General features: G+C 33.8%; 5 protein-coding genes across 6 annotated transcripts in view; 3 read left to right on the top strand and 2 right to left on the bottom strand.

Moving 5' to 3' along the window:
- LOC140441206 (solute carrier family 35 member F5) overlaps positions 1 to 13547 on the top strand; it is a 61856-nt gene extending 48309 nt beyond the window's left edge. Inside the window, exons 6-8 of the mRNA XM_072531779.1 lie at positions 2660 to 2819; positions 8151 to 8396; positions 10751 to 13547. Of these exons, the coding sequence (XP_072387880.1) occupies positions 2660 to 2819; positions 8151 to 8396; positions 10751 to 10823 (479 nt within the window). The 3' untranslated portion in view covers positions 10824 to 13547. The remainder of the gene's footprint in view (positions 1 to 2659; positions 2820 to 8150; positions 8397 to 10750) is intronic.
- A 15501-nt stretch (positions 13548 to 29048) lies between these two features.
- Positions 29049 to 90212, top strand: LOC140441203 (uncharacterized). Of its 2 annotated transcripts, XM_072531776.1 has the most exons (11): positions 29049 to 29205; positions 29260 to 29323; positions 31300 to 31386; positions 31448 to 31579; positions 43007 to 43123; positions 46280 to 46444; positions 53956 to 54003; positions 59779 to 60002; positions 75268 to 75500; positions 87003 to 87059; positions 90078 to 90212. In XM_072531776.1, the coding sequence occupies exons 1-10, from the start codon at positions 29178 to 29180 to the stop codon at positions 87033 to 87035; spliced, it is 1131 nt and encodes a 376-aa protein (XP_072387877.1). In that variant the 5' UTR covers positions 29049 to 29177; the 3' UTR covers positions 87036 to 87059; positions 90078 to 90212. The 2 variants fall into 2 exon arrangements, with proteins under 2 accessions (XP_072387877.1, XP_072387878.1); XM_072531777.1 differs by lacking the exon at positions 46280 to 46444.
- Positions 90191 to 91732, bottom strand: RpS17 (ribosomal protein S17). Its single transcript, XM_072531778.1, has 3 exons — positions 91615 to 91732; positions 91304 to 91503; positions 90191 to 90442 (listed from the first exon to the last, which is right to left on the bottom strand). The coding sequence occupies exons 2-3, from the start codon at positions 91496 to 91498 to the stop codon at positions 90242 to 90244; spliced, it is 396 nt and encodes a 131-aa protein (XP_072387879.1). The 5' UTR covers positions 91499 to 91503; positions 91615 to 91732; the 3' UTR covers positions 90191 to 90241.
- A 1500-nt stretch (positions 91733 to 93232) lies between these two features.
- On the top strand, positions 93233 to 134598 carry LOC140441201 (3-hydroxy-3-methylglutaryl-coenzyme A reductase-like). The gene is made up of 5 exons (XM_072531774.1): positions 93233 to 93637; positions 125006 to 126247; positions 127147 to 127375; positions 132732 to 133033; positions 134095 to 134598. Exons 1-5 carry the CDS (start codon positions 93361 to 93363, stop codon positions 134544 to 134546), a joined length of 2502 nt encoding a protein of 833 aa, XP_072387875.1. The 5' UTR covers positions 93233 to 93360; the 3' UTR covers positions 134547 to 134598.
- Positions 102835 to 103866, bottom strand: LOC140441202 (uncharacterized). Its single transcript, XM_072531775.1, has 2 exons — positions 103500 to 103866; positions 102835 to 103311 (listed from the first exon to the last, which is right to left on the bottom strand). The coding sequence occupies exons 1-2, from the start codon at positions 103591 to 103593 to the stop codon at positions 103028 to 103030; spliced, it is 378 nt and encodes a 125-aa protein (XP_072387876.1). The 5' UTR covers positions 103594 to 103866; the 3' UTR covers positions 102835 to 103027.
- Positions 134599 to 144179: the final 9581 nt, after the last annotated feature.

The raw sequence follows: 144179 nt of genomic DNA, 5'->3' as shown, positions 1-144179 counted from the left end.
CTGGTCCTGCTGCTTTCCTTGTCTTTAATCTGTTTATGGTCGCCAATACTTCGCTGTATGAGCGAGGCTCTGATTGTTGTCCATTCCTATTTTCTGTTTGTTCTTCATTTTCTGCGTTTTCAGCATCGTCTTTCTTTTTAAACAGTTCTCTATAGTGTGTTTCCCATTCCATTTTTCCAATATTTGCCGCAATCTCTTTTTTTCTCTGTGATTTTATGTATTTGTATAGTCTTGCATTGTCATTACTATTGGCTTCGAGTTCCTGCAGTAATTCTTCGATCCATTTCTTCTTTTTTGTTTTGCAGCATTTGTCTGACTCTTTCTTCTTCTCTTTATAGTGTAGGAGATCTTCTTGTTTCCCTGTGGCCACCCACCTGTGTGTTGCGTTGTCCTTGTCTTTACTAGCTTGCTCGCATTCTTCATCGTACCAATCCTTTCTTTTATTGTCTTCCATTAGTCCTATGGTCTCCTCTGCTGTTGTTAAGATACTATCTTTTATATCTTCCCATGTTTTATCTATCTTCGATGGTTTTAGGACTAGTAGTTTTCTTCCAATTTAGTGCAGAATTTTCTGTTTGCATGATCTGTATTTAGTTTCGACCGATTCCACCTCTTTCTTTTCTTTCTGTCGTTTTTATCTTTAAGTATCTTCAATTTCATGTCGCCTATCACCAAAATGTGATCCGAATCAGCATTGGCTCCCCTGTAAGACCTTACATTCTGTAAAATTGTTCTCCTTTTTTTGAGATTAGGATGTGGTCTATTTGGTTTCCATCTGTTGTTCCAGGTATTAGCCACGTTACTTTGTGCTTGAATTGAGTGCTAATAATAAAAGTATTGGTTGCTGCTGCTAGATTGCATATTCTCCTGCCATTGTTATTCGTATTTTGATGGATCGTTGTGTAAACGTTGATAGTCCACGCAAAGTCTCGTACCGACATATTTTGTCGGCACTAATACAACCGGCGCAGCCCTCGCACTTTGGCATTCTTCGATAATGCCTTCTTCCAAGAGTTTATCTACTAGGCTTTCAGTGCCTCTCTCTTGGTATGTGACATTCGGTATGGTGGCAGTGCAATTGGTGCGCTATTCCCAGTATTAATGCGATGCTCTGCGTAAGCTGTAGGCTCTCTCCCATTCTGAAGGTATTCTTCCTACTTTCGAAAAATTCATCGAGTCGAGTTCATTCATAATCCACTAGCATCATTCCTTCATCTTGTCTCAGATTTTCACAACAATGAATTTAAATATGTTCAGTACCTTTTTCTTCAAAAAACGACGGCTGTCGTGTGCTTTCATTCGCAAAATACATTCCTTATTGTGAAAATCTAGAGCTATTTGTGCATTTATCAAAAAAGCAATACCTAAAAGAGTTTTATTAGGTGCATCTGGAAAAACTATAAACTTTGTAGGCGCCATTTTATCTCATATGCGTACATCAACTGAAGTTGTCAACACTCGTTCGTTTCTACCAACACCATCAGCGAATTTTACAGAAATTTGTTCGGACTTAAAAGTTTGTCCTTTGTTTTCTAAAAGGTTGTATAACGTTGTACCAGCTACACTTTGTTTGGCACCTGTATCTATGAACCCTTGACCTTCGTTCATAAATATATTAATACGTAAAACCGGTTTAGGTTGAGGTGAAATGAGTGTATCTTCTCGAATGAAACCCAGTTTACCACAACCGTAACAAGTTAACGGGTTGTTTGGACTATTGCGCGGCGAATTTGAAGTAGTTGCTCCGACGGTAGCGCTAACCGTACGCGAAGAACTTGCAATTACTGTCGGAGTCGTCGGTTTATCTTTGGATTGTTGATCACGTAATTTTCGACACTCATCCTTAGAATGACCGGTAACACAACAATAATTACAACGCGGTTCTTTTTTCATACGATTGTCTACTGTGGGGGGCTTTATCATCCCTCGAACTAGGTTTATCGAACACATCTTCAATTTTTCTTGCTTCTGTAAGTAGCTTCATAAAATTGGAAACTGCTTCTCGAGAAATCTTTTCTCTAATCGCTTTATGTAGTAAACCATATACCATATCTAGCTGGATTGTTTCTGTAAACCTGCGTGGTTCTAATTGAGCGAGAACAACCCTACATCGGCAAACGAAGACGTCCACTGTTGTTTTTCCGTCTTGCTCCTCGGCAAATAATTCGCGGTAGACGCGATATGTCTGTTCTTTCGGACCGAACGTAATTCTTAAGGCGAACAAGTTCCTCCCATGTCGAAATGATATCTTTAACGTCTTGATACAATTTTGCCGCGAAATCATCGAAAAGATTCGCGATTCCCCGTCACTGGTTTATCTAACAGGACTCTCGAGATGCCATATGTTTGAAAATCATACTATTACGGCTCGCCCTCGCCCTAAAATCGGAAGTACATAAAAAATGTATTCAAATTCTCCCACAAGCACCGTGATATGGCTGGAACAATTTAATACAATTGATGATTTTATTCTGATACAAGCTGATGATTTTATTCTAGGTTTTAGATCATTCAGAACTTTTTATAAAGAATGGCTTTTTTTACTTAATTGGACACGCTGTGTAATGCCATTACTATTTTCTGGATTTCTAAATATTGTGATAACAGTGTTTTTATTTAACATATCTCTAACAAAATGATAATTGTGATTTGTTTTTAGGTTTTGTCGGACTCTTTAATCTCCTTCTTTTATGGCCACTATTTTTCTTTCTACATTTTAGTAAATTAGAAATTTTCGAATGGCCTACGAGGGAACAATTGCTGCTGTTACTATTAAATGGTTTATTGGGAACAGTAATATCAGAAGCACTCTGGTTATGGTAAGCATTACAGTCAAATATTTTAATGCATAATAAAACTGATAACCTTAGGTATTCCTCCTAAGTGCCTTCTCGATTCAGGTTTGCGATCAGTATGGCAAATTTACGTTTGTGTTCAGCTTGATGAATTATTTGATTTCCTGTTGTATGGTTTCACTCTCTTATGTTATGCAGCCATGATTTTTTTCTCCTTATCTTTGATCTTTGCTTTAATCTTTCCTTCTAATACCACTTGAAGTTGATCAAACTCTTGAAGTTGGATTAGATTCCGCAGTTCTGACGTTTTACTAATTTTAACAGTGTTAACTAGTTTCGGTCGTCTGTTCATGCTGTTTAATACATATTCGTTAATGGTTTTGCCTGTCCACTTGTCGAATATGTTTAGTGTTTTGATATCATATTGCTTCAGTATCCCTATTTCGCATCCGTATACTAAGGATTATATTGGACCGTATAGAGCATTTTATACATGTTAATAAATCCAGATATTGCTATTTTATGCCATTTACCTCTCGGCCCAGATATATGTAACTTTGTACATTCTGAAGGGTAATGCCATATCGGTTGTAATTTGCTCTTGGAGATTTATGCATAAAATCATAAAAGGCATAATAGCTTTCCCCTCTAAAATCTGTCTTTATTGACACTACGTGTTACTGATAGTTTCAGTAGAAATTAGATACAGGGGCTCTATATGAGGATGATCCTTTTTTGGAAGCAACAATACAAGCTGGGGAGGAAGTGCTAGAATGGATAGGTGGTGCAATCGGTCATGAAACAAAACAGCAGACGCAACTGGAAGTTTCTTCGGAATCTTAGCCACGGTCCCGCCGTCCCGGCACTCAGTCTGACAGAAGCCACCCCCGATCAGATAGCCTACCATCTCCTGAGGAATGGTAGGTTGAGATCAAGAAAGAACAAGGTGGGGAGTCCAACGAAATATCGACAAAGAAAGGGATGTTCTAGATACCTTCTTTTGTCTGGACCAGATGAGAGGCACGATTTATCAAATGAAAAATAATACAGCAGCTGGCCTGGATGAAATACGAATAGATCAACTAGAAGTTTGGACCAATAATCGTAGAATAGCTTGTACGAATGATGAATTGCTACACCGTAAATTACAAATCCCCAAACTCTGGAGTAAAGCCAGAGTTGTTTTCCTCTTAAAACCCCAAAAGGATTCGATAGATACAAAGAGTTTTAGACCTAGCTCTCTTTTGAGTCACCTTTTCAGGGCATTCGAGAGAATAGATACTGAAACGAATCGCTGACTTCCATATTTAAGATGGTTTTGAAGGGAAAAAAATAAAAGAGGTAGCGTTCATAGACCTGACTACCGCCTATGACATAGTTAACTATTAACGGCTACAGGCCAAACTCTACGAAAATACTAAGGATTTCCGCCTCACAAGATTGATGCAATAGGGGAAGGGGTGGGGGAACCAAAAAAAGAATAAGGGAAGTGTCCACGTGCCGATTATATACAACCTATACAAGAACGACTAACCCATAAACCAACAAACAAAACAATTTGTTTACGTCGATGGCATAGCTGTGGCAGCTTAGGAAAAAACCTTCATTGAAGTCGAAGAAAACTGACAAATGTTTTAGAAGACTTTGTATACTATGATAAAAGTCATCTGAAACCCAATCCCACAAAATCGCAGGTGTGGGTTTTCAACCTTAGTAACAAGCATACTCGAAGGACGCTGGAGGCGGAATGGCGTCCCGATATACAGGAATACAACGAAATGCCAAAATATCTCGGCATACATCTAAATAGACCGATACTTCTGTCAAGGTCAAAAGTAAGCGCAATAAATGACAACATCATCCGCAAACTATTATTTACAAAGCTCAACAGACCTTGAAAGCCTAGAGTTAAAATACAACTAATATCCTTCTTGTCTTCGTCTACTAAATTGGCTTACTATTCTCCTATATTCATCCCTGTTTGTTGCTCTTTCTTTCCAACCATCGATTCCCTGTTTTCTGATATCTTCATGTACGCTATCAAACCATCTTTGTCTGGGTCGTCCTTTTCTTGTTTTCGTGATTGGACCGTTTTAGAATCATCTTTGGCATCCTCTTCCTTTCCATTCTCATCACGTGTCCCATTCATCTCACTCTCTGTGCTTTTATGAAGTGACTAATGCTTGGTTCGTTATACAGTTCCTCTAGCTCCCTGTTTGTTCGTCGCACCCAACCTTCCACCGTGTTTTTGCCTCTACTTATAAATCTGAGCATTTTCCTTTCTCATCTTTCCAATTTCTCCGTATTTGCTTTTTACATTGTCGATACTTCCCTACCATACGTCACTGTGGACCTTCTTACTGTTTTATATATCCTGAACTTTGTTTTCTCGATATATATTTGGACTTCATCAGTGGTCTTAGGTTTTCCAACTTTCTATTTCCCTTTACCAATCTGGCATTCAGTTCTCATTCTTTTTGACCTTTCTCTTCTAGATAAGTAAAATGGGTCACTGTGTCTAAATTCTATTCCCTTGATTGATTAGATATAAAAGTAAACTCCCCTCTTCTTTTTGCTCTGTATTTTCAAGTATCATGTACTTTGACTTTTCCTTGATTTATTTCTAGGCCAAAATATGTTGCCTCCTTTTCTAACCTTTTTTTAACATTTTGTAATTCTTATCTTGTATTCGATAGAATATTAAGATCATCAGCGAAGGCCAGACATTGATGTTTATTGTTGAAGATGGATCCGGTCGTTTTAACTCGGCAATTTCTGATTATTGTTTCCAATACCAAATTAAAAGACCTCTATTCACTTCAAACTCGTCCGATGCAAATCTTCTCCATACTACATAATTTCATGTGCTATTCAGAGTCATTCTTACTAACGTAACTGGTTTTGCGGGTATGCCCAAGGAGCTCAGTGCGTCTTACATTATATTCCTTTATATTCTATCATACGCTTTTTTAAATCTATGAACAATGTATAAAGGTTGACCTTATATTCATAGCAAGTAGTCAGGATTGATGAATATCGAAGCCTTCATGCCATATATTATCGAAAGCTTGGTTTACATCCAAGAAGACCGCTGAACATACTTGTTTTTCCTCTAGTGCATTTTCAATGTTGTTAGTAATTCTAGGTACCTGGTCTATCTTTGAATGGCTCTCTAAAAAGAAACTCATATTTTGAGATTAATATATTTTCTTCGATGATGACCTTTAGCCTTTTCATATAATTTTGGCAACAGATAATAATGAAATAGGCCTGTAAGATAAGACCTCATTCGGCGACTTTCCTGGTTTTTTAACCAATATGACTTCTGTCACTTTCCACATTTTTGGAGCCTACGTTAGTCGAAATTATGCACTAAGTAGGGTATGTAAGCTTAGTAACGGCTGTCTTTGGTACTTGATTTAATATTTCGCCTGTTATAAGATCCAACCCTGGAGATTTTTGGGATTGACATTGTCTTTATTTCCTTGGTAATAACTTTAGTATTAGTAGGTTTAATTTCCAATAAATCTATTATCTATAAATCTATTGTTGACCAATTTATTTCCTGTGTTTGGTTTTAACGTGTTTTTGAGATGTTGAACAGTGGTTCGGGCCCACCTTTCATCAATGTTTCTTATTGATAGGTGATGTAGTATAGGGCTTTTGTGCCGTTTGGTGGTGAAAAATTTTATGTCGATTGGAAGTTTTAATCCTTTCTAAGAGACTTACATGCTTCTTAATGATAATGAGTTACATTATGGAGGTACCCATATTATTGGTTTAATATGGGTACCTCATCAACATTTAAGGCAAAAACATTTCAAATAATTTTTATCTTCTTCACCGGTTTATGATATTACGTTAGGGTTTATCAGCTGTGTCATAAAATTATGCTATCAAATCATTTTGAATCGGGTGAATCATTTTGAGTATAATAAAGGCTGTTTTTTTAGAAGTATAGAAATGTAAGTTATGGACATTTCCTTAACGGCCGGCTATTTTTATAGCTGTCAAGTAATTTATGTTAAGTTTGATTTGGCATTTCAGCATGAATAGACTTGATGCCTGAACAACGCTTCCAAATTGTACAAATTTATTTTGAAAATTGTGGTTCTGTTCGAAATACGTATCGAGCACTACGTCCATTTTATGGTCAACATAATCGTCCATCAGAGCAAGTAATTCGAATAACCATGGAACGTTTTTGCACCACGTTTACACTAAATGATAATATGCATCCACAGACACGTCGTACAGTGCGTACAGAAGTAGTTGTTGCTGCTGTAGAGCGTAGCATACAGGAAGACCCCAATCAGTATATCTGCCATCGTGCATAGCAGTTGGATATGTGTCCATCGACTTTGTTAAAGATTTTGCGTAAAGATCTTGCTTTGCGTGCTTACAAAATCCAACCTAGCAAGACGTAGATTCGTAGATTTGGTGTGGGTCCAAAACGAGATTGCTATTGATTCCGATTTTCATAAGCGAAGTTTGTTTAGCGATTAAGCTCACTTTTGGTTGAATGACTACATCAACAAACAAAATTGCCCTATTTGGAGTTAAGATTTCTCAACTTAAGAAACCATTACATACAGAAAAACTGACTGTTTGGTTTGCTTTACGGTCTGGTGTATTCATTGGACCTTAATTCTTCAAAAATGCCATGCTGACCAGAACGTTACAGTCAATGGTGACCGCTATAGAGCCATGTTTACTGCCTTTTTATTCCAAAATTAAAACACCATGATGTGCAGGAGCTGTCGTTTCAACAAGACTGCGCAACATGTCACACAGCTCGTACCACAATTGATTTATTGAAAGAAACGTTTGGTAACCGCATAGTTCCACGTTTCGGACCGTGAATGGGCCTCCAAGCTCGTGCGATTTAACACAGCTAGACTATTTTATGTGGGGATATGTGAATTCCAGTCTACGCCGATAATCATGAAACGATTGACCACTTAGAGGACAATATTCGCCACGTTATTGCCGATATACGGCGACAAATATTGGAAAAAGTGATCGAAAATTAGACCTTCAGATTAGACTATGTCAGAGCCAGCCGTGGCGGTCATATGCCACAAATCATATTTAAATTATTATGCCAAAAATAGTATCTTTCGAATAAAGTCAATTTCATGTCAATTTGTAAAAATTATCTTCTAAAAAAAAAACACCCTTTATAAGTAAAAAATTTTCATAATATTATTTACTGTAGTATCGAATAGTATAATATAGAATAAACCTAAGTCTCGACAAAATACGGATGACATCACTGACACTTGTTTTGTAGTTCGAATATAATTCCAGATGAATTTGCGGACTTTCAAATAGCTCCAATATATTATTTTGCAGGGGCTGCTTTCTGACATCTTCTCTTATGGCTACCGTCGCCATGAGTTTGACAATACCAATGACCATGTTAGCAGACGTACTACTGAAAGAAGTACCTTACCCAATACTATTTTACACGGGCACGTTACCAGTGCTTGTAGCCTTCCTAGCTGTCACTGTTCTCTCACATTACGAGAACTGGGACCCAGTGTTCGATATATTACAATGTGCCTATCAAAACGTCTGCAACAAGAGCAGATTTATTCGGTAAGCCTTTTTTTAATTCTATTAAGGGGTATATTCACGTCGCAGTTAAAATAAGTGGCATTCAAATAAACTAACAATTCTTTGAGTAGATGGCAGCACGTTGATCATATTCTAATATTTTGATTTTCCCGAAATTTAATTCTCTGAACAGCGACATTGTTGCCAACGAGGCCAAGTACTGGGACTTATAATATACGATCGGTAGAATCGGTACAGTTCGCTCTCAATCGGCAGTCTTCTTCAATGTAAGTTGAAATTAGCTGAAGTTATTATTATTTGAAATTTCACAAATTCTAATTTTTGGATTGGATCATTCGATATAATTTTTTAATTTTTGTATCGTGTTGTGTTGTTGTTCATTTACCTTTGAAGTTAAGGTGCTGTTTTGGTTTTGAGTGTTGTTTTAGTTTTATAAACATTTTAAATAGTGCACATCAGTCTTGTTTCTTAATTAAATTAAAAATTTAAATTCCAATTGCACAAAAAATTACTTATAATAAAAATGTACACCTGTAAACCTCATAATTTATTAACCCAGCAGCGGTCGCTAAGGGTAGATCAGTTACTTGTAATTTTACATTTTTCTTGGCAACAAGGCCATTGAATTTATATTTATTTTCAGTCGGTAAACGAAAACCTGCCGTTGCTAAATAAATTTTTTGTTCATTTTGAACTTCACTCTGTAAAAAGCTCATTAGCCCACTCAATCTTGTTTCTAAAGTTGCCATAGTCGAATCTCGAATCATATCTTCTGGGCAAACATGACTCAATAAGAGGATACAATATCGCCGCAAACTTGTCAGCAGTTTTGTCTAAGGTCTCAAGTGAACGAAGTTGACTCTCAGTCATATCATAAAGAGCAGAAATATTACAAGGACTACTAGAAACTCGATTCAAAATTAACTTTAAGAGCTCTCTAATGGAAACCTCAATCTGGAGATCCTCTCTGCCAAACCTAGACTGCAAACTTTGAATAATTGTTGAACTTTGAATAATTGCGCTTACCTTTACACTTAATGACTCTGAACTTACTGAACCTGTTGTATCATACCTTGCACTGTATTTATCCTTTGCCTGCATCTCACTGATTAACTTCTCTTTCAATATACTTTCAAGTACCGCACTTTCCACTTCACAAAACTCATTGTACTTTGCTTGTAAGAGTTCCCACTGTACGCTAAAAAGGTATTATGGTAATTGGACTATTTATGTATAAGAACAGTATTTATAAGAAATCTAAAATACGTTAGTCAGTTGAAAAACAGCGTCGTCACTGCAATAACAATTTTTTTCATATCGAATGTCAACAGGGAAAGTTTTTTGCTCAGAAAATTTCAGATTTTCATCTCATTTCTAATTATGACCCAAGTAAATTTCAACAATCTTTTTCACTTACGGAAATAAATTAATCGGCAAAATTTAATCGATCATTACATAATATTGTTTTGTCTATAAAAATTAAATTTGTTAAAAAGTGAATAAAACTGGAATTGTTTTTATGTTTATATAATATGTAAAAACCAGTATAATCCCGCAGTAAACTTTACTGACCACAGATTGGCTTTCAACCACGATTATATAATGTAAGGTGCCAAGGATAAAAATGGTATACTTGTATATTTAAGACATTGTGACGTTATACAATTATGATTGATCATTGAAAGTCAAACGAAGCCAAAATATTTACTGGGAGGGGCCGCTTTGCTAAACAAAACCACGTGATTCGGGTTATTGCATAACCTGTAGACAATTGGCATAATCACAAAACTAACTAAAACTAGTTTTCAATGTTTTGCAGATTTTTCTTAAATTCGGCAAACGCGCATCTGTCGCCATTTAATACATCACTGCTGCCTTCTACTAAATGACACTTGAACTTATTTTCCCATCTATTAAGTGATCGCCCAACTAATTTCTCACTATCAATATGCAAACTTATTACGGTAGTATCAACAAAATCCCTAGTTTGCAGCTTTTAATTGTAATTTTATCTTTAGGTACAGTTAATTTACTTAAAACATTTGCTTAAAATAGAGGTTTTTCGATAGTTAATCATTTAACGTAGTTATTTTGTACGTATGCCACGTTACCACTTAAGTTATGATATGGATTCATTTAAGTACAGTTATGAAAAAATAACTGCTTTCTTTGGAAATTTTAACTAGATATCATTAAAATAGAAAGTTTACAGTTCGCGTACATAATGATAAGTTGAAGATTTGTTTGGAAATAGTGCCGATAACTGTAACTAAAAAGCATATAAATTTTAACATTGTGACATACCACCTTAACTGACAATCCTATTGATTAGTTGTAAAATTTTGATTTGATAAATTTGACAATTTTATTTTTAGTTCTAGGTTTAAAGAAGCCGCTTCGGAACAAACGGAGGCTCTGATAGGCATTAATTTCGAGCACGAAGCGTAAACAAAAACAATCAACAAGAAATACTTTAAGGAATCTCAGGCCTATGATAACCCATGTCTGCTGGGAATATTGTTACAAGCTAATGCTTTACATTCCATAAACATGTAAAACGCTCAGTATTTTAGTTTTTCATAAATAATATGCATACAACTGTAGAAAGAAGTTTGTATGCGCTGAAGAATAAGGCAAATATATGTATTTAATACTTGTGTTTTGTCCTTTGTTTATAATATTTTGTTTTATTTAAAATTTTGACTTTTTCTCTTTTTATTTGATTGGCACACAGTAGTAGTAATTCAGAAATAAATGTCAATATCCTCTCTTATGCGACAAACTTAATATCGTTCAAAATATACTGCCATATTGTAACATCAAGCATAATGGGACTAGCATCTCACGTCATAATGTCGCTGCAGCACAAATTTCTACAATATTATGAAGAATTTTCTAAGAGATATCTTAATTTTTAATAATTAAGTCTAAATTTTCCTTTTAATTAATCCTTTCGTAGCGTAAATGTGTTTTTTCCATAGGCTAGGGAGCTTGTCTACTTCTACAACAACCTCCTCCTTTATCCGTGCTTGGCACCGGCTGTGACTGTTGTGAAGCTGCTCAATCTACCACATAACTACCCCAGGCGGAGTGGAAAATAATAAAATCAATGCGTGGAAGTAGTAAAAAAAGATACAATCTCACCCATAATACAAAACATGAAAAAAAAATACTTTAAAACTACTTCTGAGGAAAGACCAGAATTAAACTCAATTCAGAAACGGAAATCAATTATTTTATACAAAAATCTTCGCCTATCCGAGTCGATGTCGTAGAAATTAAAAATATATTAGGACAATAAAAAAGGCCAAAGTACCAGGCGTACAAATTATCACATCTCTCAACTGTTTATAAAAAGGGAAACAAAGAAGATTTTCAGAACTAAGATTACATCAAGAAAAAGTAACCAATGGCGATATCCGCAGATATATGAACGCAAAACACAATGATTGACCACATAAAATACAAACAACTGAAGAGGTACGGTCATGTTCAGAGAATGGGAGAGGTTGTAAACAAGGGCCATAGAAAATTCTAAACTGTTGAATTCCTGTTTCCCTAATTATTTTGCATCAAAAGTCATAAGAAACTATTTTTAGAGGACTGAAATATGTATTAAAAACAAATGTTAAAATTGTTCTACGAATTAAACGTTCTACTAAAACGGTCAGGCCACACGTAGTGCAAGAATGTGTATGACGTGTTGCGTTTGGTCATATTGATGACACGTTTGGTAAGATGTTTGACAATATTTGAATTGTCAATATTTTTATTTTATAATTAAATTATAAACTAAATACTACTACTACTACTGAACAATAAATATTACTTTGTAAACGATAAATTATATTGTTTACAAAGCAGTAAAGTTAATGAAATGACACTTCGCGCACTACTGACTGAATAAAACATTTTTATTATTGCTACTTTCTTCTCAACTGAGTGCATTATTTAATCAACGTTATTGGTTTTTAAACAATAAATCACAAAATAAAAATTTTGGCAATTCAAATATTGTCAAATATCAGAAACATCAATATAGCAAAACGCAAGACGTCATACACATTCTTGCACTGCTCTTGGGCCTTACTTTTAAGGGTGGCCTGAAAAATGTATTATATTTTTGCAAAATTTTGGAATACGTTTAATTCTTGAAACAATTTTAATATTGTAAACATTGGTAACGTGAACATTTGTTTTCGATATAGATTTCAGTCCTCTACAAATAGTATTCCATGACTTCTGGTGTAAAATAATTAGGGAAGCAGGAATTCAACAATTTAGAATTTCTCATTGAGTTTCCTGTGGCCCGTTTGTCGATTCACCACACTGTATATATATATGTTTAAATTTTGAGTTATATTCTTGCATATAATCTTCTTTCTACTAATCAAACGCAACTATAAGTTTGTACTTAGGTTTATTAGGTAATATAAAAGGAAACAAATAGTTATTGTGATATTAAGAGTTAGAAAAACAAATAACACAACTGTATGTAAACAAAAAATTGTTATCATAGGCCGTTTTAATTTTCCTATGCATATTTATAACAAACGTATATTATAATGTGCATGAACAATACGAGTACTATGGAGTTTTGGTCGACTTTCATTAGAAGAATATGAAAGATATCTGTTAACTTAATTATGTACAAAATTGTTCTATGTTCCTTTCGTTTATCTTTTTTGCTTTTTATAATGGACTAGGAATGCCAGTAAATCCTTCCAATGTCCGTCCTTGTATCTTTACTGATTCGATATTATGCAATACAATAAAACACAAAGTACTTTAAAAAATATCCTGTTCCTATATACATGTGCTGTTATTTCGGCACAGTATACCTTAAATATTTCGTAGTATCTAGTATAGTATTATTGTATACGATACGTTTGTTATAAATATTTTGTCCGTACTATTGATAATACCGACTATGGTGCTTTAATATAAATAAATGTGATCGTCTATATTATTTTTGTTAGAAAAAAGTTTAATTCTAATCTTAGACATATACAATACTGTTTTTTTTTAGTATCGATATCGTTATTTTATGAAATACACCTGGTTTTAATTTTCTAACAAAAACCTTAGTTTTAGTCTTTTAGATATGTAATAATTCCACTAAAAACATTCCAACGTTTTGTCATTTATTGAAAATAATAAAGTGTGAAATTATTCTGTTGTTTACTATTTATTATATTTTTTTAAGAGGTGAGGCCCATTCTCTCCCTAGCTTATCTGACCTTACCCACTAAACACCTTTATCTCCTACGGCAGTGGTCCTCAACCTGGGGGCGTGAGAGAATTTCAGGGGAGGCGTGAGAGTATAAAGAAAAAAAATAAAAATTAAAAAATATATATTTTGTTAAAAAACAAAATATTTTATATTTCGTATTTTTTTTTGTTTAGAAATATTTCTTTATTTAAACGTGATTAAAATAGTTTTACTCAAACACACAACCTGAGTTAAACAAGACAGTCTTGTGTATGGCAACATCGTAGGAGCGCAAAGTATATTTATCAACACTGTATTGCAAATTGCAAGCACTCCTGGCTCCAGTTCAGTGACTCTGTCTCACGCGTCAGTCACAGTCGACAGCGTCTGTTTGTAGCAATCAGTGTAATCATTATTTAATAACAGAGTGATTGTTTGTGAATTATTTAATAGTGTTGTGTAACATCTTTGAAAATGGCTAAGTCACTTCCAAAGAAAAGATTGTATTCAGACGATTATATCAAGTATGGTTTTACCTTTATGGAGAAAAACGGCAGTCATTTACCTCAGTGTGTCAACTGCCATGCTGTTCTTAGTAATGATGCAATGCGCCCCGGACGTTTGGAACGGCATCTAATTACAAACCATTCTTCTTTGAAAGATAAAGGCCCAGAATTTTTTATTGCCAAAAAAGCAGCCTAAAACGTATGAAACTTGACTCTACTGCAAATTCTCATGTTGAAAATGAGAAAGCTGTGGAAGCATAATACAAAATAGCACTTTTGATAGTTAAAGACAAGAAACCACATACTATTGGTTAGTCACTAATTAAACCTTGTTTACTTACTGCATACTTATAAGTGAAGACAGTTGTAAGAAAGTAGAAAAAATTTCTCTCTCAAACGACACAGTAAAACGTGGAATTGATGACATGGCTCTGGATTTGAAAAATCAACTATTACGAAAATTAAATGGTTCACCTTTTTTTTCTTTGCAGTGTGACGAAATAACTGATATTTCAAAGCATGCACAGTTATTGTTTTACTGTCGATTTATTCACAGAAAACGGTTCCTGGAGGAAATATTGTTTTCAACATCTCTTGAAACAACAACTAAAGCCATTAACATTTTCTGCTCTTGAAGATTTTTAGTAATCAATAAACTTCCATGGGAGAAAGTAATTGGCATATGTACTGATGGGGCCCAAGAAATGACAGGATGTCGATCTGGATTTATGGAATTGGCAAAAAAGAAAAACCCTAGGATAATTGGTTCTCACTGCATTATTCACAGACAAGCTTTAGCTAGTCAAACTTTACCTAAACCGCTAAACGTCACATTAAACTTACCAATTAAAATAGTTAAACACATCAAATCCAGCGCATTAAACACTAGGCTCTTTCAGGCACTATGTCAAGAACTGAATAGTGATCAGGAAACCCTCCTGTTTCACACAGAAGTCCGTTGGTTATCCAATGGAAATATGCTTGCAAAATTACTCAATTTAAAGTCAGAAGGTGAAATTTTGTTAATGAAAACGAGAAAACATTAAAACAAGATCTTCACAGAAGATTTACAGTTGATAAAAATATCTTTTACTTGGCTTATTTGTCTGACTTTTTTTAGACACTTAATGTCCTGAATCTGAAGCTTTAAGGCCTTAAAAACCTCTTAAACACTTATGTTGCAATTAAGGGGTTTATAGAAAAAATATCGCTTTGGCAACACCGCCTTCACAGTTCCAAGCCAAACTTTTCCTCTTTTCCTAAACTTAACGACCTCCTCGATGATATTCAAACCCTTCCACTACATCTAGTTTCAGATTTGAAAGACGGCATTTCACGGATTTTAAAGAACTGAAAAATCAAATTCGAAAGTACTTTCCAGATGTTAGCTCGGAAAACTGGGAATTTAAGTTGACAAGAGATCCTTTTCATATCGAAGTTGAGATTCTTCCAGTTAACCTTCAAGAGCAGGGAATTGAAATAAACTGTGATTCACAAGCAAAAAGCAGATTTTGCAAACATGGACTTGGAAGAATTTTGGTTAACCTACTTTCCTTTTTACCCAGAAGTGGCTTTAGTATCTGCGAAGTTATTAGTCCAGTTTTCATCCACATATTTTTGTGAATCTGGTTTTTCTGTATTGGCGTATATAAAATCAAAATACCGTTCAAGGCTGGACGTTGAAAGTGACTTGAGGTGTGTTCTGACACAGTTTCAACCGAATATCGAAAAACTTGTCAAGAACAGACAATGCCAACCCTCTCATTGAAAGTGCAAAAACTCTCATATAAGACTTTCAACTGTATATGCGTATTTGATTTTTTGATTATTCTTTTTCTCAATTAAATAAACAATGTTAAGTTTAATGAGACATCAAATAAACTTTCGTATTTAAATATATCTGGATTTTTATTTTGCATCCCAGCTTTTGCTAACGTAGAGTTAGCATCGTCAGTTTCACAATTTGACTGTTCTAACTTGATCCAACCAATTATTGACTGGAGGGGAGGCGTGAGCTATCTTCAGTGTTCAAAGGGGCACCAGTGCTAAAAGGTTGAGAACCGCTGTCCTACGGCATTGTCTGGACCACTCTTAGAGTATAATTGAGTATTCGCTCTAGACTCTGTCCTATTGTCATTCTGTTTTTTTTTTAATTTTACCGATTTTGTATCATAAAAGATAAGTAGATAAAAGGGACAGTCGCGCGGATTCTTTCAGAAAAGCTAATCAACATGGAGCAAACATATGATCCAGAAGAATCACAACAAAATATATGTGAAACCTTTAACAAGATCAGAGAAGAACATCTAATACAAAATAAAGATAAGAAGAAAAGTTGGATGAATGATAATATACTGCAACTAATGGAAGAAAAAAGAAAATCAATGAATAACAAAAGAATGTACAAAAATATTTAGAGACAAATAAGAACCGAAATACGAAAGGCCAAAGAAAATTATTTCAACACACAGTGTGAAGTGATAGAGTTGTGAGAACAAAAACACGATACATTTAATAGCATAAAAAGGTAAAACAAGCAGCTGGTCTTCAAAAATACAACACAGTTAGCAAACTGCAATATCAACAGGGAAACATCATCACAGATAAAAATAACAAAATATGCATATCGGCAAAATACATAACTCTTTGATGATAATAGATCCCAACAACCTCCGTCCTACATATGTATTGACTACTTACCTATCACATCAGATGAAGTGGAAAAAGCAATATCACAACTAAAAGATGGCAAAGCTCCTGGACCTGACAATGCTTATGCTGAAATCATAAAGCTATTTAACACCGACGGTACTCGACGACTAACAAAAATATTCAATGACATATATTTAAACGGAGTAATACCAAGATCATGGCTGAAGTTAACGTTTATTGCTCTACCAAAGAAAACAAAATCCGTATCCTGAAATGATTTCTGGACCATCAGCTTAATGAGTCACATTTTTAAGATATTTCTAAAAATCATACATCAAAGGATTTATAGATTATGCGAAGAAAAAATCAGCCGTACACATTTTGGTTTTCGGAACGCAGTGGGTACGAGAAAGGCTCTCTTTAGTATACAAGTGCTATTTCAACGATGTAGAGATGCTTCATTGATTATCATAAAGCATTTGATACAGTAAAACACAATCTGATGGAGATATTAACAAATATTGGAATAAACACCTGTGATCCAAGAATTATTAGCAATTTTTACTGGAATCAAACATCGTCTATCCGTACAGAGGCAGGAGAATCCGAAAATATCAAAATCAAACATGGCGTCCGACAGGGATGTATACTACCACCTTTGCTGTTTAACATATGCTCTGAGGAAATCATTCAAGAAGATGTCGAAGCCGGAAATCTAATTAACGGAGAATGTATCAATAACATCAGATACGTGGATGACACGGTGGTATTCGCTGACAGTCGTGTAGCCCTCCATGAGTTAATGAATAGAATCACAGAAGTGAGTCAGAGATATGGACTTTCACTGAACATTAAGAAAACAAAATGTATGATGATCCCTAAAAAGAAACAGCAAATTAAAAGTATCAGTGTGAATGGTCAACCAATCTTCTCTTCTTCTATCCCTACGGAACGTCGGCGACTACCATGCTTATAATATTTTTATACTGATCTCGGTCTTGCGCTACGTGTAGCAATTGGTCCGCTGTCAAACCTGTCAACTGCAGCAAATTCCTCAACCAAGAGAGTTTCTTCCGTCCTATCCATTTCTTTCCTTCGATTTTACCGTTGAGAATTAGCCGAAGGAACTCATATCTTGGTCCTCTGATTATATGTCCAAGATATTCTAGTTTACGCCTCTTAATAATATTTAATAGAATTCGTTGATGTCCCATTCTTCGAAGAACTTCTTCGTTTCTGGTTCTGCTAGTCCATGGAATTTTTAGTATCCTTCGATACAACCACATCTCAAACGCCTCGATTTTATTCATGATATCGGCGTTTAAAGTCCAAGTTTCACATCCATACAAAAGTACAGACCACACGTAACATCTTGTAAACTTTTCACGGATTTCCAAATTTAATGAGTTATTGGATAATAGAGGCTTGAATTTTTGAAATGAGTTTCTTGCCTGTTCAATTCTACATCGAATTTCGAAGAATGGATCTAGATTTTGGGTAATCCAACATCCAAGGTATTTGAATCTCTGAACTCTCTGCAGCGGTTGTTGGTTTAATATCAGTTGGGTTGCGCCGATATCCACTTTACTGGTCACCATGTATTTATTTTTATCAATATTTATCGACAGTCCCCAATTTGTGCATTCCATGTCAACTCTATTGATTAGCTCCTGCAGATCGTCGATGTTTTCAGCTAGAATCACAGTATCGTCGGCGTACCGTATATTATTAATTATTTCTCCTCCTATGATAATTCCTTTTTGATCTTTTAAAGCTTCCCTAAATAGATTCTCAGAATACACGTTAAAGAGGGTGGGAGATAGTATACAGCCTTGTCTTACGCCTCGTTCAATACTGATTGGCTTTGATTCTCTGTTGTTGGTATTAATAATGGCTGTTTGGTTCCAGTAAAGTTTGGCAATAACTTTGATGTCTTTCTCATCTAGTTGGATGCTCTGCAAGGCGGTAATTAGTCTGGAATGCTGAACGCGATCAAATGCCTTTTCAAAATCAATGAAGCACATATATACGGGTTTTCTTACCTCCCAACATCGTTGAAGGAGTGTTTGCATAGAAAATAGTGCTTCTCTTGTTCCAAGGCATCTCCGGAACCCGAACTGCTCTTGACTAATTATTTCTTCGCACTTGTTGTTAATTCGATTTAGAAGAATATGCAACAGTATTTTAACGGCATGGCTCATTAAACTAATGAGTCTACAGTCGCTACATTTCTTAACGTTTGGTTTCTTAGGTAGAGGAATAAAGATCGATTTTAACCAGTCCGATGGAATTTCACTGGTATCATATATTTGATTGAAAAGTACATGAGTTCTTTTATATTGTCATTTGAGTGTAATTTTAGCCATTCGCTGTATATTTGATCTGGTCCACTGGCTTTGTTGTTTTTGGCTTGGTGTATGGCTTTTTCCACTTCACCTTTTAAGATTGATGGTCCTGTATTTGCACTTAAGTTAGGTAGTGATCCTCGATCATCCTTAAATAATGCTTTAATGTAGTTTTCCCATTCCTCCATTACTTCGTCTTCTAGGGATAGTGCACGACCTTCATTACTCGTTAATGTTATGGGTGTATTTATTTTGTGTACTGTAACTTCTTTTATTTTCTTATGTGTGTTAAATTCGTTATGTTTTCGTTGCAATTCTTCTAGTTCCTCACATTTTGCTTGCATCCATAACTCTTTGGCTTCCCTGATTTTTCTTCGAATCAGATTATGCTTTCGTTTATACTCTGAGTTATTTCTATTTTTAAGCTGTCTTCTTTCGTCCATCATTTCGATTATTTCATCTGTCATCCATGCTTGCTTTTTATAATGGGTGACAGTTCCACTTTGCGTTGCTGTATCGATGATACCATTCTTTATGTTATCCCATCTTTCTTCGACTGTTGGTACATTGTATACTTGTGTGATGTTGTCTCGAATTTTTTCCTTCATTGTCTGTTCAAAGTGATGTTTAAATTCTTCTTCTTTTAGTTTTTGTCTATCGTATTTCTTTGTAATGGAAGGCTTTTTGATTGTCTTTAATTTTAGGTTGATTCTAGATGCCAGTAAATTGTGATCGGTGGCTGCGTCGGCACTTGGATATGTCTTAGTACATTTACATGAGTTTCGAAATCTGTTGTTAATAATGATATAATCTATTTGGTTACGCATTACACTACCATGGCCATCTCTCGGTGATATCCATGTATAGAGACGTCTTTTTGGTTGTTTAAAACATGTGTTGGTGATAACAAAGTTTTCCTCTTGGCAGAACTCTACCAATCTATCACCTCTTTCGTTTTTTTCCCCAAGACCGAATCCTCCAGTAACTCCGGGAGTTATGTCTTCTCCTACTTTAGCGTTGAAGTCTCCCATTATTACACAAATTTCGTGTTTTTTTGTGTTATTTAGTGCTTGCTTTAATACATGGTAAAATTCATTAATTTCGTTGTCTGTACTGTTACTTGTAGGAGCGTATACTTGTATTAAGTTTATATTAATCTTACTTTTAATAGTTATCATCATTATTCGCTCTGAAAGAGGAACAAATTTGTCAACCAGATTTTCAAGTCGTTCCTCAAGAATTATAGCAACACCATTTTCATGAACGTCATCCGTTTTTCCGGAGTAATAAGTACTATAACCTCCACTTTTTACAGTTCCCGATCCGGTCCATCTAGCTTCGCTAATTCCAAGGACTTGCAGGCCCAGACGTTTCATTTCGAGTTGTACATTTTTTAGCTTTCCTGATTGATATAAAGTTCTAACATTCCACGTAGCAATATGTTTTATTAATGATCTATTTTTATTTTTATTTTTCCCTCCGCAGATTCTTAGCACCCCTGTCCCATTAAAGGGACGCCGGAGACTCGGGGCCGTAGTATGATTTGTATTTGTCATGGTGCTTTTCTTGGGAGATTTAGTGCAGTAGTTTCCCATTGCTTTCTGCACCGCAGTATCACAGCCAGTTAAATCATTATGGGATTGCCGCCTGTGGGTGTCTGTCGTCAAACCTGCTAGATGTCGTTCTAACAGCCTTGATTCAGTAATGGCATCACTGCTGCCTAATGCCATGCCCTCAGTTGATCCGCGGGTACTGGTTTGGCTAAGCTTTATTCGTACCTGCCCTGCATATCTGCAGGAACATTCCCTATCAGCCATTGGGACGCGCCGTGTCGGGGTTGAGGACATCCCCCGCCCAGTCTTTCATACGCAAAGTATTGAGAGGCTCTTACTCAATTTAAAGTCCCTCCTCTACGCAAGCTGAGACCGGCACGGGGTCAACCAATAGAAAGAGTAAAAACATACACCTACCTTGTTACGATCATCAATGAAAATTGGGACCATTCCCTAGAAATAAGATCTAGGATAGAGAAAACAAGATCTGTAGTTCAAAAAATGGCTAAGCTATTCAAATGCCACGATTTATCAGTATCCATAAAAATCAGGTTACTACGTTGTTCTATATTTTCTATACTGTTATACGGAGTTGAGTCGTGGACTCTCACAGACACTACCTGTAAGAAAATTGAGGCTTTAGAAATATGGCTTTATTGTAGAATCCTGAAGATGTCCTATACCCATCGCGTTACTAAACAAGGATTTTATTAAGAAAGCAAAAAGAAAAAGAGTTGTTAGCCACAATAAAAACAGCCATAATCGAATACCTCGGTCACATCATGAGAAACAACGAAAGATATGGGTTGCTGTAATTAATTCTTTAAGAAAAAGTGAAGAAAAACGAGGACCAGAAAGGCGAAGGATTTACTGGCTAAAAAAACTACGTACGTGCTTTAACACAACAACCACAAATCTTTTCAGAGTCTCAGTTTGCAAAATACAGATTGCCATGATGGTAGCCAAGATTCGAAACGGATAGGCACTACAAGAAGAAGAAGATTTTGTATCATCCTCTTATATTCTACTTTCTGTTTTATAATTTCAGTGATATTCCCCACCGTTATGGTAATGTACTGTTTGTAGACCAATCAAGTTAGTAAAAATAAGCATTTTTTCGTCACAACTGTATAGACGGGTTTGAGAGTCGAAATTTCTAGCATGAGATACTACAAAAAATTTTACTTACGTTAATGATGTTGCTTGACTACGAGCTATGACTCGTTGTCCCCCGTAGTTAAACATAACGATACGTTACTAGTTTCTTTAGATACCTTTGGTGGATTTTTATACCCGCGGACCTTTAAGCCCCGCTCTATCTACTCTTATTTTTCTGTTTGATAATAATCACAAAAATATTTGTTAGATATTTAGCTTTATTTATATATTTCAGTCTTTTGATTATCATGGCCCAGGTTGCTGTATTAAAGACATATTTAACATCAAATATTGCTGTAGCTACCCATTTTCTTTTGCTGTTTTTAATTTGTTCTACTACCCATTTTATTGAATCTATTATTGATTTTTCTTTTTGGAATCCAAATTGTTGTTTCGATATTTATTTACCTTTTGTTAACGCCTCTTATAATCTGTTTTTCTTTTATGAACATTTTGTGTTTTTCCCATAGTATTTAGCAAGAAAATTAGTCATTAGGAATTTATCTCCTCCATTGATCTTCCCGGCTTTAATAATAGTACCAGGTTAGCTAAACCAATTTTTAAGCATACCCGCTCGACCAATACACCCCATTCGTCAGATCACTGTCAGACGTGTTGTTCAGCTTTTAACCACCAGGGAGCAGATGTGTCATATTTGAAAAATCAGCCGATCTCGGAGAAACAATGACATAATGTATAGTTGTGCTTCGATAGGTCGAGTGTATGCTTGTACCAACGGTGCTACATTGACGCAATTGTATTTTATGTAATTGTTGCTTTAAGGTTTTTTCACAAATACTCGGAAACATTGACATAACTGTATTATGTGTCATTTTTAAATGACATGGAAATTTTAAATTCAATAAAAACAAGAAAATCAGAATATCTCGGACATTACACGTGGAAAGAAATACACCTTGCTCCAAATGATTATGCAGGGAAAGATCCAAGGAAAGAGAAGCATAGGGAGGCGTAGAATGTCATGGCTGCGCAACCTGAGAGAGTGGTACGGATGTATATCAAATGAACTTTCAAAAGCAGCCGTCTTAAAAGCCCGAATAGCTATGATGATTGCCGACCTCCGCCGCGGAGATGGCACTTGAAGAAGAAGAAGTGTCATTTTGCATCTGGATTTCTCCTTATTGTGAGGCAACATTGATGTAATGTTGCCGTTTGAAATGTCCAAATATGGTATCTGAAGAGAGAGACACAGTTTAAAGAGTATTGGTCATTGGCCCTTGGAAAGACAGCGAGATTTTTTGGCTTCTTGTATTCAGCCAGTTGAGTTGAGCTACCGACGTATTTCTTCATCAAAAACCACTCCCAAAAATACAAATTGTGCATTTTTCATTACAGGCAAGGAAAAACAAAAACGGGTATGTAAAACGTTTCTAGTTAATACTTTTGGAATAACTGAAAGCTGGAATATTTGGAATAACTAATAATTAAAGCAGTTTCAAGTAAAAAAACTACTATTATACCAGAAGATAAACGTGGGAAGCACGAGAGTCACAAGAAAATAAGTGACAAAATTTTGGATCCTGTTCACAGGATCTATGTGAACTTCACAGGAACTATATAAGGAAACGAAAAGAAGCAAAAGAAGAAGAAACAGAAATTTTCAACAGCGAATTTAATATAGGGTTTTTTATCCCGAAAAAAGATCTTTGTGACCAATGCGAATCTTTTAAAAATGCCGGAGAAGAAGAAAAAGAGAATATGCAAACAACTATTGAAAGTCACTTAGAGGAAAATGATCTTAGTCGTAAAGAAAAAACTAACGATAAACTGAACACAAAAAATTCTGATAACAATATACATCTGGCTGCTTATGACTTACAAGCAGTGTTACCTGTACCAATAGGACAAAGTTCTGCATTTTTTTACAAAAATCTCGCTTAAACTGTTATAACTTTACAGTAGTAGAAGTAGAGGCGAAAAAAGGCCAAGTCTCCGAAAACTTGGAACTTGGTCTCCGAACGAAACGTGGTCACTTGTGAAATTAATAAAGCTAGCTTTTGGAATAAAGTGATGAGGAATAGAGGGGCAATAGAAATCGGATCTTGCGTTTATTAATATCTAAAAGAATTGTCAATAACCAGCCTAGAAGTTGATGTAATTATTTATTCCGATAACTGTGGGAGCCAACAAAAAAAAATTTCTGTTACCAGATATGCCAGAATAGCCATGTACCTGTTTGCTGTCAATACTTTGGACATCAATTCTATTACTAACAAGTACACAGCCCAATAGAAAAAGCAGTGAAGAGGGCAACTAAATCAGGGCCTACATACATTCCCCAGCAATACGTTGAATTAATTAGGAATGCTAAGAAAAAAGGAGCTCCTTTAACCGTTAAAGAAATGGATTTCACTGAGTTTTACGATGTGTAAAACGATTGTACAATGAAATGGACTAGTTTTCACCAAAGACGAGGAAGGCCGTGACGTGAAAAATTACTTCCTGTATAAAAAAAGTTGTAAACAACCAACGTGGACGAAAGTTGCTGTTTGCCAAAAAAGAAGGTGTCTGAGTTCATCCGAATTGTTTTCACCGAAATGCCAGTTGTGTAGGGCTTACTCCTCAAAAATTCCTTTAGGTAATAACAAACTAAAAGATTTCAAACAGTTGCTTTCAAAACATATTCCTGGATTTTGTTAAGCGTTTTACGATTCGATTTTTCGTTGATACTTTTTTGTAATTTGAATTTTATTTTTAAGTTCCTTTTTATTAAAAATGTTTGCTTTTATTACAATTTTCAATTTGTTTAATAAATTTTTTTCATTACTTTTTGTTCTTATTTCGATGCCACCTTTCAAAACTAGCTACGTAACCAAAAATTTTTCAAAATGAGTATGTATGTGGAAATTTTATCTTTAAAACTAAATTCTAAATTTTTCTTTCTAAAACCAAATTCTAGATTCTTAATTTTTCATCCCTAAATTTGATCTCCAATTGCAATTACGTCATTGTTGCCTCAGTTATTTTGTGGCAACAATGTCGTAATTGCATTTGGGGATCAAATTTAGTGATGAAAAATTAAGAATTCATTTCGAATGTGTAGTAGAGTTACAGTATATCACGGTGGCTAAGTAAAAGGTGGCAATACTAATCCAGTAACTTCATTATGCTTCATTGCATGAGGTATTAAGTAAAATAATTTTATATTTTTGGCTCTCCTGAAAAGTTACACTTTTGTAGTTGCGACATTGTTCCACCGAGGCAGCGATATATGGAGTAAGTAACACCAAACCGCAAGACCCGATCTCTTAACTTATTGCTTCTACATAGGTACTACTCATCAATAATTATAACATTTTGTAAATATAATATTGAAATATAATATTTGGTTACAGTATGCAGAAAGGGTATTTCCTTATAGTTTGAGCAGTCTTGCCTATTTCCTTTTTTGTATACCGATATTAAGAGTGATCTGTTTCAATATGTAGGCATTTCTTCCTTCTCTCATACATTTTTTATGAGCTCATGTAATTATTCTATTTTTCTGGAACAGATCTGCCAAGCTTTCTCAAGGGACTCATTACCATTACTATTGCAAGACATTGAGTAGCTATATTATTTTATTTGATATTTATCCACAATTTCCAATCTGATTTCCACACATACTGTCTTTGTTTACATTTTCTAGTTTTCCATTTTGAATTCGTTCGTTTTCTTTTTTCAGTATTTCATTTTCTTGATTTAATACTTGTATTTCTCGTTTGTAATCTTGAAAGCTCTGTCGCATTTCTTGCATCTCCTTTTATTATAGCTTCTAAATCTTTTAAGTCTGATTTTATTCATCTTATTTTCTTTAGTAATAAATCGAATTTACCTTTTTGTTGTTCTTTATTATTAGGTGTTCTTGGTATCCCTTTGGACCTTTTCAACATATTTTCTGCTCGTCGTTTATTTTCTTTGGAAGAGTACTCTTCTGAGTTCGACCGCATTGAGAGTCACGTCCAAGTCGACCAATCAGATACCTGACGCTTCTCAGTGTTGTTGAAATTTATCAAGTTTTAAAACTTCTTAAAATTCACTATTATTCCTGAATTGAGCGTAGATACCTACTTCGGCATCATAGGATTTCCTCCTTCTCTGTTAAAATGAAATTCTGGAATCGTTTTATAGATCCAAAGTTAAAATCATGGTTTTGGTATTAAAGTAATGTTTTTCGTAATGATACACGGTTAATTTTGGGAAAATTATCGATTTCCTCTATTTTACTTAATATAAATTTGAGGGATAAAACTCTATTTTTAAAGAAAAATGAATTTACAGTAATTAAAAACTATTAGGTTTTCGTCCGCGTTTATTTGTATGTGGAGGTTTCAATCCACTTGTTAGTTTTTTTTCGCGTACAATACGTTTAACCGTAGCCATTGACGGAAAAAGAGCAAGAAATCACTAACCTATATTTCTATAATAGTAAGCCAAGACTTGGTCAAATAAGATATTCACATAACAACAAAGGTAAGTACAGCACGATGGAATTAACTTGCTAAAAAATAATTCAATTCTAAGAAATAACGAAATTACAACGTCACTGGAATTGTGGAATTTAACAACAGTTGACACCTTTAAGATTTAGTTCTTCCCAATGAGCCACCCTCTTCAATTGATTGTTGGACTATACACATTAAGACGTGCCGTGTCGGGGTTAGAACTTTCACATGTGCACAAGTACACCTGAACCCAAACTACAAGAAATCTAAAATCAATTATAGACTATGTCATCATAAAACAAAATACTAATATGCAAGTACAGGACACAAGAGCATACAGAGGAATAACATGTGGTTCAGATCATTATATCGTAAAATCAAAAGTAACCTGTCCATTTAGATATAAAATAACACATAATCAAACAAATTGTCAACCTCAACAAGAAGAAACTTTGGAAAAAAGAAGTTATAATTGGATAGTTTGATCCAAGAGAGTACAAGAATACTATATCAACAAAGACTGGATGGCAAACTAATGAATATAACTGAAACATCAACAGTAGAGGAGTTATATAAAAACGTAGTCGTTAGCGTTAAAAAAGCTGCAGAAGAAACACTCGGCTCTAACACTCAAAAACAAAGTGAAAAACTATGGTGGAACAAAGAAATAGAAGCATTCGTAGAAGAGAAAAAGCCAGCGTATATCAGATGGCTGAGCAGTAAACAACAAAAAGATAGAGATAAATACCTGGAACTCAAAAGAATAACAAGAAGAACAACAGTAAAAGCAAAAAGAGAAATGTGGGATAAGAAGTGATAGGAAATTAGTACCTACCTGGGAGGCAGAAAATGTACAGAAACATGGAAGTTCCTCAGTAAAATAAGAACTAACGAAAGGAAGAGCACAAACATTCAATTCAAACATTCAATTAATATCCACACAAAACTGGGAAAAGTACTATGGGGAACTACTGATAGAAAATAGAGACGAATACTTAACTCAATCACCAACAGAGATTAATATTGAAGGAGAAGATATACCAATACAAGTGACAGAAATTAGAAAAGCTATAAAAGAACTGAAAAACGGTAGGTCTCCAGGACCAGGGGATTTCGAGCCGAACTAATAAAATGTGGATCACACAAATTGTTTGAAACCGTCACTTGATGCATAAATAAATTTATAAATGGTTCTCCTGACGAGTGGAAAATTGCTTATACTTCGTCGATCCATAAGAAAGGAGATAAACTTAAATGTGAAAACTATAGAGGGATATCAGTCACTAGTACATTCAGCCGTTTGTATGGACGAATAATTAGAGACCGCATTGAGAAGGATTACAAAGACCAAGAGGAAGAAGAACAATCCGGTTTTCGAACAGGAAGAAGCTGTACTGATAATATCTTCTGCATCAAACAACTAATAGAAAAAAAATTAAGCACAAATCAAGAAACCCACCTCATGTTTATTGACTTGCAGAAGGCGTACGATACAGTTCCTGTAAAGAAACTTTGGGACGTGTTACGACAGACGAATATTAGTGTCACCTTAATAAAAGCCTTAAGAAATTTGAATGAAGGGTCAACATCACAAATAAAAAATGAAAACAGACTATCGCAAAGCTTCCTGGTTGACAAAGGTCTGCGTCAGGGGTGTGGTGTATCACCGACCTTGTTTAAAATATATGTTGCAAAAGCATTGAAAGAGTGGAAATGAAAATGCAGAGGCATGGGCGTAGACCTTGGAGAGATTTGCTTGTATACATTGCAGGTTGCTGATGACCAGGTTGTTATAGCAAACGATAAAGATGATCTGGAGTACATGGCAAGGAAATTACAAAAAGAATATAGAAAATACGGACTAGAAATTAATACAGAAAAAACAAAATACCTACCAATAGGTACCGAAATACGAGTATTGGTCGTAATGGTAGTTCTGCCTTATGTACTTTGGGTAAACCGTAAAGTTTTGGACATCTTGACGACTTTTCTCGTGGAATGAGCTGAATCTGTTGTTCTTTCTTGATGTTTGACGCTTGTATTTTGGCTTTCGTTGTTTTCTCCAGATACGTTCCAGCTGACAAGGGCAACGCTACTGCCATAATGAACATTGAAGACTACGACACAAAAATAATGAACATTCTAAACGATAGTGAGAACGCTTAATAGTGAGCTTTGATGTAATCTCATTATTCACCAATGTCCCAGTAGAAGAATCATTAGAGATTATACGTAGAAAATATCCAATACCACAGGATACAATAAACTTGACGAGGTATTGCTTAAACAATACCTATTTCATCTACAAGGACCAGAGGTCCTTGTAGATGAAATAGGTATCGTCCAAGTCGAAGGAGTACCGATGGGTTCACCACTATCACCCGTAATAGCCAACTTTTTTATGCAAGATATGCAAAATGGTGCCCTTGTTTATATCGAAGAAAACCGAGGACTATCATGGAGACATATGGTTCAAAAACATTCTCCAGCGTGTTAATAGTAACTTGATTATCCTTATAGTTCACGAGATAAACTCAAAAATTAATAGCAACCTTATTTTTAAGGTGCCAGCCTCGGTACACCCTAGAATATTGGAACTTAACTTGACTAAAAAAATGCACCCGAAAAATGCAAGACGTGATATTCTATTTCTTGTAATATATACAACTAAGACAAAAACTGTTGTCAAACACTCCCAACAGATTTTCCGACTTTTGCAAATACCCCCAAAGAAACACGAGTAGCTCAAATTTTAACCAATAACGTTTTAATTACATAAACGTACAAAAGTTAGTATGTAAATGTCACTAAACGTCAAGTTATTTGTCATACCATAATATTATATATTTGTTATATTTGTAAAAGAAAAACCGTCGCTATTTTTCAGATTCAATTTAGAAATAAAAAAAATGTTAATTCCGGATCAAAAATATGCATAATACAAAACCTAAAGTTACAGGTACAGTTTTTTAAATTTGTTTTTTGGAAGGCTAATACTTATTTTACCTTTTAGTTAATGACGATTATATTGATTTAAGAAATTTTGATGAAAGTCATGCAAGAAACAGAGGAAATTCGTAAGTTTTTAACGTAAATCTTCTATTTTCTACTATGTATGTATGAGTGATCCATAACCCATTCTGTACTGTGTCCTTAATTGTATTTCTTAATATTTGTATGTCCTAGTTTTTATATTTTCGTACTTAGTTATTTTTTTTTTTCAATAGTCAATCTACGTTTCTAAAGCTTATATTACTATAACTCTTTTCACTGTTCATAAAACCGTATATTTATACTTCAGAACATCGATTTACTTTTTACCAATCTATACAAAGTAGCAAAAGTTTCATAATATTTCGTTCTATATATTTATTTGATTTGTATATATTTTTTGTCGGTTTTACCGAGAGATAATTATTTCAAGTCTTTATATAGGTATTATAGTAATAGTTGTCTTAAAGTTTTGTTTTCATATTGTAATGATTTTTCTACAAATTGATTCAGGAAAAGTCTTCTTCTTCTTTTTCTGGCTCTACAACTCTAAGTGAGTCTTGGCATCATTTACTATTTTCCTCCCCTCTTGCCGGTTTTGAGCAACAATCTCCCATTGTTGCATCCCCATCTTACGTAGATCACTCGTTACTGCATCCTTTCATCCTTTTCTTGGGCGGCTAACTGACCTGCCATCAGGCCTTTTTCAGTATTTCGTAATTAGTAATCTTTCATTATTCGCTCTTAGTACATTTCTTGTCCATCTTATACGATTTGCCTTGATGTATCGTAGTATGTTTTCGTCTTCCTAGAGAGTGCTCGCAGTTCTTGGTTAGGTATTTGTTTTTACTCTCCTATTATCTCGACTCTACAAGACCCAAAAGTCGTCTCGAGAATCTTCCATTCTAAGACTAATAATTTTGTTGTTTCACGCTGGTTCAGTGTTTAAGTCTCACTTTCATACGTTATTGTTGAGCGAATTATAGTTCTATTTTCTTAAGGTGTCCTTTCCATTACTGAAGGTTGGCTATAACTACAGCAAATTGCTCTCTATCTTGAGCTGTTCCTAGTATAGAATGTGTCTCTATGCCTGTCCAGTCTGTTACATTTTTCAGCCGGGATTTTTCTTCTTCCTGGACCTCTTCTTTCTTCCACTTTCCCTTCCATTATCAGTCGTACGAAGTTGTATTTTTCTCCTCTGTAAATATGTCCTAGATAACTCGTTTTTCTGGTTTCGAAAAACCCACATTTCAAAGGCTTCTACACGTCTCATACTTGTGATTCCGAGAGTCCATGTTTCCACTCCGTATAGCAATATGGTATAAATGAATGTTTTTACAAATTGGTATCGGATATCCAACGATAAGGCAGAGTTTATTAGGATTTTTTTCATTCTTTGAAAAGCGGACCTACCATACTCCATACGGACACGTATTTCAACGTTCATCGTTTGTTATCCAGCAACCAAAATCCGGAATTTTTTGTACGGATTCTATCTGTTTGTTGTAGATACGAATATTAATGTCGGAATTTGGTGCACGTGTAACGGCCATTACTTTTGTTTTATTTGTGTTTGTATTCAGCCCCAAGCTATCTCCTTCTCTAGTTATGGCATTTAAAAGTCGTTGCAAACCCTCAGCACTGTCCGCAATAATGATGGTATCGTCTGCGTATACTAAATTGTTTACATATTCTCCGTTGATTTTTATTCCTTTTTCAATATTTTCGAGGGCATTTTGGAAGATCTTTTCGGAATATATATTAAACAATAGTGGAGAAAGTACACAGCCCTGGTGAACTCCTCTTTTTATTGACATTTCTGCTGTTATACGATTGTCTATTTTAATCTACGCCACTTGATCCCAATATAGATTTTTAATAAGGGCCACCGTGTTATAGTCTATACTATGTTGTGTAAGGTTTCTATGAATTCTGTGTGTTTTACTCGATCAAACGAGTAAAACACACAGAACACACACAGAAATAACAAATATTACAATGTAATAATTACATTGTAATATTTGTCATTTCTTTCTCTAATTCATCCATATTTCTATTCTAGCATGTCCCGTAAATCTCCAAACAGAAAAAATAAATCATCAATTAAGTCTCTGTATTTAAAGGACGAACATTTGCAGAAGGATAAGGAGTAAGATATTCAAATACATTTTAAAATATTTGAATACAGACGAAAGTTCTGATCATTTTAGGTTAATAAATCATGGTCTAAAGAACTTGGTGACGACATACAATAAAACCAAGACCCGTTTGGAAAAAAATAACCAGCCGCGAAGAATACCATGTTTAAATAAAAAGTTACCAAGCGAGATTAGATATACAAGGTAAAGGTTTTTTACCTTTTAGTTAAAGCGATTTTGACCTTATTAGTCCAGTAGAATTATAAAAAAACTATTAAAAGTTTAAGATAATTTGTAGACAGGTTTACCTATTCCTAGACAAGGCGAAAAGCTCGGGTTCGTTCGGAAAAATATTCCCATGAGATTTTTTTGCATATTTACTTTCATAAGATACCTCAAAATAAGGTTCAAGAGATCACCTCAAATTTTAAGAATTTTTTTTAAACAAATTGTAAGAATAAATTATTTTGGCACGGACAATTTTTATTTAATTTTTTGGTCCATTCTAAACAAAAGAGACTATTCTAGATTCATTCTAGAATAGATGCATCGGAGATGGGCTATTGGGCTATTTCGTTACCATCTATGTATATTTATATTTATATATATATATATATATATATATATATATATATATATATATATATATATATTTATATATATATATATATACAGGGTGGTGAATCGTCAAACGGGCCATAGGAAACTCAATGGGAAATTCTAAATTGTTGAATTTCTGCTGTCCTAATTGTTTTACACAAAAGTCAAGAAAAATTATTTGTAGAGGACTGAAATATGTATCGAACACTTTGCAAGAATATAACACATTTTTCAGTAAAATAATTAGGGAAGTAGGAATTCAACAATTTAGAATTTCCCATAGAGTTTCCTATGGATCGTTTTTTCAGTTTACCACCCGGTATAATTATATATATATATATATATATATATATATATATATATATATATATATATATATATATATACACTTCTCCAAGAAATTAACTATTTATTATTATTAACTTAATTATTATTTTATATTATTAACTATTAAATAAAAATTTACTAATTCTATAAATATACTAATTTCCAAGTGTTCACAAATTTTATTCGACTACTGTTTAATTGTTGATTATTGTTAATTGTGTTTATTATGGAGCGTCAATCACGTAATTTAACCCGAGATAAATGTGCCCAAGTAGTGATACTGTCGGAAGAAGGTTGGAGTTACCGAAGAATTGGTTGTCAGTTTAATGTGTCCCACACATCCGTCTCACGGGTATTAGAAAGATTCCTCGAAACAGGGGATCATACTCGCAGACCAGGGCAAGGACGAAAGCGGGTAACTACTCCTATTCAAGATCAATTTTTAAGAATTTCTGCTCTTCGACAACGTTTTGTAACACATCGAAGTCTACAAATTCAGCTTCGAGACGTACATGCCTTACAAATTGGTACTGAAACTGTTCGCCAGCGACTTAGGGAATACAACTTAACACCTAGGATTGCCGCCCAAGGTCCTCTATTAACTGCAGAGCATCGAAGGGGGAGACTACATTTTGCCAGAGAACACGTTAATTGGTTAGAGGCTGACTGGGAACGAGTGCTATTTACTTATGAATCCCGATTTCGTTTGTAGAATAACGACAGACGTGTGCGTGTGTTGCGACGACCCAACGAACGATATGCTCAGTGTAACTTCTCACACCACATTTTTTGGTGGCGGATCCGTTATGGTGTGGGGTGGTATTCCTTTGACCGCACATACGGACCTAGTGGTCATACAAAATGGAACTGTTACAGCTGAAAGGTACATATTGGAGTTTCTGGAGCAACATGTATTACCATTCGCTTCTTATATCGGTGAAAATTTCTTACTATTGCAAGATAAGGCCAGACCTCACGATTCACAGATCGTCAGAAATTATCTAGAAGAGGTAGAAATTAATACCATGGAATGGCCAGCACATAGTCCGGATTTAAATCCGATTGAAAATCTCTGGAATATCCTTGGTAGGCGATTGAGAGCAACACGGATCCAACCAAACAACTTACAGGAAGTGGGAGAGAGGCTGATCCAGATTTGGAGAGAACTAGACCAATATGAAATACGGCAATTAATATTAAGTATGGACCAACGATGTGAGACTGTTATATGTAGTAGAGGTGAAAAACACTCGTTATTAAGACCTTTTTCATATTTTAGTTTACTTTTCCTATCACTATTTTTTTTAGAATTTTCCGCTTTATTTTTTTTTTCTCCTGTACTTCAACATTTTCTGATGATTAGACAAATTGTTATAGTTACTAATAAAATGTAGAATAAATCTGCTGAAGTTTTATTTTTTATTCTTTGCCTGTTTACAAATAAAATTGATTTATTGAAGTGGTGCGTTAATTTCTTGGAGAAGTATATATTATTCTGTGTAGAACTCTTAGACTATTGTTAATATTTCATCTCTGTTTGTAGTTTGTTCTCCAGCTCTGTATCTTAGTTTGTTTTTTATTTAAAAATTTCTATTTTTCCTCTTGCAGGCTTCTTCTTAAAACTTTCATGTCCTTGTTTTGCTCTATTGCTTGTTTGCTTTGTAGTTTCTTATGTCTTTTCTCATGGCCTTTGTGATCGTCTTATATATTTTATTTAGCGCTTTTTTGCTTATACTGTTTTTCGTAAGTTGACTTAGTTTATCATCCTTTTTGTTTCTTGGACAATATTTGAGCCCGTTGCATTGTGTTGACTATTTGTTTGTTTAATATATTGATGTTTGTTGTTGTTGTTTTGTCCATTTCTTTGGTTGTTTCTTATTTATCATTTTGAGTCTTTCTTTTTCGGACGATATTGTTATTTTCGCTCTTAATAACCTATGATCACTGCGTGTACTAAACTGGTTTAAGTTTTAAATAATTATTATTTAAAATCCACAAGGAAAATAATTCCTGCAGCTGGCTGTATACCACGTATAACAAAAAGAGGTTAGCCCAAAAAGGGCAACATTAAAAGCACGAACGTTTTCGGAACAACTGTTCCATCATCAGGTTAAAATACCTAAAATAAGTATAAACCATTTAATTACAGCAAACGTGGTTTAAAATTTTGACTAAGGTTAAAAAACAAAATGGTTATACTTACAGGTTACCATGCCTGAGACACCAAAATATTTGGGTAAAAACCCTTTAAAATGTAATGTGTTACCAAAGATTGTACATGATGTTAATAATATTATATGATGTTTAATATTTTAATTAAATTTTACTTCAGGTAACATACACCCATGCTTAAGTGAGTTCCAGTGTCCGGAGAGTAAACCTCTTCAAACTGACTTCAGCTGGTAACTGATTGATAAGAAGATACCCATGAACGGTGACAAAAACAAAATGTCAATGTACCATGAAACAATATTAGTTAAACATAGTATTACTACAGCCAAAAGATTAAAAAACTTTGATGATGTTAAAATGATAACAGCAATCCAGGTGTTGGGATTTAAAAAATTTTTCTATAATTATTTAATATTGGATATAAAAGATGTAAATTACTGGTGTTGTTGAAGGACATGTTTAAGAGAATGACGTGTGCATTAGGCAGCTTATGTTACTCTTTATCGTATGGAGTGTGGTCTAAAAAGTGTAATTTGTGACGAATTAGCTTAAATATATGGAAATGTCCTTTTATGTTGCTTACATCTAGGACAAGGAAAAAAATAAATAGTATATATTTGTAGCTAATGTAAGACTTCGTATTTAAATGTAATAGTTTAATACTGCTCGTATCGTAAAAATTTTTTAATATAAGTGAGTCCAATAGATTGAGAAATGGGATTAAAAATCTTCCGGCTGAAGGAATTAGAGTTATAATATATGTGATTAAATTTAAAAAATTGAAAAGGCTGAGATCCTCAGAGACTTGGCAGGAATAAAAGTAAATGAAATGACTAAAGAATAAAGGAGAGTGGGATAAAGGAAAATAAATGAGTTAATCAACAAAATTAGAGATGAAAGAAGTCCTTCATGCTTAAAGCATCTAGCACCCTGAACAAAATATATTTTGATTATATTAAATTCGGTACATAAAAGCCTGAAATTTTATTTGTGAGTATGATGTACTAAGTTGTTGACTAAGAGAGGGGAGCAATGGTTGACTAAGGGTTTTGGCAAAGTGGGAGAAAGTGAATTCTGATGAATTGCTGGATTGTGTTTAAATGGTTACTGAGTTTAGAACTAATGAGTGGATGGTAGATATATGAAATGACAGAGAAATAGGAAAAGAAATAAGAATGGACAGGAATATGATGTAAACGTGGAGATTGTAAAATAATGAAATAGTGAGGTATAATAGATATGATGTTAACAATAGGGGGCTGAAAAAATTCTTTTGGAGGGAGTGTTGTGACAGTAGTGTAGAAAGAATGGTTGTTTTAAAAGCAACAATTGTTGAGAAGGATTAAGGTGTTGACGTTTGTAGAGGGAGGTCAGATAAAGAAGATGCGGTAAATTTGAGAAGTGTGGGTTATGAGAAGAGTTGTCGGTGTAAGGGTTGAAAGTCACGGTTGAAAGATACATGGCGATTAACGCAGTTGGGGCTTCTTTGTTTTTCTTTGACTATTTCCAAGTCTTCATATAGATCTAATTTTAGAAAATTTTTTTGGGGTATATTATGTAACAAAGAGACGTCTTCTGGTATGTTGAGGGTATGTTTATGTTGTGCAAGATGTTGTGAGAAGGTGGAAGTGTTCTCTTTTTTAGTGTGTTCTAAGGAACGGGAAGTTAGTGATCTACAGGTTCTACCTATATATGTAGCATCACAATCAGAGCACTGTAATTTGTAAACACCACTACGATCCATGTAGTTGATGCAATCTTTTGAATTGGTTAAACATTGTCCTAGATTGTTCAGGACTTTAAAAGAAATGTGGGTATTCTCAACAGATCTTTTTAGGATATATCTGATATCTCCAGAAAGACGTTCTTGAAGGTAAGGTAAAGAAGCATAATGAGGTTTAATGGTCAAGTCTCTGGGGAACGCAGCCTCTCTCAATAGTTTGAGTTGTCTCTTATTAATAAGTTTGTTAATGAGGTTGGGGTCATACCCATTGTTGGATGCTATTTGCTTTAGAATATTGAGTTCTGTTTGGTAGTTGAATTGTGATAGTGGGATTGTTTCTAGGCGGTGAATATAACTATGGATCTATCTTTTTTTTTTTTTTTTTTTTTTTTTAATTATTATTTGTATGGAAATAGTCGATTTCGTTCCTTGTGTTTTCATCAAGGCTTTCCTATATCCATATTCTGTAGTTTTTCTTTTTTAAAAAGCTATTCATTTGATAGAGATTGTTTTACAAAAGTAAAGTTAACAGTTTTATGCCTTTATCATTTGTCTTTGCTTCCAAAATTTCTCAATATTATTTCAGAGGTGTCTTTCTTAGTATCTATTTTGCCTGTTAAATCGCCACCAATTATTAAGAAGTACCAGGACTTCCAGTAGGAACGTCCACTTGAACGATCTGTAGGATATATCTTGCGCTTGATGGAAGTGTGATAAGACTCTCTCCCTTTTTTCTTACCTTAATGATAACCCACAATATCCCAATTCACAACTTACAGATTTTTTGTATCTGGTTTTCTCCATATTCTTGTTGGGTAGGATGGGGAGGGAAAGAAGGCGTAGATCGAAATTGTCTAGGTCGTGACATGGTTCCCCGGGGAGAATTTAGTTAGGAGCAAAACCATGAGCTCACGAGAGCATATAATTGCTGCTGCTATTTGTGCTTAAAACAAAAAATGCCAAACCTGTATTTCCATCTGTTTTTAGCCACTTTCATAAAGAACAATTATTGACTGATATCTGTGCCTTGTGAGGCACATCACAGCTGTCTTTTCTGGTAAAACACTAAAATCCATATCGTCAAATCGTATTATGGGTGACATAAATACATAAATTGTCCGCGTTTTGAATAATTTGTGTATCATCGCTAATCAAATCATGCAAGTCCGCAGTGTACAAGTTAAACAAAAGGAGGCATCAAATATAACCTTGTGGAAGCTCGTTGTAAAGTATTCTTGGACCATGTAAAACGTTATGATGATCTCGCAAAAATATTTTTCTAGTGGCAAACAAATTTAAAACATTCATGGAGACTTTTATATTGATACCAAACACCACCATTTTTGAATATCATCATTATCATTATCATCACGCTTTAGGTCGTCAGTCCATCTAGTTGGTGGGCATCCTCTGCTCCGTATTGCTTCTTGCCTTAGTCTCCACTCTAAAATACGTTTTGTACATCGATCAAATTCCATTTTAACGACGCGATTTTTTTGATAGCGTCTGTTGTTTTTGTTCTACGACGTATTTCTTCGTTTGGGATTTGGGTTGGTCTCTCAGAGAGACACCCAATATCTGGTGCTCCATAGCCATCTGAGTCACGCGAATCTTATTAACTACCTTTTTTGTGAGTGTTGTGTGAATACATGGTTATCTCTGCCCAACTGAATTTTATGTCCTATGTACTTATACGATGTAGTCTGCACAATATCCCTTCCATCAACAGCAATATTTCAATTTAGCACCAGATTAGTCATTATCTGTGTCTTGTTCATATTAATCTTAAGTCCGACCTCCAAGGAAGCGTGATATAATTTTTCAAACATTATTATTGCATCATCCATACGATCGGGCATAAGGCAATCATCTCATCTGCAAATGATGTCATCTACAAATCTCAAATGACTGAGCCTTTCTCCATTTATGTTAATGCCATGCTCGTTTAGATGTGCCTTCTTACAAGTATGTTCTAAAAGTGTCGTGAATAGCTTTGAAGAGAACGTGTCTCCTTGCCCTACTCCTCGCTGTATACAGAATTTATTTGTTTCTTGTTCAGATAGTCTTACACTAGCTGTGACATTTTGGTAGATATATTTCATTATGTTAATATAGCGATGGTCTATTCGGCATTCTGTCAATGACTTTAACATTTTCTGATGGCTTATGTTATCGAATGCTTTCTTGTAGTCGACAAATATCAGTGCTAATGGTTTGTTGTATTCTGCAGACTTCTCTATCAGGTTTTTTATCACTAGATCGTTAGTGCTGTATCCCGATATAAATCCAGCTTGTTCTTTAGGCTGATAGAAGTCTAGCTTAGCGTCCAGTCTTTCTTTGATAATTTTTGTGGAAGCAAACTGATAGGACGGTAGTTTTTTAAATCTGTTACGTCTCCTTGCTTGTGTAATAAAGTAATGACTGCATTATACCATTGAGAAGGAGTTTTCCCTTAGTAAATGCATTCGGTGAAAAGCTTGGTCTTGGAATTTTTGAATATAGCATTTCCAAATCTACCACATCATAAGCTCCTTTAAGGTCCACAAAAAGATAGACGCACAGTTGATAGAGACAATTGTGCGTCTGTTGCTAAATAGAAGATTGTATCTAAATATTATAGTTATACCTCTATGAAATTAATACTGATTTTTTGTTAAAATTTTTAAGTCTAAATTTTATAAGCTTTTCAAAAGTTTTTGTAATACAGGATAATAATAAAATAGGTCGGTAGGACGAGGGTAAGTTGGGTTATTTCGTAGGTTTTACTAGAAGATACACTATTATATTTTTAAAACTATGAGTACTTTTGTTTCAACTACCAATCATTAAAAGTACGAAAGAAAAAGTTTTTCATTTACAGGATATTTGTTTATTATCGTATAAGTGAACAAGGCAAGTCCAGGTGGGGCATGTTTTGTTTTTTTTTTAAACTAATCCTAAATCCGAGAAGCTAAAAATTTTTGAACGAGTGTCGGTGGAATAAATTGATTAATGTTATCGTTAAAAATTGAACTCGAAGTTGATGAAAGAGCCAATTTATCAAGAACTTTTTGAAGAAGGTTTTTGTCTACTTGTGGTTTTCTTTTTTGATTATGGTTATTGCAAATAGATCTTCCAGTATTCCATATAGTCAAAGGAGTGTTTTTGTTTAATTTATTCAAAAATGTTTTTCAACTTAAATTTGTAAATAAACATAAAAAAACATTGTACATTTTATTGACTATAGTCATTCTTATACTCCTGTATTTTTGTACTCTTATTCATTGTAATGTATTCCAAAATCATTACCTTAACTGCTTCATTTTTGACTTTTTTTATTACTCTTTTTAATTTGCAACAGATTTGCCATTAAATATATTTGCAGCAGCTCTAACACTATCATTACGAATGAAAATAGTGTACATTATTTCGATAAAAAAACTATAACGCTACAAAAATTAATGAAGCACTTGTTAAAATTTTTTCAGTTAATTTTTTTTTTATTTCACATATTTAAGAATTACTTTCTCGCGAACTCGTCATTATGTTTTTTTATAATCTAATTATCATATAATGGTTATATTACTTTGTCTTAAGACTAGACATATATAATTGCTTATAAAAAGTGAAATTATGTTGCAACTTAAGCCCGAGCATGGGATTCAAAGTTTTGGGAATTTTCGAAAAAAGTTCCCATTATTTATATTTCCTAGCAATTGTACATTGCCATACAATAAAATAATATTATAAAAATAAAAAAACAATTAATTAAGCATACAGTTTTGGTAAAAAAATAACGATTTGTTATAGTTTATATATATATATATATATATATATATATATATATATATATATATATATATATATATATATATATAATATGGAAAAAAACCTCGTTTATTTTCAAATCGAGGCATCAATTTAAACCCTTTCTTGATTCTTTATCACTAATGACAGATGCTTAGTCGTGTTGTATTCAGTCTTACTGACAGAGTAATATCAAAAATCAATAATTTCAGTACAAATCCAAAACAAACCCAAACTATACCTAGCAATAATAATAGTAATGTCACTAACTCAAAAAAATACTATATATCCTTACCATACATTAATGGATTCTCTGAAGAAATGTCGAAATGACAAAATATAGCATTATTGTTGAACATAAATCGTCAAAAATCCAGAAAATATTTTTCAACATTTAAACCCAATATTACGAAAGATCGTCAGTCACATGTTGTTTATAAAATAAATTGTAAAGACTGCAACTTAACATATATTGGGCAAATACACCAATATCTATATAGAAGGGTTGTTGCACACAAGTATAGTGTACAAACTGACAAATTAATCACTACAGCCTTAGCTAAGCATTCTCTAGAAAATATATATTCTTTTGAATTTTGAAACAGACATCGCAAGTGACCATCTCGTAATCGGTACCATTAAAATCAAGATGGCAAAAAACAAAATCATGCGAAACACCAGCAGACCAACATACAACCTAGACAAACTAAAAACGGCTCCAGGACGACACATGTTTAGGGAGAAACTCTAACTCAAAACAAGAGAACGTGAAGTAAATAGCTGGGAAGATTTGGCAGATGTTTTGACAGAAATAGCTGAAGATAAACTGGGTAAAAAAGAGAAACATAGAAAAGAATGGATGTCAGATAAAACTTAGAATCTTATCATATAGGAAAGAAAACAGCAAAAGAAAGTTATTTTGCAAGCAAGAACTGTAAAAGAAAGAGCGAATCGACAACAAGAATATGAAACAATAAATAAAGTAGTTAAAAGAAATGCAAGAAGATACAAAAGAAGGTGGGCTGAAGAACTGGCAAAACAAGCTGAAACAGCTGCACGACACAACAGAACTAGAGAGCTATACCAAATTAGTAGACGACTAACAAAAAATGGGCCTAACTTTTCAAACATTGTAAGATCCTAGACAGGCGAATTACTTACTACAATAAATGACCAAGTAAAGAGATGGAAAGAGCATTTTCAGGAGATGCTAGGCACGCCAAGGGAAAACGCAGATGAAATTGTCGAAAACCCACAGAATATAGACTTGTGTATGTCTTGCGAGGCCCCTTCCAAAATGGAGATAATAACAGCTATCACATTCCTAAGAAACAACAAATCTCCGGAAATCGATAAAATTGCTGCCGAAATACTTAAAACTGATCCGCATCTAACTGCTGAACTTTTGCTCCCCATAATCCGGGAGGTGTGAGAAACCGCTGGAAAAGGGGCAACATTATTAAGCTCCCAAAAATGGGCAACCTCACACTGTCCAAAAATTGGAGAGGAATAACCTCGCTTTCCGCAATAAATAAAATCTTCACGACCATCATACTTAAAAGTTTAACAAACAAGATTGAATTTCCAGCTGGTCAAGCAGGTATTAGACCAGAATCCTCCTGCACATACCACATTAATACTGTGAGGGTAATATTGGAACAATCGGTTGAATGGAACACACCCCTATACGTGGTTTTTATTACTTCGAGCGTGCCTTTGACAGCTTATTTCATGCTGCTTTATGGAAAATTTTAGAGCTAAGAAACATCCCGCATAAAATAATTTCCATTATAAAGTCACTGTACACTAAAGCGAAATGCAGCGTGACACACAATGAAATCAACAACGACGAATTTGACTTACTGTAGTCGGACAGGGATGTGTGCTTTCTCCGTTTCTTTTTAACATATCAATAGACTATGTTCTCTACAAACTAGACTCCGACACAAGAGGGATATAATGGACGTTAACCACAAGCCCAAGCGATCTGGAATACGCCGACGATTTCTGCCTGTTAGGACAAAGGTTCCAAGATGTGGCTGATCAATTGGAAACACTTTACACTGAAGTCAATAAAGTAGGTTTGAAAATCAATATTAGTAAAACCAAATCCATGAGAGTAAATTCAAGAAACAACACGATATTTATTATCAACAACATGCAGATTAAAAAATGTGGAAAACATGAGGTACAGTGGACGATATTCGTATAAGGATACGAAAAGCTCAACAAGCGTTCAGCGTGCTCAACTCTGTTTGGAGATCTAACGAGTATACTACAAGGACAAAGATTCGTATATTCCAGACAAATGTCATGTCTGATGTTCTACTCTACGGATGTGAAATCTGGAAAGTGACAAAAACCCTTACAGATAAACTGCAGGTCTTTAATTGTCTACGACAAATTGTTTGCATTTTCTGGCCTAACATCATCAGTAGGTAAGATCTACTACATTTGACCGAACAAAAAAGGGTAGAACATCAAATAAAGTCCAGAAAGTGGGGTTGGATTTGACACACACTCAAAAAAAAAATAATTCCAGTATTAAAAAGATTGCCCTAGAGTGAAATCCACAAGGAAGAAGAAAAAGAGGTCGCCCAGTACAAACTTGGAGAAGATCCATCATAGACGAGATAACAGATCAGGGAAAGTCTTGGAATGAGGAGGCCTTAGCGCAAAATAGAACTCGATGGCGTGTTTTCACTGAAGCTCTATGGTCCACGTAGGAGTTCAAGAACCTTATATATATATATATATATATATATATATATATATATACATACGTTGAATTTTTTGTATATGTAGTGTATTGGAAGAAGAACATAACTACAACAAAAGATATATATTGGAGATAAGTTCAGGGTGCGGTATTAGTGCGACGTAGTCTATTTACTAGTTTGTCGTAAGCAATAGGAAAAAAATAATTCAGATTAAAGTTGCAGCAAAGATAGGACCCTACTTTAAAAATATTTTCAAATATACAGGGCCACCCATTTTTTTATTTTTTTATTTTTATTTTTTAGTTGCTTAGAAAAACCGACAGATGACCAGCATAGTTTCAAGTCAAAATCTGATACTTCGCTTAATCGGGATAAAATACCAATACGAAATGTATCATCCAGTGCTCCTATCTCTTTAAGGTAAATACTAAATATTAATTAAATTATTTCAAATTACATCAAACAGAACAGACAAAACCAATTTATCCAATTACTGATATCGTCGTATCATTTTGAAACCAACCGAGTAAATTTCTCTTCGTATTTTGGTCTCTCTCTCGGGCCTGCGTAGCGCAAGCGGTAGGATTCTTGCCTCGCATGCCGGTGGTCCGGAGTTCGAATCCTACCGCCGGCAAGAACAACTAGACATTTTTAAAAATGTCTATAGGCCCCAGGTCGACTCAGCCTAAATAAAATGAGTACCTTGGGTAAAACCAGGGGTAATAATAGGCGGTTGAAGCGTAGCACTGGCCATGTTACCTTCCTTGTATACCGTAGGCCCTAGATATAGCAGACTACCCTGCTATACTCCCAAAGCCGCGAGCGGTATAAAACGGGAGACTATTATTATATTTTGGTCTCACAAGCATCATCTTAATCATCATCTTGGTGCTACAGCCCTTAGAGGGCCTCGACCTTCGCAAGCTTTCTACGCCATTCTATCCTGTCCCTCGCTTGCATTGGTCTCACAAGCACTCAGTCAATTATTAGTACTCTAGGCATAGAGTTTTATATAAAATAGACTGAGCAAGTCGGCGGTATCTAACCAAAAAAAAAGATAGTCCCTTCACTTTGCATGATATAACGCACAGTCTATGACTCTAGGTACTAGTGTAATTCGTTCCGTAATCTTGCTGGTAATTGCTCGTATGTCAAAGCAATTTTCCTTATTGAAATTAACTGAAATGTCATTAATCTGTTCCAGTCCCCAAAAAAACACGTTGTTAGTTGTTTTTGTTGTGTTTTTAAATAAGAAAAATGTACATATTTGAAAGAAGCAATATTTATTTATAAGTAATAAAAAATACATACATATTCTGTAAAACATAAGAAAAAGTGAATTGCTTACAGAAGCGCTTCATTTTCGTCATTGGTCTTCGCTTTTTCGTCACACTTTGCTCATTTTCATCTGCACATTGTTAAAAAAAACTGTCCAATGAGGTTTGTTTCTTCCTCCCTTTTAGAATATTGCGGAAATGTGTTAGGCAAGCCTTGTTGAACAACACCGATACACGACCAGTTGTTACTTTTTCGGGGTGATTATATATATATATATATATATATATATATATATATATATATATATATATATATATATATATATATATGTATATATATGTATATATATATGTATGTATTGTAACGTAAATTGAACCTAGATGGGAAGAATGGATGACCATAAGTTGAGTACTACTGTGGGTAATAAAAATTAACCCAAGAAAAAGTTTTGTATTGGAATTAAAAGATAAATAAAAAATTCTAAATCCAAGTACGTTTACTATGTAAACCGAAACTCAAGTGTTTTGAAGGACACAACGGCGAGCTTTGGGTCGTGGGTATACAGATGGCTTATTAGAACCAAGAGATACTGAAGACAGAAAGAATAAAGAAAATTAATGATAACAACTGAAAGAAAATGGACAAAAATTGAACCAAATAAAAAGGAAAAAAGGGAGCCATCGTGTCTTTTCTATGAGGGACAAGGAAAACTCTTAAAACCAAAGTATATAATAACAAGAAACGGTAATACTTACTTTACATGTTTGTTCAGCAAACCTGTAAGCAATTATTTATATGTGGTCCAAGAAAAAAGAAGATTGTTAGAGAAAAAAATGTATGTAAACGGGATAAACTGGAAATGAATGGTACTGGGGCAAACCCCAGTACCTGTCGAAAAATTCCAGATCCGCTTAATATCTTCATAATCTCAAGCAGGAATGAATTCAAAAATTCGTCTCTGCGATGATTGGTCGCGATTGGTCGCACTTAGAGGAATCTAGCAGTAGGCATTTGGTAAATGTAAATACACTTAAAGTATCTTTTCTCGTTTGAAATTCTATAATACAAAACGTTTTATAGGAACTTGTAGCATATAGATGTTTATGACATATAGAGTGAAAAGAAAATGCTACAATATAATTATATTACAAGTTAATTAGACTCACTAAAGCCACAATGGATGAAACTCAGTCATGTGTACGAATACAAAACCACCGGACAGACTTTTTCAAAATTTCACACGGACTAAAGCAGGGAGATGGGCTTTCCCCAACTTTTTTTAACCTGGCACTGGGATGAGCGGTTAAGCAAATGCAAAACGGGACAAGGAAACTTAATGACCAACCGAACGGTTCAACTGGCCGCTTATGCCGATGATATTAATATTATGAGTAGAACATCAACAAGAGCACAGAAAACATACGCAGAGTTAAAAATGCAAACAAAAAGGCTAGGTCTGGAAATAACACAGAAAAAACAAAAATAATGATTCAGACGAGAAAAAATATAGTCTCACAAAACATTACACATGAAGATGACATTGGAACGGTTGGAAAGTTTACATACCTGGGAGTAGAAATATATATCGACGGATCAGAAGATGGAGAAATACGGAAAAGAATAATGCAGGCAAACAGAGCTTATTTTGCCCTCTCCCATATATTTCGGTCAAAAAATGTTCAACGAAATACAAAGATGAGAATCTATAAAACCTTAATTCGACCAATAGCATGCTATGGCAATGAAGCATGGGTCCTGAAAGAAACATTCAAAAGCAGACTCGCCACATTCGAAAAGAAAGTACTGAGGAGAATACTAGGACCTATAAAGGAAAACAGAATCTTCAGAAGTCGATACAAAAACGAACTTTATCAACTTTATAAGGTAGCACCACTGTCAGACTTTATTAGAATACAAAGATTGCAATGGGACGGACATGTGATAAGAACGGGAGAGGATAGGCTACCAAAAAGAGTACTGAATGCTAGAATGCAGGAATAGAGACCGACTGGAAAGCCAAGAAAGCGCCAAGAAAGACACAGCAAATAACGACGCACAAGCCCTTTTAGGAGTCCGTGAATGGAGAAGATGAGCCACAGACAAGCAATGGTGGAGGCAAAAAATAAAGGAGGCCAAGGCTCAATTTGGGCTGTAGCGCTGTACAAGAAGAAGTAGAAGATTTTCTTTTCACTATATATTTTTTGCCAATTTATTTTCTTCCCTATAAAATATTTCCTACGACTTTATTAAATAGCTTGTTGGTATTTTCATAATTTATTTATTTTCAATTAACTTTAGCAAAAACATAACATATTCAAATGCAGAAAAAGTAGAGCCATTCAGAAATAAATTTACTATGACGGGAAATGAAGATCTGAACGATAAAATAAGAGTTCTGACACCAAGTAAGCGTAAGCCGAAACCCCATAGCAGATCTAAATCAAGAGATTGTGATATTAGAGAGTTAAGTATAAATATACAAAATATTTTTTTATTTAAATTAATAAATTTAATGACTTTAATTGCTAATTACTTTAAAACTTTTAATGAGGTTATTAATTATACTTAATAATTAATTTTTTGTTGATAATTTCCAATTCTTGACGTTAACCGAATATCTGAAATATTATCATTTATTTACTAAAAATCTACAACACCACTATACTACAATGTAGGTGTAAAATAATATGTCTTCGTTATTTTTTGTAATAAAACTCTGGGCTGGGCTCTCTTGTTGAGTGGTTTCGACTAGCTCTCTTAAGTGATAGCTCACTTTTATCTTAATGTAAAAAGCACAATGGGGAAATCAGACGAGACATATGAGTTCCTTCTATTATCAGTTGGCCCACCTATAGAATTTTTACTATTTTTTTTTTTAATGGAAAATGAACTATGCTTGAAATTAACAAAAACGCAAAAAAAACACGAGCAAATGAAAACATTGCAATGGTTGACTAAAAAAAGATACAGTCTTGTTGTTCATTTTAGTGGTCAGTGTTGCCACCTCTAGCTCTAATACAAGCTTCACTCCGACGGGGAATGCTTCTAATCAAATCATCAACTTGTTCTTGAGGTAAGTTTGCCCATTCTTCTAGAGCGGCTTAGTGAGCTGATCCGCATTACCTGGATTATCCCTTCGAGCTCTAATCCTTATTTTAATGAGGTTCCACACATGCTCAATGGTATTAATATCAGGTGAGCAGGCAGACCAGCTCAGAACAGTGACATCTTCAGTTTCCAGAAAGTCTGTGGCAACTCTGCTGGTATGTGGAGGGGCATTATCGTGCATGAAAGAAAAATATTTCCCACTGCATCTCGAAACAGCCTAACTATGGTTTCTAGTACCAAATCGACATACCGACGACTCGTTAAACTTTGCCGTAAGGGACGCAAAGGTGTTTTTTCTCCCATCATAATGCCTCCCCAAAACATTACAGGGAGTTTCCTGAAGACTGGCTAGAGTCAACTTTTGTTGCCATACCGAAAAAACCAAAAGCAAAGTCTTGTGATCAACATCGGATGATAAGTCTAATTAACCACATTTCGAAGGCATACACCAAGGTTATTTACAACAGAATAAGCAAAAAATGCGAGGATAACATTGGAGATTCGCAGTTTGGGTTTCGGAATTCTCTTGGGACAAGAGAAGCACTTTTAAGTCAACAGGTACTCATCCAGCGCTGCAGAGATATGAACAAAGACGTGTACATATGCTTTATAGACTACGCAAAAGCATTCGATAACGTAAAGCACGAAAAGATAATTGAAGTTCTCCATAAGATCGGAGTCGACTACAGAGACATTCGAACAATAGCGAGTCTCTATTGGGGTCAAACAGCTAAAGTGAAAGTAGGATCTACATTGACCAATAAAATCGAGATCAAGAAAGGGGTACGACAGGGCTGTATCTTGTCTCCTATTCTCTTTAATATATACTCAGAAGAAGTATTTAAGTCAGCGCTGGAGGAAAGCACAGAAGGCATAAAGATAAATGGAGAAATAATTAAGAACATAAGGTATGCTGATGACACTGTGATTCTAGCAAGTAGCATGGAGGAACTGAGTTGCCTAATGAGTAAGATATAAAAAACAAGTGCACAATACGGACTCAGACTAAATATCACAAAAACCAAATGGATGTTAGTAAGCAAAACCCAACAACCACCACAGCAACTGAGACAATGAAAGAATTGAACACGTGGATTCGTACATCTACTTGGAAACAACAGTTAACTCAAATTGGGATCAAGCGAAGGAAATACGTATAAGAGTAGAAAACGCAAGAGCATCGTTCACTAGCATGAAGCAAATTTTCACCTCTAATAGCCTCACCCTACCTCTCAAAATTCGACTTCTGAAATGTTATGTATTCCCGGTTTTGTTATATGGAATGGAGGCGTGGACAATGACCGCAACATTGATAAAAAACTAGAGGCCTTCGAAATGTGGGATTACCGACGTATATTACGTATATCCTGGACTGAGCACGTGACCAACGAAGAGGTACTACGCCGGATAGGTAAAGAAAAAGAGAGAAGTAGGAATAAGTATAAAGAAAATAAAGTTGGAATACTTGGGTCACGTTATGAGACATAATAAATATAGAGTACTACAGCTGATCGTTCAAGGGAAAATAGACAGCAGAAGGGGTCCAGGGAGGAGAAGACACTCGTGGCTCCAAAACTTGCGGCAATGGTTCGAATTGTCATCTGCTGAACTATTCAGATCTGCCGTAAACAAAGTCAGAATAGCCATGTTGATTGCCAACGTTCGGAACGGACAAGGCACATGAAGAAGAAGAAACCATTACAGTTCCTCCTTTATATTTTGGAACGGGTCTGGCAGTTTGCAGTCTAGCTTGTCTGTCTCGACCTCATAAAACCCAAATTCGACGGTCATCTGAACTCAGACCAATTCTGGTTTCATCTGAAAAAGAACATTTTGCCAATCTTTATTTGTCCAGTTCTGGTGTTCCAGACACCAATTCAGCCGATCAATTTTGTTCTGTCTGGATAACTCGGGAACCCTCAACTGCCTCCTGCTTAATAAATTTTGGAAACGAAGTCTCTTTCGTACTGTTTCAACTGAAATGTCAATACCTGTAGTCTGCAAAAGTTGCCTTTGGAGCTCCGGATAAGAAGAGGTTGAATTTCGTCTAGCTATTTGATCTAAAAACCGGTCTTATGGATCACTAGTTCCTCTACGACGACTTTCTCTAAGCCTATTCTTGAGTGTACCCAATTCTAAAAATCTTGCATATGTTTTTGAAACAACGCTCTGCGAGATGTAACGTAGCTGAAATTTGCCTTTGTGACATTCCCTGCTCAAGAAGAGCAACAATTCTTCCCCTCGTGAACATCTGACAAACCTACGTAGAGCATATTACCTTTTGAACACAAACTTAACTTTACTCTGACGTCTCGGTTTTACAACTTGACACAAATAATAAAATGTTTCAATGCGTACTTGATCAAATTTTATCAATTATGAATCGTATTTCCAACAAAAACCTTTATCTCTTATCTGCAAAAAAGTTGTCATACATTTCTTATTATTAGTAAGAAATACTGGGTGATTTCATGTAAGTTTGGTTGTGTGTATATTCTGCATGTTTTTATAAGTTCCCATCCCTGGCACTTATGTCAACATGCGTTGATTTTTTCATAATTAAGTTAAATCCAGAGGTAGCTATGGAAAAATAACATCAAAACAATAATATTGTCAGTTAATGTCAAATGTATTTTGTAGTATGATAAAGCTTTTTGTCGTTTGTGGATTGTACAATGGGTCGAGGTAAAGTTATTTTAAGTTATATAGATAGTTATATAGATGAGAATTTATTTTTTATTAATAATTTTTTAATTCTGGAAAATCCAATTCGGAAATCGCGAAAATGTTGCAATTGACACTCTTTAGTGTAAGAAATATAGTCAAAAGATACAAAACTACAGGTTTGGTCGTCACAAAACCTAGAAACGTGTCTAGATCAACATGTGATTGTCACCGAGAGGCCCACGAATTAGGATTTGGTACTTACAAAGTAAGTTTTATGTTGAAAAAATTAATACGAATTGTTTTTAATAAATTACATTTTATTTTAGGTTAAGGAAAAGCCACTTTTAACATTACAACAAAATAAAAATAAACTAAGATGGTCAACAAAGCATAAAGACTAGACTCAGTCGCAATGAGATTTAGTACAATGGAGTGATGAGTCCAGATTTGAAGTGTGTGTTGGAGACAGTAGGAGTCGAGTCATTCGTAGGAAAAATGAAGCATTCTATTCGACTGTCTGAAGAGGAAAGTCAAATTTCCTGCATCTGTCATGATCTGGGGCAGAATGTCGTCTAAAAGTGTGGAAAAGTTACATTTTATCGATGCGATTGTAAACACTGACAAATTTTTGAATATTGTATTAGAAAAACAGAGAGGTAAAGAAAAGAGTAACAAATGAAAAGAACGAACGATGGGAACAAGCATGCACAGAGATAGAAAGAGATATCGGAGGAACGAGAAATTCAGAATCATGGCGAATATTAAAAGCACTTCAACGAAATAAGACAGAGAAAACCCAGATCGGCAAAATTAGTGAAAACGAGTGGCAAGAATACTACGTAGAACTACTTACAGAAAACCGTCCCCAATTTCAGGAAGAGAATATAGAACATGCAGGAAATGGGGCATACGACCAGATAGAAATAAGCCTGGCAGAAGTTAAGAGAGCAATCAAGACATTGAAGAACAAAAAAGCCAAAGGACCCGGAGGAATAGCAAACGAACTAATTAAAAACGGAACGGAAAAGTTATTCCGCATGCTACATAGAATGTTCGAAAGAGGACTAAATGGAGAAGAAATACCTGCGGAATGGACACAAGCATACATCACATCCATACATAAGAAAGGAAACAGGAAAAAATGTGAAAACTATAGAGGAATTAGTATAATATCGTCGGTAGGTAGACTTTACGGGAAAATTATTAAGGAAAAACTAGAAACTGAAATAATAGGAAAAATTGGAGAAGACCAAGCAGGGTTCACAGTAGGAAAATCATGCCTAGATCATACGTACACATTAGAACAACTGATAGAGGAGAAAATGGCAAAAGGTAGACCGGTCCATCTGGCCTTTGTTGATCTAAAGAAAGCATATGACTCAATACCTAGAGTCAAATTATGGGAAGCAATGAATGATCTCGGAATCCGACAAACACTAATAAAAGCAGTTAAAGCACTATACAAAGAAAACAAAGTAGCTAATAAATGTGGAAATAAAGCCTACAATCCATTTAAGACGACAAAAGGACTTCTACAAGGCTGTGCTACGTCCCCTACTCTGTTTAAAATATTCTTGGAAAAGACACTCAAACCATGGAGGAGAAAGTGCGAAGGAATGGGCATACCAGTAAGAGACGAATACCTATACACCTTAAGTTTTACCGACAATCAAGTAGTCATCGCACAAGGTGAAGAAGATCTCAGCTTTATGCTCAGAAAACTAGAAGAAGAATATAAAAACAACGGAATGGAAATAAACTTGGAGAAAACCGAATACCTAACAACAGAAAACAAGGATATGAGAAACCTAGAGATAGAAGAGGGAAGACAAATAAATGGAACAGATAAATTCAAGTATTTAGGAACCATAATATCGAACCAGGGAACAACAGAAGAAGATATAAACAACAGACTGAGACAAACAAGAAACTGTATAAGACAACTAAACTCAGTGTTGTGGGATAAGAACATTACGATAAAGACAAAAAAGAGAATATATAATACCCTGACAAGAAGTATCCTGACATATGGATCCGAAAACTGGACAATAAACAAGAGAAATAGAGGTAGAATAAGAGCAGTAGAAATGGAGTTCCTGAGGAGAAGCTGTAGACTTACAAAAAGAGACAGAATTGAAAACGCAGAGATTAAGCGGAGAATGGGAGTGCAATCAGACATAATCGACTATATAGAGGAGTAGAGACTATCCTGGTACGACCACGTCAGAAGAGCGGACAGAGGACGCTGGATAAACAAAATCACAGAATGGAGCCCGATTGGAAGAAGAAAGAGAGGAAGACCCCGAAGGTCATTCAGAGATGAAATCGACGAGGCTATGGAGAAAAGAACCCTGCGAGATGGAGACTGGAATGACAGGGAAAATTGGAGAAAACGGTTGAGTGAAGGAAGACAGTGAAAACTGTGGAAATCCTTAGTAGTAGTAGTGTATTAGAATCTCTTTAACCGATTATGGAACACTCTTTAACATCGTCAACTCAGGTTGTCATACCTCAAAAAAGAGTTTAAAATGGATTGAAGACCATGGCATACCACTTCTGGAATCAGGGAACAGTCCCGACTTGTCCCCGATACAGACTTTGTGGCGCGAAATGAAAAAATCTTTGAGAAAACATCCTGCCAGGTTCGTCAACGAATTGAAGGAAAAATTGCAAGAAATATGGGATTCGTTTACATTAGAATATTGTCAGAGCTTGGTAAAAACTATGCCTCCAAGAATTGAGGATGTATTAAAAATAAAGGGAATGTAACTCAGTGGTAAACTTTCACTTTTTTTTTGTTATTACATATTCTAGGCGTTTTTTTTTTAATTTATTATTATTCTGATTAACCGATTCATTTTATCATCATAAAATTTAATTTTCTTATCAATCTAACGTTGAGCCAACTGATATGGGAAGGGGTTTGTATATATAAAAAAAATAAATTTACAATATTAATTTATATGCCAAAGAAAACAAGACTTGTACAGAAATAATGAAATAAAAACATTCATCGTCGTCCTTCAATCTTCCTTTGTTCATTGCTGGATATAGATCTCTCTCATAATTTTCTATTTGGGTTCGTTTTTGTAACTGAACATTTTTGTTCAAAATTATCTCGGCTACATTTTTTATTTGAAACATTTTTTTCTACGGTGTACAGATTCTTGGTAAATCGATTTTTTCCGTTTTTTTCCACCTACGAGGAGTCATTTTAGGTGGATGCCTTGGGGTAAACGTGGTAAACTTTTTACATCTTTTTTGGGGTCCCAAAATTGACATTCTCAGCAAAATTTAGCTTGTTCGTTTTGTTTAGCCTAGCCTAGCCTATTATGTTTCCTCAATATGGGTAGGCACAGGTAAAAGTCTTAAATTGACCAATTCACAAATTTTTTATTTATTACTCCGTCCCGATTGCGAAAAGATTATAGGCAGCTTTTTACACCATTTAAGTTGCAATAATTTTTTTTCCATAGCTAATGTTAAAGTGTTGCTATAACAACTGTTTTGAGTAGATAAAGTATCACTTTAACCGCAAGAGTAGATAAGTGACACTTTAACAGCAAGAGTAGATAAGATGTTTTAACTTTTTTTATTCAATAAAATTTACAAATTCAAACACATTAAGGATTAAAAACAACTGAAATTTTACAATTAACATTATTAGAAATATCTATTTTTGGATCATTACAACTTGTACTCGTTTGCTTAAACACTTGATTCGAGGTACTGGATTGATTTTATATTGGATACAGAGTAATTCGTATTCCTAGCAACGGTGCAACACGATTTTTGTGCTAAAAATTACAATTTTCTTTGAAATTCTATTTTTCACCTGAACTTGAAGTCTTACTGTAGAAAAAAATGTTGTATTGCACACGACGTGACGATAAAGTCGCATTATCTTCTCGAGCATAATTAGAATTATAAAAATTATATATTTTTATAAGAATTATAAAAAACGCTCTCGAAGATAAAGTACAATTTTATCGTCTTGTACAATAAATAACTAATTAAACGGCTTTAAAAAATTCTGTAATGTAAAATCAATATTATTTTATGCGTAATAAATAATAAATAAATATATAAGAAAATCCTTAATCCTGATCGAAGCAACAAGAAATATTTGAATTTTATGCTTTTATGTCTCAGTTATAAATTTACATTATAATAAAATAATTCTTTTTATTTGATTTCAGTACAACAAAATGTGTGGTACAAACTCCTTACCAAAATGGACGCAAATCGTAAGTATATTATATTATCGTCCTACAGATTTCTATATTATATCGTCGTACCATATTATATTATAGTGTATTTTTATGTATGAGAGAGTAATAAAACAATAAATTATGCATGCAAATCCCTAAACTGTTGATACGGGTGACTCAATGAAAAACAGATATTTGTCAACAAGTTTACAGAAGTATATAGGAAAACAATTTTAAATTGAGTATGACCACCAGGTATAAAGGTTGGAGCAGAATAGAATACAATAGTTGTGAGGGTTACTAATCCCTAAATAAGGTTGCCAGTGTCGGAGTGATGGAGGTTAACAGGTACTAATGAATTTGCAAGAAATGTAAGATGTTTATTTTATTGGTTATATATAACCAATAAAAGTTTAATAAGTACCTACCTATTTGCAAAATAAAGTTTAATTCTTTAGATAAAATAAAACGTTTTATTTTATCTGAAATGAGTGCATTCCACGAAGTAAGGGTTTCAACAATCAAACATTTAATTCTTTAATTCCAGGAATCTACGACAGTAATTGACTAGATAATTACCTTCTAAACTTATTCCACAGAAAATGTGATAGTGGGTTTTTCCATTTTGTAGGAAGGTCCAAGTGGCGTATTCAAAATTCTTAACAGTTCACTAAAAGTAGGTACTTCAGTTGCAAGGTGCAGTTTATTGTGTATACTAGTGTTATGGAAAATTTGGAAGTGCCGTGTAAACGCCGAAAAATTGGTCCTCTAACAGTTAATGAAAAAACATTAATATTTAATTGTTTTAAATCATTTACAGACAAACGTTTATGTGAAAGTGTTGATGAGACCGTTGAGTTAGTTAGCAGTACACTTGGTGTTGGGAAATCTACGATTTACAGAGTTATTAAAGAAGAGAAATGTGGTAGTTTTCAAATGCCACGTAATGCTCCAGGGAAACCAAAATTTCAAATAGAATATCATTTTAAAGAAGGACTTCGACGGAAAGTGCATGAATTCTTCTTTAGACAAGAATTTCCAACATTGGATAAAGTTCTTGTCTCAGTTCGAGATGATAAGGATTACCCAGAAATGAGTCGAAGTACGTTATGGAAACTTTTAAAAGAAATAGGCTTCCGCTGGAAAAAGAATCCCAGAAAGTCTATTTTATTAGAAAGAAGCGATATTGTCATATGGAGAAGACATTTTCTAAGAACCAGAAAGGAAATTAGAAACCAAAAAAGAAAAATATTTTATCTTGATGAAACATGGATCAACGAGGGTCATACACCAAATAAATTTTGGCAGGATGAAACTGTTACAAGTCAAAGGCACGCTTTTGTAAATAACTTATCTACTGATTTAAACCCACCATCAGGAAAGGGACGCAGGCTGATAATAGTACACATTGGCAGTTCAGACGGTTTTGTTGAAGGTGGTTTATTAACTTTTGAATCAACTCGTACCAGTGACTACCATTAAGACATGAACGCTGATGTCTTTCAAGAATGGTTCGAACAAATGATAGATCTTCTTCCTAAGAACTGTGTAATAGTAATGGATAATGCAAGTTATCACTCCAGACTTATAGAAGGACTGCCCACAACCAAGTGGTTAAAAAAAGACTTGCAGAATTGGCTGAGTTCAAAAAATATTACGTACCATCCCGGATCTATAAGAAAGGAACTTTTATTCGTTGTGTGCCCTTCATAAAGAAAAATTTAAAAAATACGAAATTGATGAAATTGCCAAAAATCGTGGAATGACAGTACTTAGATCCCCACCATATCATTGTGAATTAAACCCGATTGAACTGGTATGGGCACAGATAAAGAGTGAAGTTTCAAGAAAAAATACCACTTTTAAAATTCATGATGTTAAACAGTTGTTTTTGGAGGCCGTAAATAATGTAAAACCTGAAAACTGGGAAAAGGCAGTAAATCACGCTATTAAAGAAGAGGAAAAAATGTGGAATCTGGACAATATTACTGATAAAATGATCGAGCCAGTTATTATAAATCTTGGTTCTGAAAGTTCATCTTCTGAATCTGATTTGGATTTGTAACAAGTAGCTGTAAGTTTTATATTAATATTTTTATTCATCTATTTAACATACCTTAGACGGTTTTAAAAACTCTTTCTCTTTTGTAATTTTTAAAAATTTAAAAAAATGTGAATTTTTTAAAACCCTTTTTAATGTAGGCCAGTCAGTTCTAATATAGTGTGTGATAAAAGAGGTCACTTTTGTTTACATACACATAACACTTTATAACACTGAAATAATTCATTTATTTTTTACAATTATTCAAAGTAATTTTTCAATTAATCTTGAGCACGCCCATGGAGTGGTCGGAGCTACCAGTTAAAATTATGCTAATTACTCTCTCGTTCATAAAAATAAACTATAGGAAATTAATTTTTTTGTCAATATCTTATATTCTCCATAATATATCATCTATACTTCGCAGCGGTGGTCTACAACTGCGTTAGTGTAATCTTTTAGTCCATTAATCTTTTTATTGTACCCCTGAAATATGAACTACCAAAATTTGACATTTCAATCATATCGTTGTTCTTGAAACGATACGTTTAATTAATAATACTGTATTAATTACATATTAAATTAATAATTTTAATAATATTCTTAAGGTACGATTTGATACAAAATAATTTAAAGCTTATGCTAGTTTAGATATAAAATCCTAACGCCATCTGAACAAAGAAATCTGAATTAATTAATTTTTTCGAAAATTGCTAAAAATATAGGTTACTGTAATTGTAAGGTAAGATCAATGACGTACACATAATATATATTTATTATATGTCACTTCTTCTTCTTCTTCTGCCAGTGCCTATCCTCTATGGATGTTGGCTACCACAATGGCCCATCGTATTTTATTAGCAGCTATTCGAAATAGGTCTGTGGTGGTCATACCTGTCCACTGTCTAAAATTCTTAAGCCAGGATATTCGGCGGCGTCCTGGTCCTCTATTTCCTTCTATTTTCCCGTCTAATATCAATAGTAGTATTCTGTATTTATTTTCATTTTTCACTATATGTCCGAAGTATGTTAACTTTCTTTCTTTAATGGATTTCAAGACTTCAGGTTCTTTTTGTAAACATTTCAGTACTGCGTCGTTAGTTATATATGTCACTGGGTAAGATAAACATATATCTACTATAAAAATAAAATGACGTTTAAAAATGTCAACGCTTTACGAAAATAAAATAAAATAAATACTAAATAAGACTAAATAAAATTGAATAAAGGTAAATAGAATTAAATAAAATTAAATCAAGTTAAACGGTATAATAGTTCGTCGGATCGTGAAGAATGATTATCATTGGAAAGGAGAGGTGGTAGCGAATATGTTGAAACAGAAAAAACACATTGCGGCATTGCTAAGAGGGCATAACATCATATTTTCTTTGTGTTTGATCTGATTGTAGCGTGTGATACGTTAAATGAAAGGGAAGGATATCACGAATATATTAAAGTAGAAAAAAACACACAAAGCGGCTACCAAAAGGGCACTACACAGTTCTTCATTATTATTGAACGTATAGCGACATACGAGGTATCATAACGCATTATAGATAAAATTAGATTTACTATAAGACAAATTTTTATTTATTGGCTTAAAGAAGGCCTCTGGCTGAATACAAAAATAAACAACTGATCGAATCCTAACATGCGACATAGCAAATGAAAGAACTGGATATAACGAATATATTTAAATACAAAAAACAAACAAGGCGACTACCAAACGGGCACTATACAGTACCTTCATTATTAAGGAATGTATAGCAACATACGAGATATTATAGGGCACTTTAGATAAAAATAGATTTACTATAAGACAAATTTTCATTTATTGACTTGAAGAAGGCCTCTGGCTCTATACAAAATAACAAACTAATCGAATCCTAACATTGCAAGAAAAACCAAACGAGGCAACTACTAAAAGGGCACTACACAGTATCGTCATTATTAATGAATGTATAGCGACATAGGAGATATCATAGGGCACTATGGATAAAAATAGATTTATCATAAGACAAATTTTGATTTTCTAAGGTAAATATAAGGGTTAGGTTTATATATATATATATATATATATATATATATATATATATATATATATATATATATATATATGTATATATATATATATATATATATTAATATATAAATTCGCTTTATTGACCTGAAAAGGGCCTCTAACTGATATATGATGACTGACAAAATAAACAACTAGCCTAATACTATCATATGTCACATCAAATCAGACGACGTGAGACGTATAGTACATATAATGTATATAGCGTGCCATTAACATATATTTTTATGATTCATTTTATCAGCCAAAGAGAAAAAATAAAAATTAATAAATAGACCATTTAAATAAATTTTCAAGACATCCTGGTAAAGAAAATTTATGTATTAGATTAAGATAAGGTTAAGATTAGGAAGTTTTGCCTGTCAACAACTGATTTTTAAACACTCGCAGGTAAAATCTTTTTATATTGAATTAAAAAGCCCATACTCATTATAATCTTTTCATTGTTTGTATATGACCTAGTATTAAGATATTGTAGTTAAACTTCTGCTGCTCGCGAGCTGCTTGATTACACCAAATGTAGAAAGATGGCCTATTTTGGACACGTAGTAAAGGGAGACCGATATAATATTCTTCAACTTATTATGATGGGCAAAATCGAAGGACGCAGAGGAGTTGGTAGAAAGCAGGCCTCTTGGTTGAAGAATATCAGGGAGTGGACAGGAATGAGGAAAGCTGAGCAACTCTTTAGAATAGCTTAAGACAAAGACAGTTTCTCCATGTTAATCGCCAACGTCAAGGGGAATTGATAGGGCACGTTAAGAAGAAGAGTTAAACTTCTGTTATAGGAATGAATTATGTATTTGTAACCAAAGGGAAAGCCAGTTTTAAAGTAAAAATTTTAGTTTCTCTGGAAACAGTAAAGGGGTATTTTTTTTAATGATTGTAAACAAAATAAAGCTTTTTGATTGGACAGTTTTTTTTGGATGGGAGAATTAATAGTCGATGTATGAGAGAAAGTGGCAGTTGCCATTTGATCTTCGAAAGGAAAGGTCGCGTCTCGATAGAGGGTGTGTTCGTGAGTTGGGATACCGGCATTGTAAACCTCTATAAAGAAGGTTTTATAGAAGGTTCAGATTAAAGCAGAAATCTGAATTTGTTTCGAAACTATCTTACCGATTTTTATATCAGATGTCGCTATTGCGTCCATAACGAAGCCATTTTATTGTTGCTTCCTAAAAGACAGAGAAGATTATTTTTCACTAAGAACGGCTATGAATAACTGTTCTGATGAGACTTATTAAGTCGAAATACGTATCAACAGATACATAGATGCTTTGAACGTGAAATCAAATCTTTGCTGTGTTTTTCATTTTATTCGGATCTACTCTGTATGAGTACAAGAAACAAATTCGTTATGGATTTCTGCTTAGTTGATAGACATGTCGTGGAATGCAAATTTTAGATTCCCCATGTCTCTATTAACATCTTTATCAACGTCTGTTATACCTTGTATTTATAGAAGGTTCAGATTAAAGCAGATTAAATCTGAATTTGTTTCGAAACTATCTTACCGATATTAAAATTTTCTTCGTGTCTCAGAATTCCCCATTATTTCAAGCACTATTCTAGTCAAATATAGGCTAATTACAGTTATGGGTATATACATTAGGAAATAACTTCTTTTTAAATGTAATTTTTTTTATTTTTATTTGTGCTAACAATTTTTGTACCATTTATATATTTTCAGAAACGATTGCTTGAATAGACCTATAGATCCACGATTAAAAGAAAAATATTCCATCTTGCACATACCATGCGTGAAGAGATCGTGGTCGATTCCAATTTTTTCAAGTAAAACTAGTTTACATGGTAATAAATGCAATGACAATGTCGACAGACAGACTTATTTATACGACGATGGTAGTGAGATAGAGTCTACATACCTTACGCAAAAAACAAATTTTAATAAAGGTAAGAAAAATTAAAAAATATTTTTCATTTTTTGGATCTTTTTCTTCTTGTTGAAACAAGACTAGGTTTGATTTATTCGATTATATTTATTCTTATAAGCTGTTGCTCTGGCGGTCAGTTCCAACTCACTCGATAATATAGGGCAGTGTTTCCCAAAGTGGGGGGTCGCGACCCCCTGTGGGGTCGCCATGAAGTACTAGAGGGGTCGCCGATCATTTCCAAAATAAGCACCACTTTGTTAGATCATGTATTTTTATTTTAACAACGCCGTAAATAGAAATTAACAATTAATTATCAGACGAAATATAAAACTAAATATTAAAGTCCGTAAAAATAAAAGAGTAAAACAAAGTCAAATATTATAATCTTAATGAGAGCTATGCGCCTGTTTCTGTGAAACTAATCTTTCAAATCTAGGCTATGTATTTGAAACACACACAATTATATCATTTCCAAGTACGAGACGATTTCTAACTCTTGTTTTAATGGCAGTCATAGACGAGAAACTTAACTCACACAAATATGATGTCACAAATGGAACCAAACATTTTACAGCTTCACTCGCCAACTGGGGGTATTCCTGCGTCTTTTCGGTCCAAAATTGGTCCGAGTTCTGGGAAAAAAGTGGAGCTTCAACATTCCATCACTTCATATTGGATATTTCAATAAGTTTTTCTTTCACGTTTATTGGTATTTCAACATGCTGAAAGGAATCGGCTAAAAACGGATTTAGTATCCATCTGCAACTGTCGTAACTGTTTTGAATTTCTTCGGGGAAATAATCACAGAGCTGTTGTTTTAAATTGAGCAAAGTAACATGCATGTCAGCAAAAACTTGTTCAAAATTTGTAGCACTGTAATTGGATACATTTTCCATAATTTCCTAAAGGCACTGGAATGAATCGAGTTGTTTTTTGCCAAGTGAGGTCGACCATAAATCGATTTTTCTTAGAAACGCCTTAATTTTATCTGTGGCTGTAATTATATTAATGTCGCGACCTTGTAAATTACTGTTCAAAATATTTAATTGCTCGAAAATATCAGCAAGGAAACCTAATTTCAGAAGCCAAATAGGATCGGAAAATTGATTTTCATATGGGGACTTCTCATCTTTCAAATACGTTAAAAGCTCTGCTCTTAAGTGAAATACTCTTTTTAAGACGTTGCCCCTTGAAAGCCACCTTACTTCGGTGTGATAGAGAAGATTTTCAAATAAAGCACCCATGTCTTCGCAAATTTTTCTAAAAATACGGGTTTGCAAAGCTTTTCCTTTAATGGAATTTACAACTTTAATGATGGTTTTCATAACACAGTCCATTTCAGGAGGTAAAGCTTTGGACGCAAGAGCTTCTCGATGTAAAAAACAATGTCTCCATTTGGCATTAGGCATTATTTCTTGTAATTTGACGACAAGACCAGATTTATGTCCTGTCATAGCTTTAGCGCCATCTGTGCATATAGCAATACATTTACCCCAGTCAATATCATATTTACTTGTACGTTTCACAAAAGTGTCGAGTAAACATTTTCCAGTGGTATTGGTCTCCAATGGGGAACAAAATGAAATATCTTCTTGAATGCCATTATTTGTATCATATCTTACAAACGTAATGAATTGGGCACAGTTAGATATATCTGTGGATTCGTCCATTTGAAGAGAGAAGTACGTGCATTTATTAAGATTTTCCACAACTTGCGCTTGAATATCTTCTGCCATATCACTAATTCTTCTTTGGATAGTATTACTTGACAGAGGTATTGTATTTAATTTTGCAGCCTCTCTTTCCCCACACATTATATGTACCATTTCAACAGCTGCTGGAAAAATCAGATTTTCAGCAATTGTGTGCGGATTACTAGTTTTGGCAACACGATAAGCAACTTTATAACTTGCTAATAACGCTTTTTCATTAGTAGTGGTTGCCAAGGGAAAACTGTCTTGCTGTTTGTGAAGGATGTTCAGCTTTCTTTCAAAGAATTCTACATGCTTATTGTAAATGCTATTCTGGCAGAAGTACCTACTACTAATTACTAGTGGGACAGATCGCAATCATTAAAATAATTGTATTAAAATAAAATAATTGTTTTTGATTTAAACTTAAACAGTAAAGTAAAATTAAATTTGAGAAACCATCAGATAATTGTAAATTAGGCACGCCATTTCTGTCAAATAATATTGAATAAATGAGTGGGGGGAAATTGGGGGGTCGCGAACAAATTTTTTAGCAAAAAGGGGTCGCGGTTTAGATAAGTTTGGGAAACTCTGATATAGGGCATTCTTCTCTTTTACCCTTCTTTGCCAGAAGATTAAATCAAATAACTTGAACCAGCAGTAACTCTTGGACATAACTGCCGAAAAAACCCCAGTTTCATCTGTAGGCATTAGTTGGTTTGCTATATTTAAATGTTGAGATATTTTGTCGACCGCCAAGCACAGAATTACAAAGAGAGCATTTATTCAAAGTCAGTCAGCAAACAATCTCTCTCGTGTTGATATTTATACATAATTTTTAAATTACATTGATAATAGGTTGCCAGTCAAAAAATGACCGCAAATATTTTTAATTCAATTAATAGTAATTAATTTTTAACAAAAAATTTATTTCGTTTATTTATTTCTAAATAAAATACGCTGCTCATTAATTTTTTATTAATATAATAATCTTAGTTAACCATATAAAAAATAGTCAAAAATTATAGTTGCCAGCTGTTAAAAATAAAATATCAAAGATAGATTGTAACGCTTGCCGTGCTACAATAATATTACAAGGCCAGAATCGCTCGTTGTCGAAGAGAATAGGGCGGGGTTATAGAAACTATATCGTATTTTAAATTCAAGCACAATTAGATAATATGAAATTATTATTTATTATTGGACGCCACCCCTGGTTTATCCTCGAAGGGGAAGAGCAAAAAAAAATTAAGATTTATTGAAAGTTTACAAGAAAACTATTCTTTATTATTTCTTAGTAATGAACAAAAAGAAAACATTAAAAGTTACGTCATCCCAAAGGGATTCCAAAATATTATTTTATGTTAACATTATCATAAACAAAAGATCTTTGTATCGTATTAAATTAAGAATTGGTTATAAAGAAAATGAATGTATATATATATTAACCCCAAATTTCGAAATTTGTTTACATTGAAAATAATATAGTTATTTATCAACTAGGAACAATGAAGAAAATAAACCTTTAAATTAAATTAGAACACTTCACTATATTTTCATTTTTTTTGAGTTCATAATCATTTCTGTTGTCTTGAAAGTAGGTATAATAAAAATTGGTACAACCTTAATCTGCTCTGTTTCTCTTCTTATTTAATCAGTCACCAAATAAACCATTGATTCAGCTACGTACTATATCAAATCACCACCATCCTAGATAAGAGGGGTTAGGGATTCCATAAAAAGATACTGCTACTGGGCCATGATCTGGAATAACTCCATAGCAATACTATCTTGCGACGAGTATTAGAAATATAATATCAGCATTATAGCCTCTCCAATAAGGGTCTAAAAAAATAAATTTCTATCTGAAATATGGACAAGAAAAGGATGTATTTGCTCACCTCTGAATTGAGACCCACTTTGGAAACACGTCTTAACGGTTGGACGGTCTTAACAGAAAAGAGCGAAGCGCTATCATGGCGCCTGAATCTGGAAATTGGGCGTGAGTGACAAGTTGAAAAATATGCTCATCTACCGGATATATTTGGGAATTACAGAAGAATACTTGAGTCGGCTACAGGTAGGTACTTGACAGATAGATGGGGCTATTAGTTTTATTAAAAAAAAATATAATCGAAATATTTCTTTTAAATCTTTTGAAACGGTTACACAGCCCTCCCCACGATTTCAACTGGGTACCAGCGTGGAATCGGACTAGGCATGGTGGCACACCATACTAACCTTTTCAAAAGTGGGAATAGATATACGGAGAGGTAAGACAAACAGAATGGACAAATATAGCTACAATCTGGACTCACAGAATCCTTCTTTCACAACTCACGTGGGAACAACTCAAAGATTTCAGAACAAAGCGAAACAGAACGCATAGAATATTTATGACTCAACTATAAAAATGTAAACAAAAAAAAAATTGCATGCTCACTCTCAAAATGCATAGGGTATTTCACCTATAACCAATATCATGAACAAAGGGGAATAAAACAAAACATATCTACAAATCATTATTTGAGACCAAATGCTCGCATTCAATCGAAACAATATAATTAAGATATTATTATTTGAAATTTCATAAGTAATATAAAGCAAAACATACTAGTGTTGTCACCAAGATACAAAACAGATAATTTACTGCGTAGTCGTTATGAGACCTAACACAATAAAACACAAAAAAAAATAATGTTATCGTTTGCTCGGAAGCGTAGAGTCTTTCATCTATGACTTAATCCACGAATAACATAAGAATAATAATACAATCGTATCATTAACGCCATAAAATACAAAATACAAATGTGTCATCATTTGTTCGGAAGCATAGAGTCTTTCATCTATGACTTAATCCACGAATAACATAAGGTAATAACGCAGCGCGTCATTATAGACACATTTAGAAATACACAAATAAAAGGAAAGAGTTACTAATAGTTCAAAATTGGGTACATTAAAGTTCTACGAAGACATGCCTTAATAAGTTTACTGGGAAAGGTAGACATCAGAATTTCTGTAAGACACATCTATATTTAGAAACAAAAAAAGGCTGATGTTTAGTTATTAGTATGACAACTAGAATTTGTGATAACTAACGTGTATCATCCGCCTATAATAGGGACAACATTGGTAGGTCAACTTCGGGTAGGGTCTAAATAATTCTAGATTACATAACTAAACAGGTATTGGAGAACTAAAAAAGTTTCCTGACGCGGGAGGCTGTTATTCTAGATTTATTACTGAAATAAAATTATGAATGGCTTATCATTCCGACGAGTCAACTAGCGGGAATCCGCTTACTTCATCCCTAGCCTTCCTCAGTGTCTGGCCATTCAGAATATAGGATGTTAGACAGCAATAATCTTTTCAAACATTATTTTGGGGGGTTTCGAATAGAGAGTCGAAATTCGAAGGTCTTCACACTAAGAGTAAAACTTAGGCAAAATGAACAGATACTATAATGAACTATCATTGGTAACTAGACAGAGGAATCTTGATATCTTTGGTATAGATACCAAAAAAAATTACTTGGATTTATAAATCCGTAAAATAAGATAAATTGAATTTTGTATCCACTTGAAGACAACTAAAGGTATGTACAATTTATTGTAATATAAACTAACATAAGCATAAAAATATCACATTCTACCAAGGCATTCTAAAAATAAAATGAGATTAAATTTTGCAAACACCCTTAAAATCAATATAGGTTCTTGGTCGGGGTAGCACAAACTCAAGATCTCGATCAATACAAACTAGAGAGAGAATAATACCGAAGTAGAATAAGATAAGATAAAAATAAAATTTATGTCGAAAAGAAATACGACATATATACATATATATATATATATATATATATATATATATATATATATATATATATATATATAGACATATTGAACACAATAAATGATCAATATTATAATAATAAAAAGTAAAACAGTTCAACGAACTGGGGTGCGAGCCAAACTGAGTTGCTCTGGAGATCGACGTGCGGAGTCTCCTACACTACTTCCAGAGGCTCGTCTCTTTGCGACAACATCTGAGATACACAAAATTATTAATTGGAATAGGGATAGGTCCACTAATCCACTTGACTATAGCAGGATGCTCCCTGACTAATAGTCAACACCACCGACATAAAACAAGGGTTGTCGAGACAGCTCAAAAAAAAATTGAAACGTGTCAACTTCCTGAAGGGAAAGAAGCACTAAGGGACAGATTTGCCGAAGCAAAGTGGTATTCAATGTACTAAGTACTAGGGTATCAGTGCTGTACTGACCCCACGCCAAAAAAATTTGGAAAGGAAACGAATCCTCTCCAGGATAAAGTTCGCGTTAGCGCAACTCTTCCTGTACACGGGCCACGGAGGGATTGAATAGTCGCTGGAGAAGGTAGCAAAGATTAAGTACGCAAAGGCGTAAAGGGAATCAACCAAAAAATTAAAAATTAAGAATGGACTGAACATTTTAAAAGAAAGGTATTAAAAATTTAAGAAAACTGATTTATTCGGTTTCAGACAAATCTGAATTATCCGTCGAAACACTGACTGGTTGATAAGCTTTTAGGTCTAAATAAAACAATAAAAAATAAACAAAAATCACGACATATTTACATGCAAAATTAAACTGGATGCTCGATTTGATGAATCGACATCAGGTACAGTTCGTTGGCTATTAGGCACAACGACCAATGGCAGATTTCTATAAATATGGCTCTAACCTAACCAAAAGTGTGGAACAGACCAGTGTTAAAGTTTCTGGGAGCGAAAAGAGGGATGCTTCCAGCTCAACAAAGGCGGGTGGCCAACTAAGTAGTCTTAGCAAGCTTCGCTATGGTTATCCACTAGGTAGACAACCTAAATAGCATCAAACAATAATAAAGTTGACTATGACAGTCAAGCAATGAATGAATTTCCAACCACTGGTTGAAAATTGAACTAACGCAAAAGAAGAAAGACAGGATGGCCAATAGTTCCATAAGAATATCCTCTGGGATTGATCACAGTGGAAAATTTCCAAGCAAGAAGACTGGCAAAAGGACAAAAGAAGAAAATAAATCCAAACCGTTAATACACAATCTTGGAGAAGAAGAAAGAAAAATGGGTATATGGCATACAAGCCACAATCGCTACACAAACAGTTCAGTCTAAGACTGATGTTTCCAAAAGAAACAAAAAAAAAAGGAATCGTAAGAGTCTTCCACGAAACAAAAACTTACGATAAGACTTAAAAGAAACGGAAGAATCATTGCAATCTTCCAAAGAAATAGAAAAATATTACAGTCCATCGTCAATAATGAAAAAATCATGATGTTGGATGTAACACACCACAACAATAAAAAAAGGTTGAACAGTAAAACATTTTTGACACCTAATTGAATCCAATATGGTCGTCATACAAATCACAAAGAAATGTTTACCATTCTTTAGCAGAACTCCAATAGAGTCAAAATAATATATACTTTTAATTCTCAGTGGGTCATTTAACGGTAGTACCAGAACTATTTCAATTGTTAAACAAACGTGGTCTTAACGTCGACATAAAGATAAAAGATAAATTCACAATAGGCGGCAGCGGGTTGTTTCATCTCTGTATATACAAAGAGTCACAATAGACAACAGCAAACTACTTCAACCTCACTTGTACCATATCGTGAACACAAGATAATAAATGAAAGCTTTTGGGCCTTAGCCAAAAGTCTCAAAGCAAAAGATATATGTGGTCTAATAAACTATTAGAAGACCGCAAAAATGTCAACGACAAAAAAAAAAGAAAGCTGCTGGGTATACCAGTAGTCTGACATCACACAAATAACTCAAGATACAATAATACAGGTCACGTGCCTGTACGTCCTACAGGACATCTCGAGAAAAGAAAAAGGTAAAACCACAAATAACAATAAGTTCCAGTACCAAAAACATACTTCTACTACATCTGACCACACAAAGACATAAAATTAACATAACAGAAGGAAAATAACAATATTTCCGCTCTATATTCTCAACAAAGACGCCTTAGGCAGAGAGAAACGAAGTCATATCATTACTTCCTTATACTTTTAAAACAAAAGAACCATGGACTGTAAAATATAGAAAGCATTTTCCTTTTCAGGAAATAAAATTTTCTTTTCAAAGTACGAAAAAGTTAAACTATGAAAAAATAAATTTTTAAAATAAACGAAAAACAAATTAAAAAGAAAATTTAACAGAAAACAGACTAAACATAAACATCCAAAATTAAAGAACTCAACTTCAAATCCTCGCAAAAAAATATTTCGCGTAATTATTCTGCACGAATCCAGATAACATATTTTAAAATTACGTAGGTCGGGACAGCCTGTATATAGGTATAATTCCCATCTGTTTGCCGTAAATAGAAACCATGAATCAAGGTCAAGAAATAAAATTCACTTAATTGATTTTTCAAATAACAAACGCTAATAGCCATTTCGTTCATTTAAAATAAACACATTGAGGAATATAATTATTATGGTTCTTATAAACAAAATAAAACTGAACTGCAAAGAAAATGAATTGAGGACTAGAATATAAAATGCTTGAACATATTAGCCGGAATAAATTTAAGGTTTCAATCCATACCAAACACTTATAAAGAAATAAACAAAATTCATTTTTCACTTATGGAATGTTTACCTTAGGCAGACGGGGAATAAACAGACGATTATCTTACCATTCAAAATACGACCATTAAAATGCACACGTAATAAACATTCCAAATACGTATTATGTATTTCACAAAATTAAAAATACGACGAGAATATTTCTACGCAATTTTACGAAGATTAAATTAAAGGAAAACGAAAATCGTACCAGTTAAACTGATTAAACAAAAATTGGGTAAAAGCAAATACACAAACAACTTGAGTCTAAAATACGAAATGTAAACAGAAATCATAAACATATTACGTTGTTTTTATAATGAAGATACACGCTCCACGATTGGCGCGCCATTTTGTAACGCTTGCCGTGCTACAATAATATTACAAGGCCAGAATCGCTCGTTGTCGAAGAGAATAGGGCGGGGTTATAGAAACTATATCGTATTTTAAATTCAAGCACAATTAGATAATATGAAATTATTATTTATTATTGGACGCCACCCCTGGTTTATCCTCGAAGGGGAAGAGCAAAAAAAAATTAAGATTTATTGAAAGTTTACAAGAAAACTATTCTTTATTATTTCTTAGTAATGAACAAAAAGAAAACATTAAAAGTTACGTCATCCCAAAGGGATTCCAAAATATTATTTTATGTTAACATTATCATAAACAAAAGATCTTTGTATCGTATTAAATTAAGAATTGGTTATAAAGAAAATGAATGTATATATATATTAACCCCAAATTTCGAAATTTGTTTACATTGAAAATAATATAGTTATTTATCAACTAGGAACAATGAAGAAAATAAACCTTTAAATTAAATTAGAACACTTCACTATATTTTCATTTTTTTTTTGAGTTCATAATCATTTCTGTTGTCTTGAAAGTAGGTATAATAAAAATTGGTACAACCTTAATCTGCTCTGTTTCTCTTCTTATTTAATCAGTCACCAAATAAACCATTGATTCAGCTACGTACTATATCAAATCACCACCATCCTAGATAAGAGGGGTTAGGGATTCCATAAAAAGATACTGCTACTGGGCCATGATCTGGAATAACTCCATAGCAATACTATCTTGCGACGAGTATTAGAAATATAATATCAGCATTATAGCCTCTCCAATAAGGGTCTAAAAAAATGAATTTCTATCTGAAATATGGACAAGAAAAGGATGTATTTGCTCACCTCTGAATTGAGACCCACTTTGGAAACACGTCTTAACGGTTGGACGGTCTTAACAGAAAAGAGCGAAGCGCTATCATGGCGCCTGAATCTGGAAATTGGGCGTGAGTGACAAGTTGAAAAATATGCTCATCTACCGGATATATTTGGGAATTACAGAAGAATACTTGAGTCGGCTACAGGTAGGTACTTGACAGATAGATGGGGCTATTAGTTTTATTAAAAAAAAATATAATCGAAATATTTCTTTTAAATCTTTTGAAACGGTTACAAGATCTAAAACTATACTTGTAGGGGAAGGGTGGGTAAAGTAGCCGCGCTAAGGAATATTTTTTGTATCTTGAAGAAAATAAATAAGAATTACACTTATATCATATATATACGCCCCTCATGACATGCCCCAGATATTGCAGTTTTCTAACTTTAATTGTATTTAAAACCTCTTTATCTTTTCCCATTCTTCTTAACACCTCGACATTCGTAACTCTATCCACCCAACTTATTCTTAATATCCTTCTGTAGGCCCATAACTCGATGTCTTCTAATCTGTCCGAAACATCTTTCTTTAAAGTCCAAGCTTCCAACCCATAAAATAATACGGAGAACACATAGCATCTCAGAAGTCTTATCTTTAAAGAAATTGAAATGTCCTTGCTGCAGAGTACTTTTGTTGAAAGAATTTCATGCCTGTCCTATTCTTGCCTTAATCCCTTCTGTGTACTCATTATTTTCGTTAATTATTGTACCCAGATATTTATATTCTTCAACTTTTTTAATTTGTTCTCCATGTATTGTTATGTTTTCTTGGCGCTGTTGGACTTTTGTAATTACCATAAATTTTGTCTTTTTTGTGTTTAGGGATAGTCCGTTTTCTCTATTGACTTTTACCACTCTGTCAACCATTTGTTGTAAATCCTTAAGACATTCCGCTAATAAAATAGTGTCGTCGGCAAACCGTATATTATTGATTGGTCGGCTATTTACTTTTATTCCCATTGTTAGTTCTTCTAGTGCCTCCTGGATTATTTCCTCTGAATACAAATTGAACAAAGTAGGAGACAGAACACAGCCCTGCCTGACGCCCCTCTCAATATGTATTTCAATAGATAGCGCTATTGATCCTGATGTCTCTCATCTAAATTTTTCTTTTCAAGTAATTCGATAAGACGATTATGTCTGACCTTATCGAAGGCTTTGTTGTAATCCAAGAAACACACACATATATATATATATATATATATAAATATATATATATATATATATATATATACTGGATGACTAACATCCATACACCTTTGCACAAGTACATTCACAGCGAACAGGGCTTCCCTCGTTCCCAGTGCATTTCTAAATCCAAATTGTGTACACTTAGGTCCTGCTCAAGTTTGTTGTGTATTCTCCGGTGTATAATTTTTAAAACTATTTTGACCGTATGACTCATTAAACTTATTATCCGGTGGTCTTGGCATTCATTTGCATTTGGTTTTTTTGGTAGTGTTATGAATGTTGACATCAGCCAATCTCTGGGAATGATTAAGCCTTTCCTTTTCTTCTTTTTATGCTTTCGCGGCTACTAGTTCCATCTTGAAAGGGCTTGAGGTCAACACTGCAACTGTTCCTTTTTTTCGCTTATTTTCTCGTTTGATAATATTTGCTTTAGGAATTGGAACAATATCCTGCGGGCTTACAGCAAAAGTATTGTGCCCCTTGCCCTTTAAGTTGCTGATTTAATCACATGAAGTACTGAAATAAGGCAGTGGATTGGGCTGGAATGTTGAAGTACTTGGCTTTGGCGAGTCTTAAGAGATTAGAACGAATTAAAGTTTGGATCTCTAGATCCTACAGTGACATTGTGTCTATGGTCATTGAAAAATGTAGGAACTGAAGCGTTGGATGCAGAGGTTGCTGGTCGGAAATTTATCTCTCCAGAAGGCGGATTCTCTTTACTTGCAAGTGGTGTCTCTTGACGTCGAGGAATATTTTGTTGCAAATCTGCCAAATCTTTTCCTGGTACTATAGCACATGTTTGCTCTTGGTATTCAACACCCAGTTGAGCTTCTTTAAGAGATATAGAATCTTGCACGGAAATTTCTGTGGTCATGGCTGCAGCAAAATCTGCGTCAGTAAACTTCTGTCTGTTTATAGGAACTAAGCCACATTTTCCAAACTCCTTTACCGCAATAGTTGGAGTAGCTGCAAATGGAAATGCCTCTCGAAGAAGTTTGGATAGCTGATACTGTGTCACTAATCTACCAGGATTATTACGCAAGAATCTTTCGATCGCTTGGACATAATAAGTATTGAAGGGCAGTAAAATGGCTATATAGGTTCGAGCGCAAAACAGGTCATTTTCCCATTTAAATCTCCATAAGAAATTCTAAGGTCGATTCTGGTCATTTTTGACGCTTTTTGTGGTGGAGGCGCGACTGGTCGTCAGATCGCGACGTACGATAGCTCGTTGGAAAGGGGAAGGGGCGGGGAACACGTTGAGATAGAAAAAAAACATGGTGGCATATTGCCAAAAGGACACTAAGCTTGTAATGTCTAAACGGCTCAACGTACAACAACGTGCATGGTAGCGTTGGATAGGGGAGGTGGTAAAGAATACGTAGACACAGAAAAAAACATGGCGACCTATTGCCAAAAGGACACTAAGCTTGTAAGTTAGTGAAAACTCCATGAAAGAAAAATCGAGTGGCTGCAGCTTATGACTACAGCGGGGGGAATGCAAACTACAGTTGTGTGATTTTCTCTAGCCCTTTCAATGAAATCTAGATTTTTGTATGGGTGGAATGTCCATCAAGTATGAGCAAAACTGGATTGTCTTCGAATGGCTTCGCAAACTTCAAGAAATGGTCAAACCATTGTGTGAAAATCTCAGTTTGCATCCACCCTGAAGGATTACAAACAAAAGCTGTTCCAGGTGGAGCGCCGTCTTGAAGTTACACTTTTATCTGCTGTCTAGGAAAGATGATAAAAGGAGGAATAAAAACTCCCCCAGCTGACATAGAAATAATAAATGTCCTGAGAACACTCTCTCTGCAGATATAAGAGATCAGACTTGCCGTTGCTCTTTTAAAGCAAAAACTTTTGAAGACTCTGACTGGACAGTCATAAGTCCAGTTTCATCAACATTGTAAACCCTATGAGGAGAATACAAGTGATGTTTTTAAACATCCTCCAAAATGTCAAAAAACTTAATTACATTCGTTTTGTTAGATGGTTGCTCCCTTGCTGCTGAAGTCGCCTCAGGTTTTTTTAACACAAACTCAGGATGGCGCTTTCTGAACTTAGTTACCCAATCTTCTCCTTCTAATTTCGTTTCTTTATTGAAACCATGGGGAATGTTATTCCGTTCAGCCAGTTGGTAAGCAAGGCTGCGCAAATCAGCTACAATAAATACAAAAAAAACGTATCTCCATCTCTAAGAGATAGATTACGATCTGCTGTTCTTGTTCTTCGTTGAAAACAGCTCGAAAATGGCCTAATACTTTTTTTATTATCAGTGGCGTCTTGATTTTTATTTAGTAAGCGGCGTTTTAGTGTGTTCCTAAGCACATTGTAAGTTTTAACAGCCGTTTGATACGGCATTACGTCTTTCTTCACGGCATCGATTGCTCTTTGCATCGCTACGGGGTCTCATGACTGCCGATGACCCTTCCTTTGATATTTTGACACCATCGATACACCTGAAAAAAAAAACGTTTTTAGTATTACATGTTAAATAGCATTAAAATATGAAAGTAACACGGCGTTTTCACCTTAAATAAAGCTACAATAATCGTATACAGTAATGTTAATTTATTGTATCATGTAAATACATAGTAGTCTACATTACATGCTAAAATAGATTTGTTGCAGGTGAAAACCTCTAAACCAGACTTTAATCCGTAAGAATTCAAATAAAACACACGCTATTATGCTATTTAGAATGCTCAATAGTCTTGTTAACAACATACAATACTATTATTTTTCAATGAAAATATATTTTACTTTATGTCGGGCATAGTGGCCACAGACGTGGCTACTTTGCCCTCTTCGCCGCCATTATATAAATGCTACACTACCGGCTGAACGAATCGAGCAAGTTGTTACACTTACACAGACACATCGTTTTGTAGCCTAAATACACCTCTTTTAAGACGTTACTGTCATTTGTCTGTATTATCAATGAAAGTTTGGTTGTAATAATTAATTAAACACACTTACCTTATATCAGGATGTTGAAAAACACGAAAATTTTCAATAACTTTTAAACAAATGATCAGAACAGATTACACCTTTAAGACATCTAAGTTGACATTCAAATAAAAGAGTTGACGGGCCCGTAACAACCAAAGACCACTTGACCACTATGCCCGCAGTGGCCACTATGCCCCACGGTTCGTAAACTTACTACGGTTGCCTCTTCCAACTAACCAATGAACATTAAGCCCGAAATTACGTCACGAGAGCACAGTAATTTGAATTGTACCATTGTTAATCGTCGTTTTTATGTCTTTGATGTGTGAAAAATAGTAAAGATAATTATAAAATAAAGATGTCTAGTGGATTATAATACCTAATTATGGAAAACTGTTGATATGTAGGCAGTTTGGTATTTAAAATTAATCAGAACTGGTTGTTAACGTTTATCTAATGTTAATGCAGGATTTACGTAAATCTAGGACTTCAATCTCCATTTTACACTGAAAATTTGTCGCGTATACTGAATGTCCATCAATACTGGATTGACTATTGAATGAATTACCGAATTACATAACTATTTTTTCCATTTTTTAAATATCTTTCCTCCACACTACAACCTGTGCCTGGCATTATGAAATTTCATTAACATTGTTACGTTAATACACAACAAAATTTTAAAGTTTTAACCTACCTTTTAAAAAGATACGAAGACAATAGGTACGATGTACAACTACAATAAATAACGTTACTTCGATAATTCAAAATAAGTTTTTATAGAAAACAACACCAAAATTTCAAATACAAAAATATAAAGTAAACTGAGATATTTAAGAAACGATAAGTAATAAAACAAATAATAAACTGAAAGATAATTACCACGAACAAACTGTGATAATAAATGGGTTTTGTATTCTTGTGTACTCTGGTGACGTAACTCAAGCATCTCCACCCCAGTCGGAAGAGGCAACCGTAGTAAGTCTACGAACCGTGACTATGGCCACCCTTCCCTTACAGTACACATGTTTTTTTATACGTCACTTCTGACAGTTTGTCAAACAGATGCGCATGATACTATGAATAACAAGATAGGATCTTCCCGTAGCACAAAATCGGTCGTGTTCGCGCATGCCGTCATTGGAGAGCAGAATTTGAATTCTTGTTAAGGAGATGGGATTTTTATGCATTCTGTGATGAAATTATTCGATTAGCAAAATAATAATATTAAAAAAAGGTTTAATAATTACAATAATCGTACACAAAAGGATATCTCCAAACTATTTATTAAAGATTATTTATTGACACATACAAAAAACTGACATTACGAACGTGCAGCTCTCCAATTACGTCACGACTTATGCGCAATATCTTATCTTCTTAATCATAGTATCATGCAGATGCGGAAATATTTAAAATTATTACCTACAGACCAATTGAAGAACACTATTAAAAAACGGTTCTTCAGTAGATTCTGATTGTTTTAACTACACCAATTTTTTAAATGTCTAAATGCTGTTAAGTAATTTTTAAAAACTTTAGTAGTTTAGATATAGTGCAAGATTATGTTTTAACACTTTTTTCTTTCTTTTAGAATGTCCCAGAGAATTTACGATCGTTCTGTTTACAATGGGAGCAGTCTGTGGCATCTTGTTAGCTTCCCTACTAATTTATATAATATTTGGTAATGACATACTTCATGTCTTTTTCAAGCAAAGGGAACCCCCGGACGCATCTATAAAGTCATACGTTAAGTACGTTGGAGGAGGCCTAATATACATTATAACACGATTCTTTAAAGTTATGGGAGAAGTTTTGTCTATACCTGTAAGTATTATTAAAATGCGTGAGTTATAAAGTGATATTCCTTAGTAGGCAAAGTGCGAAAATAGTTTTTACTATACGCCAAACCGTTAGCTTTGCGAAAATAGTGTTAATGTTTTATGTCTCCGATGTCCAGTGAATCAATTGCTCATGTAATACAATATATTTATAGTAACACACAGAAATCATTCACAGATCCTTGTGATTACATGTAACAAAATCTAAAACACATTTAGTATTATCTAACAAATAATTTTGGACTTTCGAATTTTAGAATAAATATTAAATATTAATGATTTAGTCACAAAAATGACAGTTACAATAATTTTGATGAGAGCGTTTGTGGCAGTTTCAGATTTTGGCGAGAGCGCTGGAAACATTTGAGTACTCGCTACTAAAGTTAGTGTATTACTAATGGCATACAGTCCATCTAATTTACTTACCATTGCACGTCATTATCATTGGCAGAGATCAAAGTTGACATAGTTGCTAAAGTATAAAAAAATCCTGAATCCATTTTAAATCAAATAGGTCACATAATTATTGCAAAAGTGGATTATACAACAAAACAAATTAATATTTAATGTAAATAAATAGAAACAAAACAAGAGTTAAAAAATAATCTTGTTAAAAACAATTTGAGCCGCTTGTATGCGTCGTATAAAGATGTAAAATGGAATACATAGATATTTATTTTATTTTATGTAACATGTAAAATAAAAAGTGTCACCGCAACACCGCAACTGCCAAATAAGAGTTACCAATTTATGCCAAAATATCACCTTCGTTCGATTACAGTTACAGTGTGTTCCGAACAAATGTTCTTCATAAAAACGCTTTATAATGCATTTATACAAATTAAATGAAACATATTATTGTGTATTTCTTTAAGTTAACATTAATAGAAATCTTTAAATATTATGTCTACGCGTATATAATAAAATATGTCTAGTGGCTGTTATGCCAGTGTACTCGGCAAAGTGATTCTAAAAAAGAACACACCTACCGCCTAAATATTTCGTGTTGGTATCATGTGACGTCACGGGCTATGACGCCGATGACGTGCAACGGTATGTAAATTAGATGAAGTATAACTGAATGTCCTTTTCAGTTTGTAAATTACTCCCTAGATGTCACATGAATGTCTCAAATATAACTAGCCTAATTATTAGTATTCATTGTACAGAGTACAGAGATATTAAACCAATAAATACCTGTCGTAAGAGGTATAAATTAACACAGTGGCGCACCCAGCGAGAGTTTTAGGGGTTAAAACCCCCCTGAGCATATAAAGTAAAAAAAAATCGGTTGCCTGTAAAGTCGGTTTTACGGGCGAAGATTTTACGTGACAACGTCTTTTTCTCGGTAGAATATTTATTGATATGAATATTATTAAATTGCACAATAGTTGTTTGCAGTTGAAACGCGCTGTTTCAACCATAGTTTACGATAATGAAATATTAGTGTACAATTATTTACCTTTATTGTTGTAGTTGTTGTAAATGACGAATCTAAGCACTCCACATTTTCACTACAGACACAGCTGACGATACTTTAACCACACGTGTGAACTTGTATTATGACGCTTTCTCGGTTTTCCAACGCCAAGAACGCTCGAGAAAGACAGAGACACAAGCACGCACCGATTCAACGCGCCTAATTCTCTAGTGCTGCGCGCGCAGCGGACCGATCATGTTTGAGTGGGAGAGAGACGCAAGGCATTCGCCGGTCCGGCGGGCCTCTCTCTCGTTCGGTGACTCATCGTAACAGACGTGAGCGGGCGTTACACTTTTTCATGAGTGACTCCGAGCCACAACCTAATTTAAGACGTTGTCACGTCAATAAATATAGAATAGTAGGAAAATGTAACTTGTCTTTCACACATAATACAAAAAATCCAAAACGGTAATTTAATAATTAAATTATCTGTAACGACCTGTACATATGAAAGGTTATTTTCATCGCTGAAAGTACTAAAGACTTATTTAAGAAATTATATTAGCGAAGAAAGACTAAATGGTTTAGCTTTGATGTTTATCCATCAGGACATTCAAATATGTGAAGAACAGGTAATAAACCATGTGTCTACAAAGCAATGCCGTTTAGACATTTTATTATAAATTTAATTTGTTTACAAATTATTATTTAAAATATAATTTAGGATTTAAATTAATATTTTTTATTATATTTAGATATAGATACCTAATATTAGACTCATGATAAGAGTAGACATGTCGCCTAATGCGAGTTGCGAGTAGCATGCGCCTACAGGACTGTATCTGTGGCGGCCTTGTGGACTATCACGGGTTGTGTTCCTGTGCAAGTGTTAGCAATAGAAAGGAAACGTCTCTATGAGAGAAGGGAGCATTTGGCAACAGCCATAAAAAAATGAAAGGGAAAGATCAATGGAAAAATGACAAGAGTGGAACAACAGGAAGATGTTACTCAGTGGACGAAGATGCTGATCCCGAGCCTAAGGAACTAGGTAGATTGTCTGTTTTAGGGCGTATCTTACAGCATCCATCCGACTTTCGGAGAACGGTACGTGCGACAGTCAACTGTACACAAGTAGGAGAGGGTGGTTTTAGTTGGTATGCAGGATAACAGATACACGAATCTTGGGCACTGCTATCTTTAGTACTTTAAATTAAACTAAAACCCAAATTTGAAGGGCTCAAAATGTAGGTAGCATAAAAAAATTTCGGTGCCCAAACAACCCCCCACCCGGATAATTCTAGGTGCACATATTAACATAGACTGAGCAGTCTCTAGAGCTAAGTGACCACACTATCTTTGTTTTCGTTGTTAGTTATGTCTCTATCTTAAATCAAGTAAATATAGCAGCATCTCTTTTTGGTCAGAAGAGAGCGAGTGAAAATTTTCAATGCGATAGACAGAGACAGATCAAACAACCGCAAAAGATATTGTCACTGTTCGTTGCTGTCATGCTCAGTCTATGTTAAAATATACGTCTATGCCAGTGATATGGGAAATCTCTTTCCAATATCACTGGTCTATGCAGAAGTGAAGCCGAGTCCGCCATTTTCATTAGGGAAAGAAGGCAGCGTTGCCAGGTCATCGCAGTCAGAAATCGTGCGCCGTTGTTAAAACTATCGTATTTTGTCGTACCACAGACCATAGTCCTTGGTTAATAAAGATATGGTCATTGTATATTATGTTAAACAAGAAATTAACAAAGTAGAAAAAATAATATAGGTATTTAATTTATTGTGAAAGAAACAAACGAAGACAAATAAACAACAAATTAATAAATAAACCATGTATCCTAAAGACCGCTTTATAGCTTGCAAGAAAACTTTTTGCAATTTTTATATTATTTATATTAATTATATTTTTAATACTCGTATACAAAAAATGAACAAAAGTCAAAACAATGCCCTTAACTATTTTTTTTTTCCACCATTTGTTCGGAATCTTCTATAGCGTAAAACACATTATCTTCTCCATCATCATAATTTTGTATACGTTGATCTAAATTTCTAACATCGCAGATTGTTATAAAAGTTATGTAAATAAGGTGGTACATACATTAACAAATCTTGTAAATTGCTAAATTTAGCTGCTTCAATGTCTCTGCCTTTTGAGTATAAAAGTGGAAGTTTTCCAATAAACGTCGATGTATTGCGCTTCGTAGTGTCTATATGTTTAAAAATAACCTCCGGATTGTTAGATTCTTTATAATACAATTGTAGTGGTTCAATTAAAGAGTATTGTCGAGTAAATACTTAACGTTTATTTTAAAAATCCCCTAATCAGCGTATCGTCTCTCCGGCTGAGGGCAGGTAAAGGCAATTAAAATTTAATGACTTTTTCATCTGAGAATGTAGGGAGTATCGAATATCATATAAGAATATATACAATTGCGTAGAGATAGTTAGGGTTAGTGAGTCGAATTTCTACCACCGTAGGAAACTGAATTAAAGAAAACTTTTAAAGTCACATTTGTATATTTTAATACAAAAGTAATTTTTTTGTAATAGAAATTTAATTTTGTATTTTATTGAACCAGGAGTCTCATGCGAAAATTAATCGTAGGACGTTCCTAACGTAATATTTGGCGACCGTGACAGGACTTATATACGGGTGTCTTAAAAGTTAGTTTTTTTCGCTTATTTTAGTGAAAACTTTTTTCCGGCGAATAATTTTGTTTTTGCCGTGAGGCTCGGCCAAAGTTAACCTTTTTAAGCGAAAATGGAATCGGATAAAAAACGCAGAATGGTTCTTCGTAGTGCACTTACGAAAGTTGCTACTGTTTTGGACAGTTTGTTAGCTGAACCGGTAGATACTCGACCCTGGCAGAAAATTAGCGTACAGTGGGAACTTTTATAAGTAAAGTACAATGAGCTTTGTGAAGTGGAAAGTGCCGTACTTGAAAGTATATTGAAAGAAGCTTCCGAAGAAGAGTTAATCAGTGAGATGGAGGCAAAAGATAAATATAGTGCAAGGTACTTTGAACTTAAGTACAAATATGATGACAGACCAGGTTCAGTAAGTTCAGAGTCATCAAGTATAAAAGGTAAGCGCAAATTTAAATTACCTCCAATCGAGTTCAAGAAATTTAATGGAGACTTGAAAGATAGGCTTCCTTTTTGGTCACAGTTCAAAGTAGTGCATGACGATTCATCAATTGATTTGACTGATAAGATAGCTTATTTAAGACAAGTCACTGTAGAGTCTAGTAAGGCCAAACGATTAGTGGAGAGTATTCCTGCAGTAACCGACAATTACTCAAAACTTATCCAGAGTTTGCAGTCTAGGTTTGGCAGAGAGGATCTCCAGATTGAAGTTTACATTAGAGAGCTCCTAAAGTTAATTTTGAGTTTGCCAGAAGATATGATTCGACTATGGCATAGATCTTCACAGTTTTTAAGGCCTTATGTTCCCGTGTCCATGGAAAATATCGTAGAAACTGAAGTTACAACTTTAAAAACAAGATTGAGTGTGTTAATGAGCTTTTTACGGAGTGAAGTTCAAAATGAACAAAAAATTGATTTAGCAACGGAAGGTTTTGGTGTACCGACTGAAAATAAATATAAATTCAATAGCCTCTTTGCCAAGAAAAATGTAAAATTACCTAAGCAAGGAACTGATCAGCCCCTAGCGACCGCTGCTGGGTTAGTAAATTATGAGGTTTACAGGTGTGTATTATGTGAGAGGCAGCATGACAGTACAAATTGTTTTAAAGTACAAAAATTTACTATGGAGCAGAAACGTCCAACATTGTCAGAAAAGAAAGCCTGTTTTCGATGTCTGAAAGTAGGACATTCTTCTAAAAAGTATAGAGGACGTTTGAACTGTATATTATGTTGTAAAACACATGCTGTTTTGATGTGCCCTAATTTGCCTGTAAATAAAATTGATACATCGACCTCAAGTGCTACCCGTTCAGAAGAAAATATAACTGAGGATCAGACGCTTGCTAATTTGAATAATACGCAGGTTTTTTTACAAACTCTTCGAATAAACATAAGAAGTGCACATGGTACTAAACAAGTAAGGGCACTTATTAATACTGGATCGCAGAGGACATATATTTTACAAAGTACCGCGCAAGAAATGGATTTTTCTGCTAAGGGAACGGAAAAGATTGTACATGCATTATTTGGCGGTAGAAGCATTTCTGAACAACGACATAAATTGTACGAGGTAACTGCGTGTGAAAGAACCTACGCTTGTTCATTTGATGCCTTAGATCAGTGATTCCCAACCTGGGGGCGATCGCCCCCCGGGGGGCGATTTGAGATATTCAGGGAGGCGATAGAGCGAAGGGGGCGATATGGGAAGCGACAGAGAAAAGGGGGCAATAAGTGGGGCGTTTAGCATCCGGAAAACGAGAAATGGGTAAATGAGAAAAATAATAAAAGAGAAAAAAAATACAATACTTTCGATCGGATATCCATAGGATAATAAAAAGTAAATATATGTATACCAATGCAGGTAATAATAACACAAACATCTCGTCTAGTCACAAAGAGCTATGAATCATAATACAATTTAATTCTATACATTATCGTTATAATTATACATTATAACGAATTCTGCATTTTCCTTTGATCGAGCTTTCGTATTGTGCGATCATCCGCACAAAAGAGAAAGAGAGAGAAGTGCGATAAGAATGATGAGAAGTAGGTACCGCTCCTGCCGATCTGACTCGAACAAAAAGCGAACGGCCGAGGTTGTCGTCGCTTCAAATGCGGAGTCTTTCGTTCCCGAGTTTTGTATTGTGGTATATAAAGTTGTTTTGTTTCAACTGACAGTCATTGTGTTCAGTGAGTCAAAAAATGCCAAGCCGCACACAATTGGAGAAGAACTCATCCTTCCAGCTGTCAAAGTGATAGTTGATACTATGTTGGGACCCAGTCAGGCCGGCCAAGTAACAGATGCAATTCCTCTCAGCAATAATACTGTCTCCAGAAGGATTGATGAAATGGGAGCGAATGTCGAAGATGTTCTCTGCAACAAATTGAAAAGCAGAGAGTTTACTGTGCAACTTGACGAGAGTACCCTGAGTGACAGCACAGCTTTGCTGCTGTCATATGTCCGATTCATTGACGACAATGGAGAAATGGCCAAGGAAATGCTGTTTGTTAGAAGTCTGATTACTGATACAAAAGGATCTTCCATATTTGAGGTCGTTAAGAGATTTTTTGAGGAAAAAGAGATTCCCTTATTAAATATGATCGCCTGTGCTACTGACGGTGCAGCAGCAATGACAGGACGCCATCGGGGATTTATTGCACATCTGAAACAAGCAGTACCTGGAATTTTGTGTGTTCACTGCGTCATTCACAGAAAGCATTTGGCTGCCAAGAATTTCAGTGGGAGGTTGCACGATTCTCTTCCACTTTTCATAGATGCGGTAAATAAAATTAACAACCAAAGAATGATCGAATATTTCGTACACTTTGTGAAGAAAATGATGAGATATTTAATACATTGCTACTACATATGGAAGTCCGCTGGCTTTCTAAAGGCAATTGCTTAAGGCGGTTCTTCAGCCTCATGGATACTGTTATTGAATTTCTTAATACTACTGACCCCACACTGAGTACAGAACTACAAGAGAAACGAAATGACATCGCTTACTTATCAGATATTTTTCAAAAATTAAATAAAATGAACCTGCAACTACAGGGAAAGAACATAAATATGGCTAAAGCGAAGGGAGTAGTCGGAGCAATCATTGACAAACTATCTATTTTTGAAGAAAATATGCAGAGAAGAGATCTGACCAAATTCCCCAACTTGAAATCTTCTTGTGTTGATTCTGAGGATCTTCAGACATACTGCCTTCACCTTCAAACACTGAAAGAAGATCTGCAGTCCCGATTCCAAGATTTGACTAGTCTGAAAGTGTCAACTTGGTATATCAATCCTTCCAGCGTGGAAGTTTCAACGGTATGTCCTTCTCTTCAAGAAAACTTGATTGATTTGAGACATGATGTTAAAATTGAAAGTTTGTTTCGGGAGTGTGGTACGAAATATTTTGGCCGCGGATAAAAGAAGTGTATCCAATCTTGTGGAATGCAATCAAATTATTATTATTGGCATTCCCCACAACATATCTAGTGGAGAAAGGTTTTAGTTCTATGTGTATATTGAAAAACAGACAAAGAAATAGGCTCGACATAATAGAAAGAGGGGATTTGAGGTTGTTATTAACCAACATTGAGCCAGACATAAAGAAATTATGTGAGGGACACCAGGCCCAAGGAGGCCATTAACAATTCTTTTACACACATATAACCATTTATCATTTTACGAAATGTAAAAATAAATAAATATGGTAATAATAATTACCTTTTGTATAGATTCATTATTTGTTTCAATTTAATTGGGAGGGGGGGGGGGCGATTGTAGTATTCATAACTGGTGAAACCTGTCTAAGGGGGCGATCATGGGAAAAAGGTTGGGAACCACTGCCTTAGATCAACCAAAAATTTGTGCAGATGTCTCTTCTATTTATGACTGACCTTGGATTGAGGAACTCAGTGACATGAATATTTCACTCAGCGATGTCGGAAAGACAGCACCGATTGAGATTTTGTTTGGAGCTGATATTGTAGACAAATTGTATACAGGGAGAAAATATCAGTTACAGTGTGGTCTTGTAGCAGTTGAAACTCTTCTGTAGCGAAACTCTGGGAGCTTGATGTTATTGGGATAACCGACCCTGTAGAAAAAAATGACACGAGAGGTGGTAGCCAAAGAGGCTAAGAATTTTTTCTACGAGACTGTACGATGTGACAGCGAAGGCAAGTATGAAGTTATGTTACCTTGGTTGAACGAGCATCCCTTAATTTCAGATAATTTAGTTGTCGCTAGGAGAAGGTTAGATAATACTTTAAATAAGTTGAAAAGGTCTAATTTGTTTGAATCGTATAACTTTATATTCAATGAGTGGTTGAACGAGGGTGTGATTGAAATAGTGAATAATCCAGAAGAGAATAATTGCGTGCATTATTTACCTCACAGGCCCGTTATTAAAAATAATAGTGAAACCACAAAAATTAGGCCAGTCTTTGACGCATCATCTCATGAACAGGGTTGTCCTTCCTAGAGGTGGGGCCCAGTCTTATTGAACTTATTCCTTCTGTTCTATTACGATTCAGACAACAAAAGGTAGGAGTTGCGTCGGATATTCGAAAGGCTTTTCTTTAAATTTCTGTACATTCAAAGGACAGAGATTTTTTGAGGTTCCTATGGGTAAACGATGAAGGAAAGGAATTTGTATTTCGACACAAAAGGGTTGTTTTTGGAGTCAATTGTAGTCCATTTCTTCTGGGTGCCACTATAGAGTTTCATTTAACAAAGGCGATGGAGAAATGTTGTAATGATAATCCGTATTCTAAAAACACAATTTAAAAGCTTATGACTGGGTTTTATGTGGATAATTATGTGACCACTGTTACTGATGAAAATGAGTTGACAGTGTTGTATCAGAAGCAACCGCCCTTATGGAGGAAGCTAAGATGAACTTAAGAGGATGGAAGGCCTCTGGTAATACAAAAACAGTTGTCCCTCTTCTTGGTCTTCTCTGGGACTCTTCAACAGACACTCTGAAAATCAATAGTGAAACTTTTCAAGGAATGGAATTGAACGTTTCATAACTAAGAGACTGGTGCTTTCCATAGCTCAGAGTATATTTGACCCTGTTGGTTTTACCTGTCCAGTATCCCTATTCCCCAAACTGTTGCTACAGAAACTTTAGGAGAAGCGCCAGGGATGGGATGCTCCAGTCGAGAATGACATGGCTGAAGAATTTTGGGTTACTAATTGGGTTACTCACCTTCCTGAACTGTCGAGTATGGAGATTCCACGCTGGATTCAGGCTAGATCCATGGAAGCTGATCATTGGAGCTTGCACATGTTTTCAGATACAAGTAAGAAAGCTTATGCCGCTGTAGTATTTTTAAGAGTTGTTCGGAATGATGTCTCAATTTTCCTTGTAGCAGCTAAGAGTCGTGTGCCCCCTTTGAAGAAGATTTCTATACCCAGATTGGAACTGTTGGCAGCCATTATTGGTGTTAGACTTTATCAGTCAGTAAAAAGACAATTTTCTCAATATGTTGAGTCTTATTTTTGGAGTGATTCCACTACTGTTCTTTCTTGGATTCAACGTAAGGATGACTGGTAAGTTCATAAAGAAGAAGTCTGTACCGAGAAAAAGAAAAATGCCAGTTCGTCACTTTTGAATATGACGTCTGACGATTGGCATCTGCATTACTTTTCTCAGTACATAAAACTTTTAAGAATGATAGCTTGGGCGCTACGATTTTGTTATGATGCAAGAAATTCACACGAAACACGTACAGGTGAATTGGTCGCTGAGGAAATCGATAAAGCCGAAATATTTGTATTGAAGCTAGTGCAGAACGAAGCGTTCGGTTCAGATACGAAACGAATTTCCTCGCTAAACACGTTTGTCGATGAATTTGGACTTATACGTTTAAAAACTCGCGTTACTGAGAGACTTGACACGGAAGATTTTTGTCTGCCTATCTTACTTCCGGGTGAACATTTTATAGTGCGTAAGTTAATTTTAAGCCTACACAAAAGCTCTTGTCATGTAGGCACACAGGACGAGGACGACCGAGAATAGTTTATAGTGAAAATGGAACAAATTTTACGGGATTCGAGAATGCGCTTAAGCAATTGGACTGGAATACTATCGCGGAATATAGTTCTACACAACGTATTAAGTGGCGTTTCAACCCCCTACAGCTGCATGGTGGGGTGGATTTTGTGAGCGATTAGTAGGTATTATGAAAGGACTTTTGCGAAAAGTTTTAGGTCGAGCGTCTCTCAATTATGAAGACTTATTGACATTATTGTGTGCTTGTGAGAGTATAGTTAACTCGCGTCCATTAACGTATCTTTCGAACGATCCTACTGAGTTAATCGCGTTAACCCCAAGTATGTTTTTAAAGGAACAAGTCAGTTACGAGTTGGTGGAATGTGATTTGCTAGAGCAGAATTCTCTCACACGCAAAATACGGCGTTTACAAGGGTTGAGAAATCATTTGCGAAAAAGATTTCGTGCTGAATATCTGGCTCAATTTAAAGCAGGAACGAAGAAGCCGAAGGTATCCAAAGTGTCTATCGGGGATGTCGTTTTAGTCGGCAATGACAACATCAAGCGTCTTCAGTGGCATTTAGGAAAAGTTATTGAACTTATACCTGGTAGGGATAACCAGGTAAGGTTCGTCTTGCGACTGCACAAGGGCAACTTCTGAGACCATTACAAAGGCTTTACCCGGTGGAGGTCGTAGATACAGTTACTACTGGCGAGAATGTCCAAGGTAATACTCTACCCTGTAACAGTCACACGGTTTCAGAGAGGTTACCTCAAGAGAACGTTGGTCGACTCCAGTTTAAGGAAGAACCAAGTAAAAAAAGTGCTGGAGTGATAAAAAGCAGAGCACCCGACTTAAATGAAAGATATATGCGTTGTGGCCGTGTGCTGAAAACTCCTTTAAGATTGAAGTGATATTTTCATGACATTTTCGTAACTCTGCATTTTTTTGAGAAATTATGTCAAATTTCTCAAGGTGGAAGAATGTCGAGTAAATACTTAACGTTTATTTTAAAAAATCCCATAATCAGCGTATCGTCTCTCGGGCTGGTGAAGGCAATTAAAATTTAATGACTTTTTCATCTGAAAATGTAGGAGTATCGAATATCATATTATAAGAATATATACAATTGCCTCGATAGTTAGGGTTAGTTGAGTCGAATTTGTACCACTGAAGAAACTAAATTAAATAAAACTTTTAAAGTCACATTTGTGTATTTTAATACAAAAGTAATTTTTTTTGTAATAGAAATTTAATTTTGTATTTTTTCGAACCAGGAGTCTCATGCGAAAATTAATCGTAGGACATTCCTAACGTAATACCGTTCCTATTCACCCCATTTTACGGTATCTACTAATTTTTCCTATAATACTTTATAAATAAATATATTAATATAAATAACTTTTAGGTAAACAAACAAGAGGATTATTTGGGAACTTAATGGATAAAATTCATAGGACTTACGGTAACGCATGCATTTTTTGTATTGATCCTATTGGTAATTATATTTAGATACTCTATATTGCTAAATGTGAAGATGCTGCACTACATTAAGGAATGCGATAAGGTTGGGTCCTTTCTCTTATCTTATTTAATGTCTTTTCTGAAATGATATTCTCGTCGACCTTATAAAAATCCAAGAACAAATAAAAATAAATGGAGTGGGCGTGAATATAAGATATTACATAGAACTTTGCACAAAAGCTGATTTGAAATTTATCTATTGTGACAAATATAAAAATTTGTTTTTTCTTTTTCTCATATCCTTTTGCCTTCTCAGGCGTCGACTGGGGATTCCGGTTCTTCCTTTTCCATTTTCCATGCATTTCTATTTTTAGCTATCGTCTTTAATTCTTCAATAGTTTTCCCTTTATTACTTCCCATTTCTTCGAACTGATCTATCCATTTTCTTCCGATCTCTTTATAGTTTTATGAAACTTGTTGACATTCGAATATGTATTATCCAGGCTATACATTTACTGGAGGTGGTATGTTATTTGCTGGAGATTTTCCTACATGTACAACGTCTTTATTTAATTGATTAGATATGTCCTCTATTATTTATTTTATATCCTTCATTCAAGCTACCTCCAAATTTTTCACAGCTTTCTCTTTTTGCTATGTTTCTCTTTGTAGTATACTCCTTCTTATCACTTTCAAAATATGTTTGTTTGTATTTCTTTAAGGTAGTTTTCTTTTCCTTTATTAATTAATGTTTTGATTTCTTCACTCCACCATGCTGCTCTCTAAAAATGTTTGTTACATTTTTCTATTCCTTATATTTCTTCCGCCATATTTTCCCATAAAACCCATCCGTCTATTATTATCGTTGCCCACTCAGGCGTTCAAATCACCAATTAGGGTTCAGTAGGACTATTGGTTTGCACCTCAGAGTCCCTGTAATTTCAAGGCAAGCAAGTCTTTGTACCTTACAAAGTTTAAGGATGCCACTTTTTTGCTGCACATTAAGTCACCATACCTCTGACAATACATGTATAATTATTGGTTTTCCAATAAAATCCGATATAAGATTTCCCCACATTTGTCCATAAGTGCGTCTGGCTACCATTTTGTTTCAGACTTAGAATAGTGCGCCCTCAAAAGTTATTTCAGGGTCTCTTCACCAATCTGAGTGTAAAAACCTAACTTCTGCTTGACTCCTTTTGGAGTGATAGGTTATAATTATCTGAGGGTGAGGGTCAAAAAAATCAAAAACTTCTTCTTCTTCTTCAAAAAAAAGGGTCCTTGAAGAGAACTTTAGAGATCCCTGACATTCCTAGAGTCTGTTCTATCTCGCAATTTCTTATTGCACTTCTCTGTGTCTGACTTCTGTCCTTTGATTGTAAGGTTATTCCACCAGTGCACCTGTTGAAATTTCTCACTCTCTCTGGTCAATAGTCCTTGAACGCCGACATCACATCTTGAAATTGTTTTGTAGCCATGTCTAAGTCCAGTGTATCCCTTATTGTCTCTTTACCCTATCTAAACAATATTCTAAGTCTGCTTGATATGTTTCCCAGTCAGTTTTACAAGAGTTACAGTAAATTTCCTTGATAGGTTTATTACCTATTATTTAAAAACAAATGTGTCCATGGTCTGAACAAAACACCCTCATCTGACCGTTGCCATTTTTTAACAGTTCTAGCCACTGTTATATCAATTAAATCCTTTCATTGTGAAGTTACGAAAGTTGGTTTGTTTCCTACATTTACTAAATCATATTACATAAACTGTAGTAATGACTCGCCCCTTTCATTGACGTTTGTGCTACCCACATCAGGTGGTGCACCATCATGTCGAAACTGATGATCAGATGCAGTACATTTATTCTAGAATATCTGTCTAGCTGTTCTCTCCTCGAGGTTCTCAGTATCATATGAAAAGTATGCTGATTCAAGAATTGTCTCCTTCATATTCCTTCTGGTGGCACACAATCATCTTGAAGGATTCTTTTTCCAGAAAAGAAGGAACCTTTTCAGGTCTGTAATATACCTCCAATGAGCAGCCTTCAATGGTTTGTATTAGACATCATTGATCAAGAAAACTATATGTTCATCCTAATGATCTTCTGATTATGTCCTAATAACCAGTCCACTTCCTAATGTCTGGATTTTGTTACCTTAGGCAAGTCATGGTATTTGTTCCATTGGTCATTTATCAGGAACATAGACCATGTCTTGGCATTTTATTGTAATTGACTACAGATAAGTCTGATCTCTTCATGTACCCTCCTGACATGAGAGTTTAAATTTTTTAGGTTTGATATGAAACAAATTCAATTAATAGTAATTAATTTTTGACAAATATTTTATGCTCATGACATAATGTGCATGTTTTTTTATATCAAATTAAAGCTAATTTTTTTCTTAATATGATGATTAATGTTGCTAGTTGTTAAAAATGCAAGGTATGAAAGATAAAGTAAAATAGAGTTAGGGTGCAATGACACTGATTTGATAAGTGATATCTATTGACGCATGCTAAGTCTCAGACAACTGATACTTCACACCAGTAGTGTTGCATGCTAGCTGTCTATTTTATCTTTGATGCATCACGTTTTTAACTGCTGAAAACACATTTTTAGCCATTTTTTTCTCAGGCGACCTTGTATAATCATATTAAGAAAAAAATTAGCTTTAATTCGATACAAAAAACATGCATGTATGTCATTAGCAGCCTATTTAAAAAATAAAAAAATGAAATAAAAATTTTATTAAAAATTAATTACTATTAATTGAATTCAAAATATTTGCGGCCACTTTTCAACTAGCAACCTAATATTAATGTATTCTCCCAGTTTTAAATTATTTAAAATACAAGTGTTTTTAACTACACCATTATGAACATAGTGATCCTGCAGTGGGATCTTAGGCTACTAGGCCTTCTGAAATAAGCGCTTAGTATTTTGTTGAATACTCCTATTACATAAATATTATTTTTTTATTAAATCTAAATTTTATAACAATAAGTATTTCATTTTTAGGGTGAAAAAAGGCCAAAATCTATTTAAATCCATGAAATATGAAGTCATGAATACCTGTCTTAGTAATTAAACAATTATTATAGTATGATTTAAAACATTAAAAAATGCAGAACTGTACAAATACTTTGTATTTATTTTAAATGTAAATTACATTATAAAAAAAATTAAGAACGTCTGTTGAATGTGTTTGTAGCTGGTTGTGTTAACTGCAATCCACTGATATTGTTGAAATCAAGCATTTTCAACATTTCTTTGGTCTCTGGATCAACCTCAATGATATCATGTTCAAGAGCAGAGACTTCTGGTACATAGTTATCACGTCTTTCACGTTCTTCTTCTTGCAATTTGATGGAAATTCCACGCACCTGCAAATATAAAATGAATTGATCAAAAATTAATTAAGAGTTCTCTTTACTCTAATATTTTAAGATCTAACATGTTATAACATTAACATTGACCAATGTGCAAAAAAGAAAATTGATTTAAGATCGTTCCACCTTATTTTAACCCACACATCCAAGTGGTATATATATCATATGTTAATAAACATAAAACAATATGAGCATCCAATTTTCCACTCTTTAAATGAGAACATCTTTGTTCAACAATATTGATCATATTAATATTTCCATTGATTCTACTAATTTATGTTAAAATTTTAATATTATCTCCTAGAAAGCTTGCCCCTAAAATTAATTTTTTGGCAGAATCTGTTTCTATTGCACCAAGTAATTCTATAGGAATCAATATAATATAATATTACGATCCATCTCATCTACATCCATGCCATCTAAGATTTACATGTTGGCCTTCTATTTCAAAATATTACAAATAAAAGCAGCAATCAATATTATTCGATCATTCTCAAAAAAAACTTAACTAAAGCATAAATATTAATTTTAATCAATCAAAACTGACATGCATCTTCATAGTTCAAAAGAAGCTAAACACTTTAATCTCTGGCACTTGGTCATAAGACCTTCTCGTACCAACTGGTATAGATTATTACAATTCGAAAATAACAACCAGACAAAAAAAAAATAAAAGTTCATAACTAAAGCAAAATATAATACAGGTATTAGTTATGAGTCATGGATGTAACATCAAAAATATTGGTGTTATTGTTATAAATACATAACTAACCTAACTATTATTACATTTTACAGCTATTTTACTGAAAATCGCCTTAAAATATGTTAAAACTGAAATATACCACAAAAACTTACTTGTGAATGCCTAAGACGTTTCATCAAATGTGTGACAAAACCTGCAATTTTATTACGTAGAGGTTTTGTTGGAATAATTGCGATTTCTTCGCAGATGCGCTTGTTTGTGTGGAAATCTAAAGTTAAACGTGTGTAGTATTTTTCAATGATGACTTTGGAGGCTTTCTTCACTGTCTTGGTACGTACGCGACCCATGTTTTCTACAAAATACGTTTAACGTTTATAATTATTATGTACTTTATATTTTATCGATCAACCATTAAAAAGATGTTAATTTTCACAATATACTTCAAAAATATTCCAAAACTTACCAAAAGCGAAAAACTTGGTTCAGAAAAACGTGGTCAAAGAAGCAAAATTCTTTCAAAGAGAACGGAAGGTGGCGCTATTGACATTTGACAACTGACATTATAAATTATAAACATTTTTACCAACATTAAGACATTAGACTAATCATTACATCTTATAATTACACCTTACATCTTATTTACTTCCGTTGTTCCGTTTAATAATTATATGTATTTGAAATATAAAGCCCAATTTTAGTGCAATATGGATAATCCAAAACAAAGGCAATATGAGTAATCCATGTATCATTTAATAATTGTACGCATAATGTAGCGTGATTTAATAAGATTGGATAAGATAATTGGAATAAGATAAACAGTAGATGGTTTGGACTTTATAAAATATTATGTTAGGAATAATAAATTGATTTCTATTAATTTGGATAATTAGTTTAAGCAAAACACTACTACACTGTAAGTTGCCTACATGTGGCGCAACTTAGAAACAAAAGGGGAAGACATCATAGGAAAGATAGAAAGAAAATATATTTCTTTCTATCCTGCCGGTATTTTAAAATATTTTAATTTACTTTTTTTGGAACAAGCCACAATTTTACCCTAATATAAGTTTATTTATATTAGGGTAAATATAATATATTGAGAAAGTGGAAATCCAAACGTCAAAATGAAATTATTTTAAAACAAAATTGTGACTCTCTTTCAATAAAAATACTAAATTGTATTCGGCTTTATGTAGCTTCGGAACAATATTAAAATACCTACTTTAAATATAGGAAATTGAAATCGGTACTCAAATAATTCCTTAGGTTATATAAATATAGATGATGTTATAAATTACACACAAGTTAAAGTTCTAAAAAATTTTTGAAAGTTTCCTTTCGTCCTGAATATGATTAAATATATTGCTATAATTATCCTACAGATGGCAGGCTTAAGAAAGTATTATTGCGTCCTCCTACATTGCCAAATTTAACTTTATATTTTTCAGCACGATACAGCTTGAGAAATCTTGGTGTTATAGTTCTTTGTATGTTAACATTAGATCCTAAAAAGTATAATAGAAAGAAAGAAAAGATACTATGAATTTGTTAGTACAATAAGCCCACACGTTTATTTGCCTTTTTATATTATTTCTATCTCTAATCGGATCTTTTGTTAAAAAATAATATGTAGACTGAATACTGTAGATAAGTCGAAATCAAATCTTCAAAGTTACTGGTTACTCGTTGACAAAAAATAATTCAATAACAGTATGTATAATTCATTTGAAGACATAGAAACGTTATATAATATTTGTTACCAAATAATTTTTTTTTTACCTACAGCAGTCATTGAAGTAACTTAAAACACAGATATTTTAAACATATACATGATCAAAATTTAAACTGAATGGATTTTATATCAGCGTTAATATAGTCAGATTATAAGTTTATATAATTTCATTAGGGTATTCTATTGCTTTAATTATTGGATATTAGTGTATTTTTCCAAAACAATCTGCATTTGTGTAAGCCATTTTCACTCATTCTGTACTAAGAATTAAGGTACATAAGGAAATAATGTTGGAATGGCAATATTGGAATTCAACCTGACATTTGACATTTGTCTTTTTAAAAAATTATAACCAATAAAGTGACTTTGATTGTTACATTACCACCTAACGTCACCCATTACATCATTTTATCATCTATAAAATGATTTTAATTTGTTTATAATGTTTATTAAGTAAAACTATTTCGCCACCATAACATGTCTAAGATTTTTGCGTTATACGGGGAACTTTGTGCAACTCACCCATGGGAAGTTATATTTACTGTCATTACCTTTACTGTATGTTTTTTGACTTTGGATAAACCCCAAGGGACAAAGGCCTTTCCACGGACTACCTCAACATGTAGCACCTGCACTGAAGATCATTTTATAGCGGCCGATGTAATCGTGATGACAATAATCAGATGTCTTGCCATTCTTTACAGTTATCATCAATTCAGAAATCTCAGAAAATTAGGATCCAAATATATATTAGGTGAGTATTTTTTTGTTTTTATTCATGAGTAGTTATTCTATAGTATAAATGCATTTTAATTTTGTAAGTAGTATTTAAAAATTTATAGTAATTGTTGTTCAAAATAAAATTTTCACTCATTTGAGTGAATCTTTGAATATTTCCTGCACTTTAACCAGATTTTCCACAAGTTTGTATATTTGCAATGAAACTCTTCTCTTATGTCTTGGTCATATTTTTCCTCCATAATTATCCCTGTTTCTGTTGCCTCACAGCAACTTCTCGAAAAGCAAATTTGTGTTGCTAATATTTATTTTCACAAGATGTTATTAGCATTTTGCCTACTAGACAGGATTGGCAGTTCTATCAGTACAAAATGAAATATTATGCCGAAAAGACAAACTCACCCATTTCTTGGTGAACGTTATATAAAGAAAGGAATATATTTTTTAGGAAAGGAAAGGAATTTATTTATTAACTAAGTTTTTTATAGGCTGTGTAAAAATTTTTTTACTGTTATTGTTATATGTTATTGTTATTAAATCTTGGATATGTTGCCTGTGTGAGTCCATTTCAAATAGGTAAAAGAAATAAGAATAAGACTTACTCACGATCTATTTAATTCTATCACCAATGACCAGTTTCGCATACTATAATTTGCTATACATCTTCAGATCTTAAGGTACATGGTAAACTAAATGAGGCCGGTACAAGAATTATTATTTAGTGATTTAGAAAACATAGCTCAAACTATCCTGGTTAGCTGGTGACAGGTAATCATCAGTTTTATTGTAACCATTTAACAATTAGAGGGAAAGGTCTTGAGGGGAGAGTTAAACAAATAAACTAGGAAGTAGGTATTGTGTAATTGTTTGTTGAAATGAATGTGATGTGTTATATTATTTAAAAGTTATTTACATTTATTGGAGAGGTATATTTTGGAAATGTGTGTTAATTTATTGAATTACTTATTTATTAAAAACAGACAGCTCTATGATAATAAATGAAGGTAGATGTATAATTTAAATTTAATTTAAAATTAAAAATACTTTAAATTAAAATAAAATTAAAGACACTTAGGAACAAATAGAACACATTCAAAAAGACACAACAGACATTTAATTTAAAAGTGAGGCACATAGTGGTACTATATCATTTCTAGGAGAGGAACTGGCAAAAAAGGCTAGTTTTTTGTTGTCTAATAGACTTTTAAGAGGTAAAATTATTTAACCATTATTATTTAAGGTAATAATGTAATAAAATAAATGTTTTCTAAATCACTAAATAATAATTCTTGTACCAGCATGGTTTAGTTTACCATGTACGGTTGACCTGAAGATGCATAGCAAATTACAGTATGCAAAACTGGTCGTTGGTGGTAGAATAAATAGAATGTGAGTAAGTTTTATTCTTATTTCTTTTACCTATTCAACAATTTTTTCTTGTCAATCCATTCCTTATATTTATTTTCTAATTCTTTCCATTTTAGAAAGTTTTTCATGTGATTACTGCTTCATATCTATGCAAGGCTTTCGTTAATTTTCCCCATTATTTACATCCTTTGGTAAAACTACTAGATTTTGAAGTCACAAACATGTTACAACAAAAGTAGAAAACATAATTTAAAGATTGGAAATGGAATTAACCATGTTCTTAAGATAATCTATTTATTTTCTATTTTCTGGTTGAAATAGGTCTTGTTGAATTTTTGCCCTTTTGTTTCTTTTTGATATTTGGTCAGTTTAGTTTGAAGAGGTCCTATTTTCAATTAAAACTTCTCTGATTTTTTCCAACCAAGGAGGCCAATGAATCGGAGCTTCTATACCTCTACCAATCCATCGATTCGGAAAATGGTTATTTAACCAATTAAGACACCTTCTATCAAAGTGTGGTGGAGCTCCATCGTGCACAAAAAATAAAGATCTTTTCTTGTTTAGCGTTAAAACTTCTAATATCTCGAATAAAGTGATTGTTTAAAAAATCAAGGTACATATTATCACCATTTAAATTTACAGGTAGAATATGATAACCTATTATTGTTCTGAAGCTATTTTCTTGTGGCATTTTAAAGTAATTAATATTTAAATGGGAATAAGCCACAATTAAAGGTTAAACTACGTTTATTGACATTTCAATTTCCACTTCGGAAATCGTTCTCAAAATACAAACATTAGTAAATTAAACAAATTTTGTTTTTTTGTTACTTGGTGAAAAATTCTTCTAATAATTTAATTATATCTGACTCATTTATATTGACAATTCAGACATACATTATACATTTTAAAGTAGACGACTTTAAAATGATATTGCCAATATTGTTGAGTTGCATTCCTGGGACAACTTTACTTGTAAGATAGTTCATTCAATTACATGAAATCAACTTTAACTTGAGAATATCCATCAGAAAAAATCATAGCATGTAATTTGTCTTTAAAAAGACAAACATATGCCATGATGACAGTAAAAATCTTCTGTTAGCGATTCCATAGTAAATTATGAGGGAAAAACCAGTAAAAAAACCTCATAATACTATCCCGACATGGTAAGTATTTGATCGTGCATTTAGTTTATTTTCAATAAACACCAAATTCTGATTTTATATGTTTGTTATTTAAAAAACATAAATGATGTATCCTCTATATGTTACCGATTTACTAATACTGGTAGTTTCTTTTTAATAACTTTCTCTTTTAAATATGGGTAACCAGATCCTACTACATTCTGCCGAGGAATTTGCTACACAATTGGTCTCATATAGCATAATTCGAGCCGCTTCTTTGATTTTTCTCTTTTTACTATCCGTGTCTTTTAGGACTATATTTGAATCAGTCCATTGAAGCCTATGTTCCTTTAGCCCATGCGTGTTTACATATTTGAGATCTATCAAACTCTCTATTTTTAATATAAGAGTGATGTTCACTTATTCTAACATTTAATGGCCTTGATGTTTGACCTAAATAAAACTAATCGCATTCACAAGGTATTTTATAAATGTAATTCTTTGTCCTTTCTTGTTCATTGTTAGGTTTGGTTTTAGACAAAATAGATCTCAGTGTGTTTGTTGTTTTGAATGTTGTTGAAATGTGGAATTTATTTCCTATCCTTTATATTCCATACTTTACACCAGCAGGTCTTATTACTTCCGAAACTACTCCGAAAACAGTACACAGTATCGAGTTTTACCAAGAGTACCTTTTGTGGTGTAAAATTGTATGACTTCCGAAACTACTCCGAAAACAGTACACAGTATCGAGTTTTACCAAGAGTACCTTTTGTGGTGTAAAATTGTATGATGTTCACTTGGAATTTTGATTAATAATTCTACCTTTAAAAAAGTTATGTTGAATAATATTTCATATAAATATTCGAATACAATAATTTCATTACAGTGTTGCCTGTAGTTTCAGCAAAATCGTAAAAAATGTGTAACATTTTATTTTCTTCAACCGCCTCTATCTTGTAAACGGCTGACATTACAAAAAATTTTTAATAAGCAAACCCCAATTATTTTTCAGTTTTTTACCTATCCTAGACGCAGTATTACCGTTTTTTGAAACACCCTGTATGCCTCCACTGCTGGACATAGGTCTCCCTCAGCTCTTTCTATCTGCCTCTGTCTTGTGCGGCTTACATCCAGTTATTGCTAACACGCTTCAGGTCGTCAGTACATCTAGTTGGTGGGCGTCTTCTACTCGTATTGCTTCTTGTCTTGGTCTCCACTCTAAAATACGTTTTGTCCATCGGTTGTCTGAGAATCTGGCGACGCGTCCTGCCCAATTCCATTTTAGCGGTGCGATTTTTTCGGTGGCGTCTGTTGTTTTTGTTCTACGATGTATTTCTTTGTTTGAGATTCGGTCTCTCAGAGAGACACCCAACATCTGGTGCTCCATAGCCCTCTGAATCATGCGAATCATTCACTACCTTTTTTGTGAGTGTTAATGTTTCCGCTCCATAAGTGAGTACAGGTAACACACATTGGTCAAAGATATGGGTAGATCCGATTTAAATACATAGTTTAATTTGTAACGTAATATTTTGCCTACCACATAGGGTATTATTATGGGGGTTGAAAACTGGGGACTGAAACTACTGGAGGTGGAGATGGGGCAAGCAAAATAAACGAAACTGTGCGAACGGCACTCAGGATTTGTTTGGAGATCTGGGTCGTGGATAAGTTGAATGGCAAGCGGGTTGGATTGGGCAACTACAAAAAAATGAAACAAAGGGGGTTCTTACATAAGTCTCTTGGAACAAACGGCCAAAAAAACAACAGGGAGGACCTCTAGCAATTTAAAACGGACGCCGCATTGAGGTGTCACATTATAACGATTACAACAACTAGATGTAATTGAAATAATTATTAAAAATACAAAAATGGTTAGGACACTTTTCTAAAATAAAAAGACAAAAATGATTTAGAAAAATAAATTAAACATTTATTATGTGTCACCATAAACAGTTACAAAAATACAGATGGCACAAAAAACACTATATTAATAGTTACAGAGATTTATACCAAAATAATAAAGAAAACTTACTTGTCATTATCCTTTTACAAACTCGGGAGATGCTACAAAAACTTACAAATGTTACTGGGCTATAAACTGTGGCAAATAAAAAAATATTACAAGTAAAGAATTATCTTTTTAAAATAAAACTATTATAAAGATGTTAACCTTTTTTAAAAAACACAACAAACCAATGTCAAAAAAGATAAAACTAGCTGTCATAAGATCTACAATATTAATTATCAAAATTTAAATTGTTATGAAAGCAATTATTATTTAAAAAAAATGTCTGTCGTTACTTTAAAGTTAAAACACAAAAAGTTACCTGATTTCACCAAAAAAAAAAGCACTAAAGTTTCTGAGGGTTGAATCTGGATTGGAAATCTCTGAACACGAACAAATTCATCTCCAAACTGCTAAAAAGCCTGGGATGACAATCAGGGAGAAACAAAATGAGGATGGAAATTACAATTCTTCCAAACCTCACTTAAACTGCAACTGAACCATTAAACTGATTAAACTGCTACACATTTGCCATGAAAAGGGACAAAAGAGAAAACTTTCATATTCGACGTAGAATTTGGACATAACGCTGAAGCACATCCTCTTGACCACGCCTCAGCGAGAGTAAACACTGCTACACAGTTTTCCATAAAATAAGGACGATGGACGAGGAAACAATACAAATTCGAAGAAACATTTTTACTAACACTATAAGCGACTCTAACCGACAGCCGCCTTAGCGAGAGTGATATCTAATAATCTTTTAAATTCATTCGCTAACTTAGCATAAATAAAACATATAAACTGGAATATTTATTTGAAACGCAGAATATTTAGCGGTTTCGATCAAAGAAAAATATCAAAGAATTTGCGTCCGTGATATAAACAAACTTTAAAATGGTTTATATTAACTTCGGCGACGCAAAAAGAACGAAATACTATTTGGGTTTTATCTAGTAGGATAGGAACAGAGAAACATGGAAAACATTCTTCGTTATTTTAATACATATATGAGGAGATTTCAATTTAATACATATACAAGGGGATTTGAAAATATATATCAAGGAAAATGCAAATGCTACAAATTTACCAAACGCTGTCCAGGCTAATCCTATGCGACGTGGGAGATCACATGGCTGGTTATCTCTGCCCAACCGAATTTTATCTCCTAAGTACTTATACGATATAGTTTGCACAATATCCCTTTCATCAACAGCAATATTTCGATTTATCACCAGATTAGTCATTATCTGTGTCTTGTTTATATTAATTTTTAGTCAGACGCCCAAGGAAGCGTGATATATTTTTCAAACATTATTGCATCATCCATACGATCGGCCATAAGGACGATGTCATCTGCAAATCTCAAATGAATGTGCTTCTCTCCATTTATGTTGATACCATGCTCGTTCAGATGTGCCTTCTTACAAGTATGTTCTAAAAGCGTCGTGAATAGCTTTGGAGAGACTGTGTCTCCTTGCCGTACTCCTCGCTGTATAAAGAATTTATTTGTTTCTTGTTCAGATAGTCTTACGCAAGCTGTGGCATGTTGGTAGATATATTTGATTATGTTAGTGTAGTGATGGTCTATTCGGCATTCTGTCAATGCTTTTAACATTTTCTGATGGCTTATGGATGGTATCAAATGCTTTCTCGTAGTCGACAAATATCAGTGCCAATGCTTTGTTATATTCTGCAGACTGCTCTATCAGGTTCTTTATCACTAGTAAGGGGTCGTTAGTGCTGTATTCCGATCTAAATCCAGCTTGTTCTCTAGGCTATATGAGTGGCTCAGAACCGGAGGTGACTATACAACAAATTCACTCTTTTGAGATAATTGAGGGTAAAGTTAATCGGTTATATAAATTTCTAAATAAAGTAACATAACTACATTTTGGGGTTTTTGTATAGGAGAAACTAAAATAATTTAGGTAGAATAAAGCAAAAAAAAAAAATTATTTCAAAATTAGCTTTATTTTTAAAGAAAAAAGGAAAAAAATGTTGTATAGGCGTTTTTCGCACTAAAAAAAACTGAAAAATATTTTGAACCGGAAAAAAAAGTATTACTCCGTTTCTACCTCTTTCTCTTGAATCTGTGCTAGACCTGTATCCATCTCATTGGTACACTTGAAAGTTTTAAAATAGTCGTGGTGGATAGGAGGCACGTACTTTAACCCTACAGCAGGCGCGCCGCCTACCATTTCATAACCGGGCGCGCTGTGTATTTTGTACACAAAACACACTTTAGTTGATTTTACCAAATTTAGTGCGTTTTAACAAAATGACAACCACGATTTACAAAAATAGTTTATTGTTACATAAAATAATAAACATAAAACATGTACCTACGGGTTACTTCACTCGATTTCTTCTGATTGCTACCGTTCATTGTTCTTACATTTTACGCAGGTAATTGTGGTTTCTGAATGCATTTTACATACAAATATTCTACATTGCCCACATCTAACTGTTGTGCTGGAATTTTTTGAGCCTGGACATGTGGACATATTGCACAACGTCCACGTTTTCTAGAGCTTTGCACTTCTGTTCTAGTAGGTTCTTCACATGATTTATATTTCATTAGAAAACCTTGAATATCCTGAGGAAGATATCGCATTGTCGCTCTTTCTGAAAGATGTACTTTCATTAAACTCAAGCTTAAATTCTTTAGAAAAATTCGGCGACATATTTTGGGATTTGTTTTATTGGCACAAAACAACACCTGCGCATTGATACCCGCCATATCCATTAGAGAAAAAAATATAATTAGTGGCCATCTTCTGGTTATTCTTTTTACAGAATATGATGCACACATTTGGTCAATAGTATCCACACCGCCTTTTGTGGCATTATAATCTAGAATAATTTCTGGTTTTTTAGTTTCGACGTCTACGGTGGCAGTGTCATGCATCGTGGATAAAAGTATGACCGACTTACTTTTTTTTGGAACAAATTAAACCAAAGTGACATTTTTCTGGAATCCAAAGAGTGACGTTCCCACTTCTTTTTGTTTTTGGGGTAAAAATTCAATAGGTATTTCCCTTTTGTTTTTTCTCAAAGTGCCAATTGTAGTTATTTTATTTTCCAAAAGGGAAATAGCTAAAGGATAACTGGTATACCAATTATCGGTTGTCAAATTGCGATTTGAACCTTTTATATAATCAATAAGCCTATCTACAATATCACTGGGAGAGTTTGATACAGCATAAGGCCCCTCAGGTTGCCGTCCACAATAAACCTCTAAATTTCCAACAAAGTAAGTTTGTGCATCTCCCAAAATGAACAGCTTGATACCGTATTTTGCTGGTTTATTTGGTAAATACTGGATGAAACTACAACGTCCTCTGAATCCCTCTAGTTTTTCGTCTATTGTAACAAATTCACCAAGATTATAGGAATTTTTACAGTTACTAACAAATGCGTCCAATATTTTTCTAATTGGTGCAAGTTTGTCATATTGTGTGCAGTTTTCCGTTGATGTCTTGTGGTTTTGTCATCAAAGCGCATTGAACGTAACAAAAATAAAAATCTTTTGTAACTCATTACAGCTCTAAGAATTTCTATACCTGTTCCATCAGATGTCCAAAGTTCAAGTGCGTTAGTATGGTTAGCCTTTTTAGTGCCCAGGAGGTAAAGCACTCCCAGTAACGCCATTATTTCACTTTTTGAAGTATGTTTCATATCTCGTTCTCTTTTATATTAAACAGATTCTTTTTTACTATCAATGTACAAATTAGTCAATTGTACGATGTTCTCTAATATATCAGAATCTATAATTTTTTCAAAAGCTGAAAGTTCTGAGGTCACTTTCGAAGCCACTGCCTTTGGTCCTGGAAGTATTTTGATAATATTTTTCTTTTTAATTTTTGATTGCGACGACAGCGGAGTCTTACGCCATGCAGTTTTTTTATCTTTACCTTGAAAATATTCGAAAGCAGTCGTACTTACTGCAGTATTATCCTCGAAGTTACTGGCTCTGTCGTGGTCATTCTGTTCTTGTTCAGATTCAGAATTGTGGTCATCATGGTCTATTATTTCTTCATCTGTCTCAGATTCATCGGAATATTATATTTCACTAGTTTCTGTTTCTGGGTCTTCATTAAGAATTTTATATAACTCAGCCTCAGTTAAAAACTTCTTTCTAGCCCTGCAAAAATAAAAAAAAGTAACACACAAATAATATAACAATGCAACTAAATTCTTACATGATATTCTCTCAGCGTAGCCGTTATATTCCTTCTCAATTATGTTACAATATCCTGCTCAACCTAAAATAAAGTAAAACTAAAGTTAATTTGACTTTAATTTCGAATTACAACTTTTTATAAAGTAAAATAATTAATGGATAAAATACTTACACTAGAAGGCGCGCCGTGTATTATGTACACAAAACCGTCACACTCGTATTTCTAAGAATTCTCACAAAACTCAGCTGCAACAAAAAATATTACTCAACTATTCGAACGACAGATCTCTACTGGACGAATAGACGCGACGATATCGCCACATCGCCAGATTGACGACACTTCTATTTTTAGACGACTTTTTCTATTGGACGTGTACAAAAGGGGCGTGACCTCGAGGGTTAACAATGATATTAGATCTTTCTTTTTCTCTACTGTTATCACTCTTCCTTCGAGAAATAATAAATCTGACTTCATGTATGGGTTTTTTGAAGGACGGGCACGTATGTTATAGTTATAGTTTATATTTAAAATAAATTTTTCTCGGCTCAGATTGTCGTGACTGAATCCAGGATATTTTTAGTCATTCTACTATTTCTCCTGTAATTGCTTTCTTTCTATTTACAATGTCGTGCTCCAATTTTTTGGTACCGAAAAAATAATTTTTTTCCATTTTATGAGTACAAAATTCAGGTTGAATGACACCAAAATTTTGATCACAATTTGAAAAACTGTGTCCAGACACAAAAAGTTTTAGATTTATTTCCTTTACATTGCATTCTTTCATTAATTTCATTAAGAAGACCTACTTCATTAGAAGTTCTACAGCAATTTCCTGGTTTGCATACTTTTGGACGAACAGTCTTAACTTTATCTGAAACATGTTGTTCCGCCTTCATAACTTTTTGCTTTCTTACGAACTTTTTGGACAACTTAGGACTTGACTTCCGTTTTCGAGTGTTGGACGGCGTTTCAGATGTCACATGGTCGTTGTCATTATCTGAAATAAAATAAAATAAAAAAATGGTAAGTATACAAAAATTAATTTTAATAATTAAATTAAAGCCTATCGTGAATCATCTAATTTCTTCAAAAAATTCATGATAACGTAGAGCCAGAATACAGTTTTTTAAAGAAATGTTATTAAAAAATCATTTTGTCTTATCGCGAATAATACAAAGTACATACCTGTTGCCTCACTATCACTTTCACTAGGCTTATACTCCTCTTCTTCTTCATGGAAATCGGAAAAAGAATCAACATCACTCAACGTCTCTGCCATCTTGAATGCTGTATAGGCACGTCTGGCGATTAACGATAGGCATGTGTGGCTTTTGTTTAGAAAAAAATATAATTTGCAGAGGTGCACTGAACTTAACAATTACAACTATGTTGGATAGAAGCTATCTTCATATGCAGTAACATTTTTGAAAATTGTCTTAAATAAAACTGAATCAAACTTAATATATGCATTACTTATTTGTATGTGAAGTTTGAAATCAACATAAATACTATGATATATATTATACAACCTCATAGCAGAACAAACCTTATCATAGGCTATAAGTATAATAGAGATAAGTATTTCTTCGAAATATTTTTGTTATAAGGTCATTATCAATTTAGTAGCGGAGGTCTGGGTCACATTTTCGCAGTAAGATATACTTATCAATTTAACAAATAAAGTAATATGAATATGAAGTGGAGAGAATTACCTGATTAGACAAAAACACCAAAAATAATTATTACGATATATTTCGATTTTATTTAATAGAAAATTTTATATTTATGAGTTTTCTTTAAATTGATTTCTATATATATATATATATATATATATATATATATATATATATATATATATATATTCTATATATATTCTACAGTATTCACCGCCTTCCCTCGCTCAACCTTTTTCATCTCTCTCTGTTGTCCTTCTCTTTCTTACTCATGGTGTCGTCTACTTCGTTCCTCCAGGATTTTCGAGGTCGGTCTCTTTTCCTCATTCCTATGGGGCTCCATTCGGTTATTCTCTTTATCCATCTGCTGTCGCTAGTTCTTCTTACATGTCCATACCACTGTAGTCTTTTTCGTTCTATATATGTTAGTATGTCTGTTTCTATTGATGTTCTTTGCTTTATTTCGTCATTACTTCTCCTATCCATTCTTGTTACTCAGCAGCATCTTCGCAGACATTCTGTCTTTATTTCTACTATCTTACTGCTGTTTTTCTTGTTTATGATCCAATTTTCAGCCCCATATGTCATAATACTTCGCACTAATATTTTATAAATGTGTTTTTGTCTTCATATTTAGGTGTCTATTCCACCATACTGAGTTGTGGGATCACACTGGGGGAAGCATTCTAGTTGTGGGATCTTTGTACAAGTCACTGAAAGACAAAGTACCTAACTCAGATAAAAGTGATGTTGTATACAAATTTAGTTGTTTAGGCTGTGAAGGTTCTTATATAGGTCACACCTCCCAAAAAGTTTCCAGCCGTTTGACTCTTCACAAGAGTGACATTAGGTTACACCCTGATAAACTTTCCCTAGCCACACATGCTAACACAACAGGGCACTCTTTCGATTTTCCAAATGTAAAAATCCTATCCACGGGGAGCAATTATTCAAAAAGATTGTTTCTCGAGATGGCTTTCATTTTTCAAGAAAAAGAAACCATTAGTAAAAAGACTGATACCAACAATTTAAGCAACTTATACTCATTATTGTTAACTTTAGATAACCACAAATCTTGTTTATGATGATATGATTATTTTTAATACCTGATCGTAGTTTGACTGATATATACACAGCTGAGGCACAATAAAACAATCAGAATGTCCATTCTGCTTGTCAAGATAAGTACGTGCATCTCGTTCGCGCAGACGGAATCAGCCATGTTTTAAACGGAACCAGTGCTGTTCAGTGAAATTTTATCTGGTGTGCATATAAATATTAACCCGGTTTAATTGATTTACGGCAACCATAGACATAATATGCAATATTTTATGCGTACTTTTAGTTGAAAAATAGATTAAATTATTTCAAATTTACTAAATTATTAATCTCTAAAAATTTAAATTATGGTTTTGTCGTAGCTTATTACAAATTTCTCAATCCGAGTCTGTGTTTCCGTTTAAAATATGACGATCGCGTGCTAACACACGGCACCTGAGACAACGACAAAGGCGGCATCTGCGAATGGGCATTCTGATTGTTATTTATTGTGTGGTTGCGGTAATCTGAAAAGTGCATCCAGTCGGAAAAATAAAGATTACCCACGCTTTATCGATGATATGCATACGAATCAAATCAAAACTTTCTAGTCAATACAAAGTCTAATATCTACCTATAGTAGAAACCCTCAATTCAAAAGAGTGATTTCATAGTTTAAACGCCGAATATCCTCAAATTTAAATGTACACAGCGGCCCTCGAAAACTGCCTGTTTTCTCGATTGCAATTTGCGTTTCCTCATAAGAAATTACAGAATATATAAAGTAGTATATTTATTTGTGCTTCTCTATAGTAGACTTGACCAGAAGTTGTCGTACAGTGTAGCCAAATCTTGTTCACAAGTAGTAATTATGGTCATACAAAACCTGTATTCTTCCACGCAGCGATTATTACCGTCATAAAAATACCAAAAAACATGATTTTTTCAATAGTAAAAATTAAGCACAAAATTGTAATAAAATAAATTTTATTTATATGTTGCGTTTCGTTACGTATTTAAATTTATAAAATAAAAATCGATATTTTAAAACGTTATTTTTCAAACGTTTGGCAATGTTGGAATTAGCGATAGAACTCGGTTTTACAATTCGGATCCAGACATGCAGTAAAACTTGTTTTTATTATTTTTTGCCGAAGAAATGAACGAAGAAAACATTGGTGTTTCTATGGGTAAATAGTGCATGTGTTTTTGTGAGTATATTTTATGTGATAAGTTTGTAAACTGTATTGTTGTCAATACTGTTTTATCAATACTGTATTGTAGTATTAATAAAACGTGTTATTGATAATAAGAGTGTTATAGTTTGTCGTTTTATAGTAAATATTTAGTTATATTCTTTGAAATTATTGTATATATAGTATATATCCAGATTATTGAAATACAATGGACGAAAAACCGAGTTGTTCCAAGAGAAGACAGCAAAATTCTGATGTTGATTCCAAGAATGAAAAAAAGCAAAAGAGACGGAAAATGTTAACGTCCGAAGAGAAGGTAATGATACGAAACGTTTATGAAGGAATTGTCGGCAGAAAAATGGCATTAAACGTTAGCCAAGCGGTCGACATTTGTAGCAGTTTAACAAAAGTATCCGTTAGCTGTATTTATTGTGTACTTAAAAATACATCGGAAAATAAAAAGCAAGAAAAAGGTAAAACTAGAGGTAGGAAAAGCATTGTTTTGGATGACGAGACAAGGAATATTATACGTCGAAAAATTCATTCATTTTATTTTCGGAGTGAAATTCCAACACTGAAAAAAATTTCTCAAGAGCTCGAAAATGATGACTCTTTACCCAAGATATCTCGTAGGGTCTTAATCAGGACCATGCACGAAATGAACTTTCGATACGTAAAACGCAACAGAAAAAGTATGCTATTAGAAAAAAATTAAATTATTCTGTGGAGAAGAAAATATTTAGAAGAAATACGAAAAATTCGCAGCACTGGATGCAAAATATATTATTTGGATGAAACCTGGATTAACGAAGGTCATACAGTTGGAAAAGTTTTTGTGGCTTTTTGCTTGTGGCATTCCGTATTTTTAGGGAGAATGTTGGAAATAAGCCACAATACATCTATTTACATGTTTATTTTACTGACGTTTCGATCTCCATTACAGAGACCGTTTTTAAAGTTAAGAAAAAAAAAAGAAAATAATATAAGAATATATAAATATATAATAATAAACAAATAAAATAAATATAACTATAATTTATATCTTTGAAAACGGTCTTTGGATGTAGAGATTGAAACTTCAGTAAAAACCAGATAAATATATTGTGGCCTATTTTGAACAATAATATTTAAACAATATAATATAATTAACGTTGAAATAAAAGTGAATGAACGCCACTGGATTTTCATACGTCTTTCCCCACTTCTACGCCTTCAAACGATGACTCACTCTCCCAAATAGTGAAATTAGAGTTTAAAGTTAATACTGAAAATAAACGAATTTGACTACTATACCCTGGCCGCTTAAAACATGGAATCCAAGGTCGCATGATCACTCAATGCAAGCATCGACAGGCGCTCGAAACTAGACCTTATGGGAAACTGTTTACACCGTCATTATTTGTGTCATGATACTATAACTTAAATGTTTTATGTATCATGATTTGTGTTTCACTTTCGCTGGCTGGTGAATTTTGTGAAAATGTTTAAAATTAATGTAAATCAATAACCTCTAAAAAACGGTATAAATATATTATAGCAACATTATTAGTTCGTTTTTGTTGAGCGGTGTAAACGTGGGAAAAGTGATAACATAGGAAGAGGAATATTTAAGAGTGCGTGCCATTCACATGATCATTCCATCTTTTCAGCGGCTCAACTATAGTAAGCTTTTTTTTAAATATTTATTTGTATTTGTATTACTATTGTTTGGTATTTACAAAACAATTTTTGTGATGTTTTTCTTGTTCTGATAATATATATTTATTGGTGATAAATCTTCCTATTAAGTACTACCGTAATTAATTATTTGATATAAATTTATAATACAAAAATAATGAGTAAGCAAATATAGTATTATGAATTTCTCCATGTTAAAGTTGTCAGTGGACGTAAATAGTAACAGGAATTTAAAAAATGTCGTTTATGTCAGCTGCATTAAGCTATTTAAAATGAAAGTAAACTTAATGAATTCAGATATTTGTTTGATACTTCACTATGCTGCCTATTTTTTAGGTTTGTACAACAGAATACTGAAAAGAGTGTAAACATTTGGACTTCTTATTTGAATTTATCGTCATCATTTTAACTTTTTCTAACTATCCATTTTCATTAGTATTAGATTCATGAGATAAAAGAGTGCCAAGGAGACATTCTTTGGTGTTTAATGTATGCAGACGATGTGGTGTTAGTAGGGAATACTGAAAGGGCATTAGAAATAAGACTAGAGCAGTGGAGACAGTGTCTGTAAGGAAAAGGCTTAATATTGAGTAAATCAAAAATGGAGTATTTAGAATGTCCATTTAAAGATGGAGTTATAAATCCAAATAGGGTGGTAACACTGGACAATGGGTCTATTGTGAAAAGTGATAAGTTTAAGTATTTAGGATCTTTACTGCAGAGCATCGAGGAGGTACATAGATGAAAATGCCTGCAGTAGAGTTAGAGCTGGCTGGATGACATGGAAGGAGGCGAGTGGTGTATTGTGCGACAGAAAAATTCCTATGAAACTGAAAGGCAAATTTTACAAGACGGCAATGAGACCAGACTAATAGATTTACCAGAGAAATTAAGACGATGGGAGGAGTACGTTAGAGAACTTTTCCAAGATGAAAGAGGCGAAATGCAGAAAATACAAGAATTAAATCCTTTAGAGAGACAGAAGATCACGATAGATGAAATCAAATATGCTATAAAAGACTCTAAAGACAATAAGGCAGCTGGATTAGATGAAATACCAGTAGACCTGTTAAAACTAGTGGAAGAGGATAACTTGGAAGTATTGGCAGATTTATTCAACACGGTGTACGATACAGGAATAATACCACAAGAGTGGCTGAAGTCAGCCTTTATAATCATCCCTAAAAAACAAGCAGCAATAGAGTGCTCTGATTATCGAACACTGAGCCTCATGAGTCATACTTTAAAAGTACTGCTGAAAGTAATACATAAGAAAATATACGAAAGGCTAGAGGAAGATATTAGCGAGACGCAGTTCGGGTTCCGAAATGGAATGGTTACCTACTCGAGAAGGACTATTTGCCATCAATATATTGTTTCAGCGATGTCGGAATGTAAACATTGATCTACACTTGTGCTTTGTTGACTACGAAAAAGCTTTCGATAAAGTAAGACATGAAAAACTAATATCAATACTTATGAACAAACGCATTGACAGTAAAATCATAAATATAGTGCAAACATTATATTGGAACTAAAGTGCCATAGTTGAAATTGATGGACAACACTCGAGAAGAAATTAAGATCTGTAGAGGAATTAGACAGGGATGTGTTTTATCGCCACTTTTGTTTAACTTATATAACTTTCAACAAAATTTCAACAAAAATGTGAAAGTCAGTTTTTTTTGCTATTTTATAAGCTATATTTTTGCTAAGAATATATTTTCGATAAAATACTTACTTTTTGAGTTATTTGCAAAAACCGTCTAAAAACCTTTTTTTTTGTTGTTGGAAAATGAACATATTCACTCGCAAATAACTCGAAAAGTATTGACTCAGTAAAAAAACTCTGGGAAAAGCTGATATCCGAGCGTGGCTGAAATAAAAAAATATAGGGTTTGAGGACTATATTATGTTAAAATTGCTGGCTATCGTTAAGGAAGATAAGGGACAATATAATAAATATATCATTGATGAGATGGCAAAAAGCCAAAAAAAATTGTGTTAAGACTGCCTCCACACCATTGTGAGCTCAATCCGATTGAGCTCATCTGGGCAGAAGTAAAAAAATATGTAGCAGCCAAAAACGCTAGTTTTAAATTTGCAGATATGAAAAATATTTTTTATGATGCAATAAATAATATTAGTCCAACTACGTGGCAGAAATGTGTGCAACACGTTCAACAAAAAGTCGAGTCCAAAAATGTGGAAGTTGGACAATATAATAGAGAACCATATAGAACCCATAATAATAAATCCAGACGAAGACAGCAGCAAATGTAGCTTCTCAGACTCTGAGTAATTTAAATGGTATGTTTTTATGCTTTGATAAACTTATCACAATGCTGCTTTATTCAAAATGTTCACTTTGTTATATATCTCTCAGTTAATGAATATTTTATTTTAGCACATTATTCTTCAATGGAACATTAAATTTTGCTCACAATGATTCAATTTCAAGAAATTCTTACACTAATAGTTTCAAAAATAAATATTTTTAAAAATCATATAATATACCTCAGTACGACCCTGTTTGGCTTTCACGTACGTTTGTTGACAGTTGGGAATTTGTAAAATGAATGTAGCTTAGCTGTTTAATAATTAATTTGACAGTTGAATTATTTGGCCTCGATGTTGTAGGCAAAATAGCAATGTTTTTGGGTTGAAATTCTGAGGGAAAGGCGCATAATAAAGATATCATTTACTTCTAATTCTGTAATATTTCTGGCTTTTTCGTAAGGTTCTATTACAACTGTCACGTCGTTTAAAATGTTTAAAGGTTCGATTTGGTTGATTTATTTTTCTATTTAAACTAAGTTCACTAGATAAAAAAGTTTTAATTACATATTGATATTCAATTACAAAATCATTTTAAATATTTTAAGTTTAATCATTTTTGTATGTTTAAATTGCGAAACTTTATTTTTGAAAAATAATCGGATGTGTTTATCAACAGTGACAATATATTGTACGCCGCATTTGGAAAATAAAAAAACCGTTTAAAGAACTGGAAACTTTAACATTTAAGCGTCTATCAGCAACAGATACCAGGAAATTAAAAAAAGAACTAACTCGTTACAAAAAGTTATCAGTACTTCTATAATTACATTTTGAAGATGCAGGGTAAATAAACTTAATAATTAGTGACATGTGTATAACATTTATTTTTGCATCTCATAGGAGATCTTACAGATCTAATCATTGCAGATGCCACCAAGGATCCCGATTTGTTCAAAGTTTATAAACAACAAAAATTTGAATAAAATCGGCAATTACAAATCGCTAAAAAGTCAGCTTACTGTGATTGTATTACTAATTCCAATAATAAACCTAGGGACTACTGGAAAATAGTAAATTTCGAAAGAAACAACACAAGATCTAGTTCGGTACAATCTGATCTACCTTCAGATGAAATAAATTAATTTTTTACCACAATTGCAGAGAATATAATTACATCTCTTTCCACTATTAATGTCGATGTCCTTCAATTATAGAAATTATCCTTCTTCGAGCAAGTCCTTTTTTTTTCGTCCGGTTGTCGAAGAAGAGATGTCTCAAATAATAAAGTCTCTTAGTATTTCTAATTGTAGGTACGCTCACGAAATTAATAGCAAAATTTTAAAAGAAACTTACCAAATAGTTTTAACATCTTTCACTTATCTTATGAATTTAATTCTATCAACTGGAGTATTTCCGGAAGTACTAAAATAGTCAAAAGTACTACCAATCTACAAAAAAGGTGATTCCTCAAAAACTGACAATTACAGACCCATCAGCATCGTTTCTACTTTTGGTAAAGTGATTGAAAAGGTTATCAAACAACTATTTTATTTCTATTTTGAGTCAAATAATTACTTAGCAACTCACAATATGGATTGAGAAGTGCTCGTTCTACTACGAACGCGGTATTTAATGTCGTGAGCAAGGTGATTGAGGGGTTTGAACGCGGCAATCGCATAGCAATCTATCTTTGCGACTTGTCGAATGCTTTTGACTGCATTTCACACGACATTTTGCTTCACAAATTAAATTACTATGGAATCAGAGGTATCCCCCTTAAGCTTATAACTTCTTATCTATGTGGCAGACATCAGGCGGTAGCATCTAAAGGTCATCTCTCTGATTTTCTATCCGTAAAACATGGAGTTCCACAAGGTTCGGTCATAGGACCTCTTTTGTTTATTATTTATGTCAACGATTTGCTCAAATTCATATCTCTGTACAAATCCATACAATTCGCAGATGATACGACATGCGTTAGGACATAGACACGAATACGACAGACACGAATCTATAGTTTCAAATACTCTAAAAAGGTACTCTACACGAAATCGTTCATTGACATCGATTCACCTCAGAAATGAGCTATTAAATGTTAGACAAGTTAATGTGAGTTCGCAAACAGTTAGACGAAGATAAAAAGCAAACTTAAAGCCCAGCCAAAGTTCCACGTCTTCTCCAAAATCATAAAGCTCGTTGTTTGGAATTTGAGAGAACACATATTTAGTGGAATATCGACAACTGGAAAAACGGTCTTTTCACTGATGAGACCAGAATCCTATTATCGAAGCCAGATGGTCAAAACTACGTCTACAGAAGAGTTGGAGAACGATTCGCCAGCTGCAGTCTTGCCCAGACCGTTAGTTTTGGAGTTGATTGCATAATTCTTTGGGAAGGTATTAGTTGGGAGGTACGTACCGCACTTGTGGAAGTGATTGGACGGATGACTGGTGATTCTTACGTTTAAAACATCCTGCAAGGTCATGTTTTGTCATATGTTGGTTACATTGGATATGAAAGATTCACGTTAATGTACGATACTGCTCGACCACATGCCGCTGCCATAGTGAGTAATTATCTTGATGAGGTCCAAATTCGAAGATTGAATTGGCCACCGTCTAGCCCGGATTTAAATCCAATAGAGCATATGTGGGATCATCTAAAACGCACCATACGACAAAGAAATCCCGTTTCAAATACGATAGAGCAGCTTCGGCTTGTTGCACAGGATGAATGGAATGCAATTTCCTAAGGATATGTTCAAAATTGACTTGCCAGCATGCTGAGAAAGATGCAAGCAGTAATAAGAGCTAGAGGGGAATACTCGTTACTGATCATGCAGTTCTTTCAGTTTAAACCAATTGTTTAAGCAATTTAAATTATCATTTAAGTTTAGAGTAAAATAACCTTATTTACCTAATATTAACCATTTCTTTTTTTCACAATTTTCACTTTTTTTTAAATGATTTAAAATTCTTTGTCCATTCATTTCATTTACTGTGTGACAACACTTCAAGCGTTTGCATTTGCAGAATTCACCAAACTCATGTGACTGAAGCTTCATTTTTTTCATGACTTCGTATAACCTGCCGATTTTCACTCTCTTTTCGGTGGATACGCTTCCACTATCTGCCATAATTGTTTTAAATAAATTAACTAACCAAACAGAACTGCACAAGCACGTGGTAATAACAATGTATTTACGCCAATTACATTTTCTGGCGCTGCTGAGTGGACATTTAGTGTTTCAGCCGTTTACACGTGGACCTGCACGGTTTTCTACCGATATAGAGTATTTAATTCGTGACACGCACTGTTTGAAATGTCCAAACATAGATATTAACAAAACTTACTAGATGGCATACTTAATTCAATTTTAGTTAATTTGTGACATTCATAGTTTTCTCCCGAGACCCTTCATTTGGATTTCTTAAGTAAATAAGAACCCTATTTCCTCGATAAATGACGTTAGATCTCACAGAGGGGCCAACATCGATCCGGACCATAAGCTAGTAATTACAAAATGTAAAATAAAAACAACGAAGAATGAAAGGCGAAAAGCACAGAGAAAGTGGGACATAGATAAATTGAAAGAGAAAGAAGATTTGTATAAGAAGTAAATACAGAGATGCAGTGCAAACATCAACAAATGAAGAAACAGTGGGAAAAAATCAAACAAGGAATAAACAATGCGTATACATCGTGGCAGTGATGGCATGCTAAGGACGGAGTGGTATCGTAAACCTTGTTTTAGTAACCGTTTCATAAACTTTTATTCTCAACATCCATCTAAGATGAAAACAAATTTGGTTTTGGCCCTTAAAACTAGGGTTATCAACTTATCACACATCGAGTTCAGGGACAAGGGACTAAAAAAGTTGAGATCTATACTACAAGAGAATTCCTATCCTACAGGACTTTTGAATAAACTCATTTTTGGTTCTCCTTTTCCTTTGGAATTTTTTGACAACCAAAATTTTCATAATAATGAGGTGAATGAGGTCCGACAACTGACACAGACATTGACACAGAACACATCAGAGCTACCACAATCTAAAATAACGTATGGTTGCCTACCCTATATTCCAGTTCTCACACCTAAGCTATTGAACATTTTCAAAAATGTTAGTGGCTTAAAAATTGCATCTAAGAATGTGAAAACGGTATCGAAGTTGTACACAAAGACAAAGGATCCTTTCACAATACAGGAGTCATCGAATGTTGTTTATTCTATACCGTGTGCCAACTGTAAAAACGTGTATATCGGAGAATCATCTCGAAAACACAGCGACATAAAAACCAAAAAGATAAACGCATGTGCGCTCACAGAACATGCATTAACTTTAAAACATGAATTTAATTTCGAGGATTCCTGTATTCTGGCTAAGGAAAAAAACCATTCAAAACGTGTTTTCTTGGAAATGTGTTTCATAAAATCTAATACGTCTTGTATAAATAAAAAGTCAGACATAGATAAATTGAGCAACATTTATTGTTACTTACTGACAAAACATCAAAAATAAAATAAAGATTTACTTTTACATATACACACCGTAATACACCTGCATACAAAACATGTTGCATACTATCAAGACAGGTTTAAGATACTACTTCCATTAATATAATAGCAAGAACTCCTAATTACTTTTTAATCACACTATTTTTGTTTTTTTTTCTGTTCTCTACGGATCAGTCAAAACACACCATGAAAAGATGTCACTAACAAAATTTTAACTTTCCAACTAAATTTTAAAATGTATATTGTCCATTATTTTAAATGTTATATTTTATATGTGTGTTCTTAATGTTGAGTGTCGTAGCTTTAGAAAAATAATCTCAACGACTAGTAAGTTGTAATGACAATTTGAGATATGTTGTAAATATTTACACTTTCTTCTAATTACAGTGTCTTGAAGAAGGAATAAAAGAATTCCGAAAGCTCGATCAAAAGTCAAAAGAGTGTTTCTATAACATCCCGGCCAAACCTACTAACTGCAGCCCTAATAAACTGTGTTGTTTGTTTATATCGACAGTCAATAATATCCAGTATTTCTTTATATATACATATATATATATATATATATATATATATATATATATATATATATATATATATTGTTTTGTATTGTTTTGGGGAATATTAAGTGCAGTAAATATTTGTATACACTTTGTTTTAAATTTAAATGCCAATCTCATTAACTTAATTAGTACTTCCTTAATCGTGTTCTACGCGTGGAGGATATTTTAAATTGTTTATACAATACACCAAAATATTTTTTGCCCAAAGTGTATACAATTATTTTAACAGTGATAAATGAGCTGATTAATTCAAGAAAACTTTAATAATATTTTGGTTATAATAGCGTTTAAGTTAAACCAGTTTTTTGTATACACATTGACGTAATTTTTATTCTTTTTCTCCAGAATGACCTTGATCAAAGATATATTTAAATAAAATACCTTTTCTTTTCTTTTTGTTAATGTAAACTGTCAGCTAACCACAATAAAATTATCTACTATTCAGCTTCTTCTTCAGTGTCATGTATGTTTTCAGGCGTGGGCTATCTCCATGACAGTTTCGTTGAATTGCTCCCTGTTCATTCCTGCATGGTACTATTTGTAATGGTAGGTATCCATTTGCATATTTCAGGAACTCAGTAGTTATTCCGTCTTGTCCCTGTGACTTCCTGTCTTTTCGCGAATTTATGGCTATGTCAACCTCCTGTCGATTGATATTTATTTCTTGGTTCATGATGATTCAATCTCTATTGCACATTCTACTGTCTAGGTTCATATATATATATATATATATATATATATATATATATATATATATATACATATATATATATATATATATATATATATATATATATATATATATATATACTGTTATGATTGTTTATTTTGAGTTCAGACTTAGTTTATTGAGCCAATAAAAAAATTATAACTTATCTGTTATCAAAAGTAAAATAATCCTTATATTACCTGTGTTCGATGGATTCAAAAGATTTTCTAATTGTCTTTTATCGGGATAGAGAAGAAAGGATAATAATACAAATATATTATATTACAAAGATTTACGTTTCTTTATTTTATATGAACGAATAAAACAATTATTAAATTCTGTCGTTATCTTATCAATCAGCATACAAGAAAATAAATCAAATTATTATGATAATAAGATTATAAAGCTACATACATTTATATTACGTGAAAAACCAATTTTACTTAAAATTTTCTTTACTTGAAAAAAGAAACCACAAAACTTTAAACTTTTGATTAGCCTAACAAAACCTCAGTTCTTAAATTTGAATGCTAATGACCATGATGTCGAAACGATCCTTCACAGATATAAAATTCAATTGTACAAACACTTACAGTTTATTTTCTTCTTGAGTTGTATGTTGGAACATACCCAGAAAAGTCCAGTCTCCTCAAAGATGTGATCTCCCCTCTTTGGCACCTCGGCTCCTTCTTTACGTCTCTGCAAACCTCCTTCAGACTACACAAAAAACACCTGATTCACTTCTCCAAACTCCGCTACTTATTTATGACACCAGGACCTCCTTTTGTCAACTTGATGCCGTAAGAATAATTTCACATATACTTTATAAAATGCCCACGGTAGATACAAGGACCTCTTTTAATCTACTTGTTATCTCCTTCTTCAAACTATTCACTTCTTTTCGTTACGCCGGTATCCAAACTCACGAACCACACCCTATCTTGAGACACACGACTGTTTCCTTTCGATGACCAAAATATGACTAACTTCTCCTCTCTCATGATCGACTCACCAAATTCCCATTTTAAAAACGACCGTCCAATCAAAAAGCTTAAATTGTGTTTATCATGATTTTGGAAAAGCCTAATTTCGGTTTCAGAGAAAACTAAATAGCTTACTTTAAAATTGGTTTTTTTCAATACATCATTTATACATATCTCAAAAGATTAAAATATGGTCATTTAATACTCGACTATACAAACAATGAAAAGATTATTAACTTGCAGGTAAAATGTCTTCTATTTCTAAACAAAGGTTTTTTGATAATTTTGTTTGCAACGGAAACAGGTCGTTTGCCAAACAAATTTCTATTCTTATCTACACTAAATCTTATCTTAAATTAATATATACATTTTTGTTTATAATGATTTCTTAAAATTTTATTCCGATGGATATTTTATTTATTTTTCTTTGGTTGGGAAAGAAAAAGTATGACAATATATATATATATATATATATATATATATATATATATATATATATATATATATATATATATATATATATATATATATATATATATATATAACGAACAACAAACTACAAAAAAATTATTTAAAATGGTCGCTATTTGTCTGAATGCAGCGCCGAAGGCCATTTATCGGTCGCTGTACGAAAGACATTTATAGGCACATTGTCCACAACTTCTACCAGAGTATGTTTCAATGGCTCTTGATTTTGGTGACGTCTTACCATATATATATATATATATATATATATATATATATATATATATATATATATATATATATATACAAGCTATCTTCTTCTTTTGGTGCCTATCCTTGGATGCTTATATGTCTTGGATAATATTTCTTCTGTTTAGTTTATCGAACGCCTGTTTAAAGTCGAGGAAAAGTATATGTGTTTCTCCGTCGTACTCGTATGTTTTCTCTATCACTTGTTTTAGCGTATATATAGAGTCTATCGTGGATCTTTCTTTTCTCAAACCGTACTGGTAATTCCCTATGATTTGTTTTATATATATTGTTAGTCTGTCTCTAATTATACCAGTCATTACTTTATATGTTACATTCAGTAAATTAATTGCTAGGTAGTTTTTGCATATTCTGTGGTCTCCTTGTTCTGTGTTCGTTATTGTTTCTCTTTCTTCTTCTCTATCCGTTTCTTGATATATTTCTTCGAAGTACTTCTGTCATTGTTCTGCTTCTATAGCTATATTAGCTGTCCGTTTTCGGTTACTTTAAGTATTGGTACAATGGTTTTGAGTTGTGTCTTTTATTTTCTGTTTTTATTCCGTTCATAATTTCTTGTACTTTTTGATTTTTTTCGATTTAAATGATTTCTTTGTCTTTTGCCTTTCATATTTGTATTTTTCTCGTTCCTCTCCTTTACTTGTGCTTAACCATTTCAGTCTTGTTTTATTCTTTTCTTCCACTGCTACTTTGCACTCATCGTCAAACCAAATATTCCTTCTTTTATTTTGCACTTTGTCAACCACTTTCTCTGCAGCATTGTTAATTCCTTGTTTGATTTTTTCCCACTGTTTCTCCATTTATTGATGTTTGAACTGCATCTCTGTATTTACTTCTTGTACAAATCTTCTTACTTCTTTCTCTTTCAATTTATCTATGTCCCATTTTCTCTGCGCTTTTCGAATTTCATTCTTCGTTGTTTTTATTTTACATTTTGTAATAACTAGCTTATGGTCCGAATCGAATTTGGCCCCTCTGTGAGATCTAACGTCATTTATCGATTGTTTGTGTGTCTTTTTAATCAGTACATGGTCTATTTGATTTCCCTCCAGACTTCCTGGTTTCACTCATGTTATTTTGTGTATGTCTTTGTGTTTATATCTCGTGCTACTGATGTCCATGTTTAATGCCGCTGCTAAATTACATAGTCTTTCTCCATTATTGTTTGTTGTGTCATGTGTTGAATTTGTACCTGCAACCCCTCTGAAGCAATTTTCTTTGCCTTTTTGGGCGTTGAAATCTCCTATAAGGATTAATATATCTTCTCCAGGGATTTTCACTGGGATATCACTGTTTTCTGTGGGTGCATAGACATTTATTTCTTCATTTATTTTATTCTAAAATTGTAGAGTTTCTGAGTTTCTGGGGAGCGGTCAAATTTTCGTTGGAATACACTGTATTATATAATAACATATAATTAAGTACATATAATAAGTTTACAACATTAACCTTATGTAAAATTTAATTACAAAACATTTATTCCTCTTGTTCAAATGAAAAAACGAGGAAAAATAATGAATTTCCTGAATTTTTTTAATATATTGTTTAACAAAAAGTTGAGACCACTTTTAAGAACTCACGCGTGGTTAAATTATGATTTCTAGTAATACTAGAGTCGTCAGAGACGAAAATGCCAACAATGAACCTCTAAAAATCATACGAACACGCTGAATTTTGCTGAGAATATTAATTTAGGGACCTAAAAAAAGGTGTAAAAAAGTTTACTACTTTTACCCTCGGGCTTCCCCCTAAAACCTCCCTTGCAGGGGGGTAAAAACGCAAAAAAAATGGATTTACCAAGAATGTGTACACCGTAGAAAAAAAATGTTTCAAGTAAAAAATATAGCTGAGTTAATTTTAAACAAAAATGTATATATATATATATATATATATATATATATATATATATATATATATATATATATATATATATATATATATATATATCAAATTATTTTTTCGACCGTACTGTTTTAAATATTGATTTATAGTATCAGCAATCGGTCAGGAAATAAAATTTAAATTTTCATTCTTATAGTTGTAAGTATTAAAATATTCATTTTATTTACATATAATCATTAATTATTCTAATAAATTTACAGTTTTCTCCTGAAGAAGTCACAAAATCGTGACGAAATATTGAGACTAAACAAATAGAGTTTTATTTCCTGACCGATTGCCGATACTATAAATCAATATATATATATATATATATATATATATATATATATATATATATATATATATATATATATATATATATGATATAAGCAATATATTATAAGCATTTTTTGTGTAGAATAAACCGTTCTCTTAGAAACAACGCTTGAAGCGACCGTCGAGTTTGCATGTCATTTACGCGCCCGAAATCAATATTCAATAAAATTTGTACAGCTGGTAAAAATTCGATATCTTTTGATTCAAGTGACCTATCGACAAAATTCAAGATGCGTTTTAAAGGTAAAGAGTTCATCTTTCTTATGCAGTTTTCATATTTTGCCGCAAATAAACTTATATTTTATACAGGTGTTAAATAAGTAAACGTGGCGCGATTTTTGCCATTTTTTATAATTCTCACGAGATCAATACAATCTATCCCTTTCATTGACTGCTCACTAGAAAGTTTCGATTACTACAGCCCAACTTTTAAAACCTAGAGCATGAAATTTTAGTTTTGAGTGTTGGCAACAAATGTGAGGATTTGAAATATGCTTAAAAATGCTGGATTTAAACTTTCACACAAAAAACAATCTAAAACATTTAAAACTTTTTTTTAATTACACTAGTACGTTTTTCAAAAGAACAAAACTTCTACAATAAACTACATCCAAAACCGTCTTCTTAAATGCATTTCCCGTGACGTGTGATCGTTTGTAATCGAAAACAATAAATTCTGCGTTTTTTATTCATATTTCAAAACTTAAAATTAAAATTTCATGTAACAGGTTTTAAAGATTGATCTCTAAAAATTGAAGTTTTACTACAACCGGTCAATGGAAGTTTTATTGTTCTCACGAGAATTGTAAAAAATGGCAAAAATCGTTAATTTATTTAACACCTTTGTAAAAACCGACTTTATTCTCGTTAAAATACAAAAACTGCATACGAAAGCTGCACTCTTTGCCTTTAAATCGCATCTTGATTTTTGTCGATAGGACATTTTGTCGCTGGCCTGAACCCTCGGGAATGAGGGAAGGTGGTCCAGTCGCACTATCCATAGCTGAAATGCACCGGAGGAGGTAAGGGTCACGGTCCGTGGACATATAGGTTGTATATGTCTAAAAGCTATAGGGAAATAATACGTTTTTAAAATAAATGCAAGTAAATGTTAACCAAAACTAAGAATCTGCAATAAATGTGTTAATTTGTCTTAGAACTAAGAATCTGTAAGAGAAAGTTGTTAGTTATGACCTAAGACTAATTAACTAAGCGAAAAAAAGTAAAAATGAAAAAAGTGAAAATTTTACAAGTCCCAAAAATTTAGAAAAAAGGTGGAATTTCTACTAAGGCGATTTCGTCCAAAATGTGATAGAAGTGTTTGTCGTGGTGACTTCGGGACGAATCAACAATCGCATGTAACGAAATATCGACACAAAGCAAGTTATTGGAAATTTTTGGCTATCGAAAGTTGATGAGACCTATGAAAGATGTAAAAAATCTTCTATATAATATAAATTAAATGTAAATACAAAGTTATTTTATACCTAAAAATATTTCAAAGTCCCTAAAGAGAAATAAAATATTAGCAAAATTATAGTAGAAAAGTTATTTCGGGAACTTATACACCTGAAGAGAAATAATTTGTTAGAAATTGTTTGAAATCGCTGAAATAAATAATACAGTGATGAGTGTCTTACCACCCGGCAAAATAGCGGAAAGGATAGAAGACAGATTAAGTTGTGAGATAGTACGAGATAAGGCTAGTTATTAGACGTGTCTATTTGACTTCAGTCATAATTATACGGATGACCTCGAAAATATTTTATTTTAATAATTTCTGATGTTAGAATAAATGATTAAATATATTAAGATATATTACAGTAAAAAACATTAATTAGTAGCGATTTTAAATTATAAATCTTTAAGTTTATTTAATAATAAAAATAACTCAACTGAAATATTTGACTAAACTAGATAGGTACAATCAGTCCGAAAACAATTATTGTATCCAGAATTGGTGTAATAGTTAGAGACGTTGTCTATCGATAAGAAGACTGGGGTTCAATTCACACCAAGGGTAAAATTTTTGATTTACTCAATCAAAAATAATAGAAAATATGATACATATTAGGTAACAAGTTTTCGAAAAACTCATTATTTACAATTTATTCTTATTTTAATGTTATAAAAAGAAATATAACATATTTCAAATTCAATTCCAGTTTTACAGTGTTTAGTTGTGAATGGAAAATAATCCATTGAAGACTGTTTAATGTCAAATCCATCACTAAATTCTCAGTGTTAATATCAATTCCTCTGTACAGGTAATGATTTTCAAAACAATTGACGACATTGGAATGGATGCGCGCGAACAGCTACCTGCTTTATAGCTAACCAAATCATCAAGCCTTCAAGTTATCAAATAATAACACATCGAGAAGTGTTTTGTACGGTAAACAGAAACTTTTTATTGAAAAAAACAATTCGTGAAAAGGATTTTAACGGTCGAGGAAAAAGTGCAAATTGTTGTCTGGCATGTGAATGGATTATCAGACAACATGATTAGACAACAATTTGTAAATATGTTTCCAAATAGGCCGGCTCCAGCACGATCAACAATTCAGTCTATTATACGTAATTTTTTTACTTATGGATCCGTGTTCGATCCAAGAGGAGTTCGCAGACGAATGGAGGTAAATCCAGATTTGGAACTAAGGGACACTTTGATTTGTGCAAGTATTGAGCAAAATCCTACCCAATCAACACCTCGTCTCGGAGAACAATGTGGAATTCCAAGATTTAGAGTAGGTGAAATTTTGTAAAGACATTGATACCGTCCCTATAAACTTCATAAATCCAACGAACAATTCCCTGGGGATCAATATAGACGTTTAGAATTTTGTCAAACTGCAATGGAAATCATCAAGATGAACATTTTTTAGAGAACGTTTTGTTCACCGATGAATGTACGTTTTCATTGCATGGCCGTCACAACTCAATCAATGCTAGGTATTGATCTCGAGGAAATCCTCGTCAGATTTATGTCGCTCGTACGCAGCGTCTTCGAAAAGTAAATGTTTGGGGAGGCATAATAGGGAATCACGTCATTGGTCCATTTTTTATAGACGGTATGTTGACTGGGCGGAAATACTTGGAACTTTTGCAAAATGAAATTGTCCCAGCCCTTTGTAATTTACCAATACCTTTCGATTCCATATGATTTCAACACGATGGTTGTCCTGCACATAATTTTCGCATCGTCAGTGAATATCTCAGTGCGACTTTTCCTAATCGATTAATTAGTGGCCACGGATATTTTTTTATTTTTGTAGAATTTTTACTTATTTAAACATTCTTTAAAAGTTTTTACTTTATTTTCGAAAGTACGACGATACTATTTTGTCAACAAGATTTTTTGTTTTAACTTTAGTTTTTGTTTAGTTTTGTTTAGTGATTCAAAGCAAAACGATCTTTGCATAATTTCAAATTATTAAAAAAAAAAAAAAGAAAACCACATGTGGGTTTTGAACTCTAATCGTCTGGGATGTCTGTATCGCAATGTCGAATTCTTACCACTAATCCACGAAGGATTTATAATTATTCCGTGACAAGAGTGTATGAAACTCCTCAAATCATAGTAGAAATTATTCTTGGTTAATAATTTAAAACTTCAGATTAAATAATCACTACACATTTTTGCTTTATTGTGGTCAATCAGTTTTTACTTTATGCGAAATTAAAAAATGGAAATACGTTACACATTCGACGTTACTCATAATAATTATGACCGAGGTGATTTAGCTCGAATCTAACGTCTAAAGGTGTGAGACTATCGTTAGTGGTAATGTAATGTAATATAAATTATAGGTTTTTTCGATTATTTCTCACCTCTACGAGTTTCATCTCTTTTTATCTCACAAGGTAACTGTGTTTTCTATCTCTTACGTTAAAAAGCCGGGTGGTAAGACACTTATCACTGTATAAAAATATTATAAAATTCCTCTAAGTTCCGTTCAGGAACCTAAAGAATCTGGAAGAGAAATAATTTTACAAAAATTATTCTAAGTCTAAATTCATAGAAAAATACCAAATAAATAAATATGAAAAATTATTCGTTCGTTTATGAACAGAAAAATAATGTGAAGGAGAAAAATAAAACAGCAATAATTACGAAATTATTCTAAGTTCAAATTTCCTGAAAATACAAAATAAATCAAATAAGAAAACTATTCTAAGTTCGTTTAAGAAATAACCAGATAATGCAAATTATTCTAAGTTACTAAATCGGTAATAAATATCTTACCAAAACTTCTTCTAAGTCGAAAATACCCTGAAAATAGAAGAAAAATATGAAATCGTACTAAGTCAAAAATACGATTTAATTCGAAATAAAATATTTGAAATAAGTCGAAAATGCTGAAATAAATATAATTAAATCCAAATTGTACTACGTCTCGCTAGAGAACTTAGAAAAATCCTTAAATAAAAGGATAGCGCTTAGGTGCAATAAAAAGAGCAGAGTTTTTAGGAACTAACTCTACCAGAAGGTCTCTAATGCCAAGAAGGCTGGTTCTGCGGATCCATGTCCAGACTAGAACGAATTTTTGGCCGTCGTGCACCTATATTTATATAAAATTAATTAGTTCAAGTGCTCTATGGCGCTCTGCCATTGGAGCTTCCACGACAGCCAATGCTCAATTTCGGGCAATACCATTGGCTGCAATTATGGTTGCAATTTGACCAATCGTAAAGCCGGAATTGAGCTATTGGCGACAATTTGGATCAAAAGATATCGAATTTTACCGTCGAGCCAATACAAATTTTATTGAACATTGATTTCGCGTGCTTAACTGACATGCAAAATCGACGGTCGCTTCAAGCGTTGTTTCTAAGAAAACGGTTTATGCTACACAAAAAAATGCTTAAAAACATTTTTGTTTAAAATTATCTCAGCTACATTTTTTATTTGAAACATTTTATTCTACGGTGCACACATTTTTGGGTAAATCGAGCGTATTATGTTCGTATGATTTTTAGGGGTCAACTCTCTAACGACAGGACTATAATACTTGGAAGCTATTTATCCAGAAAACTACTTTTATATACTATTTCACTTCTTTCGATGTTCACCGAGTATAATATTAATTTTTTTTATTTGTTTCAGGTTTTGCAGGACTGTTTGTAGTCTGCTCCAGTTTCGTTTTTATATCTGCAGTATTAAACATCCTCCAAATCGAAGTAGCAGACCTAAAAGATGCTCTGTTCTTTTTCTTATTGCTAATAGATCTCTCAAAAGCTGTTAAATTGGCACAGTACGCTCTAACTGCCTCGAATCAAGACGAAATAAGTAAAAACATAGCGATGGGAGTTGCTGTGTTAGGGCCTACCATAACGCTAGATACTATAGTAGAAACCTTAGTAATAGGAGTGGGAACTTTATCAGGAGTTCAGCGTCTAGAAATGCTATCGTATTTTGCATGCCTGTCAGTCATTGTCAATTATATAATTTTGTTAACCTTTTATCCGGCTTGTTTAGCTTTAATGTTAGATTTAAGCAAAGTAAGTGATTACTATAAACAAGAACAAGTTTCCAGAATACTAGTGGACGAAAAGGATAAGTCTAATCCAGCCGCACAACGTGTTAAAATGATTATGTCTCTTGGACTTACTATAGTACATATTCATAGTAGGTGGTCAGTACCTGAAACGGAAACTCTAGCTATTGGTGGTAACAAAACTGTAACTCCTTGTAACGAATCTAGTTCATTGTACGGCTTTCTACTTAAACAATTTGCTCTAAGCGCTGATCACATAGTAATATTGGTTGTGTTGGTAACTTTGATGACTAAATTTATTTATTTCGAAAGTAGAGAAGAGTTACAACCAGTTAATGAATTTATTACTGATGTGGCCGATCGAAGAAAAAGCATAAAGAGGCAAGAACGAACATATTCTACTAGCGTGGAAGTCCAGACTGATATACAACATAAAGAAACTGTTCTGGAAAGATGTGATAGTATTGATTCAGATCCTAGAAACTTACAAGACTGTTTACAATTGCTCCGTGGTGACAAAGCCGATGAACTTTCCGATAATGAGATAATAATGTTAGTAGATACAAAACATATCCCTGCTTATACACTAGAAAAAGCTATTAAAAGTCCCGAAAGAGGCGTTAAAATCCGTAGACGTATAATTCAAAATTTTCTGGAAAACAAAGACTCCTTTAATTATTTACCGTTTAAAAGTTATGACTATACCAAAGTGCTTGGTGCTTGCTGCGAAAATGTTATGGGTTATGTGCCCGTACCTGTAGGAGTAGCGGGACCCCTTGTTTTAGACAATAAATCATATTATGTTCCAATGGCAACGACTGAAGGCTGCCTCGTTGCAAGTACAAATAGAGGTAAGTTTTTTATCATTTACTCCAGTCGCCAAAGACAAAAATGCCACTGAAACTCTAAAAATCAAACGAACAAGCTGAATTTTGCCGAGAATATTAATTTTGAGACCCCAACAAATATGCAAGAAAGTTTACCGCTTTTACCTCCGGGCTTTTCCCTGAAACCGCTCTTGTAGGGGGGTAAAAACGTCAAAAAATTCGATTTACCAATAATCTGTAGAAAAAAATGTTTTAAATAAAAAAATGCAGCTGAGATAATTTTAAACAAAAATATTTACTTTTGTGTAGAATGAACCGTTCTCTCACAAACAGCGCTTGAAGCGACCTTCGATTTTGAATGTGTTACGCGCGCGAAATCAATATTCAATAAAATTTGTATCAGTTCAACGGTAAAAATTGGATATCTTTTGATTCAAGTGTTCTATCGACAAAAATCAAGATTTAATAGCCAATAAACCCAGATTTAAAAAAAGATGTTAAATAAATAATCTTGGCGCGATGTTTGCCATTTTTTATGATTCTCATGAGATCAATACAATCTATCGCTTTCATTGACCGGCCACTATGAAGTTTCGATTACCTAACCTTCAAAATCTATAGCGTGAAATTTTAGTTTTGAATTTTTATCAACAAATGTGAGGCATTTGAAATATGCTTAAAAAACGCTGGAACATTTTTACACATGAAAGTATCCAAAACGTTTCAAACTTTAATTTTTTCAATTACACTAGTACGTTTTTAAAAAGAACCAACCTTCTGCTATAAACTACACTCAAAATCGACTTGGAGTCATTTCTCGTCACATTTCAAATTTGTATTTCAAAATTATCTGTATTTTTTGTATATTTCGATTCTATTACATTATTCTCAATGTGTAATCTAGATGTTCATTTATGTTATAGGATGTAGAGCAATTGAAAAAACTGGTGTCAAAAGTAGACTTATAGCTGATGGTATGACAAGAGGTCCCGTTATTCGCTTTAGCTCAATTGTAACTGCTACGGAAGCATTCCACTGGACTAAAAAGGAAGCAAACTACTCAGCCTTACGAAGTTCCTTTAATTCAACCAGCCGTTTTGCAAGACTTCAAAAAATTTCTACACATATCGCTGGTCGTTACCTGTTTATTAGGTAAGTTTTGAATTTGTAGACGCAGTTGTTCTGTTTTTGTCTTCCTCTTTTTTTCACGTGATATCAGAATTATCTGACGTTGGCGATCACCATTGCGAAGGCTCCTCTCTCTTCAGCCTCAAGGAATATTGTCCTGCATTGGATATCTGAGTTCATTCACGAATGTATCTCTTTTCTTTCTACACCTCGACTACCTTCTATTTTGCCTTTAAGGATCAGTTGTAGTATTCTATATTGATTTCCTCTCATTATATGTCCCAGATAAGACATTTTCCGATGCTTACCAGTCTTTAGCTATTCTCTATCTTCGTTGACCCTGCTTAGTACTTCATTAGTTTTTCTTGCTGTCCAAGGTATCTTCAGTATTAGTCTATGAATTCACATTTTCAATGCTTCAATTCTGTTCATACTTGATTCTTTTACTGTCCACACGTCTACTCCATACAAAAGTACAAACCAAATACAGCATTTAAGCATTCTTTGTCTTAGTTATAAACAGATGTTTATTACAAAGAAATATCTTCATTTTCATAAAAGTAGTTTTAGTCATTCCTATCCTGCATTTTATTTCTATGTCTGGATCTAGTTGGTCCGTTATGACAGTTCCCAAATATGTAATTTCGTAAACTTTTTTAACTTGGACTTCATTTAATTGAAGCTCTGCATATAGATGTGGGTTACGACTAAAGACTAAAAATTTGGTTTTGTTTGAGTTTATTTTAATGCCATTTTCTCTTCTGCGTCGTCAATACGCTTAAGCAGAGTTTGGAGACCTTCAATATTTTCTGACAGAATTACTGTATCGTTCGCATATGTAATTACATCAAGTAGTTCCCCGTTGATTTTTATTCTCCAGAATAGAATAGAAATATGCTTTATTGTCACTGAAAATTGTACAATTTTATGGCAAAAACTTACAAAAAGTAAAAAAAAATCTTCTTCTTCCTATGCCGTCCCCATTAACGGAGGTTGGCGACCACATTTTTAAAAGCTTCTCTGTCTTTTGCAACGTGGAATAATTCGTCTACAGTCATGTTTGTCCAGTCTCGAATATTTCGCAGCCATGACTTCCTCTTTCTACCTATTCCCTTTTTGCCATCGACTCTACCCTGCATGATGACCTGCAGAAGACTATATTTATTATTTCTTAGTATGTGTCCAAGGTATGCAGTCTTGCGTACTTTTATCGTTCTCAACAATTTTTTGTCTCGACCCATTCTTCTCAGCACTTCCTCATTGGTGACCCTGGCAGTCCATGGGATTCTCAACATTCTCCGGTATATCCAAAGTTCAAAGGCTTCAATCTTTTTAACTATTTGCGCGTTTAGTGTCCATGTTTCTACCCCGTACAATAGTTGCGACCAGACGTAACATTCAACAAACCTCAGTCTCAGCGCAATATTCAGATTTTTGTCACAGAACAATTGTTTGAATTTTAAGAACGCTACCCTTGCCATTTCTATTCGTACCCGGATCTCTTGGTCTGGATCTAATTCTGTGTTGATGTAAGCTCCCAGATATTTATATTTTATCACTCTCTCTATTTGCTGTCCACCAAGAGTTAGTTGTTCATTATTTATTGGACTCCTTGATACTATCATAAATTTGGTCTTATCTGTGTTGATGTCAAGTCCCATTTGAATGCATTCACTAAAAAAAAAATAACAATAACAATTTCAAATTTACTAAAATTACATAAATCGTGAATACCAGAAAATAAAAGATACTAAAATATAAAATCCATTGCAAAATTGAACTAAATTGTAAATTGCATAATAAAACCTTACGAATAAGTTTAAGTTGTTGCATGTGATACCCAAATATATATAAAAATACTTTAGTTGCTTGTACCTAAACGTACCGTAATTTCTTAGTTATTCGTTAAGAAACTCTTCCGCTGAATAATATGATTTTTCAGATGATAGGCTTTTGTCAATTTACGGAACTTAAGGAAAGAAGTAGATTTAAGTTTCAAAGGGAGATGGTTATATAATTTTTTTGCTGAATATAATATAGATTTCTTTACTAACTCAGTGGAAGGGGTTGTTAAATACACATCAAAGGTTGCATTTCTGGTGGAGTAGTCATGATAAGGTCTTGCTGGAAAAACATGTAGGTTAAGCAAACAGTTTCTAAATATTTAAAGAGGGAAGAGTTAAAATCCCGTGATTTTCTTAAGTAGATTCTGCAATGTGTTATTTTACTGAAGCCAAAAAGATACCGTATTGCTCTTTTTTGTAATAGGAAGGCCATATCGAAGATGAGACTCGAACAAAGAAAAATATGTTATTTTGGAAGATGCTAAATTGATTTCCGTCGAAACAGATCCTATTGCATAGCGGGCTGAGGCTAGTTTCTTACTCGATAAAAACAAATCGATATGAAGGGACTATTTAAGGTTGCTGTCTATAAAAATACCAAGAAATTTTACAGAATCGACGATACTGATCCTCTTGTTATTAAGAAGCAAGAGTTGGAGAGCTCGTTTCTAGGATAATGCTACTGTCTTCCACCACTTTAAAAGAGAGTAAATTAGAGTCGCACCAGGTTTTTATTTTCAATAGATCAGGGGTTATAGTTGCATGAAGAGTTGAAATATTAGAGTTCCTCCAGGTAATACTGGTATCATCAGCAAAAAGAAAAATTTTTATATCATTTATAAAGATAAAGAAAAGTAGAGGACCCAATTCTGAACCTTGTGGTACTCCACATACAATGCTTTTGTGACTAGAGTCAGTATCATTTGCTCTAACTAGTAGTTTTCTATTCCTCAAGTAAGATTGAAACCAATTTTAAGAAATCCCTCGAATTCGAGAAAGGACATAAGTCTGGCTTTCATAAGTCTCTCAATAATTTTGGATAGGACAGGTAGTAAGGCAATAGGTCTATAGTTGCAAAAAATCGATTTTTCCCCACCTTTATGAAGAGGAATAATAATGGCTGTCTTTAGGCACTTTGGAAATATACCTTTTTCAAAGGAATCGTTAATAAGTGAGACCAGGACTTTCAACACATTTTTTACAGGAAATTTGCTTTTGATACTACTGATTATTTGGATCAGTTCAGATTTATCAACTGGTCTTATAAAGAATGAATTCGATACCTTTCTTAGATTGGAGAGATAGGAAATAGGAGCTTGTTGTGGCAAAATAGTTGATGTTATATTTTTACTCCCATTAACGAAGTATTTATTTAGATTTTTAGGGTTTGGAAGAGAAAATGTTTGAACTGTGTTAGTTTTATTTCGAAGATCGTTTATTATCGACCAAGTTTCTCTTGCAACATTTTTAGAGCTTCCCAGACGATTCTGCTAGTACATTTTTTTTTAGGTGTTTTGATAAGTTTTAGATAGGTTCCTCTGTACTTGGAGGTGTATTCAGTGACAAAGATGTTAGTAGTAAATTTCTTGATGTACAGTAGTGAACGCATATTCTTGGCTGATATGCGGACACCTTTGGTAGTCCAGGGTTTGTGATGTTTTGACTTAATTGTACTTAAAGGAAATGCCTTATTGAAAATACAGATAAGCATATCTAAAAACTCACTGAAATTATAGATGAGACACATATGGCTGTGTCTCAAGTACCTTTTTAAATAACTGGTCCGAGTAAACATTCAACAGTGTTGGGGACAAAATACAACTCTGTCTGACTCCTCACTGTATGGAGATTTCGTCGGTGTAGTCATTTTGAATTTTTAAGATAGCAGTTTGATTCCAGTGCAGATTTTTAATGACACGAATATCTTTGTCATCTATTCCTTTTGTCCATATACTTAAGTTTAAATTATCAAATTGTATTTTTTTACAATTTTATATTATGGAGGTCGTAGCTCAAATTTGTGCCGATATGGGCTTAATAAACTGTTAGCGAATTGTTTTATTGCGGTAATAATTTTTAATCTCAGGAATTTTTGGCGTTTCCGGCTGCATTGTTTTCGCAACCTACTTGTCTTATCTTGTTTGATTTTTAGCAGTTACATCATACTGTCCGAGCATTTAGTTGTCACTATTTTTACAAACTTTGATTATTCTTATGACATTAACAAGTTAAGTGGGTTCTAGAAAAAATATTAATTACGTTTTGTGATTATTTATCATATAATGTATTGGTTATTTAGCATTATTTTCATAATTATAAAAAAAAAAATAACAGTCAAAAACCTGAATTTGTTATATATTTTAATTTGACCCAATTTATAATTGAGACTACTTTTACTGATATAATATTCTCAGCTAATTTTTTTATTAATGAAGAACCCAGTACCACCATTTTCATCGTTCTCTCCGACATGATAGAAAATGTGACCGGATTTTAACGTGGTTAGGCCTTCTCCTTTCCTTCTAACCTCTGCCTATGTCCCAATTGATCTTATTCAGTGCACTTTCAAGTTCGATAAATTTTTCTTCTGATAGCAGGGTTTTCGCAATTAAAAGTTTTGTCTCTCCTCCCAGAATTCATGAGACTGACTGATACTCATCAGTGTGAGATTCTCAATTTTTCATTCTACCAACCTGGGGTAACTCCATTTTTGTTTCCAAATCTGACATGATAAAGGGGATAATAGCAACTAAAACGTCACGCTTGCCTTGTGTGTTGACCAGTTTTATGGCAGTTGCCCATTATGGGCACATATATGGGTGTATTCTTCTTCTTTCTTAGCTTTTTTCTTTTTATGGGTCGCTGTTCCTTACTCTTCGTCGCCGCTCATTTCTGTCCCATCAGGTCTTCCTCACCTAAACCTTTCCCTCTCAAGTCTTCTGCCATCTTCTCCTCGGTTTTCCTCTACCTCTTCTTCCATCAACTTCTAACAACTCTATCCTTCGTCGCACATAGTTTTCATTTCTACGTCTGACAAAACCATTTCAGTCTTTGTTCTTGAATCTTCTTTGAGACTGTAGTCACTCCGGCTCTTTCCCTAATCAAGTCGTTCCTGATACTGCCCCTTTTAGTCTTACCCAACATCCATCGTAACATTTTCATTTTAGCTACCTCTTGTTTTCCTGAATCTCCTTTACAGGCCTCACTTCACCGCCGTACTCCACTCATTCGCTTCCAATTTCTCGTTCTAGTGTCCCATTTTCCGTTATGTAGCAGCCAAAGTTTTCAAATTCTCCTACTGTTCCTAGTTTTTCTCCAAGCAATTCTATGTACCCAACCATTCCTCTACATCCTAACCGCATATTCTCCGTTTTCGACCTGCTTATAATAAGTCCTCCCTCTTCACTAGCCCGTCTCCAATCCTCCAAGTTCTCCTTCAACATATCTTTGCTTTCCTTTACTAACACGATATCATCAGCAAAGAGCAAATTCGTTTTTCTTGTGTTTTTATATTTCATATTTATTTAATTTTTTAGATTTGTAGCTGAAACAGGTGATGCGATGGGTATGAATATGATTTCCAAAGGGACAGAACAAGCCTTGAATACATTAAAAACGCATTTTCCTGACATGGAAATTCTGAGTTTAAGTGGAAATGTCTGTACTGACAAAAAGCCGGCTGCGATGAATTGGATAGAAGGTAGAGGAAAAAGTGTAGTTTGCGAAGCAATTATTCCCTTTCATATCGTTTCTTCAGTATTAAAAACAAGTTCAGCTGCGATGGTTGACTTGAATATTTCGAAGAATATGATAGGTTCAGCTGTCGCTGGAAGTATTGGTAAGTATATTTTTATAACGTCATTATCATCATTGGTGTTACAATCCTAGAGTAGATAGATCCCCTAACTTCCCAAGTCTATTTCGCCAGTCAGCCCTATCCATTGCCAATCGTTGCCGGTTTGTTGCACCTATTTTTCAAGCATCTTCATCTACGCCATCCTTAAGCCCAAGTTTTGGCCCACCTCTTCGTCTTCTTCCGACCGGCTGTGACATAAGGATTTGTCTAGGAGGGTTGCTCAGATATTTTTGTAACATAATACATAGAAATCAGGGGTTCAATGAAATCGTGCCCCATTGCAGACTTTTTCTTTTTATGTAGACATGATTTTGTCTGTTTTTCAATTTGCCTCCACTAAGTTGCCTTTCCATCGGTTACGTGGTCTTCGTACTGTTCGTCTTCCTATTGGGGAACCATCTCTTACTCTATTTGTTGTCATTCAACTTGATCGTTCCATTCTATTCTTATATTTCTTACCCAGTCCTTGATGTTCTACACCTTGCATCTACGTCGTATCTCTGTACTTCTAGCTCTGTCCCATAGTGTATTACATCAATTGGTCTAAGTGTTTTAATCTCTGCTGTTTCTAACATCCTTTTTGTCTTCTCTGTATCAGATCGTTCTGCTGCCGTGCTTAACATGGTTAAAGGAGTTAGTATAGTCAATGAAGCAGACATACATATCTTGGTCATCATTACTTTGTCACTAAACTATAGGTAAATAGCGCAACTTTGGTTCCCAAACCATTGCGGAATCCGAACTGTGTGTGTGATGTTTTAGTTTCACATTTGTTGTAAATTCTGGTATGTATATTTCGTAGGATGACGTAGGCTTATAAGCCGGTAATCGTCAGAGTTGGGAGCGCGGGCTTCGTTGAAATGGTTACAAAGGTGGAGATGAGCCATTCTTGTGGAATTGTTCCAGTTCTATATATACAATTGAACATGTCTACCAAAACAGATATAGATTTATCGCTCAGTATTTTCTCATTATTGTGAACTCTAAATAGTTCACAATAAATCTCATATTTCTAACATTTTAACTTTACGTTTTCATTTTAGGTGGATTTAACGCTCACGCTGCCAATATTGTAACTGCCATTTTTATAGCGACAGGCCAAGATGCTGCTCAGAACGTATCCAGTAGTAATTGCTTAACAATTATGGAACCTTGGGGTGAAAATGGAGAAGACTTATATATTTCTTGTACAATGCCTTCGATAGAATTAGGAACAGTAGGTGGAGGCACAATATTACCGGCACAATCAGCATGTCTTAAAATGTTGGGCGTAGCCGGGTCTAACGAAGAGGTACCTGGAGATAATGCCAAACAATTAGCTCGAATTGTTTGTGGGACAGTTCTAGCCGGAGAATTATCACTAATGGCTGCGTTGGCAAGTGGTCAATTAGTCAAAAGTCATCTAAAGTACAATAGGTCTTGCTCCAGTAAAGATGCAATGAGTTTAAGTTGTGATATCGCAGGAAGTTTATGTAATTTGACTAAAAGCAGTTAAATGTGATACTTGTTTTATAATTTAATAAATTAATTTATTTTATGTTTAGAAATTATTTATTATTTTACTCTAAATCTATGGGAATAGTAAAGGAGAAGTGAAAAAGAGAAAGACATAAAGAAGTAATAAGAATGGAAAATGAACATTTGTAGAAGTTAGCAAATTTTTGTAAACCACAGTAGCAGGCGAAATTATAGGCCAAGCATTGAAAATTTGCATTTTTTAGAATTAATACTTTTTATCAATTCTAAAGGTGTTTTCTGGCACGTAGTGCTTATCTTATTAAGTTATTCTTGATTATTTTTTACTTAGAGAAGACAGACTTTTAGAGAATTGGAGGAGACTTGGAGAAACTTGGATTGGAGTGCACCAAAGTGAAACACCTACAAGAGCGATCCAATAGACCTCGTGAATTACCGAGCCATAAACCTGTTAAACCATCTCTAGAATTTTCAAAAAAATAATTACACATAGACTGGAAACAAAATTAGATTTTTACCAACCTGGGGAACAGGTACCAGAAAACTTGGCACCAATAACCACTTCCACTGCATAAAAGGGAATATAAAAAATTCATCGAATACAACTGACCATTGGTCCTAGCTTTCGTAGACTTCCGCAAAGCATTCGATACGATAGAAATTAAGCGTAATGAGAGGATTGGAGAATAGTCGCATAGATTATCGGTACTCCAAACTGATCGCGAATATATCTGTACTATCTGTGAATAAATCGGTAAATTAAAAATGTAAACTTTTCAGTATGGCCATTTTAAAAATTTTAATAGTTTTATTTAATTAGTATATGGAAGATTGCGTGATATTTTTAAAGGTGATATACCTATCAGCTTAAAAAGAAGAGCCTTTAATCAGTGTGTCCTGCCTGTCCTTACATATGGCGCAGAGACACTTACCCTAACAAGGGCATCTACACGAAAACTACAACTGACGCAACGTAGAATGGAAAGATCATTGTTAGGCATAACGTTGCGAGATAGGGTAAGAAACGAAGAAATCCGTAGAAAAAGTGGTGTGTAAGACATTATAAAACATATAGCCAAAATTAAATGGAGGTGGACAGGACACGTCGCTAGAATGAAGGATAATAGTTGGACCAAAAAAATCTTGGAGTGGTGACCGAGAGCGGATAGACGAAACCCGGGAAGACCACCCACAAGATGGACTGACGACATAAAGAGGATTTGTACCAACTGGATTGCAGCAGCGCAAGATACTTCTGAATGGAGGTTTTTCGAGGAGGCCTATGTTCAGCAGTGGACGACTATGGACTGATGATGATGAATAGTTTTGAAGAATATAAAGAAAGTCATGAAATAGTCACAAACTTTGAAGTAATGCGAAGGATAGGAAAAGACCCAGAAATTTTGTCAACGATCAAACGAAGAAAACTCGAATATTTGGGTCACCTGATGAGAGGGCATAAATACGCATTACTTCAAAATATAATGCAAGGAAAAATAGAAGGAAAACGGAATCCAGGCCGTAGAAGATAATTCGGATGGAATTCCCCAGATTAAGAGACGGCCGATATCAAGCACAAAATGACTGTACTACCGTAACAGGTTGACTGCCACAGCGGTCATCATGCCCGCTCATAGTACTAGTAACTCACGCGATGGCGGTCATATTGTCCGCCGTGCATTGTTTAACAAAAGTGTCTGTAAAGGGTATATGACCGCCGATTTCGTTAAAAATGCATAGGCAACATGACCGCCTGGCCTGTATGGATATGTGAGTAAATATATTTACTTACATATGCGCTATGTATTATATGTGTATACCACAAAAAAAATTGTACATTATAAGTAAAAAATCAATGATTTTAGATAGAAATAAGTAAGTTTTTATTGAAATAATTGAAAAATAACATGGTTTTAAAAGTCATTACATTTTTAAATGTTTGAAATTAAAACAAGGCAGACAAAAATGAGGATACCCCTGGCAGTCTGTGCAATATGTAGTAACTTTTTTTACTTTGTTTTTAGATATTTCTCCTGTAGTTTTTTTCTTGTAGCAACCTCTGCAGTATTTCCTTACAGAAGTAGCAATTCCATCTTTTTTTAGCAATGTATGATTTCGTAAAGTCTTTCTTGTAGTTGCTGGTGACAGTGGTTCATCTTCAGCTTGTTCGACTTGATCATAAACGGGCCCACCTTTGACTAAGTCAGATACAATTTCTTCTCTGAATTTAGTAATCGTCATGTTTGAATTAGAAAGTGTGTTGAATACTATATAAGCGTTTACAATAGTTGTACCTAGCAGGAGTTCGATCGCGATTTTATGATACCATTTTAATGATCGACGCAAAGCGGAATTATAGCTGGACATCTGGTCTGACAAATCGATTGATGATTTCCCAGCGTTGTAATCAATTATAGCATCCGGTTTTCTTATGGGTCCTGAATGGCGTTCAATAAGTTGGCAACTATCAGTGTGCTTAGTAGACAAAATAAGAACATCGCGTTTATCATGCCACTTTATCACACATACACCTCTTGAATTTTCTTTGCAAAATGTTTCGCCCTTCTTCAATGTCTTATCCAAAACCTCCTTTGGGTTACCTCTACGATTTGATCTCAAAGTTCCAATCAAATGTGTACGGTTGTCTAGTAGACGATTAGCCAGTTCAAGGCTGGTGTAATAATTATCAATAATGGCAGTTCGACCTGCATTCAGGAGGTTTCTTGTCAAATTCATCACGACTTTCGTAGGAACTGAAGCTCCTCTGTCTCTTTCTTTGCCAGCATAAATTTGTAAATTCCAAGTATAGTCTTACCACAGCATAACCTAAATACTTTAACACCATATTTATTAGTTTTTTGAGGCATGTATTGCTTCATCACTAATCTTCCTTGAAAGGGAACAATACTTTCATCGATACAAAATACTTCTCCTGGAGTATATGTGTCTTGATATTTTCTTAAGAGTAGGTCGACAAGTGGTTGAATTTTGTGCAGTCTATCTCCCTCTTCGCGTTCTTCATTATTTGAAAAGTGCCACATTCTGAGCAACAGCTCAAAGCGATTTCGACTCATAGCAGTTGAAGCAATATCATTACGAAATAAGGGTTTTCTGCTCCAGTAATGTGATAGTGAAGGCATTTGAACTAATCCCATGTAACCCAGAAGACCGATGAGCTGATACATCTCCTTTTTATTCATTGGTTGCCAGGCGTGTAACCTCGAATTCAGTGAAACATCATTTCCTAACACTTGCTGTGTTGCATATAAATTGGTTTGATTGACTATCATATCCACTATTTCATTATCAAGAAATGCGTAAAAACAGGTTGACGGTGAAACTTGTTCTAAAGAAATAGCTGCTGCATAAATTGGGTTGAGCCCCCATGTCTCAGTAAAATCGAATTGTTGGTGATTACTAACAGGATTTGTCCATTATGTTGGAACTGGGCTACTAATTGGTTGATCAATCACAAAATCGCCTCTATCAACCATTGGATCATTTCCAATCTCATTATTTTCTGGTAGTAACTCATCGTCGAACATATTGGTGACATCTCTAAGCGGCTCGGTTGTCAGTGGATTGATATTTACCCCATTACCAATACCTGATGGACCTGCTTGAGCTTCACAAGTATCAGTGGTTTTGTTTATATCAAACCGCATTTTCTTTTTATTTGGACTAATATTTTTATCATCGTCTGAATTAGATGATATGTCCATTTCTTCCGAACTTGAGGGTACATATAAATCTGTAGAATTAAATGAACCAAAGTCGTCATCTGTTTCTGACTCTTCTGAAATAAAACAATCTAAGCTATATTTACAGAAAAACAATAAAATAATGCAGGTATTACCATCTGCTTGAGGCATTTCTCCAGCTAATTTCAATAGACGTAAAGTACGCCGATTTGTAAACCTAATGTAGTTTTGCAATACAAGTAAACACACAATAAAAAACAACGAGCCACACCCTTACAATAATAGTCTACACTAACTAACTACTAACTAGCTAAAACGCGCGAACTATTACTCGGTGCTATTACCTTAGCATAAGGATAGAGGTGGCCGCTACAGCTGACCGCTCTGGCGTAGACAGGTTATTTTGTCCGCCTACGCCAGAGCGGTCATTTTAGCCGATTTTAAATTTTGGCCGTAATTTTTTTCTTTTAATTTATAACAAAATTTAGTTTGTGCCGAACTGTTTTTTAATACACCTTTCTAGTATAAATTACTTTGGCGCAACAGGAAAAATTAGAATTTTCAGCTTGGCAGTCAACCTGTTAATGCTGTAACGAATAGTCACCCTTAGTCTTTCGTTACATTAGGATCAATTTTAAATTGTATCCAAAGTTTAAAGGTACTTTACTAAATGATACAAAGTAGGTGTAGCCAGGTACATATTTCAATTTTAAATTGTTAACGATTGGTAAATAAAATTTTAAGCATAATTTTGTGTACCTACTTAAATTTAATCAGTTAATTGCATTTGTACTTGGAAGTAAGAATTACAAATTTCTAGGTACGTAAAGCCAGTGTTTATGAGATTAGAAAATTTCCTGGAATTTTATTCAGGTAAAAAGATAATGTTTACTTAATATCAAATTATTACTAAATGGGCTTCTGTGAGAAAAAAGTTTATTTGAAAAGACCTTTTTTCTTTTGTCGTTCATTTAGTTACCAGTAGTTAGTCAATAATTACCACAAAGCACTTCAACCTTAGCAGTTACAAGGCTGTTCAGCTTCATGAGTCGATAACTTCAACAATTTAGAGACCTCTGACATCTAGCCGGTGAACTTCCTTTTTTAAGGCATAATTTTGTTTTTAACGGACCCCTCCGAATCACTATTAGTCATAATCGTTTTATAATCACACAAACAAACAACAAACAAGAACTTACATTTTTGCGGTTACAATAATACTGGCACGTTTCTTAAAAATGAATATTGCATCAGCCGGTTTGTTTACATGACATCGCTGGTTTTTTCCCCTGGGCCTTTAAACAAAGCTGGTTTTTATTCGGTACGCTATATTTTAGACATTGTTTTATGCCATACTATGATAGTTTATGCCAGTTTTAGTACTCTAAAATATAGTTTTATATACACGTCATGTTTTTTATAGACACGACTTCTATGTTATATTCTTCCCTGATTGCTTCGAACATCTCAGTCGTGTTCGTTGTTGTTCGTTGTTGGAGGTAACCCTCTCAAAACCATCCTTGGTTTGATATCTTTTTCCAAAGGGAATGCAATCCATTGTATTGGATTTTCTTCATTGAATTTTTCAATGATTTTTACCATTTTCCGGTAATCCTCAGGGCTTTTGGCTTGGATGAGAGTTTCCCTGCCGCTTCTCGATAGCTTATTAGCTGTGATTATCTGTTGCTTCTGTGCAATACTTAATATTGCACCTGTGTATCTTACACTCTGTAATTTTATTACAGGTGGTTTCACTTAAGTTTTCTTGGGTGCTTCTTCTATGTCCATCTGCGATGGAGACGGAGGGCGTCGATCGGCCTTTGCTTCACCTTCCTGATGTTGTTTAGGAAGGGTGAGTGGTGGGAAATATTCTTTTCTTCCTTTTGTTGGTTTTTTAGGGATTGTTCCCGTAGCTTCTGTTTGTGGTTTTTTCGGGATGGCACTCGTGGTTTTTGACTTTTTGTTTCCCTGAGTTTTCAGGTTATCCTCTGGTTTGCCTGTTTTTTTAGGTTTTCTTCTTTTTTCTTTGTCTGTGTCTGGTTTTCCAGGTTATCTTCGGGTTTTGTTGGGTTCAGTTGATTGAACTTTTTATCCATATGTTCGATAATGGACTTCTGAGAGGCTATCATTGTGTCTTGGAGCTCTTCTATCTTCTTTCTTTGTAACCGTTTCAAAAGATTTAAAAGAAACTCATTATATATTTCGATTATATTTTTTTTTAATAAAACTAATAGCCCCATCTATCTGTCAAGTACCTACCTGTAGCCGACTCAAGGATTCTTCTGTAATTCCCAAATATATCCGGTAGATGAGCATATTTTTCAACTTGTCACTCACGCCCAATTTCCAGATTCAGGCGCCATGACAGCGCTTCGCTCTTTTCTGTTAAGACCGTCCAACCGTTAAGACGTGTTTTATAAAGTGGGTCTCAATTCAGAGGTGAGCAAATAAATCCTTTTCTTGTCCATATTTCAGATAGATATTTATTTTTTTAGACCCTCATTGGAGAGGCTATAATGCTGATATTATATTTCTAATACTCGTCGCAAGATAGTATTGCTATGGAGTTATTCCAGATCATGGCCCAGTAGCAGTATCTTTTTTTGGAATCCCTAACCCCTCTTATCTAGGATGGTGGTGATTTGATATAGTACGTAGCTGAATCAATGGTTTATTTGGTGACATTAAATAAGAAGAGAAACAGAGCAGATTAAGGTTGTACCAATTTTTATTATACCTACTTTCAAGACAACAGAAATGATTATGAACTCAAAAAAAAATGAAAATATAGTGAAGTGTTCTAATTTAATTTAAAGGTTTATTTTCTTCATTGTCCCTAGTTGATAAATAACTATATTATTTTCAATGTAAACAAATTTCGAAATTTGGGGTTAATATATATATACATTCATTTTCTTTATAACCAATTCTTAATTTAATACGATACAAAGATTTTTTGTTTATGATAATGTTAACATAAAATAATATTTTGGAATCCCTTTGGGATGACGTAACTTTTAATGTTTTCTTTTTGTTCATTGCTAAGAAATAATAAAGAATAGTTTTCTTGTACACTTTCAATAAATCTTAATTTTTTTTTGCTCTTCCCCTTTGAGGATAAACCAGGGGTGGCGTCCAATAATAAATTATAATTTCATATTATCTAATTGTGCTTGAATTTAAAATACGATATAGTTTCTATAACCCCGCCCTAATTCTCTTCGACAACGAGCGATTCTGGCCTTGTAATATTATTGTAATACGGAAGCGTTACAAAATGGCGCCCCCCAACGTGGGGCATGTATTAGATTTGCTCCATTTGTACCTTCGTTACAAAATGTCGCCCAGCGTGTGGGGCTTTTGAATATTCCTGTATCTTCAGTTTTTTTTCAATATTATTAGTTGTTTTGTACCCCCCTGTATATGTGGTTAATTAAGTCTGTATGTTTTGAACCATTTTTTTGGTTAAATTGTGTATTTGTTTTATCCAATTTTTCATTAAATCAACACTGCTACTATTTTAGAATTTTTTTGCAAGGTATTTATATGTATTCGTTTTTAGTCTTCGTAAAATTACGTAGAAATATTTCCGTCTACTTTCTGAGATCAAAATAAAACGTATTTGGAATGATGTGATGTAAACATTCACTGCTTAATTTCTTTTTGTCGGTATTCTTAATGCGAACGATATTAATTTGTGTATTTACAGACTCGTCTATAATAAACATTCCATGTTAGAGAAATTTTGTTTATGTCCATAAATTAATTCGTATCTAAACGATGGCTTTCTTTGCAGTTCAGTCTTATTTGTTGATAGAACCATAATAATTATATTCCTCAATGTGTTTATTTTAAATGAACGAAATGGCTATTAGCGTTCGTTATTTGAAAAATCAATTAAGTGAATTTTATTTCTTGATCTTGATTCATGGTTTTTATTCGCAGCAAACATATGGGAATTATACCTATATACAGGCTGTCCCGACCTACCTAATTTTAAAATATGTTATCTGGATTCGTGTAGAATACTTACGCGAAATATTCTTTTTTCAAGTTGAGTTCTTTGATCTTGGATGTTTTTAATATGTTTAGTCTGTCATCTGTTAAATTTTCTTTTTAATTTGTCTTTCGTTTATTTTAAAAATTTATTTTTTCATAGTTTAACTTTTTCGTACTTTGAAAAGAAAATTTTATTTCCTGAAAAGGAAAATGCTTTCTATATTTTGCAGTCCATTGTTCTTTTGTTTTGAATGTATAAGGAAGTAATGATATGACTTCGTTTCTCTCTGCCTAAGGCGTCTTTGTTGAGAATATAGAGCGGAAATATTGTTATTATCCTTCTGTTATGTTAATTTTATGTCTTTGTGTGGTCAGATGTAGTAGAAGTATGTTTTTGGTACTGGAATTTATTGTTATTTGTGGTTTTACCTTTTTTTTCTCGAGATGTCCTGTAGGACGTACAGGCACGTGACCTGTATTATTGTATCTTGAGTTATTTGTGTGATGTCAGACTGTTGTATACGCAGCAGCTTTCTTTTTTTTTGTCGTTGACATTTTTGCGGTCTTCTAATAGTTTATTAGACCACATATATCTTTTGCTTTGAGACTTTTGGCTAAGGCTCAAAAGCTTTCATTTATTATCTTGTGTTCACGATATGGTACAAGTGAAGTTGAAGTAGTTTGCTGTTGTCTATTGTGACTCTTTGTATATACAGAGGTGAAACAACCCGCTGCCGCCTATTGTGAATTTATCTTTTATTTTTATGTCGACGTTAAGACCACGTTTGTTTAACAATTGAGATAGTTCTGGTACTACCGTTAAATGACCCACTGAGAATTAAAAGTTTATATTATTTTGACTCTGTTAGAGTTCTGCTAAAGAATGGTAAACATTTCTTTGTGATTTGTATGACGACCATATTGGATTCAATTAGGTGTCAAAAATGTTTTACTGTTCAACTTTTTTTTATTGTTGCGGTGTGTTACATCCAACATCACGATTTTTTATTATTGACGATGGACTGTAATATTTTTCTATTTCTTATCGTAAGTTTTTGTTTCGTGGAAGACTCTTACGATTTTTTTTTGTTTCTTTTGGAAACAACAGTTTTAGACTAAACTGTTTGTGTATCGATTATGGTTTGTATGCCATAAACCCATTTTCTTTCTTCTTCTCCAAGATTGTGTATTAACGGTTTGGATTTATTTTCTTCTTTTGTCCTTTTGCCAGTCTTCTTGCTTGGAAATTTTCCACTGTGATCAATCCCAGAGGATATTCTTATGGAACTATTGGCCATCCTGCCTTTCTTCTAAAATGTTCAGTCCATTCTTAATTTTTAATTTTTTAGTTGATTCCCTTTACGCCTTTGCGTACTTAATCTTTGCTACCTTCTCCAGCGACTATTCAACCCCTCCGTGGCCCGTGTACAGGAAGAGTTGCGCTAACGCGAACTTTATCCTGGAGAGGATTCGTTTCCTTTCCAAATTTTTTTGGCGTGGGGTCAGTACAGCACTGATACCCTAGTACTTAGTACATTGAATACCACTTTGCTTCGGCAAATCTGTCCCTTAGTGCTTCTTTCCCTTCAGGAAGTTGACACGTTTCAATTTTTTTTTGAGCTGTCTCGACAACCCTTGTTTTATGTCGGTGGTGTTGACTATTAGCCAGGGAGCATCCTGCTATAGTCAAGTGGATTAGTGGACTTATCCCTATTCCAATTAATAATTTTGTGTATCTCAGATGTTGTCGCAAAGAGACGAGCCTCTGGAAGTAGTGTAGGAGACTCCGCACGTCGATCTCCAGAGCAACTCAGTTTGGCTCGCACCCCAGTTCGTTGAACTGTTTTACTTTTTATTATTATAATATTGATCATTTATTGTGTTCAATATGTCTATATATATGTATATATGTCGTATTTCTTTTCGACATAAATTTTATTTTTATCTTATCT

Source organism: Diabrotica undecimpunctata, chromosome 5 (assembly GCF_040954645.1).
Source record: "Diabrotica undecimpunctata isolate CICGRU chromosome 5, icDiaUnde3, whole genome shotgun sequence".
NCBI classification, from domain to species: Eukaryota; Metazoa; Arthropoda; class Insecta; order Coleoptera; family Chrysomelidae; genus Diabrotica; species Diabrotica undecimpunctata.
This window is presented reverse-complemented; position numbering and strand designations above follow the sequence as displayed.

Bases quoted from the DNA above. Each gene is read 5' to 3' on its own strand.
- LOC140441203 (XM_072531776.1), top strand. From the start codon at position 29,178: ATGCATAATACAAAACCTAAAGTTACAG. The intron at 31,387-31,447 runs GTAAGATATTCA...TGATCATTTTAG, and splicing joins CATTTGCAGAAGGATAAGGA to GTTAATAAATCATGGTCTAA. The intron at 60,003-75,267 runs GTAAGAAAAATT...TCTTTCTTTTAG, and splicing joins AAAAACAAATTTTAATAAAG to AATGTCCCAGAGAATTTACG.
- RpS17 (XM_072531778.1), bottom strand. From the start codon at position 91,498: ATGGGTCGCGTACGTACCAAGACAGTGAAGAAAGCCTCCAAAGTCATC. The intron at 90,443-91,303 runs GTAAGTTTTTGT...TTATATTTGCAG, and splicing joins AACGTCTTAGGCATTCACAA to GTGCGTGGAATTTCCATCAA.
- LOC140441201 (XM_072531774.1), top strand. From the start codon at position 93,361: ATGTCTAAGATTTTTGCGTTATACGGGGAACTTTGTGCAACTCACCCA. The intron at 93,638-125,005 runs GTGAGTATTTTT...TATTTGTTTCAG, and splicing joins AGGATCCAAATATATATTAG to GTTTTGCAGGACTGTTTGTA. The intron at 133,034-134,094 runs GTAAGTATATTT...TTTTCATTTTAG, and splicing joins AGCTGTCGCTGGAAGTATTG to GTGGATTTAACGCTCACGCT.
- LOC140441202 (XM_072531775.1), bottom strand. From the start codon at position 103,593: ATGGCAGAGACGTTGAGTGATGTTGATTCTTTTTCCGATTTCCATGAA. The intron at 103,312-103,499 runs GTATGTACTTTG...ATTTTATTTCAG, and splicing joins AAGTGATAGTGAGGCAACAG to ATAATGACAACGACCATGTG.